This window comes from Adiantum capillus-veneris, chromosome 16, assembly GCF_014529385.1.
Source record: "Adiantum capillus-veneris isolate H3 chromosome 16, ASM1452938v2, whole genome shotgun sequence".
In the NCBI taxonomy this organism is placed as follows: domain Eukaryota; kingdom Viridiplantae; phylum Streptophyta; class Polypodiopsida; order Polypodiales; family Pteridaceae; genus Adiantum; species Adiantum capillus-veneris.
In genome coordinates this window covers 4,743,916-4,888,094 of record NC_140946.1, presented here as the reverse complement: position 1 = coordinate 4,888,094, position 144,179 = coordinate 4,743,916, and the positions used below count along the sequence as shown (strand labels likewise).

Genomic DNA, 144,179 nt, shown 5'->3' with positions numbered 1-144,179 from the left:
CCAGAGAGACAGAGAGAGAGAGAGAGAGAGAGAGAGAGAGATAGAGAGAGAGAGAGAGAGAGAGAGAGTTTAGAGAACATGACAACAATTGAGGACCAGATTTATGTGGAGCCGGTCCCTCCTCCAATAGGCATGTGTATTATAGATTATCCCATCAAGAGAGACATGGTACTATAAAATCTTTGTGTGCCTTGAGATGCAATGAAGATGTAAAGCTTCATGCATCAAGAGCATAATATAAACTTCACAAAAAGCATTATCTATCCCAAGGCCTCAAACACCTTCGAAGGTGGAGAGAGCTAGCGAGGAATGATGGTAGGGAAGAGGAAGAAGAAACATTCCATAGGAGAAAGAAGTAGTTCCTCACTTATCATCACTCTTCTTGCTAGCATACATAATAGCATAGTAAAATGAAGATGGAGAAGATGGTAGGCTTAAGCATTCAACCATGGCTCTTGGTTGGATTTGCATTCCATAGCCAAGATTGTTGGTGTAGGCTCTCAACTTCTCTACTAGCTTGGAGAAGGAGATGGAGCTCTTGCACTTTGCACTTCACACAATGAGAGTGTGTGTAAGTGTGTCTGGGAGAGTATAGCCCCCAAGCATCCCCCCTTCTTGCTTTGGTCGACTCCCCCTTCTTGTAGCTCATGCTTGAAGATCATTGGACCCCCACAAGCTTGGCCAATCACATGCAGGATGTATAACAAGCAACAAGGGTAGAGTGCTCAGTCTAGTTTGGGCTTGAGGGGGGGATTGTTGGGTTTTCAAGCCGATTACCAGTGAGAACATGCCCTATGGTATGCAGGCACAATCGCTTTTTAGGTGGAGTTTGCATCGCAAGTTTTTCATCTTTATATATGTAAAAGCTTCAAATCCAATACAAGCAATAGCGTGTTATTTTATGAGTCACTCGGTCTATACTTCTCTGCTTTCTCTCTCTTTCCCTTGTTAGTTTTCTCTGTAGGTCATCATCTTCCCATGGCTCCTCGCTGACACCCTCCATAGCCTCACAGACATTGCGTCCTTAACGCCCTCTATGGCAGCCATATACTTGCCTTTGTAGTGCTCAAGGCAAATCATGGTTGCAGTGTGATCCCCAAGAAGTTTGTCCATTGTGAACAAAGCCAATATTAGACTTCCTAGAGTGTGTTGAACTTGCATAGTACAAATCCGCATATCCACACATGTACATATCCTGCTCACCAAAGCTTAGGCATAGCTCTGAAATCCCTCTCGATTACATATCAACAATAAGTATCTAAAATCACACTCCTTGGTTTATAAAGAAATATAAAAGTTTGTCAATCTAGTCTACTCAAGGTATGGAGAAGTCCACTACCAAGCAAGAACCAAGTTTTTCAAACAAACTGCACATGGTGGAGGAGATCAAAATGCTAATAGCTTGCTTGAAGTATTCCAATGGTTTTACAGACAAGTGTGGCACTGAACAAGATCACAATAAGCCAAAAAATATATATATATATAATTATGATATTATTGCAGCTATATAGAGGAGTATACAAAAAAGGAAAGATGCATATAGTAGGTCATTTGCAAGTGAAAGGTTTTTACAATGGTTTTCACAATAGAGAGAGGCAACAAAGCAACTCGGGAATCATAAAAGGATCGGTTGTGGCTGCTTAAGCCAACATCATACTTCTCTCTCTCTCTCTCTTTCTCTCTCTCTCTCTCACTCTCTCTCTCTCTACTTCAAGCTCTCTCTTCTTGGAACCCAGCAACTACTTGCTTATGTCATAAAAATATAATATCTAACCAACCCAAATGATTTTATCATATTAAACTAATTAATTAATGTGGGAGAATAGACGAACACAAGGGTTAGAATATAGACATGTGCTTCTCTCTCTCTCTCTCTCTACTTCAAGCTCTCTCTTCTTGTAACTCAACAACTACTTGCTTATGTCATAAAAATATAATATTTAACCAACCCAAATGACTTTCTCATATTAAACCAATCATTAAATCTGCGAGAATAGACGGGAACAAGGGTTAGAATATAGACATGTGCTTTTGGGTCTATCTCAACACGAGGCCAATGGTAAAGGGGGCCAAATGAGAGATGGTCTGTCAAAGAGCAAGGCTAGCCAATGGAGCTTAAAAGACATTAGGGTTAGCTTCATTAAAGACCTCCAAAGGTTAGTGTTAAAAGTCCTTTGACATTAGGTAAGCTAGGGCTGAGCTTGAGGTGGGAGCTCGGCCCAAGCTTGAGGTACTTGTCATGCTTGATGACTAAGGTGCTTGAGGTGCTTGTCGTGCTTGATGACTAAGGTGCTTGAGGTGCTTGTCGTGCTTGCTGACTAGGGAGCTTGAGGTGCTTGTGGGAACACTACCCAAGCTTGAGGTGCTTGAGGTGCTTGTGCGAACACTACCCAAGATTGAGGTGGTTTCTCATGCTTGCTGACTAAGGTGCTTGAGGGTAAGGTGTTCCACAGTCAACAAAGATCCCTGCAAGGAGGGGGCGAGCCCTACAAGAAGGGGCTAGAGAGAGAACACACACACCCTCACACAAGGCAAGCTTGGTACAGAGAAAGCAAATAGGACACTTGTCAAGCTCCTCCTCAGGTTGCCCTCATTGTGTGCCTAAAGCCTATTGGTTGGCCTCCCAAGGGGTCCAATGATAAATTAGTTAATTTAATTAATTGTTTTCTCATTTATCAAGTTCTCTCTCTCAAAGGGGAAAGGGGACCACTTGTCCCAAGACTCACGACATAGAGTTTTAGGTTTACTCTTCAAACGTGAATTTGTGGTATACTCATAAAACCGTGAGTTTTAGGTGTCCTCACATTCAAGGGTTTTGGTACACCCATAAGCTAGTGCTACCACAGTGAACTTCCCTCAGACACATAGGGTGTAGGTGAAAATAGCTACCATCATATGGAGTTTTTGGTTTACTACCAAACCTTGGGTTTAGATTTATCCAGTAACCTCATGTGACGTGGTACAATAGGCTAAGAACAAACCAAAAACTGATAACTTGGGAGGTCTTACCACTTATGTGTGGCAGTGTCTATACCCATACAATTTATGGGACATGGTAGTAATTGACAATTGCTAGGCTAAAAAATAGCTTTGGCAGAAAATATGTAATTATGTTAACAACATACAAATTCGTATCAAATCTATGACACTAAGGAGAAAAAACAGTTTTTGAACTCTGCATGTATTGATTGACCAACTCGTTGTAGAAAACCTTTGATTTGGATTCTCTTCATACATAAGATCACCTTTTTGCGAGGACAACTTGTCCCATTGGATCAATCTCTGTTATTATCACCTCTTGGCAAACTCCTTTAAGGTTGTGAAGCACAAGAAAAACCGATGTTAGATGGCTTTTGAAAAACTGGAAGCCCATTTGGGATGCTCTTTATCTTTATGTTGATGAAGTTGAATTTTGTAGCTTTTTGAGATGCTAGCAAAACTACCAAGGAGCTCAACCAAAAGCTATGTCGGATTTCAAAACAAATTGCCAACTTACACTAGCTTTTTGAAATGCTGAATAACTGTCAACCTTGGTAGTCAAGGGCATTTTGATATGCCTTCATTGTGCATACCTTTTTGGCTTGACCATTATTGTGAGCTATTTGAGATGCTCACCAATTGCACACCAACTAGCTCTGTAGAAGAAAATGTTTTGCCAACAAATTCGGGTTGATTTTATTGAACCTCCAACCCTGCCGCATGAATCTGAGTGTATTCTTGACTATCATGATCTACATATGCGTCATCATGTACATCGACAAGCATTAGTCAAGTGGAAAGACAAACCTGAGGAAGGTGCATGCCACTTGGGAAAACATTAGTGTTCTTAATAAGAAATTTTCCACTTTTGTTTTCGAGGACAAAAACGCTTCTCCAAGGGGGGAGTAATGTTAGGCAAAGGGCCAGAGGCAAGGGGCTAGTCTGAAACGAGCTCGGGGGTTGCCTATATGAGAGGCAAGGGCTAGGTGGAGAGTACGGTTTCATACACTTTGGTCTCACATTAGAAATTAATTTTCATGATAATATCTCTTCTTTTTCATTACTATTGAACATTATGGCCTAAGGAAATTAGAATTCAAGAACTCATATAAGAATGTGTTTTTATCTTCAACAAATGAACTTCGTGTGCATGTTTGCATGAGTACGTGAGTCTGTGTGTGTGTACGCATGAGAGAGAGAGAGAGAGAGAGAGAGAGAGAGAGAGAGAGAGAGAGAGAGAGAGAGATTTTATTATCATCGTAGGACATGGTCTATGGGACCAAAGATACATGTGATGTACTATGCGTGGGACTTATAAGTGGCAGACTCTCGATACTCAAGGATCATGGTGATGAGTCACATTGGAGAGCCCACGCTATGGTAGAGAGAGAGAGAGAGAGAAGTTTTAACATCATAGGAACCATCCCAAGAGACCTCATCGACATATTTGATGACACAAGACTTAGGATGTGTTACTCAAGAGCGATCTGAGATGACCAATCTACCCCCAGAGAGAGAGAGAGAGAGAGAGAGAGAGAGAGAGAGAGAGAGAGAGAGAGAGAGAGAGAGAGAGAGAGAGAGAGAGTTTATGGTTATTATGGCAGTCCTTGTGTGTGGAAGTTTTACACAGAGTGTTTCTACATATAAAATGCTGCAAAGCGGGATAGACCGGCTAGCTCATTTGGAACATTGTGTATTTGAAAGGAGCAATTATAGCGTAAAGGTTTGGTGGAATAGAGATAACTTATAGTTAGATAGAATTCACATAAAATTTGGTTTACATTTCTTTTTATCTGGACTTTATAAGAAATTAGTTGCTATTTGATCACCTCCACTTACATTTTACTTAGGGTGTGGTCACGTGGGGCATAATTATTAGATATATATAAGTATGCCTACTATGCCGCTCTGACAGGAGATTCTCCATGGTCACACATGAAAGAAGAGCCCTTTATGACTGCCAGCTAGAGGTTATAGTTTGCGGGAGGCCTGTAGCTAGAGGTCATCGTGCGTGAGAGAAGCTTGTAGGTCTGTGCAAAGAGAAACGATGTTGCAGCAATCCAACTGATTGGAGATTGGGGCTTGAGGCCTTCATCACTGCGCCACACAACCATTAGCAAGGTGCACCTTTAAAAGTATCCCTGTCGCTTGCGTGACCATAACCACTACCTGCCTCCACGTTGCAGATTGCAAGCATTTAGTGGTTGCAAAGAAAGAGTTGATCATTAAAGGCACGGGCTGGTTACAAGCTCGACTATGCCAAAATCGACTTAATTGCAAATCTAAGTACATAGTACTACTAAGCCTCGCAACTATGCATTGCATGACCGTGAGTGAGGCATAGTTATTCAAAAAGAAATTGATAACTTTGCCTTGTGTGACCATTGCCTTAGGAGCTAATGGTGATGCAACATAAGTTGGGGTTATACGAAAGGCTTTTGATTAGTAGACTCTTGGAAGTGTTGTCACCCAAAATTCCACCTTTCTGTGGATCATAATTAGATTAGAGAGCCTGGCATTGGGTGAAAGACAAAGGGTTCTCGCTTCCCAAGACCCGGAGTATATATAATGTGCTGGTGTACAATGAGGATTGGTTTGCCCAGTCAACAGAATTTGGAAGAAAAACTAGTTAGAAGAACGATGGCAAAAGAGTGTTAATACCATCTGGGATATTAAATGGCCGGAATACATATAGGAATTCATCTGGAAGGTACTTTGGGGAGCCTTGCCTACTAGGAGTAAGGTGTACACTAGAGGGATCGGCTCTGACACATGATTTGGCTGCATGTTAGCCTCTAAAGACCCCGTCCATTTGTTCGGCAAGTGCCCTACTTCGCGGGGATTGGCCACTAGGGTTTGCAAATGGATAAGAAGAACTTGGAATATCATCTTCTTTACGGATGACCTAATTTTGGGAGGGCGTAGAATCCAAAGCCAGGCCGTTTTGGTGTGCACTCAAATTACCAAATTTTGCTACTTGAACCAAGTCTCGAAGTCTAGGAATTGTCGAGTTTTTGAGGGAAAACTGGATGTTTCTCTTTTTGATGATATTTTGTACATTTGAGCAGCACTGAGATCATAAATGTTGTTGGAGCAAGAAGCGGGTCATCTGGCAAGGATGAAGAGTGGATTCAGGCATTGAGTTGCTTAGAACACTCAAGAGGGTAGATGTATCAGGTTAGGTTTGGTATCTTTTCTTGTGTACAAGCCTCTGCAGGAACACTAGCCCCCTCAAGGCCACATGTAGTGCTTGAGGATAATTGTATCCTTTTCGAGCTAATATAAATTATCTCAACTCACAATTGTGAGAAGAAAAGAAAAGGAGTCCACTTATACAAGAAATTAGGCTCCTATCACACACAGACATCGGACAGGGCCCAAAAACCCTCTCTTGGGCGCACTGGCTGTCACACACAACATCCATTAGGGTTATTATTTTACTTTCTATAGGAGTATCACCAAATGGGTGTAGCCTACTTGGTTCTATGTCCACTTCACCCGAGTTGCATCGAGGGCTCAATGCCTATGAGCTTCGCTCCTTGATTTTCTTTTCATAATGTCTGCAACTGGATGGGGATGATCGAGTGGTCTATGCCAGATAATATTTTGAGGTTGTGGGCACGCAAATCGACCACTAACAAGCGGCCATGTGTGACAAGGTCCTTAATTTTGTTTAGATCCTTGGCCATTTATGGACATTGGATATCGTCGTGGGGGGGTGGGTGGGGTGGGGTTGGGGGGGGGGGGGGGGGGGGGAGCCTCGTCACTAATTGACACACCCCTAGGAAGGTGGGATCAATGGCTCACATTAGGCATCGCGAGGCGGGTGCAATTTGGGTCGTCGGATCAATTTTTAAACTAGGTGTGAACTCGGGAGGTATGTGCACCACACCAAATTTGATGTCAACTCGGTGTGAACTCACTAACACTCTTTGGCCTAGAGCGATTGAACTATTCCAAACACTCCCCAAAAAGATGTGGGTTCAAGTCGCAGGAAACCTCTGAACGGGTGAGCGCCGAAGCCAATCAGTGAAACCGTGGGGTAGTAGGTGGAAGGGTAAATGTCCCAAAAAGGATGCCCTTTCGTCGAAACTCACTAACACTCTTTGGTCTAGAGTGATTGAACTATTCCAAACATTCCTCAGAAAGATGTGGGTTCAATTCGCAGGAAACCTCCGAACAGGTGAGCGCCGTAGCCAATCGGTCAAACCATGGGGTAGTAAGTGAAAGGGTAAATGTTCCAAAAAGGACTACCATTCTGCCGAAACTCACTAACACTCTTTGGTCTAGAGCGATTGAACTAGTCCAAACACTCCCTAGAACTCGGGAGTTATGTGCACCACACCAAATTTGATGTCAACTCGGTGTGAACTTGATGTGAACTAAGTTTGAGCTTGGTGTGAACTTGGGAGGGTATGCACACCACACCAAACTTGGTGTGAGCAAAGTGTGAACTAGGTGTAAACTTATACGCGATGACTTGATCTATAAACTTAACACATACACACTTTTCAACGAGCGTGTGATAGCTTAGTGATTGGCATCGATTCCAACGGGGAGAGAGGGTACGGGTTCAAGCCCTGGATCTGCAAATATGGGTATCTTTTGCATTCCCTAAGCAATCCAACGATCACGATCAAGTGGCGATCGATTGATCCCACCTCCGAAAAGGAGGTGTCAATTAGTGATAAGGGGGAAGGGGGGGGGAGGGGGAAGGGGGGACTGAGGACTAAGTGACACGAGCATGGGAGGGTGGGATCTACGGTGGGAGGATCGTGGGCCGTAAATCTGGGGTGCAAGTACCCTAGATTACTTTTTGTAATCTAGGGTACCCGCATTTCGATTTTGCGGTCGTGGGGTTTGAACACGTGACCTCACCCATGCGAGACACATGCCCTAACCACTTCGCCTTGCATGTGCTTCTGAAAAATGCAGGCCCTAATTTACTTGAAACACGAGTGCAAGGTGGCGGTGCTGCCACCAAGCTCTACGGTCCACAATCGCCTCACCATAGATCCCACCCTCCTATGCCCGTGTCACTTAGTCCCGCTGGGATTTTGGGGGGGGGGGGGGGGGGGGGGGGGGGGGGGGCTCAAGACTCAATGGCACGGGGTCTTGAATGAAGACCCTGCCATGAGATCCACAATAATTGCACACACAAAAGCAGAGGCATGCTCGATCGTTGGATGTTTAAAAAGTGAACTCGGACATCTAAGGTGTAAACTCAAACAAGCATAAGTACACGTGAACACGCATCCAATTCAATGAAATGACACACACACCCGGTTAACTCACTGGCCTACCACAACACCTGTCTGAGTTCGAATCCCTATCGGTGATCCTTCGCCATTTTTTTTTCGCCGTCTGATCGCCTTGAGATCCCCCCGTCTGTCATCTGCTATTGATCCCATGGCAGGTCTTTTCGTTCAAGACCTCGTGCCATTTAGTCACTAGGATCGGGAGGGGAGGTTTGTGGTGGTGTTTTGTTTTTTAATCCAAATATCCAGAATCCAGATTCCAATTGTGCAAATTTAAAAGGAGAGGAGAGCTCAGAGGAGGAAGACTCAAGAGTCAAGAGGTGGGTTGGCCTAGCCTGTGCTTCTCCTTAATTTAACGTCTAGTTCTCTGCCACCGCTCTTAAATGCTCAAGTGAGACTGGGTGGACTTCCGAGTTGAGTTCACCCACTCTCACCTTCACGTCTGTCCAGTAGCCCACGAGGTATACTACACTTTTTAAAATTTCACCCAGGGAGGCCACATTCCACGGATTGTCATTACTCCCTCGACCTCCGTACTTCGCCTGAGTCCCGACCTCTTCTCTAGTCTCTTCTTTTCTGCGTAGGTAGGCTGTCTTAATTTTGTCATCGCAAGACAAGCTTAGGCCCCTTTTCCTCGTTGCAGCCATTGCCACCACATAATAAATAGTAATGACTCATGAGGGTTTGATCACTCAACGGCTCGTCGGTTTCGTGTGCAGGCTGGCCCGTATCTAGCTAGGTACACTACATGGAATGCCCACGCAGAGGTGTTTCTGTCAAACTGCAAGGGCCTGTGATCTGTTGAAGCTGCCAAGGCGCACTGTTACATATCCAGGCGGGCAGCCTAAGCTCAAGTCCAGCCTAGTACTAGCTAGTGTATTCCGTCGGAAGGGCCTTTTCTATGGAAATACTACCCCGCCTGCATTTTGTAGTGGTGTCATGGTGGGGTACTGTTATCCTGCATTGTCTGGTGGCCAGTGTTGTGCATTGCGTCGCAAATTCTGTGCCGTTAGTAGCGCAATCCGTCTCCAACCCCAGTGGAATTTGTGCGCTACTGGTGCTAAATCGCGGCTATAATTGTCAGGAGTTCAAGGTAGCGGTCTCGTGGTTTTGCTCTCATGATGTGCTGTACATGATGATTCAATACGTTGGACATCCAATCAGTACGAATATTCTCTCAGGTGCCAACAACGGACGGATTTTGGCTTGGCGTGCAGCGCATTTCTAGCAGGAAGTTCAGGGCTTCCAAGGGGCCTGCGTTTCTCTACCATGGGTTGATGCAGGTAAACGTGATATCACGGCGATCTCTGAGAGAGAGAGAGAGAGAGAGAGAGAGAGAGAGAGAGAGAGAGAGAGAGAGAGAGAGAGAGAGAGAATCAAATACAGGGCGGTGACATCTGGGTGCTAAATGCACCAGAGGAGTCCCTGGGATTCCTGTTGGTGGATAATGGATACGACGTATGGTTGGGTAGCACTCGCTCTTCCAAATTCAGCTATGGCCATGCCTCTTTTCTGCGAAGCGACCCGGTAATTATATCCTGTGTCTTATTGTGCACATGCAAAATGTGATTTTCTTGCTGACAGTGCAGGTGTATACTAGTATCCCAGAGTTGAGTGGGATCGACTATTCGTTCTCGTTTGCATTTTCTGGAGTTTGGATACCGTATTATGTGAAGATTCTAGGCTGACGTGAATCTTGCCCTGCAACGCTTCTTTTTCCTTGGATAAATTTAGCATGTACAGCTTGAGAGAGAGAGAGAGAGGAAAGAAGCTACACAAACTGTGTTAACACCTCCAAGGTGCTTGAACCATTGAAACTACAAGCTCACAATTCTAGGAGGCCAGATTCAGCTGCGCCAAGTAGAAGCGAAGGATACAGTCAAGGACAAGTTATGCCACTCTCCAAGAAGTAGATGAACCCTTTGGACCCTTTCGGTGGTTCAGCGGGATCTATGCAAATTCACCTTCTCCATTGTTATAAATATGATTTTTTTTGAGCTGCAAACTGTTTATTCAATCAAAGAGAAGTTACGATAGGCTCTGAGTAATTTGTGGATGTATTGGCATCAGGTAAACGGTCTAGACTAGCTAGTGATGCAGGTGCTGAGTGGATGTTGATGTGGATTTTGCAGGAGTTCTGGAACTGGGGTTGGGACGACTTGGTTTCTGAAGATCTGCCATCCATGCTTCGGTTTGTGCACATGCAAACGAGTCAACTCATCTACTTTGTTGGTTATTCCCAGGCAAGTTTAATGAGGTGTATATGTCGGAAACACAATACGCATACTGAGGTTCTGACCATGCGGTGGCATGAGCTGGTGGTAGGCATGTCGATATTGATACTTGACTGCATGGCATTGTTATTCAGGGAACAATGACAGCGTTTGCTGCATTTTCGCAAAGCGATGTGGCAGATTTAGTGAAGAAGGCAGCCATGCTCAGTCCCATCGCATATCTTAATCATGTCACATCACCTGTTGCCTCCATCGTGTCTTGGCTGTTTCTTGACAAGGTCGGCTACTTTTAATTATTACTGGATGATTATCCGATCAATTATGTTATGGTGTGAATTGCTATACTGATTATAAGGTGGTCGATGCATCCCCGTCAGGTTCTACTGCTTGCTGGTGTTCATCAATTTAACATCTCAGAGTGAGTATCTGGAATGTTGACGTGCATATTAATTAGACTTAGTTGAGTTTTTAGGAGGTCGATGGAGACGAGCTTGTTAAAGTGTGGAGTGAGTGTTAACGACGTTGACGTGCTGCTGCAGTGCCGGGGGCAAGCAGGTCATTAATGCGGTGTGTAGTAAGCTGAAGAGAGCAGATTGCTTCAGCGATTTGTTAAGTCTGGTCACAGGTTAGTATAGCGTTTGATCTCTTCCTATTCGTAGCCGTTACCTTGTGCAAGGCTAGGCCTTCTCTGATCATGATCAGCTCATGTGGCATTATATGCTGCTGCAGGCCCAAATTGCTGCATCAACAAGTCGCTCATCTCGTACTACAACAAGTTTGAGCTTCAGACTACCTCCATGAAGAACCTGGCACAAATGGCTCAGTGTAAGGAATTAATTTGGCATATATATTAGCGTACCTGTGTGGGTGTGTGTGTGTGTGTGGTCAGCCAGATGGAGAGGCTATATTAATTATATAATTAGTAGCTGACCAATATGATGATGGGGTGGGGGCGGTGATGCTAGTGTTGCGGACAGGAAGGTTCGGCAAGTACGACTATGGGTGGTTTCGGAACTTGGGGCATTACGGCGACTTCTTCCCACCCAGCTACCAGCTGAGAAACATCCCTGGCAGCCTGCCCATCATGCTGGCGCACGGCGGCCAAGACCAGCTGGCGGACGAGATGGACGTGCGCCACCTCATGCTGGAGCTGCCCAGCGTCACGCAACTGCTCTTTGTGCCGCACTACGCCCACGGCGACTTTGTCTTGGGTTTCTCGGCCCGCACCCTCGTCTACCACAAGCTCCTCCTTTTCTTTGCAGCCACATAGCTCTCAGTACTGCAGCCAGGTATCTTCCAGCTTCTCCTTCGTTCATTCATTCATTCAAGGATGCTCTCTGTACGTCTCAAGTACTGATTCAAGGATACCTCGATCCCTCCATCCTACTACTTCCCTCATGGATCTATTAATTCTATCTACCATCCATCATATCCATATAATCCATTGAGGCATTTATAAATATGTTTCTGGATTTGGTCCGGGCCCTATGAGAACAAGTGCTCCTCCAGCTTGAAACACGCTGGCTGTGGCTGTACCAACAACCAGGGACAACGATTTCAAGTGCCGGAGATAGATGCATCTTTATTTCCATGGATACTTATTTAAAGCAATGGCAATTTTGTATAACAATCGGCGTTGTGATTTTGAGAGAGAGAGAGAGAGATCCAAAGATAGTGGATTTTAAAAATAAAACTAAACAAAGTGAGGAGTCAAGAAGGCCCCCCTAAATGAGACAGAGTTATGGAAAATAGAAATATGTCTAATTGAGTGCTCACAATCATGTCATTTTTGTTGTTTTTTTCAATATCAAATTGTAGTAGTTTCCACAAAAAAAAAAGAGGTATTTAAAAAGAATCTTCTTCAGATGCTCACTCTCCTCAATTGAGGCAGGGGTGCTTCTTTCTCACTGTGTGATGCGTGTCTCCCCTCCCCCCCTCTCTCTCTCTCCTCATTACTTCAAGAAAGGCGAAGTAAGCAACTAGCATGCGTGAGTTTTTCTCTCTCTCTCTCTCTACTTGTCTATCTGACCACGAGGCAAGGTTGAGGGGAGAGTATCTCTCTCTCTCTCTCTCTCTCTCTCTCTGTCTCTCTCTCTGCCTTCTTGCGATGGGTCGCAAGCGTTGGGCTATAGAGCACACCATCGGAGTTGGCCGGAGCAATGAGAACATGCCACGTGTCAGTGGAAGGGAACCGGAATCCCTCCTCGTTATAGATTATGGATAAATAATCACAAATCACAAATGCTTTATATGTCAGGAAAGGCTCCACTTAAACAACAACGTGAAAAAGATGGACCTTTATGAAAACCTTACATGAAAGGACTTTTTCACAGCCTAAACTATCAAGAAAAATTTAAATGAGTCAATACTTCACATCATGAGATGAAGCTCCTATGAATGCACTCCTTAATTCTTTGTTCTCGAAGGTATTTTTTAGCAGGCCAAGAAGTCCAAGGTAGGTGACTGCAATGTTGGAAACTAGCCACTCGTGTGGCATATACTTTTCGTGAAAATTATGGTAGGAGCATGTGTGCATCTCCATAGTGGAGGGTGCTAACCGGAGGGAACCCTTTCAATAGATGTACACCCCACCCCATAATATAGACTAAGGAATAATAAGCTTCACTTTTTTTTACTTTTTTTTAATGCTAGACAAGAGTCTTTATACACTTTTCATTTAACCTTAATCGGTGACACTATCCGAGCAAGGGCTTTTGCCACTAACTTCACCCACTCAATTTAATATTTTTTCAATTCCACTTGCTTAGGGCATCGTGGTGGAAGACTCATATACTATGTATGTGTGACTAGGGTGGCATGATAATGACCAAGTGTCCCTTTACAAGGGTCTAGTTATTGTGGGACTTGCTTGAGCCACCATATTCTATGTACTTGAATCGAATGTAACTTATCACTCACCTCGTTGAACTGCCTTAGTTACCTACCATAATCTCAACAGGAAATGCCACACATCCTAGTGGGTCGGCTTAGCAAGCTTCACGATAATGTATTGGTAGTAGGGGTGTTACCACTGTAACTCTTAGCTCTTGTAGTCAGCAAACACTTGTGACAGGATGAATTTCTATTTCTATTTGCACTCTCCACAAAACGGATTGCATGATCAGTATGTGGCTACTTCCAAATTGATTGAGGACTCTCCAATGTCGTCACTAGCAGGACGGGCCTATTGCTAAGGCCTCTAATATGCACTAACTCACTCATTCATGCCTATTGCTACAATAGCTATGAAACAAGGTGAAAACTCACGCTGGCATTCTTAAACAAAAATTGAAAAGGAATTTATATGAAGCACATAAATGAGGGGACCTGTTCATGAACTAAATTCCAAAGAAGATTTCAATGCTTCATATCCAATTGCAAAGGCAACTAGGTTGATTATAGGACACGGTGTCTATTTCGAAAATGGTTAAGATTTACAAGTCATGTTCAAAATATTGATGGTCTATATGTACAAGAATGCAACAAATTGTTTCAATGCTACCATCTTTACACGAGGTTCAAGAGTTTTTTCCAACATAAAATTTGGCGAACTTCTTTTGAACACAGAAATGTGAAAAGGCTTAAAATTACAAGGCAAATACAAGAGCTTGTTACTAGTCTTCAACACTTAAAATGGCCAAATGCATAAATTTTGTGAAGCTAAATGTGAAAAGGCTGGAAACTACTAGGCAAAGATAAGAGCTTGTTACATTTTTTTTCCAATATTTAAAATGGCTAAATGCATAATTTTGTGAAGCTTGTCAATTTGGGTAGAAAGCGAGGTATTTTCCCCTCATGATAATCATGTAAGCGAAGCATGTTAAAGTTAGTAGATTTTAATGTAGAGGTACTACAAAGGATGCTTTTATGGGTAGACATAGACCTTATGTTACCTTCATTAATGGAGACATATTGCGTCTAAACACCATTTCATTAATTAATTAATCAATCAGGTTCGCTTTCGCCCTAACATTTTGGGTGCTCGTTGGTTCACGCGCAACGATGTGCTCGCACTTCACAGACCACGCCCCCCCATCCACAGACCACGCCCCCGCATCCATCGCCATGGCGACCTCGGCGTTGAGCCATGCTCCCTCTGTCGTGAAGGCGCTGAACCAGGCTCCCTCTTTGCGCACTGCCCTCAGCCATGCTCCAGTACGTACTACGTCCCACTCTCCTGTGCGAAGCACGACCTTGGCCTACACAACCGCCATTATCTCCTACTGATTAACAATGTCCTTCCCTCCTCCTTTCGCACACCAAACGACTGGAGTCCGTTCCCTTGCAGAGTCCACAAGCTTCAGACACCAAACAACTGCAGTCCGTCCCGTTGCAGAGTCCATAGGCTGCGCAGCCCACTATCCGAAGCTCTGCCGAAACAGGCTGCAGCAGAAGAGACAGCCGCGGAGAGAGAGAGAGAGAGAGAGAGAGAGAGAGAGAGAGAGAGAGAGAGGCAGACCCCAGAGGGCTCAACTCCCTTCAATTGCGACAGAGCCCCGTCCAGCTACGCTCTGGCTCAACAGCACGCCCCGCCTGTGCGATACCGCGCAAAAAAAAAATCGCTGCCTCTGATCAAGCGCCTGCGGACACGCGGCATCTCTCTCTCTCTCTCTCTCTCTCTCTTCCTTTTGCTTTACTTTCCGGAGGGTATCTCAAGAGATACCCTCTAACTTGACCTGCTGCCAAAATCGCGGTAACATACTGACCATATAAAGAAAGTATGGTGTATATTCTCGAGGAGAAAGGTGAGTTGTTTATTCACTTTCAATATTCAAGGTTCCGACTGAAATACAAACTAAAATTTATTTACCATCCCTGAGGAAGAGGGGAATACTTTTCCGATGAGTTTAGTAGTTTTCTTTCATAAACATGGAATCTATAGACAATTTTAAGGTAAGTATACTCCATAAAAAAATGGCTTTGTTGAGAAAAGAATAAGCATCACAAAATTTACAAGGGCAAAAATGAATGAGAAGAATATACCTTAGTGTTATGGGTCTGACACCCTCTACGTTTGTCTATGAGGAGAAGGCATTTATGAGCAACATGATTGTCAGTTAGATTCCACTATTATCATCCGATGATCGTGGTCGAATGTTGCCGGATAGCTAGATAAGATTCTGGAGAAATTTAGCAATGTGCCAATTTGGCCACATACACGTATAGCTCATTCATTGCAAATGGGATGTAAAAAGAGACTTTGTTTTGGCATCTGTCTTTCCACCGGCTTCTTGGAAGGAGGTGCAAAGCGGACTGTTAACCCCTCTCCACGATGGCTCAATGTCGAACACCTAGGGCCATTATGCTATATTCCATGTAGATTTTGGGAGTCAATCAAATGGCTATTTTTAACCATTTTTTAGATCTATCATGTATGGAAGGCTCTACTTATTGTGGTTCTTTTTGAGATATTTACACTTGTGTTTTACATTGTGTGAGAGTCTCTATAGTTCTTGCATGCATATAGCCATTCCTCTCTATTGTTTTCGTTCAGCTATCGAAGCTTCTTACAAAAGTGTACAACTCGAAAGATTTACCTATGTATTGTAATTACTCTAGTATTAAAAAAAATAATTCTCCATGTTTTGTGTGTATCATTTGCTTATAAAAATTCTATCTTCTAATGTATGTTTGTAATTCTTACCATAAAATGGCATTTGAGGAGAAGTTTATTAGCAAAGATATGATTTGGCACATTTCAAATGTATTGCTCGTGTGCATCTCCCAAATGAGATGTAAACAAACCTGTGTGTTTATTGGTTATACCCTTGCACAAAAAGGGTATGTTACAGCCTTGTATGTCACACATCAAGTGCGGGTGAGTAAGGTTATGGTTTTTGATGAGTTGAAGAGATGATGTGCTCATGTAAAGTTGATGTCGTGGTTGATCTAGAGGAGAACATGGCTACAAAAAATGCAAGTTGAGTAACATGCTTTGAGTGGACAACAAGGGTCCCGTAGTTCAAGTCATGCTGAGAATGGATGGAGTAGTAGGTTGCTAAGAGTGTAAGTCTTGAAAGTTAATCAAATATATTAAGGATAAAAGAAAGGTTGTTGATGCCCCATACATTCCTCATCAAGCCTTTGCTCCAAGCCCCTTGAATCACAATAATCTTGATCTACACTCAAATTTGGCATTCTTCCTTGAGATCCCTACAAAGTCCTCTACTAAATTCCACAAAAACCATACAGGGGTGAAGTTTACTTTGCTTCTTTGAAAGCTTCAATGTGAGTGATCAATATCTTGGAAATTTTGCAAAGCATCTAACAAGTCACATTGGGTGAATCTTTTAGTAGGATGAGCATCACTTTGAGTGGGTGACCATGTATTGCTCACTTAGTAGAACATGCAATGATGTGCTTGCTAGCGAGGTAGCTAAGCACATCTTTCTCCTAGCTTTCCACGTCTAGAAGGAATCCAAGTCATTCAATGGGTAATTGGACAACATGTGGGGTCAAACCTCAAATGTTTTGGAGCATTCTTGTAAATAGTTTCATCTGCAAAGGCATGTTGTAAAGCTCTCCATTTTGGTTGATTTGTCAAAATGACTTTTGCCTCTTCAATTGTTACTGCCACAACTTTATAGTCTCTGCATATATTAACAAGCAAACATGGGTAACATCTTTTTCCATTGAAGAATGATTTCATGCTTGAATGGAGGGAGTCGCAACATAGGCAAGCCAAAAGCTGTGATAATTCTTCTAGCTTGAGGTACTCGGAATCAACCGATTGAAGTAACTTGATCGCCCATTGTAAGTGCCTTTTCACTTTATTTGGATTGGTTGGAGAACTTCTCTGCTAGAAGAGTGGTGGCTGAAAGGGGATGATTCTTTTACAATTACTTCTACAATTCTTCTTGGTATGGGCTTGGATTTGGCATGCTGCAATATCTCTTACTTCCTCCAAAGGAAAGTTGAGTGTGGCCGGTCTCTGCCTTTGAAAACTTTGACTGTTTCAGGCTAAAGCTCCATCAAGAAATACAAAAGTGCTTACGACTAAATGTTACGAGTCATGTGGTAAGTGTCTCTATCTTCATATCCATGTGTATTGTTGGAGTTAGGGTTGTAGGAGAACACACACAGTTTGGAGAAGACGAAGGAAGCTCAAGGCACACAACAGAGAGTGTATTAATTAGTGTGTAATGGAAATATAAATTAGCCCTAGACTGATGGGCGTCTATACAATGCACGGGGGGGAAAACCTCCTAGTGAGGGGAAAAATGCCCCGGCAGTCCTAAGTGTGTCCACACACATCACTACCACATATATATGGTAATAAATCCTGCATAAGAGTGATGAGATGAATGAGAGCTGGCACCTAGAGTAGAGGGAAGTGCCATGCCTTGTGAGGACATGATCGTTCACAAAGGGGAGTAAGCCCAAAGCTTTGCAGAAAGATGTGAACTTCTCACGAGACAATGCTTTTGTGAAAAGATCTGCAAGGTTGTCCTCTGCTGGCACATAAGCAAAGCTGATCTCTCCTGCTGCTGAGAGCCTCTCCCTAACATAGTGGTAATGCACCTAAATGTGCTTTGTGCGAGCATGAAAAACTGGGCTCCTCGCAACTATCAATGCACTCTAACTATCAAAGTAGATAGTGTTGGCAATTTCCTGTCCAACACCCAAATCATCCATAAGGCGTCTAAACCATACACACTCAATCGTAGTTGTGAGAGGCTGCCCTGTGCTCAGTCTCACAATTGGAAGTGGCCACAATAGGTTGCTTCTTGCTCAACCATGATATGCATGAGCTGCCAAACATGAAACAAAAACCAATTGTGGACACTCCTGACTCAACACAACTAGCCCAATCTGAGTCCATAAAAGCATGTAAATCTGGCGACAATGATCCCTCCTTGGGATAAAACAAGACAAGATATAAAGTGCCACTCAAGTAGCAAAAAATCCTCTTAACAACCTGCCAATGATTAGACCTTGGGCTATTCATGAATCTGCTGACATGTGCGACTACAAATTGAATATCCGGCCTCGTGTTGCATACATGAATGAGGCAGCCAACATCAGTTTGGTAAAGAGTGACATCGGCAGGATCACCAACATCATGAAGACTCAACTTCAAACCTGTTTCCATGGGAGTGGCATTAGGTTTGCGATCCTCAATCCAAACTTTGTAACTTTTTTGACACAAGGCAATACCACCACCACACTGCTTAAACTGTATACACAAGTAATGATGCAATAACCCCAAATCTTTTATCTTGAAAGTAGCATTCAAATCAGCCTTAAATTCAACAATATGTCTCTCATTTGGTCCAGTGATCGGCAAATAATCTACATAGAGAACCACAACGAGAAGTACATCATCCTCACGCTTTACATACAATGTGCTTTCTGTTGGACTATTATGAAGGCCTCGTTTGACCAAATGAGCGTTAGCCTTCTTATAGTAGGCGAGAGGAGATTGCTTCAACCCATACAAAGCTTTCTTACATTTGCACACTTTGTCCTCTTCTCCTTTCTTAACAAAACCACGAGGCTGGGTTACATAAACTTCCTCAAATATGTCACCATTCAAGAAAGCAGTAACAATGTCTGATTGATGTACATCCCAACCAAAATAAGATGCCAATGCACATAGAAAACGCACAATAGTCAAATGACAAGTGGGAGCACAAGTCTGTCATCCATCCGGCTTGCGTTTCAACTTGTAAACCCACTTTGTACCAATGGCCTTTTTCCCAGGTGGCAAATCACATAAAGTCCATGTGTCATTTTCTATAAGTGCATCATATTATGATTGCATGGCAGCTATCCAATTTTCTAAATTTTGTGCTTCATCAATAGATAGAGGTTCCTCAACATCATGTAAGCTAAAGCGTAACAATTTGATGCATAAGATGCATGGAGAGAACTTGAACAAGTACAACTAGACAAAGGTGCATCCAATTTACTGTCACGCAAAGTATGAACCAGCCATTTAGGCAAATCACATGTAATGGAAATGGCCCATGAAATTTGAGAAGAGCGGAGTTAAGAGAATTAGAGTGAGCCTTTTTATGAGACTACTTTGAGAACATAGAAGGTGAACTTAATTAGCCGTAGCAACATAACCATTATACTTAATTAACTTGGCATGAACAATACTTTTGCAAGAGATAGAGAATTAGAGAACTTGACAACAGTTGAGGACCAAATTTATGTGGAGCCGGTCCCCACTCCAATAGGTTTTTGTATTATAGATTCTCCCATAAAGAGAGACTTGGTATAATACAATCTTTGTGTTCCTTGTGATCTTGGTGATGCTATGAATATGGAAAGCTTCATGCATCACGAGCATAACATAAACTTTGTAAAATAATTAACCATCCCCGGCCTCAATCCCAAGGCCTCAAACACCTTCGAAGGTGGAGAGAGCTAGTGGGGAATGAGGGTAGGGAAGAGGAAGAAGAATCATTCATAGGAGAAACAAATAGTTTCTCACTTATCATCACTCTTCTTGCTTAGCATATCATAATAGCATAGGAATGAAGATGGAAAAGATGGCAAGCTTAAGCATTGAAGCATGGATCTTGGTTGGATTTGCATTCCATAGCTAAGAGTGTTGGTGTAGAGAATGTGTGAAAAATGAGTGTGTGAGAGGTGTATACCCCCAAGCCCTTGCTTGATTTGGGCAACCTTTCCTTTTTGCTCAAGCTTGAAGCTCATTGGACCCCTCTCCTCATAGCCAATCACATGCACAATGCATTTCAAGCACATGGGTAGCCTTTGGACAAGTGTCCTCCTTACCCCTTTGAGAGAGAGAGCTTGAAAATATCTAAATATTTGTTGAATTGAACTAGAGAGTGTCCATAGTACATTTTGAGACATTTTCAGTCATAGCCAAAAATTGTTTGAAGCACATAAATACTTTGGACTTTGCTTTAGCAGAATCCATGCATGCATGGAGTAATCATCAATGAAATTCACAAAGTAAAGACAATTGCCCAAGGATGGAGTTTGCATGGGCCCACAAACATCACTATGCACAAGCTACAACCTGCAACCTTCATGTGGCCGTAACTGAACCACCCTTTGGAACTTTGAACACTGCATCTTACCCAAAAAACACCCTTCACAAACATGTTTGACAGGTGCTTCAAGAGGCGGCAAAGAAGCAACCATATCAGATTTTTGTAAACGCAGCAAACTGACAAAATTCAGATGTCCAAAACGTGCATGCCAAAGTTTTGCATCTGGAATAGCCTTAGAATCCACAACTGCATTTGAAAAATTCTACTCACACTTGTCATACAAAGTGAGCTTATATAGCCCACAACATAAAATGCCACATGCAACTATTTTACCACCAAAATTGAGATCATGTGGTATTGTACATCTGTCATCCACAAACTTGACTACAAGTCCAAGTCTAGCAAGTGCAGATACAGAAAAAGGTTCTTCTTGATCCCATGTGTATAAAGTGCATCAACAAGTGTGAAAGAATTGCCATTTGCAGCAGTAAGCACAATCTTTCCAAATCCCTGAATCAGATAAGAGGCATTGTTGGCACAAGTAATTGAATTCCCATGTGGGTCAGACTCAAGAGAGAACAAATCACGATGTGAGGTAACGTGCTTTGTAGCACCACCTATCAAAATACCACACATGTGAATCTGCAGCAAATGAAATGCATGCATCATGTACAGAAGGATTATAGGTACATTCTGCACTAAAAGCCCATTCTGCATCAACATCGGCATCACTATCTCATTTCACAGAAGACTCAACAATAGCTGCATTTATAGTGGAACCAACAACTAGCCTCTTTGGCCTTCAACTTAGGATAGTGCTTGATCAAGTGATCATTAGCTTTACAGTAATGGCAACACACTCTTCTTTTTGCCCTTATCATCCAAATTCCCAGACGAATTACTGCCAACAGAAGCATTAGAAACATGTGATTTTCCACTCACTGAAGAACCATGAGAAGTGACTCAGGTGCTTGTCATGCTTGGTGACTAAGGTGCTTGAGGTGCTTGTCATCCTTGATGAGTAAGCTGCTTGAAGTGCTTGTCATGCTTGCTGACTAAGGTGCTTGAGGTGCTTGTCCTACTTGATGAGTAAGGTGCTTGAGAAGCTTCCCATGCATGGGGGGGGTAAGGTGCTTGAGTAAAAAAGAGAGCCTACAAAGGAGGGGTATAGCCCCAAAGTTAGGGGAATCTTTGACTTAACCTCCCACTCACCCAAAGAGCACCCCCTTTCTCAAGGGGCACAATGTTTAGCCACATGGTGTGCTTGAATCCTATTGGCTTGTCTAAAGAGCGGTCCAATGAGCTTCTCCATTCCGATCGAGGGGGGGAGTGTATGTCTCATGAGTTTAATGCATTTTTGGCTAGTCGTGGGATAAAACACCAATGTACAGTGCCTTATACGCCTCAAAAAAATGGTGTTGCTGAGAGGTAAAATAGGTCACTTACGGAAATGGCACGATGTATGGTCAAGAGTCAAGCTTTACCGCATTCGTTTTGGCTTGAGGCCATCATTATGTACTAAACAGGTGTCCTACGAAAGCTTTGCATTCTATGACTCCATATGAAGCATGGCATGATAGAAACACAGCATATGCTTTGGTGCCACAAACACAGCGCAAAAAATTGGATGATAAGGCTGTCAAATGTATTTTCACTCGTTATAGTGCTGAAAGAAAAGGTTATAGATTGTATCATCCGCAAACAAAGCGTATCTTGGTCTCACTGGATGTTGCATTTGTACAAGATTCTGTTTAGCCCTTGCTGTCATGTACTAGAGACAGTAATGTCAGCTCACATGACATTTATGACAATTTGTTCCCTCTTTTCAATGGTGGAAGTTTGAATGTAAATTCCAATGAGGCAAATGTACATCCTATGGGGGTTTTTGAAAATGTTACAGATCAGCCTATTACTGATATAGATGTACATGATGTACTTGATGAGAAAATAACTGAGAATGAGTAGGCTAGAGGTATGCCTAAATGGCTAGTGCATACTTTGCGTAACAATAAATTGGATGCACCTTTGTCTAGTCGTACTCGTTCTGGTTCTCACCATGCATCTTATGCATCAAATTGTTATGCTTTGGCTATGTCTAGATTACATGATGTTGAGAAACCTTTGTCTATTGATGAAACACAAAATTAAAAAAAATTGGATGGCTACCATGCAATCAGAATATGATGCACTTATAGAAAATGACACATGGACTTAATGTGATGTCATAAAATTTAATATCTAGCTAACACAAATGATTTTCTCATATTAAACTGATCATTTAATGTGGGAGAATAAACGAGAACAAGAGCTAGAATAGAGACATGTGCTTCTAGACCTATCTCAGCAGTGGACCAAGAGGAGAGATGGTTGCATCTCAATAGGGGTCCAAAAGTAGATGGTCTACCAAAGAGCAATGTGTAATAAGTGCTTCTAGATAGGGGACCAAAAGGAGAGATGGTTGCATCTCAATAGGGGTCCAAAAGGAGACGATCTACCAAAGAGCAATGTGCAACAGCTTGGAGAAGACGAAGGAAGCTCAAGGCACACAACAGACAATGTATTACTTAGAGTGCAATGGAAAGATAAATTAGCCCTAGAGTGATGGGTGTATATACAATGCACGGGGGAAAAAACCTTCTATTGAGGGAAAAAAGGCCCCAGAGGTCCTAAGTGTTTTCACAAACAGCACTACCACATGTGTATGGTAACATATATTTCTATTAATTTTTTTCATGATGAGAAATTAGGAAGATTGCTAATACACTTATGTAAGGACTTGGAGGATGAGATTGACCTCAATCTGCTTGCAAAATTTCTTTCCCATTGCAACATGCAAAAGGTAGCATGTTTTGCAAGCATGCATTGATGTTGCATTTATTCTTTCCTTATTTTCTACTGTGAGGATGTTTTGGTTTAATCTATAATTGGAACAATTTTGTTGTATAAATCCCTGAGAAAAAGAGAGAAGAAGATACTATGTGCAGAGATAAGAGATGATCGACTAAACATAGTGCAGTGCAAGTCCTCATCTAAAAAGGTGGCTCACACAAAGCCGCATGAGGTTGCCAAAGAGTTGTAATCTACAATTTTATAATGTGCATACATCAATGCAAAAACTATTTTCTTGCAAACATATTCTCATTACAATTGTTTTTTATTCCGAATCCAAAATTTTTTACATTGGATATAATAATGTACATTGTAATATCAAAGCATATACATTGAGTTCTAACTCTGATTTACGATAGAGGGAGATCCTTCTTGGGCTTGAGAATCAACATTAGAATGTCTCGCGAGGTGCACTATGTAATCATGTTAATAAAGATTCATTAACAAAGGGGTTTTTATATTCCATTTTAGAAAAAAAATCTTAAAATAGAGGGTCATTTTATTCATTCAATTATGTTAAAAAAGGGGTTTTTTATAATGACCCCGATGAATGTTATATAGGGGGATTCTGAATAATGCATCCCTCCGAGTACAATGTAAAGACTCGCTCTGAGGAGGTACAGAGGGCGAGGCAACATGGACGGAAGGTGATGGATAGAAAGTGAGCAAGCGGGTGAAGGAGTAGTAACCTCCACAACATGAGAAATAGAGGATGTTGACTGATGCTAGAGAGACAGTCGGGGTGTTGGTTGATGCATAAGAGAGCATGACGGAGAGTGTGGAGGTGTTGGGTCATGAGGAAGAGAGTGCATGGGAGAGCATGGAGGTGTTGGGTGACGGTATGAGGAGAGGATTGTGTAGTAGCTTCCTTGCCCTTAAGAAAATCGGGTATAACAAAGGGTTTAGAAGTAAACTCCTAAAAAAAACGAGCAAAAACTTTTGCATGCGCTTACTATGTTGTTGGAGGCTCCTTGTGCCTCCAAGATGGATGCTTCAATTGTGGTAAGACAAATGCAGTGGGTGATTCCCATCGAACCACATCTCCACAAGATTAATTATATTTTGGACCATTTTTGTCATGACTCATGAAGACTTCCACATGGGTCTTACAATACTCTGTCAGGTTCTTAGCCTACAAAATCATTCTCTACCTTCAGTAACTTCAAAAAGTGATGCTTTTTCATTCATAACAAAAAAAGCTTATCCTTACACTTCTACGCTCTTCCTCATAAATTTGCTCCAAAAGGAGTTCTACATTTGTAAAAACTCTCCGTTAATAAGAATGCCAATCGTCCTATTTCGGCATTTTGTAAGTCAAAATTAGTATATCATCCCATATTTTCTCATGGGTTAACGATTCTAGGACAACCACAAGTTTTTGAATAGACCTACAAGCTTAAGCAAAGGGTGATGGCCAGTTGCATCAATAGTTGCAAAACTGAATAAAGTTCACTTACCTTCGGGCATTCTTGTAGAACTCATGCATGGATTTGCAAGATAGCAACGCTTGTGCTCAATGTTCAAAACAACAAGTACCCAAAGGGAACTGTTTGAACCAAAAACCTGCTATTCATAATAGACAAAATATGTAAACAACGATAAAAAAATCACAACATTTACTCTTCATTGTAAGCTAAAAGTAAAATCTTGACCGTGTCCCTGTTGATAAATTGAACCCAATCAATAATATTGATCAAGGAGGTGAAATTTAGAGTAAACCATATATATGGTAGTGATGTGTGTGAACACATTTAGGACCATCGAGACACTTTTCCCCTCACTAGGAGGTTTTTTTGCACGTGCATTGTGTATACGTCCATCACTCTAGGGATAACTTATCTTCTATTTGCACACTAAGAAATACACGCCTTGAGCTTCTTCTTCTTCTCCAAGTTGTGTGTGCATTCTTGCAACCATAATTCCAACAATTAGTATCTGAGCAGGTTCCATCCTCCCCAACATAGACATCGGCATCACTGACACCCCCTGCTCGCTGTATTTGAATTATGTGAGCTTTGATGAGCATCAGTAGGTTGTGTACTACTTTGGGTTGCTTGTAGATCTTGATGTGCTCAAAATTTTGATTCGGACTCATTTTCGCCTCCGTTTCCGCTACAGGCAGCCCTATGTAGGCAATTTCGTACTTTTGTGCAAAATTTTTGTTAGTGCAATTTTTTGCAAAACTAGTTTCTTACAGTCATCTTTGGGTTGTGCTACATAGTACGTGTTAGTCCTACTTTTCTTTTCCTTTATCAGAGAAATTTTCAAATCAGGTGCAATCACTCACCATGGTTGACAACAACACATATGTTTTCAAGATGTTAGCTATTAAGGACCAATTGGAATGGATCATAAAATGTGGAAAAGCCATGCTGATTGGGATGGCATTTGGACTCTTTGTGAAACTCATATGCCAAGTGTGCAAGACCATGTGCCCTCACATGCTTCCTTGGTGATTTGGTTGTTGATTGTATAAGGGGGGATTCTCACATGCTAGTTGTCGGTGCTAAGCCAAAGGCCACAAATCCAACAAACGTCCCCTTGGACTTTGGACTAAACTAGTGACCAACTACAAAGAACTCAACTGATACAAAGACTAGACAACACAGATTGTAATGACTCTTTGGACTATGGTGCCATGAAGGCTAAACATGCCTCCCCTCGAACATGAGTCTCCTAGGACCAAGCTGTCCACCATAGAGCTATCCACCAAGATAACTCCAGGCTGGAACTCACCCATATTTTTCCTACAAGTCTCCACTGTCACTGCCAAGTCACGAGGCACTGGCTTCACATCCATCTCTTCTACGATGTTGTTGTTCGGATGCTGGTCTAAGCCTACATGCTTTATACCTCCAACAATCCGTTAAATGTCCAAGCTCGTAGCAGTTCTTGAAATTTTAATCAGATGAAAGACTAAGTGCAGTACTTGGAAATCTGAAATGTAGTGCAATATGATGGTGATCGTGCTCCTCCCCTTGAAGATGGATTTCTATTTTCTCTCATAGTGCCTTGGAGCGATCTTTGCGATTGGGTGTTACCTTATTAATGCCAGTGTCTTGACTCCTTACAAGCACATACAAAATTATCTTGAAGCGCGATAGGTTGTAGAAGGCGAGAACCACCTCTAGCAGGACTGGCAGATATCAGAAGCTTCTAGAAGTAGTAATTAGTGAGTTACCACAATAACTGACAGTGCACGATCAGGCATATACCAGTCCGACAACTTATAAATAGGAGCCACTATTCATTTTGGGGACTCTTGGACTTTTGACTGTTGGGCTTTTGGAACTCTTGTGACTTTGTATCACTTTGTAATTATCTTGTAATGACATCTTTTACTGTTGCGCTCTCTCTCTCTCTCTCTCTCTCTCTCTCTCTCTCTCTCTCTCTTTCTATAATTCCAAAGCCATTTAATGGCATACTTAATGTCCACAAATTGTACACTGACTATCCTGAATACGATTCAGTTCCAGTTCCAGTTCCAGTTTTAGTCACTGCGTCTCGTAATTTCATTTTCTAGTTCCGTCTTCCATAGTTAATGCCCATCAGTTTTACACTGACTATCATGAACAATTCCAGTTCCTGTTTCACTTTCAGTCACAGTGTCTCGTAATTTCATTTTCCAGTTTTGTCTTCCAGTAGTCTGAAGTGCTATCTGAATCCTGTGAACTTGACATCTCTAACTCTAAGTACCAACCTGGAATAGCTGTCTGAACACATCCAGCTCATTCCATAGGTATAGAGACATACATTGCTTTTAGTTTTTGTGCCTTGATTGCAAGAATTTTTATCTTCGCATTACAAGAGAGAAAAATCTTTGTGATGCTCGACAGAAAACTTGAAGCTTGAAAGACTACTGTTAGGGGCTTACTGCCCTAACAATAATTTAAGATAAAATACACAAGTCCCCTGTGGTATTCCTGATTGCCATACGGTGCAGGCGGAATTCGAACCGTTAGCAGGATCGCCAAAGTGTTAGGGGCTTACTACCCTAACAGTAATTTAAGATAAAATACACAGTAAACTGCATTATCACATAGGTTTACTTCACAATTGAAAACTGCAGATCGCCATCGACACAAAAGAGACTAAAACTGTATTAGTGCATAGTATTCATCACTAGAACACGCTACAGCCCCTGCTGAATACCGTTCGACATCTCTACACACACCCTCTCTCCGGAAACAACCAACGACTAACTACTCTTAACTGCCATGCAGCACCAAGAACCTAATTGAAACACCTCAAACCATCATAGGTGTAAACAACACCCTTAGAGTTCAAAGGTTTCAACCTTGACTACAAGCAAAAGTAAAAATTAAACTACGACTGAGCCCTCACGTCCTAACAACTGCTCGATGGATGGTTGTCTTTGAAGTGCTTGGTGAAGCTTTAGAGTTCCTCTTTGATTGCTCAGGAAAGCCTTTGAATGTTTGTTTAAACACTCCCTTTGAATCCCCTCTTGAAGATGTTCTTAGATACTCAGATGATACCTCTCGAAGCTTTCTCCATTTTTCACTGGTAGTTGCAGTTTCTTTGCCAGTGGGGCATACCCTTAAGAGCTTGTTGACCGGCTGGTAGCGTGGAAATTGCCCCTTGTGGGCTTTTATGATTGTCTGAGAGTGCTGGAATGACCCCTTGGTAGGGTTGGAGCTAGGCAGTGTGGGAAGCGTCCCCTAAAAGGGGTTGGGGTGCTTTTTAGATTGCCTTCATGGAAAGGCGACCCTAGCAAGGACTTGAGGCTATGCTGCCACGTTCAAAGGGCTTATGCCATGGGACTCTGCTTCTGTGGAGCCGAAAATGGTCCAAAAATCGGGATTGATATAAGTTCAGTTCAGGTCTTCAACAGCATTGCAATGTTGTGGGAGGACTCAATGTTGTGTGAGAGTCCTCCCTTGTGGACCCGCCACGGGTTTAAAATCCGGTTGAGAGCTAGATTTTAGCCTTCCCACATTTCCACTTTTCTAAATCAATCTTTGAGAACAAGTCATTTCACACCCACACTATTTTAAATGTGGTGGACTAAGCCAAGTGGGAAACCACCTTGTCGTGTTGGTAACTCTTGATCTATATAACTTATGCTCATTTTGGCAGGTAGAGGATGCACACACAAGAACACACACACACCCAAAAAATAACAAATTTGCTTAATTTGGAGACAGGAGAAATAAGTGCAAAGCATTTACTTACTAATTGACAAATCCTACTACTCTTTAAGTGAACGTGCCTAATCCATGGAGGGTAGTGGCCTCTTGGGTCTACCAAGGACGTGACACACATGGATGGATAGGAGCTCAATTATTGAAATGTGCAATCAAAGAAAAATAATTAGAGAATGCTAATCCCACCATAAGCTTTGATACCAATTGTTGTGCTAGGATGGATCGACAAGACTAGCATTCATGATGGTAGCATTGATGATTACACTAGTAGAGAGAGAGAGAGAGAGAGAGAGAGAGAGAGAGAGAGAGAGAGAGAGAGAGAGAGAGGACTCAAAACACAACTTGATTATGATAAACTAACATGATGCATATAATGATAATTAGGATGGAAATGTGTACAAGAAACTAGCTACTTATATAGTAGCTTATATGGCTAGATGCACCTCTCAAGGGTCACAAGTGTTTTTTTCCCAAGGGTCAAGGGGCAACTCTCCAAAGGTCAAGAGTGGCTCCATAAAATGTGGAAAATACATGCTGACTGGGATGGCATTTGGATTCTTGTGCAACTCATCAGCCAAGTGTGCAAGACCGTGTTCCCTCACATGCTTTCTTGGTGACTGGGCTGCTGACTGTAGAAAGGGGGATTCTCACACGCCAATTGTTGGTGCTAGGAAATTTCTAATATGTCCTCACAAGGTTGAAAATTGTAAGCATTTCCGTAATAAATGTTCCAACTGATGATTTTCAACAGTGAGGGTGAGGCGTGGAAGTAAATGAAGGAGCATGCTAATTACCTGATATCTTGGGAGTAATGTGCGAGAAAGTATAGTGGGTACTTATGTCAAAGTACTTTAAAGTGTGCTTGTAGGAGCAACAAGAATGTAGGTCAACTACAAGTATAAGTTTTTAAACCTGATTGGAGTGGCATGGTTGATACTATTGTCAAAATCGACGATGCAGAAGCGTCCAAACCAAGGAGAGTATGCACGAGAGAGAGAGAGAGAGAGAGAGAGAGAGAGAGAGACTTTGGAACCAACCAACTTTGGCAATGAATTCATGATAATACAATGGGGGTTGGGTGTGCTTATATGGCCACCCCAACAAATTGCCCTACCCTAACTTTGACAAATAAGTAAAATAAATACCGATGAAGAAGCTACCATGGACAGCCCAGTAACAACTATCATGTTGGATACACCTTGATTTTGCTAGTATCAACGTGTCACGTGAGAATAAGGCCATCTTGAACACCAGATGCCTTTTGGAAAGTTGAACTGTAGACCACACTACGTCCAAAAATCTATGGACTATAAACACACCTCGATACTCTGAGATAATGAACTTTGAAACACATCCTATCCATAATCCAACCAACAAACAATGGAATGGTGCACTCACCCAAAGTGTTTTACATACGTCTGATTGGTTCCCTGCCAGATGCATGTACCTTGAACTCCAACCCACGGGTTCAAGCACCGATAACTTGAACTCCAACACAAGGATCCAAATTATTTATAGGGAGCACTTCTTGCCCCTCTCACAAGCCTCTCTTTGGCTGAAGCTAGTGGCAACAATGGTATCCACTTGACTAGACGGGGGGACTCCTTGTCAGTGTAGTCACCACCACATCAATAGACTCTTTGTTGTCCTTCCCCGAGTCATTATCACTGCTTTTCTCATCATGCTTGCCTTTGCCTTTGTCCTTTGTATAGCCTCTGCTTTTGTCTTTGGTTCTGCAATCTCGAGACAAATGACCACGCTTCCCACAGTTGTAACAACAGCTATTGGTCTTCTTTTTAGAATCCAAAGCAGCAAGTGATTCAACACCTTTGTCAGAAATCTAAATTTTGGCCTTAACATGGCTTCCTCCTCAACGAGAAAAGAGTTGATCATCAAATTCCAGCTTTTCCTAACACTGTTTCATACTCCTCATGCAATTTCAAGCGTACCAAAGCAACTAATTGAGTACTGGTCATTGTACTTTGCATAACCTATAGTTGATCATGAATAACCTTCATCGTGGAACCCGATCAAGCATTCCAACGAGCTTGAACCACATCTCATTGGCAGATTTCAAAGTTTGTATGGCTAGAGAAATTTCCTTCGTAAGAGATTTCGCAATGGGCCACATTGCCTTCGTATTGCTTGTATCCCAATCAACACATGATTTTTGATGCTCGTCATGTTGAAAGTGGGTGTACTTGTTGTTGGGATCCCTCGTAGGATGGGGCTCCGAGCCGTCGACTATGTCCCATAAGCCTTATTGCGTGAACCAAAGTTGCATAATCAAGTTCCAATGGGCATAGTTATCGCTGTTCAATTTGTCGATGGCCCTCAAGCAAGGAAGGGGGGGGGGGGGGGGGGGGGGGAGAGTATTACAGGTGCAAGATGATCTGGAAACTTGGATTGCTTCCTTTTCGTACTCCAAAAGAAATCCATCAAATCCAAGCCGTCCACTAAAATCTACAAAAGGGGTTCCTCTTCAATGTACTAAGGCACCCACAAGCCTCTGCCTACAATACTTTAAAACGCTATGGCATAATGGGTGACCGGCAAGAGGAGAGGTGGTCATCATCAAAGCGAAAAAGGGAGACTAGGACAATGGGGCGTCTCAAAACACTGGTAGACTTGCCAAGCTTGTCGCAAGGAAGTGCCATTGACAACATTGCGGAGAACAACGTTTCAAGAAGTCAATGTAGCGCAAGCAATTTTGGCAAAGAGGGTGCACTGGGAAGCAAACCCCAAGAGCTCCGATTCCGCAACTTTTTAAAACGTCGACTACAGAGAGATGGTGGTGTTGCACCACTAGCAAGGTAAGGGGATCTCTTCTCAATGGGTTGCTTTGCTCCTCCAAGGTTCTGATACCATGTCAAAGTCGACTATGCAGAACCGTCTAGACCAAGGAGAGAGTGCATGCAAGAGAGAGAGAGAGAGAGAGAGAGAGAGAGAAAGAGTTTTGAACCAACCAACCTTGGCAATCAACCTAACTAACATAATATGGCAAGAGAGGGAGCCCTTTACATGTGTCACAATTTGCGACATGAAGGCTAAACTCCAAAACTAAGAAAAGCCCTTTTGCACACGAGAGAGAGAGAGAGAGAGAGAGAGAGAGAGAGAGAGAGAGAGAGAGAGGCCGGCCACCTTCGGCCGGCCGTATTACTTGATAATAATACAATGGGGGCTAGGTGTGCTTATATAGCCACCTCAGTAAGCCCTACCCAAATTTTGACAAATAAGTAAAATAGATACCTAAAGCCAAAGTAAATAATGGGATCACATTGGGCTATTCACTAGAGCTTGAAACAGCCTTCATTTTTACTAAGTAGTTGACTAAAGATGGGCACGCGGTGGGCTGTGAATTTGACGCGGGGGGGAAGCCTTCTTTATTGGCCACATGAGTTAAAGAAGAAAAGCAGCAAGATGTGCAGGTTCCGAGCAATTTCTAAACCAAATGTTATGCCTCTGTCGTTTTTTATACCAATTGACTAGTCCCCCTATCATCTTTAGGTGTTGCTGCATCACAAGGAACACTATCTTGTGTTGCCAACCACTCTTCCTTGGATAATATTTTTGGCCTCATAGTTGTTAAAGCTAGTAGCATCTCTAACTGAATTTTCATGTGTTGATTTCCTTTACTTACAAATGACTTAAAGAGCGTGTGATGGTATCATCCATATACCCATTCAGTCTATTAAAAATCAATCCAAGGTCTAGTAATTGATTTAAAATTATGGCATCACTCCCTTGGCTATGGTGGAAATGACAAATTCAACTGCACAAGTTCTTGCAAGTTTTGTCAGCTTTAATCAAAGAAAATGCTCAATCAGCCTTGAAATTTCCGTCGAAGTCCCCAAAATTAAGCTACACAAAAGAAGTAACAGAACAAAAATGTTCCTATTAGCTGATGGTTTTGCTAAATTACTTACTCCTGTTTCTTTGCCCCATCACAACTAGGAAGAAGGCCGCATAAATTTTCCCTTGTAAGGTAGAGAGCATGCATATGCCATGAGACATTTGGATCAAACAATGCCACTCACAAATATAGGATCTTTCATCCCACCATCAACACTAAGCAGGTTTCAGAAATGTCTTATTTGGTCGTATTCTTACCCAAAACTCACCTCCAACTTCCCATTGTCAATTTCTAGATTACTGATACAGGCAGTTAGCAAATGTCGAGGGAAATTGGGTTCACTCCCTAACTCTTCTGAGAAAGATGGGGGTGATCTAGGATTGTATTATGAGCAGTCAGTAATGAAAGGTTCGAAGACCTTGGCAAACTCCTCAGCATTCAAACCAAGCTTCAAGTCAACATCTCCACCTCCAAGCCAGAAGAAAGGAGGCCAAAGCTTCATAATAGCATCCGACAAGATTATCTACACATGAGCAAATAGCAATTTCATCAGAACGCATCATTTCATGTAAAACAGAAACACGACGGCATACTCACAGGTATTTTTGTCCTCATTCCAACAGGAGTTACAGCATTATGGGAATATCCTGTTAGTTTGCAAGCTTCATCCTCAGGAGCAAGCCTCACTTCAATGGACCACAGAAATAGATAAGCACGTGTGAAGAAAATTACCAACATTATTGGAAATTAACAAGCAGATGTGATGTTCTTGCAGCCTTTCCTAACGTGAAAGCGTACAGTTTCCAGTAGTCTCTTAAAACCCTTCTTCTTTGGGAATGAAATTAAGCTCACACGTGCGCGCGCGCGCGCACACACACACACACACACACACATATATATATATATTTAAATGATCAGTTTAATATGAGAATCATTTGGTAAAGTTTGATATTATATTTTATGAGACACACACACATATATATACATATTAAACTGATCATTTAATGTGGGAGAATAAACGGGAACAAGAGTTAGAATAGAGACATGTGCTTCTAAACCTATCTCAACAAGGGACCAAAAGGAAAGATGACTAGAGGTCCAAAAGGAGATTGTCTACTAAAGAGCAATGTGTAATAAGTGCTTCTAAACTTATCTCAGTAGGGGACCAAGAGGAGAGATGGTTTACATATCAATAGGGGTCCAAAAGGAGATTGTTTACCAAAGAGCAATGTGTAATAAGTGCTTCTAAACTTATCTCAGCAGTGGACCAAGAGGAGAGATGGTTACATCTCAATAGAGGTCCAAAAGGAGATAGTCTATCAAAGAGCAACCTGCATCTAATAGAGCTTAAAAGACCTTAGGGTTAGCTTCATTAAAGGCCTCCAAAGGTTAGTGTTAAAAGTCCTTAGACCTTAGGCAAGTTAGGGCTGTGCTTGAGGTGGGAACCCGACTCAAGCTTGAGGTGCTTGTCATGCTTGGTGGCTAAGGTGCTTGTCATGCTTGATGAGTACGGTGCTTGAGGTGCTTGCTGACTAAGGTGCTTGAGGTGTTTGTCATGCTTGATGAAGAAGGTGCTTGGGAAGCTTTCCATGCATGGGCGGTAAGGTGCTTGAGTCAAAAAGAGACTCTACAAAGGAGGGGGAAAGCCTCAAAGTTAAAGGAATCTTTGACTTAACCTCCGACTCACCCAAAGGGCATCCCCTTTTTCAAGGGGCACATGGACACATGTCAAGCTCTCCGTATGCTTAGCCACATGGTGTGCTTGAATACTATTGGCTTGGCTAAAGAGGGTTCCAATGAGCTTCTAGTTCAATTCAACAAATATCTAGATATTTTCAAGTTCTCTCTCTCAAAGCATAGTTACAGGGGACGGAGGGGACGGACCCTAGGGACGAGGACGGGTGGGGACAGACGGCAAATGGACTACCAAGTGGGAACGCAAGCAAAACGTCCCTGGGACTGCAGGGGATGAGAGGGGATTTTTTTTAGAATTTGAAAAACTGATCATTGCTAGTGGCTAGTTCCTCTCCAATAGCCATATGTTTGAACTTTGAAGCACCCCAATGGCTATAAAAGCAACGCTTTGGGTCCTCATTTCTCGATGTTTTATTAGCACATTTGCGTCTATATGACTCATGTCTTTGGTCTATTTAGTGTACATTTGTGATCAAAGTGATGCTCTACGTGTGTGGCATGTGTGTAGGTCAAAAAATGCCTTTTTTTTTTGCCGTTCCGACCCCATCCCCATCCTCGTGTCCTGACTTTTGCCGTCCCGTGCCCGTTCCCGTTCCCGACCCACCGTCCCATGTAACTATGTCTCAAAGAGGTAAGGAGGACACTTGTCTTAATGCTACCCATGTTGCTTGAAATGCATTGTGCATGTGATTGGCTAGGCTTAGAGGGGTCCAATGAGCTTCAAGCTTGAGCTACAAGGAGGGGTCGACCAAAGCAAGCAAGGGGTGTGCTTGCGGGTATATACTATACACTCTCTCACACACTCATTCTTCAGACATTCTCACTTGGTGAAGGAGAGGAACTCCATCTCCTTCTCCAAGCTTGTTGGGAAGTGAGAGCCTACACCAACACTCTTGGCTACGGAATGCAAATCCAACCAAGAGTCATGCTTCAATGTTTAAGCTTGCCATCTTCTCCATCTTCATTACTATGCTATTATATATGCTAGCAAGAAGAGTGATGATAAGTGAGGAACTACTTCTTTCTCCATGAATGTTTCTTCTTCCTCTTCCCTACCCTCATTCCCCGCTAGCTCTCTCCACCTATGAAGGTGTTTGAGGCCTTGGGGCTGAGGCCGGGGATGGTTAATGCTTTTATGTTATACTAGTGATGCATGAAGCTTTCCATCTTCATAGCATCACCAAGGTCAAAAGGAACACAAAGATTGTATTATACCAAGTCTCTCTTTAAGCCTTGGAGGGGGGACTGGCTCCACATAGAGAGGTCCTTAAGTTGTCCATGAAAGGTTGGGTGTGTTTATTGCAATAGGATAAGTGGGACAGGGATCTATTATCTTGGTTGAGAAGGACTTAGTTCGAGGTACACCGTTGAGAACTATAGTCCTAATAATGGAGTCTCTCGGGGCTTGCCTTTTGGCTTAACCATTATTGAGCTACTAGCAAGCTCAACACGAACTATAATCAACCGAGCAATGTTAGACCCTCTCCTCTAGTCCTTGCAATCAACAGTGTCTAAACCACGGGTGTGGTTGCTTGAGAACTAATTTTCAAAGGTAAAAAAGAGTAGGGACTAAGGTTTTTGAGAGTACTAAAGCACAAAGTAATTTATACTTAAGTTTAATTAGCATGGCTGACAATAACCAAGAGAGTAGAATGAATATTGACAACTTTGATTTTGCACACGAAGTTGCTAATGATGATGCCCCCATGTTTGTCAATTATCTTGTTACTACGTTGCAACAAGCTATGGGCAACCTTGCTTTGCAAGTCGAAGTCACTCAACAACTTCCTGCTTATGGGTTTTCCCTTCCTCTCCAAGAGGAGAGAGAGCTTAGGAGGCCTCTTGATGAGACTCCCAAAAGAAGACTCTCTTCCATACGAGAGGAGGAATCCAAAGAACGAGAAAGTAATGAATCCCTAGATTCCTCTAAAGATATGGCTCCACGAAGACGACCGTCTAGACGATCGCCAACTCCTCCAAAGAGGAAATGGTTAATCCACAGTCCTCCTTGTCACTGCGAAAGGGAAGAGAGGAAACAAAGGAAGAAAAGGGTAAGAAAGAGGTCACCCTCTTCTCCCTCTTCTTTACCTTCCTCCTCTTCCGATGAAAGCAATAGCTGTTCTCCTAGAGAATACAAGAGGGGAGGACATCGCAAATCTTATCCTGCATGGCGAAGGTCCCAAAAGCTCACGAAATTAAAAGAGGAAGGAAAGAGTACCTCTTTTCTTACCTATGATGGCACCTTTGGTGCTACCAACAAAGTATTGGCCTTCATCCAGCAATTTGATGCGGCCTTTGGAGACGAGAGCTTCATAGAGTCCTCCAAGCTACGTCATGTAGCTATGCACTTCCAAAAATCTGCTCGTCAATAGTGGGCTACCCTTTGTGGCAATGGTGAAGCCCCAAAGACATGGAAAACTATACTAGTTTCCATCATGAAGCAATTCCTTGCAAGCGATGCAAAGGACAAAGTGCTTACCGAATGGCGGAGTTTGAAGCTTCTTGCCCAAGAGTCTATCCAAAAATATGTGGACAAGTTTTGGGATTTACATCTCAAGGGTACTATCTTCCAAAAAATAGATTTCACCAAGAAAAAGCAACAATTATGTGCGGGATTACATGAAGAAATGGCCGAGTATGCCAACTCCCAACGGCCTAGTTCTATCACGAAGTAATCCACCACTCTATGGTTGCTTCGCGCATCAATTTCCGACAAGGGGCTAAGAGGAATGCCAAGCCCATGGAAACAAAGATCAAAACGAAGCAAAGGAGAAGAACAATGCTCAAAATTCTTGTCAAGGCAACTCTATTAACAACAACAAAGCTAAGGAGAAAGGGGTATACAAAGGCAAGAATCGACTTTCTCCTGAGGAGCTAGAGCGTTATCGCAAAGATAACCGGTGCTTCAATTGCGGGGAGCAAGGACAGGCCTATCATGCTTGCCCCCAAAGAAATGTGTGCAATGAGCCGCCTAGAACCTCTATGGTTGAAGCTCCAAAAGAGAATGCTCATTGCCAAGATTTTCTCCTTTCCTATGCTTGGGAAAAGATGCAAGAGCATGGACAAGAGGATTTCTTCATCTCCCCCTCAAACATGAGGATGTTATCGCTGGGGCACCATGGTTAACCGCATGGCTTTGAACATGAAGTTCCCTGAAAGGAGAATCTACTTAGCATGTACATAGATGCTAATGAGTCAGGGAAAACCATATCCCTGGTAAATACACTTGCTTTTGATAAGTCCATGACAAGCTCTACTTCTGCGTATATGATTTTTGTTGGAGAGTCTTTAAACGACTCCAATGGTTTCACAAGCAGCAATAAAGGGAATCAAGAGGAATTAGAGTTGTCTAATTTCCTAAATGGATTTCAAGATGTTTTCATTGATGACATCCCTCGTGAGATACCTCCAAAATGAGGGATGATGACCATGCAATTGAGCTCCTACCAGAAAGCTCAACACCTAACAAGCCTTCTAATCGAGTTTCCCAAGCTCAACAAGAGGAGATCATGAGGCAAGTGCATGAATTGGTGGAAAAAGGGATGGTGAGGCCTAGCTCCTCTCCATTCTGTTCACCAGTAATTTTAGTGCAAAAGAAAGATGGCACGTATCACATGTGTGTCGACTATAGAACACTAAATAGGATCACTATAAACAAAAAGATTTCCCGTGCCGCGGGTAGAAGATCTATTTGATAAGTTACAGTTTTGGCTTGACAAATGCTCCAGCCGCATTCAAACTCATGATGGACAAAAATCTTCCGGCCAATCAAATTCTCTTGAGGAGTACAAGGGACACCTCCAGGTAATCTTTCAAGTTATGAGAGAGAATAAGCTTTTTATTAATCAAAAGAAAAGTGAATTTTTCCTACAAAAGATTCAATATTTAGGTCACATTATCTCTAAAGATGGCACCCATATGGATGCAACAAAGTTAAGAGGTAATAAAAGGATGGCCTAGTCCAAGGAATCTACAGGAGGTACAAAGCTTTATAGGTATGTGTGCATACTATAGATGCTTCATAGAAAAAAGTCTCGCTAATAGCAAGCCCATTACATGAATTAACAAAAAAGAACATAATTAAGTATTCGTGGACTGCAAAAGTGCAAGAAGCTTTTGAGAAGCTTAAGAAGAAGCTTATCTCTCAACTTGTGATCACACTACTAGATCTCTCAAATCCATTTGAGGTCCAATGTGATGCTTGTGGTGATTGCCTTGGAGCTATTTTGTTTCAAGAAGGGCATGCCATAGCATATGAGAGTCAAAGACTCAACTTTGATAAGCGATTATTGGGCAAATACGAAAAAGAGCTACTAGCTGTTCTATATGCCCTAGACACGTGGAAAGCTCTCTTGGGGACTCCATTCATCCTACGAATGGATCACAAAGCCTCAAGAACTTCATGACGTAAACCAAGCTCTCCGACAAATAAATGAGTTGGGCAAATTTTCTTTAGCAATTTAAATTTCATATTGTTCACATTGCTAGCAAGCACAGTGTCACCAGAAGGTGTATTTTTCCTGCTGCCTTCAATAAATAAGTACTAGATATTTTTATTTATTTTTATTTTTACTTGTTTCCCCGGGACCCTTGAAAAGGTGCAAGTGGACATTGCATGGCCAGTGTGAAACGACTGCGGCCAAATAGGTTTCTCACATCGGGAGTTTGGGTCGGTCAGTCTTGGACTGGTCAGGCCAGTTAGCACTGAATTCTGATGAGTATGGAAGCCTGTGCCCGCCAAACGAAATCTGGGCCACTCGGAAAGTCACTTATAACTTTATAAGTGAGTCGGAACTAGGGAATTAACTCAAAGGGGCAAACTGGACACTTGGCAGAAGGAGGTCAATCTGCAGGACACCTCAGCAAGAGGAGGCGCCCAATTTGAGAGAGGGGCTGATTTTTCATTGATAAGTGACCTACAGTGTGTGTGAGTAGTGGGTGCAGGTCTACAGCTTTAATGGAAAGCTTGCCTTCTCCTCTGTCTCATGTAGCGCAACGACTTGCTCTCGTGCATCTCTCTCTCCCCTTTGGCACATATGGTAATGCCCCACTAGTTGGGCTACTCAGATGAACATGTACAGTTTTGGGGGTTTATGCGCGTTTGCCAAGGCAAGAGCCTTCTGAACAGGAACCGGATTAGCACACTTCCATAGTGAAAGATTGCGAGTTTGGAGAGTTTTCTCGCGTGAAAACTCATCCAATTCACAGGAGAACTGTCTCATTGCGTGCGGGAGCCCTTGGGACACGTGTAGGCGTGTTCGCTCCGCTAAAAACGATCCGAAACAGTGAATTACAGCCTGCTGTGTTTTTCTGCAGGTCTAGGGTTTCGCACCTAAACTGCAAGGGAACCCCGGGGGAGCCTCGTGAGAGCCTTGGGATGCGTGTACAAGCTTTTGGGCACCTGGCAGTGAAAAATCGAGAATTACAGCCCGCTGAATTTCTGTGACAGCTCGCCAAAAAGCTTCCAGATAGCGAGGGAATCCGTCCTAGACAGCTGCTTTTGACCTACAGGGGTTTTTGTGCCGTTATGCTGCCGAAATCTAGTCGAAAACTTGCGGTTTCAGCCCTCGCCAGGTTTGGACAGCTTTGTGAAAGCTTGTGCTAAGTGGTCGGATCGTCTACCTTAATTTGAATAAAGAAATACCGAAAGGGGCGCCAATTCTTTGGGGCCTACAGGGTGTCGGTCTCGTGTGCGTAGTGACATTCTAGTCGCTGGACGCAACCGTGTTCTCTTCCCTTCTCAGTGCTCTGTGTAAAGTTAACACGTAATTGAAATAGTACCGCCCTCTATGTTGTACAGGCCGGTTATATGGTTCCATCGATGGGATAGTCACTTTTTCTTCAAAAAGTGCAGCGTGGATTGTTGTGGGTGAAAGCAACACAGAGCTTGTCGTTATGGCAGAGAAGAGAGACCAAGTACATGAAGAGGGATCTTCCTCACATGGCACAGAGAAAGTTCCTTCAACTCTTCAAGAAGAGGATATAGGTTGTTTAGAACTCAACTGCGTTGCTGCATGGACATGTTCTAGCAGTTGGCTAACAACCCAAGGATGCAAGAGTTCTTACAGGCTCCGACACAAGGTTTTCAACCTCCTACACAGGGCATTACTGAGCCGTTGCAGGAAAAGGAGATTTCCAATGCGCAGAGGACTCATGATGCTCGAGGGAAAGCCCATGTGGTTGAGCAACTAGCGGTGTCCAATGATCCAAAGCAACTTGCTTTAGCTGGACAGGAACCGTTTGTGAATGGTCAAGGGAGTAATGAACACGCTATGCGTCAGACCCTTCCATTACCTAATACTTATCCTGGTTATTTTGGAGGTGGTTCAGTGTTTCAAGCTATGGCGGGACCTTCCACAGGTTATATGCCAGGGAATGTGTTCGGGACAATGCAAACAGGCATGGGTAACCCTATGTACGTGAACATGGGTGTCCAACCAGGTTTTTAGGGTGCCTATGGCCAGTTTCGAGTGCTTGGAACACAATTTGGTATGGCTGGTTTTTCGCAGCCATACGTACAAAATGCAGATATGACAGGTAAAAGAGTTGATGCGAGTGCCGGAATGAACAATCATGGAGCACCACTGTTTATGATAATGTGGCTCCTTTGAGTCAGCTTAAGGATTACAAGGAAGGTGGGTAGGGAGTGAAGTTTGAAACTTTCAGAGGAACTGAGGATCAATTGAAGGCTTTGACCTTCATACAGCAGTTCGATGCAGCTTATGCTGGAGGAAACTTCACGGAATATTCAAAGATACGCAAGGCTGCCACTTTCTTGAAAGGGAATGCGCTTCAATGGTGGACCGCATTGTTGAACCAGGGTCAAGCCCCAACAACGTGGGTCCAATTCAAACAGCTTTTTGCGCCTGCATGGCTGACAAACACTTTTGAAGTGGATGTGATGACAGAATGGCACGAATTGAATGCTAAACAGTGTGTGAATCTGGAAGAGTATAATAAACAATTTTGGGCCGCATTGTTGCCAGTCACCTCTTACAGGTTTGTGCCATTGTCAGAACAGATTGAGAAGTACTGTTGCGGATTGCCCAAGAAAATCAGGGACTACTGCACAAAGACTACTGTCATGAATATGTTTCAGTTGATTGAGAATGCAAGAGTGGCCAGCAATCTATCGAAGGGAGATTCCGATGGATTTAATAGCCACAAGAAAGGGTCCCAGGGCAAACAGTTTTCAGCCAAGGGCAATGTTGCAGCAAAGCCTTCTGAGCCTCCCACAAAGAAGCCCTCCACTGAAGAAGGTGATATGTCCAAGAAGCAGTCTAAGTCTTCTTCGGGACGAGGACAAGGACAAAAAAGGCATTTTTCTGGCAAACTTTTAAAGAAAGGAAAGCTCTTAGGGAGGCCAAGAAATGCTACATTTGTGAACAGGAAGGATATTTTGCAAATGAATGCCCACAGAAGAAGTCACAGGATAAGGATGACAAGTCAGACCATAAAGGGAAGAAGCCAAAGCCAAGTGCAGGACTTGTTCCAGATTTGGTTGGAGACCACCCAAACACAGATGCCACGGAGCTGTGCAGAGCTTGGGGCAAAGTTGGAGACCAGACAGTGCTGGTTTTCTTTGATCCAGGAGCCCGTGCAAATTTCATATCACCAGAATTGGCATCAAAGTTGGGCATTCGTGCAGAGGAGATGGGTATGACAGGGGAAGCAGGTTTGGCATGCCCAAGTCATTCAGAGCCCGTTACTCCCATTTTGGGGAAGCTTCGTCTGCACATTCCGAGTTATGTGGATGCGAAAGAATTTCTTGAGGGCTACGATGTGTTACTAGGTATTCCATGGTGTTACAGGTTACATGCTATGGTCGATACTTACAACAAAAAGATTACCCTTGTACATAGAGGAAAGACTCATGTCCTTGATGTAAAGCTTAAAGGCGAGTCTGTTCCAGTTGTTTCTGCTTCTGCTATTTCATCTGTAATAAAGAATCATCTTTCTGCGTACTTGATCTTTGCAAAAGAAGTACCTCAAGTTGTATCTAATTTGTCTACCTTAGATAAAGACAGGTTAACTTTTTTGAGTGGTTTCAGTGATTGCTTTTCGGACTCTTTTCCAGAGGAGTTACCTCCTGAGAGACCTGAGGATCATACCATAGATCTTGTGCCAGGTTCTAGTCCACCGAATAGACCACCATACACGGTTAGTGCAGCCTAGCAGAAAGAGATTATGAGTCAGGTCAACGAGCTTTTAGAGAAGGGGCTGATTCAGCCCAGTTCATCCCCTTTTTGTTCCCCTGTACTCTTAGTGCAGAAGAAGGATGGTTCATGGCGCATGTGCATTGACTATCGCGCCTTGAATAAGAATACCATCAAGAACAGGTTTCCCATACCGAGGATAGATGACATTCTTGATCGGCTTGAGGGAGCGTCATTGTTTACAAGGATACACCTAAAGAGTGGCTACCATCAAATACGCATTAGGCCAGAAGATGTCCATAAGACTGCGTTCAAGACAACATTTGGTCTCTATGAGTTTCTTGTCATGCCATTTGGTCTCACAAATGCTCCTGCCACGTTCAATAGAATGATGGACAAAATTTTTAGACCACATAGAAACTTCGTGGGTACCTTCTTTGATGACATGATTGTCTATTCGAAGTCTGAAGAGGAGCATAGGGATCACTTGACTGCAGTTTTCAATGAGTTACGTAAGAACAGGCTACTCATTAATACGAAGAAGAGTGAATTCTTTTTGCAAAAGATTCACTTCCTTGGGCACATTGTTTCAAAGGATGGGGTGCGCATGGATCCCGCTAAAGTGGAAGCAATTAGGTCATGGCCAGACTTGAAGTCCGTACATGTCATTCGAAGCTTTCTAGGCTTATGTTCCTACTACAGGAGGTTCATCTGACATTTTGCTCAGATTGCTTCTCCACTCCATGCACTGCAAGGAAAAGGAGTTACTTTCAAGTGGACAGCCAAGGAAATTTTAGCGTTCAAACACTTGAAAGAGAAGCTGACTTCAGATCCGGTAATCATTTTGCCAGATCTTTCGAAACCTTTTGTGGTTGTGTGATGCGTGTGGCCATAGTCTTGGTGCAGTTCTATGAGAAAGAATTGCTGGCAGTAATTCATGCTCTCACTAGTTGGAAACACTATCTGCTAGGGGCTGATTTTGTTGTCCAAACGGATCATCAAACCTTGCGATATTTTCTCACACAGACAAAGTTGTCTGAGAAGCACATGCGATGGGCAAACATCTTGTCAATGTTCCATTTTCAGAGAACGTGGTGGCTGATGCGTTGTCACGAAAGCCCCAAATTTCAGCAGTGTCAATTCCGTACCATTGTGAACTAGACGAAATGAAGACACAATATTTATGCTGAAGATTCAGATTTTGCAAGGATCTATGACCAACTTGTTGATGGGCAACATCATGAGCACTATATGCTTAAGAATGACTTTCTCATGATGCATGAAAAGTTATGCGTTACTAAACAGTTACGGCCAAAGATTTTGATGGAAAGTCATTCTCCACCTTATGCTAGTTCGTGGAATTGATGCGACAGTGAAAGGGGTTGAGGCATTCTTCTATTGGCCAGCTTTGCATCAAGATGTTGACACATTTGTAAGATCATGCTTAGTATGCCAAAAAGTCAAATTTGACAGACAAAAACAACCGGGATTGTTGCAGCCATTGTCGATCCCAGATAGGCCATGGGAAAGCGTAGCAATGGACTTTATCTTTGATCTTCCAAGGATGCAAACAGGCAATGATGGGATTTGGACTATCATTTGTAGGTTTAGTAAGCAGGCCTATTTCATTCCTGTGAGGAAGAAGATAAAGCCAGAACACACGGTCAAGATATTCATGAGCAATATCTTTAAATATCACGGGATGCCTCAGTCAATTGTCGGTGACAGGGATCCACGTATGACGAGTCTTTTCTGGAAGGCATTGTTTGAGAACATGGGCACTACGCTAAAGTTCTCTTCTTCGTTTCATCCGCAAACTGATGGACAGTCAGAAGAGGCAAATTCTACTGTCCTGGACCTGCTCAAATGTTATGTGTCAGAGCACAAGGCAACTTGGGAACACCATCTGCCATTGGTTGAATATGCTTACAATAACACTGTGCATACGTGAACAGGTAAGGCACCATTTGAGATAGTGGAAGGAGGGAAGAAAGTCCCGCCCATTTTGCATACTAAGGACAAGATATTTGAGGTAGACAAGTATGTGCAAGATATGGATGAAACATACAGAAAGATAAAGATTGCTCTTGAGAAGACTCAGGCTAAGCAAAAGAAAGCTACTGATCGTCACCGTCGTGAACTTGTATTTTCACTTGGTGATTGGGTGCTTTTGCGCTTTGTAAAGGCCAGGTTAAGGAAAAGGAAAGGCAAGGAACGCTTGTTTCCTAAGCTCAGTATGCGATATTATGGTCCTTTTCAGATTTCAGAAAAGATCAGTGATTTAGCTTACAGGTTAAAGCTACCAGAAGGCTGGAAAATACATAATGCTTTTTATGTCAGCCTTCTAAGACCCTTTGTTGGTAATGTGCTAGAGAATATGCTTGATGAGGAACAACCCGAAGTGAAAAGAATTGGATGAGATCCTTGTTCCTGAACAGATATTGGCACATAAGGAAAGAAAGGTTAGAGGAAAAGTTGCAAGTTTGGTGAAGTTCAAGAACTATCCATCGTTGGATGCCAAATGGATGGAAGAGTCTGAATTGCTTGATTCACCTCAGCTATTGCAATTGTACCTTGAAGCTTTTCAGATGGAACCCACAGTGACTTGATGTAGCCTTGTTGGAGAGCATGGTTCATGATGCTCAAGAGAGTAGTTAAGCAATTGTATCTACTCTTTCCATACAGAATTTAGCTAGAGAAGTTTGTGCTTCAAGTACACTAGAAGGCTTCTATGCTTGATATATGTGTTGTAGCTAGGTTGGTGGGATTGTTTAATCGTCCAACGCTATATTTCCGAAAGCATGTATATCTTGGATTCCCATCATAGAATATATGTGATATAAGGAGATACCGCATGTATTATTGGCATGCAAGCGAGGTCGCTTGCAGTATTTCAAGGGTGGGGTGTGTCACCAGGAGGTGTATTTTTCCTGTTGCCTTCAATAAATAAGTACTATATATTTTTATTTATTTTTATTTTTACTTGTTTCCCCGGGACCCTTGAAAAGGTGCAAGTAGACATTGCATGGCCAGTGTGAAACGACTGCGGCCGAATAGGTTTCTCACATCGGGAGTCTGGGTCGGTCAGTCTGGGACTGGTCGGGCCAGTTAGCACTGAATTCTGATGAGTATAGAAGCCTGTGCCCGCCAAACGAAATCTGGGCCACTCGGAAAGTCACTTCTGCAGGACAGCTCAGCAAGAGGAGGTGCCCAATTTGAGAGGGGCTGATTTTTCACTGATAAGTAACCTACAATGTGTGTGTGAGTAGTGGGTGCAGGTCTACAGCTTTAATGGAAAGCTTGCCTTCTCCTCTGTCTCATGTAGCGCGATGACTTGCTCTCGTGCATCTCTCTCTCCCCTTTGGCACATATGGTAATGCCCCAGTAGTTTGGCTACTTAGATGAACATGTACAGTTCTGGGGGTTTATGCACGTTTACCAAGGCAAGAGCCTTCTGAACAAGAACCGGATTAGCTGATTGCTAATCCCCCACAGGTACGCACAGTTCCACCGCGAAAGATTGCCAAATGGATTAGTCATCCATTTTGGATTGATGTCGTAGGGTAAAAAGGGATCCTCTACCCGCTAAGAAACATGGACTTTGACTAGGCTTTATCTTCTCTACCTCATAGTCAAAGACGACTATGATTTCAAGAGAGAGGTAATGTCATAAAATATAATATCTAGCTAACCCAAATAATTTTCTCATTAAATTGATCGTTTAATGTGGGAGAATAAACGGGAACAAGAGTAAGAATAGAGACATGTGCTTCTAGACCTATCTCAGAAGGGGACCAAAAGGAGAGATGGTTACATCTCAATAGGGGTCCAAAAGGAGATTGTCTAACAAAGAGCAATGTGTAATAAGTGCTTCTAGACTTATCTCAGCAGGGGACCAAGAGGAGAGATGGTTACATCTCAATAGGGTCCAAAAGAAGATTGTCTACCAAAGAGCAATGTGTGATAAGTGCTTCTAGACTTATCTCAGCAATGGACCAAGAGGAGAGATGGTTACATCTCAATAGGGGTCCAAAAGGAGATAGTCTATCAAAGAGCAACGTGCATCTAATGGAGCTCAAAAGACCTTAGGGTTAGCTTCATTAAAGACCTCCAAAAGTTAGTGTTAAAAATCCTTAGACCTTAGGCAAGCTAGGGCAGTGCTTGAGGTGGGAACTCCGCCCAAGCTTGAGGTGCTTGTCATGCTTGGTGACTAAGATGCTTGAGGTGCGTGTCATGCTTGATAAGTAAGGTGCTTGAGATGCTTGTCATGCTTGATGAGGAAGGTGCTTGAGAAGCTTCCCATGCATGGGAGGTAAGGTGCTTGAGTCAAAAAGAGACCCTACAAAGGAGGGGGAAAGCCCCAAAGTTAGGGGAATCTGTGACTTAACCTCCCACTCACCCAAAGGGCACCCCCTTTTTCAAGGGACACATCGACACATGACAAGCTCTCCCTATGCTTAGCCACATGGTGTGTTTGAATCCTATTGGCTTGGCTAAAGAGGGGTCCAATGAGCTTCTAGTTTAATTTAACAAATATCTAGATATTTTCAAGTTCTCTCTCTTAAAAAGGTAAGGAGGACCCTTGTCCTTATGGTACCTATGTTGCTTGAAATGCATTGTGCATATGATTGGCTAGGCTTAGAGGGGTCCAATGAGCCTCAAGCTTGAGCAAAAAGGAGGGGTCGACCAAAGAAATCAAGGGGTGTGCCTGGGGGTATACACTCTCTCACACTCATTTTTCAGACATTCTCACTTGGTGAAGGTAGAGGAACTCCATCTCCTTCTCCAAGTTTGTTGAGAAGTGAGAGCCTACACCAACACTCTTGGCTATGGAATGCAAATCCAACCAAGAGCCATGCTTCAATGCTTAAGCTTGCCATCTTCTCCATCTTCATTACTATGCTATTATGTATGCGAGCAAGAAGAGTGATGATAAGTGAGGAACTACTTCTTTCTCCTATGAATGTTTCTTCTTCCTCTTTGCTACCCTCATTCCCGCTAGTTCTCTCCACCTTTGAAGGTGTTTGATGCCTTGGGACTGAGGCCAGGGATGGTTAATGCTTTTACAAAATTTATGTTATGCTCGTGATGCATGTAGCTTTCCATCTTCATAGCATCATCAAGGTCACAAGGAACACAACGATTGTAAATACCAAGTCTCTCTTTATGGGAGAATCTATAATACAAAAGCCTATTGGGGGGGGGGACCGCCTACTCCACATAAATCTGGTCCTCAATTGTTGTCAAGTTCTCTCTCTCTCTCTCTCTCTCTCTCTCTCTCTCTCTCTCTCTCTCTCTCTCTCTCTCTCTCTCTCTCTCGCAAAAGTATAGTTCATGCCAAGTTAATTAAGTACAAAGGTTATGTTGCTACCACTAATTAAGTTCACTCTCTATGTTCTCGAAGTAGTGTCACAAAAATCCTCTCTTTAATTCTCCTAATTCCGCTATTCTCAAAGTTCATGGATCATTTTCATTACATATACACACAGATATATATATATATATATATATATATATATATATATATATGAGAGAGAGAGAGAGAGAGAGATGTTAAGACATAAACACAACTAACTTTGCTCATACTGTCACTTTGACCTGACTCCAATGAAAGGAGACGTAGGTAGGAGTTCATTACTAAACTTAAGATGAAAGGAGGTACAGATACTCTCTCTCCCTCTCTCTCTCTCTCTCTCTCTCTCTCTCTCTCTCTCTCTCTCTCTCTCTACACACTACCGTTGAGGATGAGGAGGTGAAGGAGATGCGACATACCCGTTGACTTAACATAAGAGTCACCGGACCGGCATAGTGGAGAAGAAAGACACCACACCCGACATGGATGGTAGAGAACTACGTGCCAAGCTTGGGTACAACGAAGAAGAGTCACCCCCTTCAACAAGATTTGGGGAGTTGGCAAAGACCTAACTAGAGAGAGGGCCCTCATCCTCCAATTCTCCTCCGAAGAGGCAAGGACCTCTTTCATTAGAAAAAGGGCGATTCTACGAGAACTCACAGGTCCCCCCCACATCTACCTAGGACAACCTCACACCGATACAAATAGAACATGGACGGGCATGCATGCCTAGGGTGCTCAAAGCACGTGAAGAAAGGAAGAAGGCATCACACCGCAATTGGGTCATCATTGATGGTAAGTCGTTGCATAGGGACTAGCGACCTATGGGACACAGCATGAGGAGATTCACCTTGCGGTTTGGAACTACAATGGTGATCTATGGCCACAATCAGAGCGACTAGAAGAGGTGATAAGCAGTCGAGACATTGTCCTACTCATAGAGACACACGAGATCCCAAAGAGGGGCCTACTGAGGATCCACGGGTTCCAATGGGAGTCCACCCACCGGAAGTGTACATGCCAGCTTCCCAAGGGTTTGGAGGAGTCGCCGTTCTCTTCACACAGGAGTGGCAGAGCAAGATCTAGATTGTAGCACAAGATCCAGAGGCTCGTTTCATTTGGATCCGCTTAGAGATTACACAAGAGCAGATTATATATATTGCTCTTTGTTACTTTGCACCCACTGGTTCCAAATTGGCTACCACTGACCACGAGAGGGTGGTGCGGGGGAGTATCATGCACTCCAGGAAAGAAAAATGTACTGGCCAATGCATTGTCAAGAATGCCATACATAGGGGCTATCTCAATCGCATCTCATAATGATGTGTCAATTATGTGTGAAAAAGCATGATATAAATGCTAATGTTGCAGTTGTATGGGTTGATTAGACCAATGGTCATTCACATGCTTATGTCATCAACAATGGATATTTAACGCAGAATAATCACTTGAGTATGAGAGAGAGAGAGAGAGAGAGAGAGAGAGAGAGAGAGAGAGAGAGAGAGAGAGGAGAAGTTGCATCGATGGGGTCCTAACCAATCCTGTCAAGGGCCACCCACACCATTACTGAAGTGATAGTTGCTTTAGATTGCGCAAATGGAATGTACATGATGCAATATATTAACGCAAGACTCAGAATCGACTCGAATGGATGATGATTTGACGCACCTCGGAATGATCTAAGGCTGATTTGCACGCTGGATGTGATGCTGACTGCAAAAACAAAGATCTGAGACATAAAAGGAAGCAAACCTGTCACCGGAAACCAAGCTGAAAATTCAGCAGATCAGGGAGCACTTGATGGGAGCAGAGGAGGCCAATTTCCAAAGTGAAAGGGCTACCAAATCTCGCAAAGAATGGGCTACACAAGGAAGTGCTAGAGAGCAAAACCGTCAGGCCAAATACAGGAGGGCAATCTGCTCAAAAACGCTAGCAGAGGGAGATGGGATGATGCATCTCAAAAACGCCATATGGGAGAGAAAGACTGGGTGCCTTGAAAAACTCATGGAGAGGAGAAGCCTATGTGCTCCCTTAATGCTCCCAGGTGAATCTTAAGTAATTTGTGAAGGCAGGGTTGAGCAAAGACCGAGCAAAGACTTTGACATGATTTATATCATGAAAAGTCAATTTTAGTAAATTAGCTGGATAGGGAGCTTTTGGGTCAAACTGCCGCACATCTCCCAGCCCAGGAATCCGGTTGTCGCGGGAATCACATGCTTGTAATTCCATATGCCCACCGAAGTGTAATAACATCCATCAAAACGTATACAAACCATTTATGCAAGAGGGTTTCAAGACTGAAAAAACTATATTATGAATTTCCGAACATGCATGTCCTGTGAACAGGCTCACAAAAATGCCAGAACTAAATCCCTTGGACTTCATAGACAAACCTTGGCTCTAAAAGCGTAGTGGCATGTCCATGTGACACAAGTGGAGTGGCTCCTATTATGCAGTAGGCACAGCACCAAACTCAATGGCTGAATTCCTCATGAGCTCTACATACAGAAGGGCTTCACTTAGGTAGATTCCAAGACAAGATCTTTTCCCATCAAGGACTATCTACCAAGTCGTTGTCCTCCAATCCAAACTCCCAAGAGCTCCACAGCTCCTCTCAATAGAAGTCTTAAAGATCCTTCTCTGAATTCTTGCCACCGGGGACTATCTACCAAGTTGTCCTCCTCCAATCCAACTTCCAAGAGCTCCACATCTCCTTTCAATAGAAGTCTTGAAGATCCTTCTCTAAATTCTAGCCGACTGCAACTTTTCAAGAGATTTGCCAATCCACTAGCCATATGTACCGAAACACTAAATCTATTCGTGCCTTGGCTATCTTTGCTTATCTGCCTTTTGCTTTCTTGTCTTCCCCTTGGTCACACACTCTAAAAACTCCCAGAAAGTATATCAACCATTGCTTTTATGTCTTCTACTTTCTTGTCTTCCCCCTTTATTAGACAAGCTGCAGACTCCCAAAAACCATATCAACCACTGCTTTTTTGTCTTCCTCTGACTTTGGACGTAGATTGTCACAATTTGGTGATGTGGCAAGGGTCTCACAAGGCGTTAGGTTTTTAAATATAACCTTGGGCAGCTAGACCGAGGGCCCCAAACCCTAAAAAGACCTAAGGCGCGAATCTGCTGCTAACGTGGCAGTGTCGTATGGACAGCCAACGAAAAACGAGGAACACATGCTAACGTGACAGCCTGTACCAACCGGTCTGCAATTTGCGAAAGAGCCTTCTGGGTGCTTGTTTTTGGTAATTAAAGCTTTTGGGAAGGAGCTTTTCATGTGAATGCTTCTTTAAGGATGATAAGTTGACAAAAATTGAAGGATCTCCACAAGACGAGGTACCGTCGTCTTTCCTCAAGGGTAATCGACAGTCATGGTGGTCAACCCTGCTGTTGCACAAGAAAGCACCCAAGAAGTGGGTAAAGTTCAAAAGACTCCATGTCAGGATGGTTGAGGAGGATATCAGCATGGCATGGACCCATTTGAGGATAATGAAAGACAATACTTTGGCAACGTACTGTCAACGATTTTTGTATACCTTTTTGTCAGTTGCTTCTTTTCGGAAGATTCCTTTTCTAGAGCAGATGTAGTGGTTTTCTTGTGGCTTACCGAAAGAGATCCAGTGGTACTATTTGAAGCAACTTACAAGAGCATTCAGAAGCACATGGATTTTCCATGCATTCAGGCTCCTTGACTTACCCACGGACAAGCCAGTGTCCAAGTCAACAGGAAAAGAGTCTTCCAAGAAGAAGGAGGGCAAGAAGCACAAGAAGAAATCCATAGGGTCCAAATTGACAGAAGAGCAACATGCTGAGTACTTCAAAGCGGGCAAGTCTTGTGGCTGTGGTGAACAGGGACATGTCTTCTCAAAGTGTCCAAAGAACTAAGTCACTTACTTACAATTTTTGTATAAAAAAAGAGGAGACAAGCCTCTTCCACACCTTTTTTCTATCAAGTACTATCCTCACCTGTTTGGCTAGCTCTAGAGTCCTCATGGCACTTGACAGCATAGGGAGATACATCATGTTGGTATGCACAAATGGCAGCATGGTTTGAGCTACATGGTTTCTCTCTAGACAGGCTCCCCCCCTTTTTGTATTCTCTAGATTCACCCTCTCTCTCTCTCTCTCTCACACGGAGGGAGGTCACTAGACTTATACGACAAGATCTATTTCAATTGGATACCCAGAGGACATGGATACACCTTATACAAGAACTAGGCACAAAGATGACTACATACAAAAAGAATTTTCTCCAGCTTACAGAGGAATGGGTTCTTATCTAGGCCTGCCTATCGACGTCCACTGACTTGTCCCACGGCTTACAATGTGCTATTGGACAAATTCGGACATCATCACACAAGTTGGAGATTGAGACTGGCCAGAGGCATCTCAACTAAAGTTAGGCTTTGCCAGCTATGTCAAAGAGAGCTAGACACAGAGCTTCACTATATATGCCTATGTACAACATACAATGAGATACAATAATAGACTTGGACACTCCAAGCCGAAGATCTACAGCAACACACGTTAGAGAAAACTGGAAACAACTTAACTGAAATAGAGAGAGAGAGAGAGAGAGAGAGAGAGAGAGAGAGAGAGAGAGAGAGAGAGAGACGACATGGCATGACGGAGTTCCACGCCCAAATGCACTGGTCCCAAAGACCGGCGCCCCTTCTCAGTATTTCTTAATTATTATGCTTCAAAAAGTACCAAGGTTCGAGGTGCTCTCTCTAGCGATGCTCCCAAGCAAAAATTGCCCAAGAGATGAAGCCCTCGCAACCTTATAAAGACCCCTGGCCTAGTCAAAAGCAGTTACATGCAAAGTGCAAGGTCCAAAAGCATCTGGTGCCCAAAAGCAAGCGCCCCATGGGCTAAGCGCATGAGGCTAAGCGCAAATCGCAAAAATCCGTACGGCCTACCACGTAAGCATCGTGAATCGCCAAATGTCCGTACACGTTAGAGAAAACTCGAAATAACAACTGAAAGAGAGAGAGAGAGAGAGAGAGAGAGAGAGAGAGAGAGAGAGAGAGAGAGAGAGAGAGAGAGAGAGAGAGAGAGAGAGAGAGAGACGACACGGCACGACGGAGTTCCGCGCCCAAATGCACTGGTCCCAAAGACCGGCACTCCTTCTCGGTATTTCTTAATTATTATGCTTCAAAAAGTACAAGGTTTGAGGTCCTCTCTCTAGCGATGCTCCCAAGCAAAAACTGCCCAAGAGATGAAGCCCTTGCAACCTTATAAAGACCCTTGGCCTAGTCAAAAGTAGTTACATGTAAAGTGCAAGGTCCAAAAGCAGGGCCCCATGGCCAAAGCGCAAATCGCAAAAATCCGTACGGCCTGCCACGTAAGAATCGCGAATCGCCAAACGTCCACACAACCCTCCATGTCAGCACTTTTTGCACAATTGGGATCCCTGCTTTATATAAAAGGGTTTAGGCCCCTCGGCCAGGTTTCATAAGTTGGGATGGGTCTAGGTTTTTAAACCTAACCCCTTCTAGGCCACTCAGCCAAGATCTGCAAGTTGGTGAAACTTCTTTTGCCTCTTTCACTAGGGAATTGGTCCTTTTATCGAGGCTCAGTGTCCTTCAAGCCATGCCACTTCATCACACTGTAACATACCCCCATCTTGAAAGAATTGTAATCGCCCTTGATTACGCCTGCAAAACAGACATGGACAAAACTAGTTCATTAGAAACTGACTCTAAGTACCAATGTACTAGACCACATATAGCCAGCACTTGCACAATGACGACAGTCATTGAACATTCACATCACATTCACATCACTATCCCCGTCGAGATCTTAGATGAGAATCATGATCATTGTAACTTATTTAACAATGACATCCAGAGTGCACTGAGCTTTTCACAAATGTCTTGATCTACTAAATCTCGTTACTATCACATCCACATCACCCCTTGGGTGAACAAGACAAAATGCTACCATCAATTTACTTTGTAGACATGCACTCAAACAATACACACATGAGAGAGCACATGTAAGATTCATTTTTAGAAATTTCCATTTTAAGTATTTCTTTACATAAAGCATTCAACAGAATACTGTCAGCTTGTCAGTATCCCTGAAATCGCAAAAGAAATCACTCACTTTATTGTATCAAGGTAACCTGTAACAAAGGAGGAGTAACTCCCCTCTTGTGCAGTCCGCGCCGCACCAAATTTAACCTGCTAATCGCCTCAAGGTAAAGCTCTAGTATTTGAGAAGTATCTGCTAAGTCCTCCTCCTCCATCCACTTGGCATTGAGAGCCAGATAATTCCTGAACTTTACCAAATACCGTCATGTTAGCTTACCCTTCCGTTTCCTTTCCTTGTGAGCCAAGACATGTTCGGGAATGAGGATCTCCTCTGTCTCTTCCACTTTGGGCTGCTCATCTGGCTCCTTGTCCACTGGCACTTCACTCTTTGAAAGGTCTCAATAGACTCAAATGAAATGCATTGTGAGTCTTCCAAGTATCTGGTAACTTCAGTTTGAAGGATACATCATTTATCATTTCTTGTATCCAGAAAGGTCCATGGTATCACATACTTAGCTTTCGAAAAAAGCCTTTCCTTACCCTTCATTTTTCGTAAACATGCCTTCTCAGACCGAAGTAGCACCCAATCATCTTCCTTTAACTGCAAGTCACGTCGATGTTTGTTTCCTGCCTTCTTATGCCGTGCTTGAGACTTCTCCAAAGCCTCCCGTACCTTGGCAAAAGTAGTGTCCATATCCTACGTATATTAATCTGCTTCCAAAATCTTATCTTTGGTGCTCAAAATGGGTGGAACCTTCCTGACACCGTCGATAATCTCAAATGGTGCCTTCCTTGTAAACGTATGAACTATGTTATTGTAGGCAAATTCCACCAAGGGCAAAAACTGCTCCCATTGAGTCTTTTGATCAGAGATGTAAGTATTTAACAAGTCTAAAACCAAAGAGTTGGCTATCTCCGACTACCCATCTATCTGTGGATAAGACGAGGACGAGAATTTAAAATGTGTACGTATATTCTCCCAAATTGCCATCAAAACAAACTCGTAAAGCGGGGATCTCTATTTTAAACTATAGATTCACGCATACCATGTAATCTGAAAATCTACGAAAAACATCTTATCCAAATGGTCGGCCTTAACTATTTTCTTTTCCGAAATAAAATGGGATTGTTTACTGAATCGGTCAATGACTGTCCAAATGCCAAGACAAATACTGCATATATTTCATCTTTCAAACATACTCAGACAAAACAATAATTGTAAGGGTATGTGAATCATTCTGTTCTTAAGGAATCCCTAACCACAATCCCAAAAATTCTCATCAACTTTTATGTACATATCATAAGGTCACTCAGCAAACCTGTCAACACCCCCAAATCTCAGAGACAAATTGGTTGACTCTATTCTCTTCGGACAATCTGTGACAAAGGTGCCTTCCCTCTTGTGCAGCACGCAACACACCAGATTCAACCGACTGATTCGACATGCACTTCTAGAATAGATGGAGATAACTGAATCAAAAGCGTCAAGGTAAAGTTCTAATATTTGAGGAGTATCTGCTAGGTCCTCCTCCATCCACTTTGCAGCATGCCATCAAGAGCTCCTAAACTTGACCAAATATCTGTAGACCAGCTTACCCTTCACTTTCCTTTGACCTGTTCGGATATAGGAATTTCCTCGGTTTCTTCTAAACTTGATTGCTCCTCTGGCTCCCATCCTTTGGCACTTCACGTTTGAAATATCTCAATAGATTCACATGAAAAGCATTGTGAATCTTTCAAGTATCTCGCAACTTTAGTCTGAAGGACACATCGTTGATCTTTGCCGAAATCTCGAAGGGCCCATAGTATAGCATACCGCGCTTTGGAAACGGCCTCTCTTTACCCTTCTTCTTCCTAAGGTTTGCCTTCTCAAATCTAAGAAGCACCCCATTAGCTTCCCAAGTTGCGTCGCCGTCATTCTTAAGACTTTTGCAAAGCCTTCTTAACCTTCACATGAGCAGTATCCACATCTTGTACAAAGTGATCTGCTTGAAAGATCTTGTCCTTGATGCAAAAAAAAAAGAGGAATCTTTTTGCCACTCTCGACAATCTCAAATGGTGCCTTCCCCGTCCGAGATAACTCCACCAATGGTATATTCTTCTCCCATTGAAACTTGTTTCAAAGATATAGCACTTTAACATGTCTAATACCATCAAGTTGGTAATCTTTGACTATCCATCGGTTTGTGGATGCAACAAGAATTTGAGCATAGTATCCACATTCTCACACATTGCTCTCCAAATCAAGTTGATAAATTGGGGGTCTCTGAAACCGGCCCATAGGGCGGTAGACTCTAGCTTTCACCCGGATCTTTACTTGAACTTTACGACACAAAGAAGCTTCACGAATAAACCGGTGATTGGAATTTAACACTTCAAACGAAAACACGGCTTGGGAGCTAGAGTCCTTCCAAGCAGACAACGACACCCTGTAGGCACCAAAGACTGGCGCCCCTTTCCGTATTTCTTTATTCTTATCGCAATTGAACGATCCGAACGCTTTCATCTAACTCTCACTAAGCTGTCCAAACCTGTCCATGGCTGTAATTGCAGGTTTTTGACCCAATTTCGCTAGCATAACGGCACAAAAGCCCCTGTGAACAAAAGTACGCATCAAACACACTTTCCCTCGCATTCTGGAAGCTTTCCGATGAGCTGCAAGTCAATTTCAGCATTCAGTAATTCCCTGTTTTGTCACTGTTAGGTGCCCAAAGCCCTATTTAAGCATTCCAAGACTTTCTCGAGGCTCCCCTGACGATGTCTTGCAATTTAGGAGCAAAACCCTAAACCTGCAGAAAAACACAGCAGGCTGTAATTTTTTGTTTTGGATAGTTTTGGGCGGAGCGAGCATGTCTACACGTGTCTTGGGTGCTCCCACATGCAACGGGACAGTTCCCCTTTGAATCGGACGAGTTTTCACGAGAGAAAACTCTTCAATTTCGCAATCCTTCACGGAACTGTGTACCTCTGGGGGATTAGCAATTACTAATCCGGTTCCTGTACAAAAGGCTCGGCAAACACACATAAAACCCCAGAACTGTACATGGTCATTTGAGAAGCCCAACTAGTGGGGCATTACTATATGTGCAATGGGGGGAGAGAGATGCACAAGAGCAAATCATCGCCCTACATGAGACAAGGGAGAAGGCAAGCTTTCCATTAAAGCTGGTGATCACCTACACCCACTACTCACACACACATTGTAGGCTCACAATGAAGGAAAATCAGCCTCCATTCTCAAATTGGGCGCCCCCCTCTTGGGATGAGCCTTGCTAGTGCACCCGGAGCCGCCATGTGTCCGCTTTGCCTCTTTTGAGTTGATTCCTAGTAGCCACCGACTTATAAAGTGTAGTGAGGGGCCTAAATGACTTTGAACTGAGCCCAGACACCCTTTCATTGCTCGGATTCAATTGCCGACTGGCCCGACCATCTTGTGGTGACCTGCCCTTCCTTACCGTGGCTAAAACTCTCGGCCGTCAGCCGTTTCACATTGGCCACACAATGTCCGTCCATTTGTGACTTCAAAAAGAGGGTCCCAAAAATCAAAGAAAAATCAAGGGAAAGAAACCAACAACTAAGGTTAGTGGTTGCCACAGCCTTGTGACATAACCCTTCTTGAAATCGCAAACATCCTCGATTGCATGCCAGACATACATGCCATAGATGATTTAGTGTGATTACCACTCTTTTATCATCACATGTATCTGCAAGAAAGGGCATGAAACATAGATACAAATGACTTAATGAAACCTTCATACTTTTGTCATTTCATCTACGATAGAAGTGAGCATAATATCTTTAGCATTTGTAGAGCAATGTCCACTACTATTGCACTGAATCCTTCTATTGCATAGAATCCGTATGTATATTTGATGTGCTAGCTCCATCATTACTCCTCTTTCGAGCAGATCTAAGACAGAAGAATTAGCCTCTTTTGACTGCCCATCAGATTGTGGATGAAATGAGGATGAAAACTTGAGCGTGGTGCCCATGTTTTCAAACAAGCCTCTCCAAAATAGGCTCGTCATACGAGGATCACAATCACTGACAATAGATTGTGGCATCCCATGGTACTTGAAAACACAGTATATAAACTACCGTGCCATCTGGTCAGATTTTATCTTCTTCCTGACAGGATTAAAATGGACCTACTTGCTGAACCTGCAAATAATGGTCCATATACCATCATTCCCTGTCGGCGTTCTTGGAAGATCAAAGATAAAATCCATAGCAATGCTTTTCCATGACTTATCTGGAATAGGCTGTGGCTGTAATAACCCTGGTGCCTTTTGCCTGTCAAACTTGACTTTTTGGCAAATCACGCATGCTCGCACAAAGCCATCCACATTTCTCCTCAAAGTAGGCCAATAAAAGAATGTCTCGACCGCTTTTATTGTCGCATCTATAGCACGATGCCCTGCGTACGGTGGGACATGGTTTTCTACCATAACCTTATGTTGCAATGGCTTAGTGACACATAATCTGACATGCATCATCATAAAACCATCCTTGAGGAGGTAGTTCTCATGGTGTTGCCCATCTTGCAACTGTTCAAAGATCCTTGCAAAATCTTCATCAATAGCATACTGTTCCTTCATGTCATCAAGCTCATGATGATAAGGAATTGACACAACTGAAATTTGTGGCTTTCTTGATAACGCATCAGCGACAACATTCTTCTTGTCTTCCACATGCAGAATCTGAAAGTGGAACATAGAGAGAATGTTTGCCCATCGCATGTGCTTTTTGAATAAATTTGACTGCGTCAAGAAGTATATCAGGGTCTAATGATCTGTCTGGACAACAAAATCAGCACCTCACAGGTAATGCTTTCAACTAGAAAGCGCATGAATCACGGCCAGTAGCTCTTTCTCATAGATTTGCATAGTCTTTTCTGGCCTTTGCAAGATTTTGTTCTCATAAGCTACTATCCGACCATCTTGCATTAACACTGCCCCAAGGACCACAAATGACTTCCTGAGGTCTGGTAAGACAATTACTGGATCTGAAGTCATCTTTTCCTTTAAAAGAGTAAAAGCTGAAATCTCTTTTTGTGTCCACTTGAACGTGGCCTCTTTCTTTTGTAGAGCTAAAGGGGTGAAGCAATCTCGGCAAAGTTCCTAAAAAACCTTCTGTAGTAAGAGCATAACCCCAAGAAGCTACCGACATCATGCACGGTCTTAAATTTGGCCATGTCCTGATTGTTTCAACCTTGGCAAGATCCATTCGGACAATATTCTTTGACACTATGTGGCCAAGAAAGTGAATCAATTCCAAGAAGAACTCACTTTTCTTAGGATAGCAAACAACCTATGACTGTGTAGCTCTTCCAAGACAATAGTCAGTGATGCCTATGCTCCTCTTCATTCTTTGAGTAGACTATCATGTCATCAAATAATGTGCCAACAAACTTTTGATGTGGGCGGAAGATAGGATCCATCATCCTATTGAACGTAGCAAGAGCATTTGTAAGACCGAACGGAATCACTAAGAACTCATATAGACCAAATGTCATCCTAAACGTAGTCTTGTGCACATCCTCTAGCCTAATACGAATCTGATGGTACCCACTTTTAAGGTCTATCTTGCTCAAAATTCAACACCCTCTAGTCGGTCAAGAATATCATCAATCCTTGGGATAGGAAACCTGTTCTTGATGGTATTCTTATTTAACGTACGCTAATAAATACACATGTGCCAAAAGCCATCCTTCCTTTGCACTAGAAGCACTGGGAAGCAAAAGGGTGAAGAACTAGGTTGAATCGGCCCTTTCTCTAGCAATCCTCTACTTGGCTTTCTGCTGAGCCGCACTTACCCTGTAGGGAGGCCTATTTGGTGGGCTACAACCTGGCACCAAATCTATCGCATGATCCTCAGACCTCTCCGGCGGCAACCGAGACGGTAATGAGTAAAAAAAAATGATCATTAAACTCTCACAAAATGTTGACCTTTCTTTATCTAACAGAGATAAATTTGACTGACAATTATTTGAAACATCACGTGCAAAAATCAAGTATGCAAAAAGATGATTCTTAATTACAAAAGTGATAGCTCAAGCAGATACAATAAGAACAGACTCCCCTTTAAGCTTTGCATCCAATATGTGAGTTTTGCCCCTATGTTAAAGGGTGATCTTCTTGTTGAAGACATCCAGCACTCCATGTATACGGAACATCCACGGTATTCCTAACACTGCATCGCACCCTTCCAGTGGCATAGTGTCAAATTCCTCTGTGTCCACATGTGACTGAATATGCATACGCAATTTTCCAATGATAGGTGTAACACACTCGGACTGGCTGCCAACCCTACCTTTGTTGTGTACCCCATCTCTTCAGCTTTGATGCCCAACTTGATGGCCAGTTTTGGTGAGATAAAGTTTGCTTTAGCTGAAACCGGCCCATACGGCGGTAGACTTTAGCTTTCACCCAATCTTTACTCTGTTTAACTTTATTTGAACTTTACGACACAAAGGAACTTCACGATAAACCTGTGACTAGGAAATACACTTCAAACAAACCACGACTTGGCAGCTAGAGCGCTCCCAAGAAAACAAAACGACACCCCTGTTGGCCCCAAAGACTGGCACCCGTTTCGGTATTTCTTTATTCTTATGACACTTGAGAAAAACCTGTAAGCTTCTACAAGCTGTCCCACTCTCATCAGGCTGAAATTCCCCTACTCTAACCCAATTTCGGCAACATAACCACAGTAGAAGTCTCCACAGACAAAATTCCAAGTAAACGATGACTTTCCACGCACTTAAGAGCACTTTACAAAACTTGGCGAGAAATTACAGCATGCTGAAATCTCTGTTTTTGGCCTCCAATTTGCACAAAAACACATGTTCGGTGATTCCCTAGCTTCCTCAAAGCTCTTCGGACTTATAGGCATTAAATTTTGGCCAAAACCTTGAACCTGCATAAAATTACAGCAAGTTGTAATTCTCTATTTTGCGCTTCGATTCGTGTGCCGATCACTCTTGTGGGTAGCTCTCAAGCTCCCGCATCTGTAGGGTCACTTGCTCTTTGAATTAGATGAAATTCCTCGCGGGAAATCTCACTAAATTGTCCTATACAAGCACCCAAGGCTTTCTCGAGGCTTTCCTGGCATTACCTTGAAGTTTAGGTGCAAACACAACAGGCTGTAATTCCCTGTTTCGCATCATTTTGAGCGGAGCAAACACGTCTACGCGTGTCTCAGAAGCTCCCGCACGCAATGGGACCATCGACAATGTCGTCCACCATGTAAGCGCATTGCCTTTCAAGAAAGTGGCAGCTTTCCTAACCTTGGAGGCCTTTGTAAAATTCCCCCTTGCATAAGCTGTATAAAATTGTTGGAGGAAAGTAAGAACCTTTGCCTTATCCTCAAAGCCTCTAAAAGTTTCAAACTTGACAGCTGCATCACCTTTTTTTGTAGGCTTTTGGCTTTTCCAGTGCTCCGAAACTGATGGCCATTGACATTTTGTGTCACTGGTACCATATGTGCCTAATGTCGGAAAAATCAGCCATGCCAAAATTGCCCTGTGGCACCCCAAACTACCCCTAGTTGCACTGAAACCCTTGTTGCATACCATACATGGGGTTTGGCATCATGCCTTGCAGACCCCCAAACACTATTCCTGGCATATATTGCTGGTTTCCAGGCGCATAACCAGCCATGCTCTGAAACACAGATCCACCCCCGAAATCACAGTTGCGGGAAACAGAAACAGAAACGGCAAAATTTGGGAAGGTTGAACAGGGAAATGCCACGTCAGCCAGGGTGTGTTGTTACCCATGTTAAAGGATACAAATATGATCACAGATATACCAGAAAACACAAATTTTGATAGATTACAAAAATTAAGATACAACATCAAGGGACAAAGGCTTAATTTTCATCATGCAAATGGGACTCAAGAGTCAAATAAGAACAATAAACAAATAACTTGTTGCTAAATGTAGAGAGCATGAATCTATGAGGAGATCTCCTCTTCAACTTCTACAAGGTGATCACCATCATCTCCTTCATTACACTCATTTGCCTTTGGCATCTGGTTTGAAAGAATTAAAAGAACTTTTTTTTGAAAGCGCGAAGAGGAGGCTACCGGGAGATGCGCGAGGTGAAAGAGTGCAGGTTTGGGCCGGGTGGAGCCAAGCGTGAGTGCAAGAAGCTTGTAGCGCTGCAGATTGAAAGCAAAGAGAGAGAGAGAGAGAGAGAGAGAGAGAGAGAGAGAGAGAGAGAGAGAGAGAGATTGATTTTGGGGAAACCCACTTATGTGGTTTTTGTGGCCTTCCCACTTTTATTATAAGTGACTTTAAAAAATGTGTACATGTTCAATGTGAACCTGGACAAAATATAAAAATATACATAAAGGGGTCATTTAGGGCCTTTAACCCAACAACCTCCCACTTAAAGGACGCCTTTAAGCTAACCAACTCCCACCAGCTGTATGCAATGCTCATGTTGAGCCTTAGCAAAATTCTTGGTGAGAACATCTGCAGGGTTATCCTGTGTACTGATCTTAGTCAAGGTGACTAGACCATCCTTCGATACTTGACGTATGAAGTGGTACCGCACATCTATGTGTTTGGTACGCGCATGAAACATGGCATTTTTGGCTAAATAGACAACACTCTGGCTATCACATCCCAACACTGGAGTACTAGTAGGCATGTCGAGTTCTTTTGCAAGTCTGCCCAACCAAATGGCTTCCTTTGAAGCCTCTGTGGTTGAAATCTATTCGTGCTTAGTGCCACAATTTTCTACAACCCAGAACACCAAGAGACTGCACCACCAGCAATAGCAAATACATATCCACTGGTAGATGTCCTGGTATCCATGTCACCTTCCATGTCTACATCACAATATCCCTGCAACTTTAAGTCACTTTTGACTTAACAAATACACTGTGATTGTGTACCTTGCAAATATCTCAGAGATGTCCTGGTATCCATGTCACCTGCCATGTCTACATCACAATATCCCTGCAACTTTAAGTCACTTTTGCCATAACAAATACACTGTGATTATGTACCTTGCAAATATCTCAGAATGCATTTGACAGCTTCCCAATGCGCCTTGCCAGGATTCGACATGTATCGACTAACAACTCCCACTGCATAAGCAATGTCGGGACGAGTGGTAACCATAGCATACATAAGAGAACAACAAGCTAATGCATAAAGGATTCACCTTCATTGCTTTCAATGCCACCTCATCCTTTGGGCAATCTGCTTTGCTAAGCTTGGTGTATGGAGGTAAAGGTACTCCAAGAGGCTTAGCATCAGCCATATTGAATCTGTCAAGTACTTTGGCAATGTACTTCTCTGAGATAAAAACAGCAATTTCAGCTTTCTATCTCTTTTAAATACGCATGCCCAAAATATTTTGTGCATCACCCAAATCTTTCATAGCAAATGCTGAATTGAGCTCCTACATTTCAGAGCATCCATCTTCATCCCTTTTCGTATACAAACAATGATCTGCATGGCTGCGTTTAAAGCCTTGAGACAACATAAAAGTGTCAAACTTCTTATACCACTGCCGTGATAATTGTCTCAATCCATACAGAGCCCTTTTCACTTTGCATACTAGTTCCTTGCGTGTAGGAACTACAAAACCCTCAGGTTGTTTCATGTATATGTCCTCCTCAATATCACCATACAAAAGCGTTGTCTTTACATCCATTTGATTCAATTCCAAATCAAGCACCGCAACGAGAGCAAAAAGAACACGTAACGTTGTAAGCTTTACAACAGCAGAAAAGATTTCTTGAAAATCAATTCCTTCTTTCTATGCATATCCTTTTGCAACCAATCTTGCCTTGTACTTGGGGTTTTCATCCACGATCTTAATCTTGTACACCCGTTAGAAAGAGCCTTTCTCCCATTAGGCAATGGCACAAGATCCCAAGTATCATTTGCATACAAGGATTTCATTTCCTCTTGCATTGCAAGCTCCCACTTACTGCTTGACTCACATGACTTAGCCTCTTTATAAGTAAGAGGTTCACCCTTATCTGACAATATTACATGATGCAAAGATGCATTAAATCTCTGCGGTTGCCTTCTCAAACGAGTTGACCTGCATACCCAATGATCTACATTCTCAAGCAATGGTTCTACATCATGAGGCAACTCATTTTCGGCTCTATCATGCTGCTGAAAATCATTTTCAACCAATTCAAGTGGCTGTCCATCCTCATTAGGAGCATCAATATCATGTCCTACCTCTTCTGGCTCAAGGTTAACCGGCTGATTATCAATTTCAACTTGCAGTAATGCATCGTGAGGCTCTTTTTCAACATCAAGGGGTGCACGAGAGGCTAAAATCTGACTGTTTTCTTGTCAGAATCAGATTTTGTAGCATTCTTAAGCAATTTTGCCTCATCGAATACTACATCTCGGCTGCGAATTACCTTTCTAAATTGTGGTAACCACACTCTATAGCCCATTTCACCTTCTTCCCCATAACCTAGGATGTCACAAAGTGATGACGTGGCGGACAGCAGAAACCCTAATTTCTGCCAGAAACCCTAAAATTCCTGCAAACCCTAATTTTTGCCCAAAACCCTAAATTCCGGAAATCGCGGAAATCTATTGTGATCTGTGAATTGTTTTGAATTGGTTATTTGGTGCTGTCGCGGTTGATTCTTGACTTGGAGTGTCCAAGTTTGTTACAGTGGTATCAGAGCACGGCCGATTTCTCTTTTACGGGAAATCCGATCCCCGAAATTTTTTTTCCGCGGCACCTATGGCTTCAGGCAATGATCAGTCGACTCCCTCTGCATCTGGAGATGCGGGCTGGGATCACAACGAAGATTCAGACAGAGAGTATGGCCCGCCTCGGCCTACTCAGGCGGAGCAAAGAGAGATGGAGCGTCGTCAATTGATTGGTGATACAACAAAGATTATGCTCAATTTTGCCAAGGACCCGAAGATGGCAAAATATATGAACCAGACCTCTTTGAAAGAGGTACAGATGGAGTGGCAGAGAACCACAACACCACTCCCGAAACCCGCTCTCAAGAAACCTTCTGCCTCCAAGAAATATACGGAGAAGGAACTGGAGAACGTGGTTGATGCACGGATTGCTCAGCTTTTCGATGTGCAAAAGAAAGGCAAAAAGCACGGCAAAAAGCAGAACAAAGGTACTGACTTCCCGGGATATTTGGGTCGTCAGTCGACATTCGACAAAGCAAAGAAATGGAAGAAGCATGTTCGATTTGAAGGAGTACCCAGTTCTTCTTCTTCTTCTTCTGACAGTTCTTCTAGCTCCTCGGATTAGAGCGAAGAAGACAAAAAAAAGCAAAAAAGCGAAGCAAGACACAAAGCTTCGGAACGGGCAAGAAAAAGGCAAAGAAGGCTACATCTCGCCCAGAGACTAACAGTTCTACTGAGGACTCGTCTACAGACAGCTCAGATTCCGATGACGGAAAGTTTTATGCGAACAAGAAGAATTTTTACAAAGCCAACCAATATGACTTTCTCGAAGATAAAAGCAAGAAAGTCCAAGAGTTTAAGGAAGGTGGCCACTCGATCAAGTTTGATACTTTTCAGGATACTCAAATGCTTCGAAGGCTTTGTCTTTTATACAACAGTTTGACATCGCTTTCGCGGGAGGACGCTATTCAGAGCACTCCAAGATTCGGAGAGCTGCCTCTTACTTTGAGGGGAATGCTCGTACTTGGTGGTCCACGCTTCTATTAAGCAAGACTGTGCCAGTTACATGGCTGAAATTCAAGAGGCTTTTTATTTCTTCTTGGTTGACTCAAGAGTTTGAGCGAGATATACGAGCTGCTTGGAACCATCTCCGGATGACCAAGAGCGATACAGTGAATTCTTATTGTGAAAGATTTTGGAGCTCTTTTCTACCCGCCTCTTCATTCAAGAAGATCTAGTTCAGAGAACAGATTGAGCGGTTTACCTTGGGTCTACCTACAGAGATCCAAGATCACTGCTTGGAACAGAAGTCGGCTTCTATTCAGGAGTTGATGAGTCATGCGAAGCGGGGCTTTGCCATTCACTCTGGTAGTCTGACCTACCCCACAGATGAGGCCATGACACAACGAGCCGAACAGACTTCTGGGAATGAAAGTAGAATGAAAAAGAGCAACCCAGAGAAAAAAAAAAAGGATGCACGACCCAAGCTTACTCCTGAGGAGAGAGCTCGCTTCATCAGAGAGGGGAAGTGCTTTGGATGCGGGGAACATGGACATATTTCCGCGAAGTGCCCTAATACGGCACAGAACGAACAGCATGATAAAAACGACGACAGGTCTGAGAGTTCGAGAGCAGCTGAGGAATGTGGCAGAAAAGGCAGATAGAAAAGCAGAACTGGTACCACATGGCGTGGGACCTGCACCGAATCTAATGAATGAAAGTACAAACTTTGCCGCTTTCGGGGCAAAGCGAAGGATCAGGAAGCTCTTTTGAAGGAGCCAAGGCCAACTTCTTTTCACTTGGAATTGGCGGCTCGATTTGGAACTACGCCCGACAGACTGACGCCACAGGCGGAGGTAGTTCGACTGGCACCCGGATGGGATGTTGCCATTACACCGAGCATTGGCAAACTTCGTTTGCAATGACAGGGGTGTTCAGGGCACGTGAGTGACGTTCTACTCGGGATCCCTTGGTACCACAAGAACTACGCCGTGGTTGACTACCGGGCCGAGAAAGCGACTTTGATAAATGAAGGGTTTAGAGATTGTACTTGATGAACTTCAGTTTTCTTACTCATTCTTTTGGGAGAACTGAACGATGGATAAAGGTTGAATATGTTTTGACCTCAAGAAAAGAACGCCAAGATTTTTTTTCTCCACGCTCATGCCGATTGCTTTTGAGAGGGCCTGAAGATCATACCATTGATCTGATATCTGGAAGCACGCCACCGAATCGGCCACCGAATCGTGTGAGCCGAGTACAAAATGAAAAGATTATGAACTCAGTGAAAGACCTCTTGGAAAAGGGTCTTGTCCAGCCTAGTACTTCACCGTATTGCTCTCCAGTGTTGTTGGTTTTGAAGAAAGACGGATCTTGGAGAATGTGCATCGATTATAGCAGTCTCAACGAAATCACCATCAAGAACATATTTCCGATTCCTTGGATCGATGATATACTCGACAGGTTACAGGGATCCTCGTGCTTTAGCAGGATTGACTTGAAGAGTGGATATCATCTGATCAGGATAGCACCAGGAGATGTCTACAAGACAGCTTTTCGGACGAATTTTGGGTTATTTGAGTTTTTGGTGATGCCTTTTGGCTTAACCAATGCTCCTACGACATTTAATCGGATGATGGACAGGATTTTTCGAGAGTACAGACTATTTGTTGGCACTTTCTTTGACGACATCATTGTTTTCTCCAAGAATGAGGCAGAACACAGAGATCATCTGCTTCAAGTCTTTTAGGCATTACGAGATCACACGTTAGTGATTAATGCAAAGAAAAGTGAATTTTTTCCTACTAGAGATACACTTTTTGGGACACATTGTGTCAGCAGCAGGAGTGCGAATGGACCCGGCCAAGATAGAGACTATCTGTGATTGGCCCGATTTGAGGAATGTCCATGAAGTTAGAAGCTTCTTGGGAGTGTGTTCGTACTACAGGCGGTTCATACGAAAGTTTGCAGAGGTTGCTTCCCCTTTGCATACCTTGACACAGAAAGGAGTACCTTTTTCGTGGGGACCCACAGAGGTGACTTCCTTTCGGACATTGAAAGAGAAATTGACTACGAGACCTATTTTGACTTTGCCGGAATTGCAGAAGTCATTTGAAGTATATTGTGATGCTTGTGGTCGTAGTCTGGGTGCGGTCTTGCTGCAAGAAGGCCATGTCATAGCTTACAAGAGCCGTTTGTTCTCTAGGCCGGAGATGACAGCACAGATCTATGGGAAAGAGCTTTTGGCGGTTATCCATGCTCTTACTCAGTGGTGGCATTACCTACTCGGAGCGGATTTTACTGTCTTTACAAACCATCAGAGTTTGCGCTACTTCTTGTCACAGAAGCAGCTTTCGGAAAAGCAGATGCGGTGGGTGAACATCTTGTCACAGTTCCACTTCCAGATTGTCCATGTGCAGGGACAGAAGAATGTGGTGGCAGATGCTTTGTCTCGGAAACCGTTGGTTCTGGCTATTTCCACGATACATCATAGGAGCTTCGAGGATATGGTCAATCAGTATGCCACAAATACAGGTTTTGCAGATATTTTCACACGGATACGGGATGGGGAGACAGTAGCTGGATACACCCTTCGGGAAGGCTACTTGATGAAAAAGACTATGTTGTGAGTTACACAGCCGTTGAGGGAAAAGGTTATGACTGATTGCCATTGTCCACCTTTTACGGGTCACCGCGGCATTGCTACCACCATGAAAGGGGTAGAGAGAGATTTCTTTTGGCGGAGACTGAAGAAGGATGTGGAAGAGTTTGTGCGCAGTTGCTTGGTATGCCAGAAGGTCAAGTTTGACAGGCATAAGGCACAGGGATTGTTACAGCCTTTACCCATACCCACCCGCCCCTGGGAAAATATTGAAATGGATTTCATTTTTTTTTAATCTCCCGAGAATACAGAATGATCACGATGATTTTCCGATTACATGGCACGCCTGAGACGATTGTCTCCGACAGAGACCCCAGATTTATGAGTTTGTTTTGGAAGGCAATTTGGGAGAACATTGGCACGCGGTTGCAGTTCTCATCATCGTTCCACTTGCAGACTGACGGGCAATTTGAGATTGCCAATTCAGTGATTTTAGATTTATTGAAGTCTTGTATCTCGCATCAGAAGACTCAATGGGAAAAGAACTTACCTTTGGTGGAATTTTCCTACAATAACACGATACACTCTTCGACGGGGAAGACGCCATGAGAGATTGTTGAAACTGCTGCGAAGGTTCCATCCTTCCTGAGCACGAAAGATTAGAAATTTGAAGCGGATGAATATTCGCGAGATTTGGATACGGCTTTTGCCAAGGTTTGCGAGACTTTACAGAAGTCTCAAGAACGACAGAAAAAGGCAGTGGATCGCCATCGTCGCGACTGGAAACTGAAGGAGGATGATTGGGTGCTCTTACTTTTGAGAAGGCACGCCTAAGAAAGAAAAAGGGAAAGGAGAGGCTTTTTCCAAAGCTTAGTATGTGATACTACGGACCTTTCCAGATCACTGACAAGATAAATAATGGCTCCTTCCGATTGGAACTGCCATATACTTGGAGGATTCATAATGCATTGCATGTGAGTCTCTTGAAACCTGTTAAGGGTGATGTGCCTGATGATGGGGAGCCTGATGAGCAACCCAAAGTGGAAGAAAACGAGGAGATCCTATTTCCTGAACAGATTTTGGCACATAATGATACGAAGAAAGATAAAGTCCGAAGGCGGTTCTTGGTTAAGTTCAAGAACTTTCCTGCATTTGATGCGAAGTGGATGGAGGAGGAGGACCTAGCAGATACTCCTCGGATTGTGAAACTTTACCTCGATGTTTTGGTTTAGCATAGTCTACTCCAAACGGAACCCAGAATTCAGCTTGGCCGGAGATCTGGTGCAGTGGGATGCACAAGAGGGGAGTCACTCCACTCCTTTGTCAACAGATGCCTCGATTTTGATACTAAAGTCACTGATGTCTCTTTGAGCTTCAGGGATACTGAGAGTTGACAGTATTCTGCTGCATGACTTTATGAAATGGAATTCCTGATTATGATACTGATTTGTTCTTGACTTCTTGTGAGTGCAGGAACTGATAGCCGAAATGACTGCAGCATTTTGGTCTGATTGATCTCGAATAGACATGGTTGCAATAGGGGTTAGTCAATCGGACATCGATGAGGTCCCGATTGGACCTAGATGTGATTGCTAGCTACATTGCCGATAAATCATGGTCTAAGATCCGAATGAATGTTGAATGTCATGTGATGTCCTGTGATGTCTGGTGATGTCCTGTGATGTCGTGTGATGTGACTGTCGATTTTGTACATGTGCTAGATGTGCGTTCCTAGTACGTAGGTACTAACAGTCAGTGTCTGTTAAGACGGTTTATGGCTTTTGTCGGTTTTGCAGGCGTAATCACGGTCGATTACAATGCTTTCAAGAGGGGGGTATGTCACAAAGTGATGACGCGGCGGACAGCAGAAACCCTAATTTCTGCCAAAAACCCTAAAATTCCTGCAAACCCTAATTTTTGCCAAAAACCCTAAATTCCGGAAATCGCGGAGGCGGATTATTAAAAATTTTTTATCTTTTTTTTGGGAAAATGATGAGCGACGCGAATTTTGCTTTTGCTTTTTTTTTTATAAAAAAAAAAGAAAAGACTCTCTAAGAGATAGAGAGAACTGATGCTTTTGATTTTAAAAGCTTTTGGGGCTCTGCTTTTGGGCATCCCTTGTAACCTTTAAATTAGTGGTGAGGGCCTCACTTCTCAGAGCATCTGGACGCAGAGTCTGAGAGTGAAACCCTAACCGCTCTCTTGTACTTTGATGATTGATTAATACAAAAAGAAATACCGAAAGGGGCGCCAGTCTTTGGGGCCAATATCTCTAGGCACGAAACTCCGCCGGGCCAGTGCAAATCTATTGTGATCTGTGAATTGTTTTGAAGTGGTTATTTGGTGTTGTCGCGGTTGATTCTTGACTTGGAGTGTCCAAGTTTGTTACATAGGAAGACACCCTTGATGGACGTCATATCAAGCTTTGTTCTCAAGTCATTGCGTACATGAACAAAAGCTTCGCAGCCAAATACTCTCAAATGATCATAAGAGGCAGGTTTGTCAGACCAAACCTCCTTTGGAATGTCATTTTTCAGCGTACTGTTAGGAGAGCGATTGCAAATATGAACTGCAGTTTTTAATGCCTCTCCCCAAAACTCTTGGGAAAGATTAGCGGTGGACAACATGCAACGCACTCTCACATAAAGTACGGTTGTACCTCTTAGCCACATCATTAAGAGACGGATTATAAGGGGCTGTCAACTCCCTTTCGATCCCATTATCATCACAAAAACGTTGAAATTCAGCAAATACATATTCTCCTCCATTATCGGACCTGAGACATTTAAGCTTAGCACTCTTTTAAGTAGTGACAAAAGCATGAAACTTCTTAAAAGCATTAAAAGTCTCACTCTTGCTTTTCAACAAATGCACCCATCCTTTCCTAGTACAGTCATCAATAAATGTAACAAAATACAATGCACCACCAAAAGACTTAACAGGCATAGTGCATACATCGGAGTGAATAAGATCAAGAGGATTAGCTTTGCGAGAGACACCAGAGTAATAAGAAGATTTCTTTTGCTTTCCATAAAGACAATCGTTACAAAAATCCAAGTTTTTTCCTTTTTACATCAACCCTCTTCAAAGAGGAAAGCACATCAATATCCTTTTGGCTCATATGGCCAAGTCTCTTATGCCACAATTCCATATGTGAAGCAACTTAGCAACAGCAAGAAACTTGCCAGGCAAAGCTTTGCATCGAATATAGTACAAAGTATCTCTTTTAGACCCTTCTACAACAAGCATAGAGCCCTTAAGCAACTTCCATGAACCCCCAACAAAGATGGTAGTAAAACCATGTGCATCTAACTGGCCAACTGATAGCAAACTTTTCTTAATGCCTGGTACAAACTTAACATCATTCAATAAAAGCTCTTGACCATTGTTGAGAGCCAAGCGCATGGTACCCACTCCCTCAATATTGCAAGCAAAATTGTCACCAAGGTATACCTTGCCATAATTGTCTGCAGCATATGTAGCAAAACACTCCAAAGATGGAGTCACATGGAAAGAAGCACCAGAAATCTACTATACAAGATTGGGATAGGCCATCATTAGCACTAAGCAATGCATCAATGACATATTTCTTTGAGATAAGCGTGTCTTCTGCATTAACTATCACCAAATTAGAGGAGCATGAAGCCGCAACCAAAATTTCCTCAACGTCTGACAACTCCTCAATGACCACACTAGAGGGTACATTTGGATTTTCAGCATCCTTGGAGGAATCACCTGCTGATTTTTCCCCTTTCTTCTCATCTTTCTTCTTCTTCTTCTCTTGCGCTTTCTTCTTCCTATCCTGCTCTTTCTTGAAATACCTGCAATCTGGTTTCTTGTGACCCTTTCTGCCACATTGATAGCAAGTGACATCCTTATCCTTTGTCTTGCTCTTACTTCTTTTTTGAGTACCGTTGCCCGCATTACGTTTTTGATTTCTATCTCTTGCATTGTAGGCAGAACTGCCACCTTCCCCACTAGACTTACGTATAATCTCTTCATTGAGAATAGACCCTCTCAAACCGTCATGCGTGAGGCTGGGACTGTTACTCAAGGAGACAACCAATGTCTCCCAAGTATCTGGCAATGTCATAAGCAAGAAAATAGCTTTCAGCTTATCATCAAATTGCTGAAGCCCACTGTCCTACAACTGACTCAACACACCTGTAAAAGCACTCAAATGCTCAAAAGCTGACTTCGAGTCATCAAGCTACATATTCACTGACTTTTGCATTAAATGCACCTAGTTCACAGGCGTGGTGTTCTCATAATTGGACTTTAGCTTTTGCCATATAGCATAAGCAGTGTCTAAACGCTTGATGTCCGTCAAAATGTCATCATTGATAGCCATTTTTATGCAAGCCATAGCCTTCATATTCAACCTGGCCCACTCTAAGTCACACAAACCTTGCAACTTATTCTCTTCCAATGCATCTTCACAATCCTTTAAGAAAAGGATACCTTGCATGCGTTCTTGCCAAAGGTCGAAACCTTGACCATCAAACCGTTTGATTTCCATCAAACTTTTAGTGTCAGATGCGGAAGAGGTAGCAGCCATCTTAACTCAACCACAAGTGTGTAAACAAGATAGATGCAATAGGCTGAAAATTTCAGCAAATAGGAGCAACCACAAGACTTTGCATACAAAAGACCACAGTTTCTTTACATGAAACAATCCAAATCTGAATTTTCAGCTGAAAATACGATTTAAATCAACTGTACTCACTCAAATCCTCGCACCTACGTATTGCTGTTATAACCTGTAAATCACATGTTTTGGCAGTTTCGGTGCCTTCTTGACCCCGGAAGCAAGGAGCTTCGCGATGGAAGTGAAAATCGTTGCGGGAATGCAATATAGCTTGCTGTCCAGCAACCTGCGCAAGTCTTGTTTCAGACCCTAGGACTCTGATACCAGTTGAAAGCGCGAAAGAGAGGCTACCGAGAGATGCGCGAGGTGAAAGAGTGCAGGTTTGGGCCGGATGGAGCCAGGCGTGAGTGCAAGAAGCATGTAGCGCTGCAGATCGAAAGCGGAGAGAGAGAGAGAGCTCGTACGATTTTGGGAAAACCCACTTATGTGGTTTTTGTGGCCTTCCCACTTTTATTATAAGTGACTTTATGTGTCCAGCTGCAATGTGAACCTCAACAAAGTATAAAAATATACATAAAGGGGTCATTTAGGGCCTTTAACCCAACATTTTTCATGTCGCTTTAATGAAATGGCAGCCTAAAACATTTCAGGCCCGTTTCTTGCCTTTCAAAACTCTACAACACCTCTGATTCGGGTCCAGAAACACGTTTCAAGAGAGGAGGGTAGTGTTTCGCCGTTTCATATGTTATTAGAGGCCATTTCTAGGCGTTTCCAGCTACATTGCCCAAAATACCCAAGATGTACTATGGGTGGTGGAAAAACCTGTTGCATAGCCTGGAAACTGGTTCCTTGTCCATTTAATGCAACATTTGGACTTTTGAGGGGTGGTTGGTTGAACAAGCACATCCTGTGGAATACGCGTCCTAACCACCTGTTCGTGGACACAAGAAAGTTGTCTTGGAGCCCCAAGTGACTCCGCAACATGAGTGCTCCCTGCCCTTTTGAGACGCACAAGGGACCTTGCATTGAGCCTCAACAAGCTTTACTTCATGAGATAATTGCCTCGTCTGCTGTGACATTGGTGACGCTTGCAGAAATTCCAAAAACCTAGGATTCTGCACCAGCCGAGAAAACACATTCACAGCAGCAACCAATTGTGTCCTGAACGCATCCTACTCTAGTTGCCCACTCATATACCCTTGACCTTGTGGCGCATTCAAATCAACAAAAGGTACAGATTGGAGTGACTGTGAACTCTCGCCACGCTCGAACACTAGAGGAGGAATAGCCTGTCTGTCCTGTGAAGAGGAACCCTCTTCCTTGACGTCGTTTGTCCTATCAGCCATAGTGTAATTCCAAGTTCCTTTGCTCTGTGTCTTTGCCGCAAACCAACCAAGGACTACGTGATTCTATCCCGGTGACGAAACCATGTAACCGGCCCGTAGGGCGGTAGACTTTAGCTTTCACCTGAATCTTTACTTGAACTTTACGACACAAAGAAGCTTCACTAATAAACAAGTGATTGGAATTTAACACTTCAACCGAAAACACGGCTTGGGAGCTAGAGCGCTTCCAAGTAGACAGCGACACCCTGTAGGCCCCAAAGACTGGCGTCTCTTTCGGTACTTCTTTATTCTTATTGCAATAAACGATACGAATGCTTTCACCTCACTCTCACCAAGCTGTCCAAACCTGTGCATGGCTGTAATTGCAGGTTTTTGACCCAATTTCGCCAACATAACGGTGCAAAAACCCCTGTAGATCAAAAGTACACGTCAAGGATGCATTCCCTCGCATTTTGGAAGCTTTTCGGTGAGCTGCAAGTCAATTTCAGCATGCTGTAATTCCCTGTTTTGTCACTGTCAGGTGCCCAAAGCCCTGATTAAGCATCCCAAGGCTTTCCCAAGGCTCCCCTATCGATGTCCTGTAGTTTAGGAGCAAAACCCTAAACCTGCAAAAAAACACAGCAAGCTATAATTTTCTGTTTTGGATCGTTTTGGGTGAAGTGAGCACGTCTACACGTGTCTGAGGTGCTCCTGCACACAATGGGATAGTTCCCTTTGAGTCAAACGAGTTGTCAAGCAAGAGAACTCTCCGATTTTGCAATCCTTCGTGATGGAACTAAAACCGGCCCGTAGGGCGGTAGGCTTTGGCTTTCACTCGAAATTCCTTACTTTACTTTACACACACAGAGAAAAAGAGTACTTTGCAAAGGAAACCTGCGACGGGAATTAACACTTAAGTACACACACGGCTCAGAAGCTAGAATGCCCCGAGCAAACACCGACAACTTGTAGGACCCAAAATTGGCGCCCCTTTTGATATTTCTTTATACTTTGAGAGGGTAAATTACAAAGTAGAGTCCTGGGAATTCTTTACCTGTATCCAGCTAGATACCACCTGTTTTGGCCAAATTTCGGCAACATAACAACCCCAAAACTTGCACGAAACCAATTCCCCTATTGGAACTCACTACCACTAGCATAAACCCTCTGATTTCTGTCCAAAAACAGGAAATTCAGCTCGTTGTATTTACTGGTTTTTGCCATGTTTTCAATCCTAAACAGTCCCCGAATTGTCCTCTGTCAACGGGGCACTGTTCCTAATGGTTCTAGCGCCTGTATGGCTGAAAAACAGTCAAATTACAGCACATACACAGCGCTGAAAACGCACCTGTACGGTGAGGTTATCACCCTCACCGGTGCCTGCTTTTGGAGTAGCAGTTACCTACTCTTGTTCCTGCTCAAAGAGGCTCCTGTCTCAGCAAAAAAAGCATAAAACCACACAACTGTAGGGAAATTGAATCTAAAGGTAGACGACTACAAAGATCAAGAGTCTTTCTTACTAGCTTCACTTGAAGGATGCGATGTTATCTTGGGAATGCCTTGGCACTACAAGATGCATCCCATTCCAGACTATGTTCAGAAAACCTTATCCTTTGCTCATAAAGAAAAGGAGTATCTTGTACTTGCAGATGCAGGCGATTGGCGTATTCCTATCGCCAATCACATTGCCATCAAGAAAGAAATGAAAAAGTGTGTTTGAGCGTACTTGATTTTTGCAAGAGAGAGAGAGATGTGTCTGTTTCACAACTTTCTTCCTCTTTAGAGCAAAAAAGACTTAAGTTATTAGAAAGTTATAAAGATTGCTTTGCAGATGAACTTCCAAATGAACTCCCACCTTCGCGACCTGAGGATCATACAATTGATTTGATCCCAGGAAGTTCTCCTCCAAATCAGCCCCCTTATCGAGTTAGTCTAATGCAGCAAGAGGAAATTCTCAAGCAAGTTAACGAACTCTTGGAGAAGGGCTTAATAAGGCCTAGTACTTCTCCATATTGTTCACCTATCTTGCTAGTAGAAAAAAAGGATGGCACATTCCGCATGTGCATAGATTATAGATCTCTAAACAAGATCACAATCAAGAATCGATTTCCAATCCCTCGGATTGACGACATTCTTGACAAGTTACACGAAGCAAGTGTTTTTAGTCGTATAGACTTGAAGAGCGGTTATCATCAAATCCGCATAGCTCCTCGGGATGTGCATAAGACTTCATTTCGAACAACCTTCAGGTTGTATGAATTCTTAGTGATGCCTTTTGGACTCACTAATGCACCAGCCACATTCAAAAGAATGATGGATAGAATCTTCCACTCATATCGAAGCTTCACAGGCGTTTTCTTTGATGACGTCTTAATCTTCTCAAAGACAGAAGACGAACACTATAAGCATCTCGCCTTAGTGTTTGAAGAATTACGCAAATACAAATTATTTGTGAATGCTAAGAAGAGTGAGTTCTTTCTGAAAGAATCCACTATTTGGGCCATATAGTATCTCACAATCAGGTGAGAATGGACCCTGATAAGATTCAAGCAGTTGTAGAATGGCCTACGCCAACTACAGTACATGATGTACGAAGTTTCCTTGGCCTCTATTCCTATTATCGGCGTTTCATTCGAGCTTTTGCCGCGATAGAAGGTCCCCTCCATGACCTGACAAAGAAGCGGATTCCATTCCATTGGGGGTCTGGACAAAAACAAGCTTTCGAAAAGCTTAAGTATCTACTCAGTCACGGACTTGTTCCCACCGTCCCTGATCTTCGCAAACCTTTCGAGGTATACTGCGATGCATCTGGAGATTGTGTAGGAGCAGTTTTGAACCAAGAGGGTCACGCGATAGCCTATGAAAGTCGGCGCCTTAAAGATGCAGAGTTGCATGTCTCCATATACGAGAAAGAGCTAATGGCAGTAATTCATGCTCTTTCCCTTTGGAAACACTATCTATTAGGAGCTGATTTTATTATCAAGACAGATCATCAAAGTCTTCGCTACTTTCTCACACAGAGAAAGTTATCAGAAAAGCAGATGAGATGGGCAAACTTTCTTTCAATGTTCCATTTTCAGATTTTACATACTTCTGGAACGAAGAATGCAGTTGCAGATGCTCTCTCCAAGCGTCCAAAGATCACTGCAGTAAAAACAATTTATCATGAGAAACTAGAATCTCTCAGCGAGATGTATCCTCAAGATCCAGACTTCGCCACAATTTGGGCAGATCTTCCAGCTGGTCACTCAAAGCCACCTTATTCCATCAGGGATAATACACTCTATCGTCAACAAGCAATATGCATAGCTCAGCCCTTACGACAGAAGGTGATGGATGAAGCACATAATTCTCCTTATGCCGCGCATCGGGGAATTGCTTCCACCACTAGTTCCCTTGAAAGGTATTTCTTTTGGCCAACACTCCGTGCGGACATTGAAAAACATGTACGAGAGTGTTTAGTCTGCCCAAAAGTAAAATATGACAGACATAAAGTTTATGGCAAGCTTCAGCCGCTCCCTGTGCCTAACACGCCATGGGAAAGTATTGCCATGGATTTTATTACGGATCTTCCTCGATTCAAGAATGGAAATGATGCAATCTGGACTATAGTAGATAGATTCAGTAAGCAAGCACATTTTCTTGGAGTAACGAAGACGATCAAACCTGACCACATGGCTAGAATATTTCTAGCTCAGATTTTTAAACACCATGGATTGCCCAAGACTATTGTCAGCAATAGAGATTTTGGCAGGCATTGTTTGAAAACTTGGGAACTAAGCTTGACTTTTTATCAGCTTATCATCCTCAAACAGATGGTCAAAGCGAAATCGCTAATGCCACTGTTTTAGATCTCCTCAAGTGCTATGTTTCGAAACGAGAATCCGAATGGGAACAGTACTTACCAATCGTTGAGTTTGCGTATAATAATACCATACATTCCTCAACTGGTAAAGCTCCCTTCGAAATTATTTATGGGAAGCCACTCTTACTTCCTATTATGGTTACCAAAGAAAACATCTTCGCCGCAGATGAATTTGTGCGCAATATTGATATTGGCCATCAACAAATAAAGCAAGCGATTCTTCGTACTCAAGAGCAACAGAAGAGAAAAGCAGACAAGCACAGAAGGAATCTCAATCTAGAAAAAGGACAATATGTCCTGCTTCGGTTTGAGAAAGCTAGATTGAAAAAGCGGGTCGGCAAAGGGTCAAACTTTCCCATAGATTTTACGGCCCTTTCAAAATTACAAATAAAGTCAATGACGTGACTTTCAGATTGGATTTTCCTTCTCACTGGCGCATCCATAATGCTTTTCATGTCAGTCTCCTACGACCATATGTTGGACCTCCTCCAGTGGCGCCAGTACAAGAAGATCCTCCAGAAGTCGAAGAGACTGAGGAAATCCTTCATCCTGAACAGATAATACACCACTCGGAGAGACAACTCAAGTCGGGAAGTCTACATCGAAATTATTTAGTCAAGTTCAAGAATTACACTCCTTTAGATGCAAAGTGGATGACTGAGTCCGATCTTAAGGACTACCCAAACATCTTGCACAATTATGTTGAGGCTCTATAGTTGAGGTCAACTGTTTAGAACCAAGAGGGATGTAACTAAGTCAGACTTTGTAAATAATTAGCTTCAAACTTGCGCATCTTTTCCGAATCGTCAATCTTCTTGAATGGAGTGACTTTCAAGAGAATATCCCAAAACCTATCCACATAGCATGGAACAGTTTCGTTCTCCGACTGTGAAAGTCAATCCCATTCTTTCTTTACCTCTTTCTCATAGTCTGAGGAAGAAACTGTGCGTAGAACTCCTTCTTGAAAGCAGTCCAATCTTGGGGTTTACGATCTTCCACGATAAGGGTTAACCACCAACTGCTGGCGGTGCCTTTCAGGTACATACTGACATGGCGAAGCTTGTATCTTTCTTTAAAATTCCCTTCAGCAAATGCAACTTCGAATTGGCGGATGAAAGCCAACGCTTTGTCATTATCACGCCGCCCATTGTAGGTGTCAAATTTCACATCTTTGTCTCCCGACTTGAATGTTTTCTGCCTGTGGTGCTTCTTCTTATGATGCTCCTTCTTTCTATGCTTAGACTCCTTATGGACAGGACTCTTTTCCCTTGAATGCACTTCTTGCTACGACGGATCTTCCAGGAACATGTCTTCTGGAGCAACTATGTCATCCAGATCCTTCATGAAAGAGAACTGAGGGGAATCAGGGAGATCCTGCTCTTGAACCTTTGGGTTAAACCGCACATGACATTCTGGAGGTTTCCTGTGCCTCTCGTGCATGCGGGAGGTTCCAATCAAAGGATCTTTCCTTGGTTCTGGCGCCTTTGGGTTCTGCGGGATTTCTCCCGACCCCATTGGCATTTTCTCCTTCCCTTTCTCAAGAGTATGGAGAATCTTTTGGACTTCTGGATGGGAGAGAGCTTTTTGCAACTCTTCCACCTGCTGTTGACAGAGAGAGAACTCTATCTCGCGTCCTCCCATTTCTGCAGTCTGCCAAGAGTCGTCAATCCCTTAAGGAAGAGAGAGATGACTTTGCTCTGATACCACTGTCACAAAAATACGGAAGCGAAAACTAACTATTATAAATACAATTTATGTACTCAAGAGACTTTGGAGAGAAAGAGAGAAATCTTGACACATCATTGGGGACCAGAAGATGGGCTGGTCCCCCCCATAAAGAGAATATCTTTATTACTAAGGGAGAATTCTTTACAAGCACAGGAACGGGGCGAAAGGCCGTCCTCTATTCTTTCTTGTCCTCCTTCTGACTGAGAGAGTAGAAGAGCTGCTCTCCTGACTACTAAGAGGATCTTTCCTCTTCTGTGAGATTTTAGGAAGCTCTCGTAGATGAGAGTCTATCTTCCACAAAACTCATCGGAAGCTCTCAAAGACGAGAGTCTATCTTCCGCTAACTATGTCTCTTCGGACATGATCATTCCTGCAGTCAACCCACGAAGGAAACATACAAAACACACGCACACATGCTTGCTGTAATTTTCGGCACATAACTAGATATTGTTACCTGAGCGCGTTCCAATGCCGAAACGGAGATCCTTTTCGCGACGGAAATGCTCCAAACTTTGTGTGTGTGTATAGTAGGTAGAGAGGAATAGTTTCCTACTAAAGCTTTGCTGAAATTCACCCTAATACACGTGATTAGGGGCTGTAAACAGAGAATTTGCAGCAGCTAGTAGAGAGAGAAAAAGAGTTTTCTACTACTTTACGCGATGAAACTTCTCCCACAGCTGCCTATGACCATGAGAGGCCTTGTTCTAGGTGATGGGTGCACAGAGGCTCCACATACACCACAAGGTGCTGCTCTCAAGCTTCAATGGAGAGCTTCACTGCGTAGAGGACATTCAACTTAGGGGGGGGTAGTGCACTGCCAACCTCGCAAGAGAGGGAGGGGCTGCTCTCTTATAGCCTCTTAGAAGAGGGGGTGCTAGCATGAAGAGAGAGAGAGAGAGAGAGAGAGAGAGAGAGAGATTGCATGGGAAAGTGTGCCAAGTGGCACACTTACTTTAAAATTTAAAAAGCATTCAACTTTTGACTTTAAAAATCCTATGCTAGTTAATGAAATGTGCAATTAAGTGCACAACTGCACACATAGATGCAACCAATTAAATTGTTAGCTGCTCCCCAGTGCAATGCCGTACAGACATTGCTCTGGCATTACCTGTTCGCACTTGTCCGGTCTTTTGGTCCGGCATAGACAATTTAAAAATACCTTAACTGACTTATCCTAAGGCCGTAAAATAATCAGGCCTTAGGGTTAATATTCTAAGGACCCCATCTCATTCCTGTGCTTACACTAGCGCGCGTAATTTTCTAAGCCTGAAATCTGAGGCTACTATCTACCCCTTCATTGAAGACCCGATTTCCCAATCGCTAGGGCTTCAAGGTATTTTCTGCTAGGGTCTCCCTGAGGTGCACTGGCCCAAACTTGGGCACACCTGAGGCCCCAGAACTGCTAAATCTATTCTGATGTGCACACAACTAATTAGATAATTCTTTTCTCGTAAATAAATTAATTATTTACAAAGTCTGACTTAGTTACACATACCCTCTGATTGCACAAACCAGGATCATTAGCATCAGTAGCTAGTACCATGCATGAGCATTTCCCACCATTTGAGCCCGGTGTCGCGATAGCATGTGAACCACCGCTTATAAAGTCATTTACCCAATCAGTGACTTTATTATTTTGTTAATTAAAATCGTGGAGCCTTCAGGATGCTTTCTGGACCCAGTTGCAAGTGCATATAAAAGGAGCCCCTTGGCGCTAGAGACAGGCAGAAGACAAGAAGGGAGTATGGGCATCAAGTGCACACGCCTCCCAACATTTTCTCAAGCAATTCAGCCCAACGTTTTCAGCATCAGGAACTCAGCGTCTTTAGCCCACAGCCACCAGCGTTTTCAGTTTCCAGCCTTGGCCTTGCAAAGACCCGCATCCTCTGATTGCAGATCCTCGCCAGATTTCCCGTCACGACCCAGATCAGCCTCGCGTTTTCAGTTTCAGCAATTACAGCCAGCATTTTGCGATCTCAGCCCAGATCAGCCAGCGTTTTTGCATTCCAGCCCTTGCACGACTTAGCGGTTGCACATCAGCCCCCAGTACCGCCACAGTTGCAGAGCATTTAGCGTTTTCAATTTTCAGCCTTGATGCCGTCGTCGTCGTCGTCGACATCATTGTCATCAAGTGCCACAGCATCTAGAAGTATTGTACCAGACTTTATGCAATCTAAAGCAAATACCTCTCTAGCAATAGAGAGGGGGGCCCTTGGAGGGGTTTCGGGACCCCATATGGTGTTGTCGCTTCTCTCTCTCTCTCTCTCTCTCTCTCTCTCTCTCTCTCTCTCTCTAGCACTCTCTTGCACACTCACTCACAGTTTACATTCCACTCTCGTGTTTTGGTCATTGCACAGTCCCTCATTAAGTCAAGGAAGGCTCTCCCTTCTGTCAGTAAAAGGAACCTTGAGCACCCACTAATCACTCATCCTGAGCCATACACCATCGTTCACTTCCGTTGCACATTACATTGGTATCAGAGCTCCTTGGCAGTGTTCGGTATCATCACTCAAGGAAAGAATCACAACGAACCACAAGAAAAAAAAAAATTGCTTCTTGTGATCGCACGTAACCCAAGACCACTTGGGCGTGTCGATCCCTTATCTCTGTTTTTGAAGAGTGGCAAGTAACCCAAGAAAGAAGGGCTTGTCCAGCATCCCCTCGTTCCTCTTTTCCACTCATTGAGAGCGGACCTTGCACTTAGCGGCAGGCCAATTGACGTGAGGTGGAAAAAAGCAACCTTGGTGTGAGCGCAAGGCTGCCAAGGGGTGCACCCGCAGGAAAGAGTCGAGCTTGGGTAAGAGAAAAGCCTTCTTAAACGCAGATTGCAAGCCAAGAACCTCAAGAACCCCAAGTACCCAAGAACTTAGTGCATGGTCATCACCCGAAGCGGAATGGATACTTTGCGTGAAGGTGATGAGAGTGAAGTTGGGAGAAGAAGAAGTTTCTACACCAAGAGGATTGTTCCCCGATCCTCCCCATTCTCCATCTACGCCACGGATAGAACCAAATCTTATGGAGGCTTTGGTCAAGACGATGATGGAGATGATGCTACAGCAAGAGACTCAACAAGCCGCCATGGATCGAGATCGCGAAGAAAGAAGGGCAGCTATGGAGCTTGAGCGTGAGCAAGCACGCGAAGCTCAACGCATAGCGGCCAAATAGAAGCGCGCGGCTATGGAGTTAAGAGCGAGAGACGTAGAGAGACCAACGCATCGAGGAGTTGTTCCTACAGGTACTCTCCTCGAAGTCCGAGCCACTCAAGGAGGTTGGCGAGTCATCAGGTAGCACAAGTAGAGGCGAAGATTCCAACCATCCAGTCACTGAGAAGTTGACGTTTAGTAAGTATGATGGTAAGATGGATGCTTCTTTGATTCATTCTTGGTCGCATCAATTTAATGCTTACTTTGCGATTGTCAAGAAAACAAGTAACAGTAAAGTTTTGACTGCTGCCATGTACCCGTCAAGTGGCTAAGCATCTTGAGCATGCCGAGGAAGGCGTACCCCTCTTTCAGTTGGGTCGACTTCCAAGACAAGCTCAAGGCTCACTTCATGCCACCACAATAGCTTGATCGGTTAAAAGAAGATTGGCGTGGTCTTAAGCAAAATGGATCCCATGTTATGTCTTTTTCTAACCGTATTTTGCAGATTGGCATGCAATTGCGTAAGTCGGATGAGGATCGCAAGGAGGCTTTCCTCTTTGGGTTAGACGAGTACATCAAATTCAATGTGCAAGTTTTCAGCCCTAAGGACTATAATGCCGTCAAAATCGCCTTAGCACAAGAAATGAAGCACAACAAAAAGGCAAGCCAAAGGAGAATATGTCGAGTACTTTGCAAGACCAACGGAATGGGAAGCACGGTAAGACCATTGGTAAGAATGACAGTAATTCTTCTTCTCAATCTTCTTCTACACCTAGAGCACAGAAGTCTCACAATGATGAAAAGGAAAGGCTAAAACTCAGGACACCCCTAAGTTGACACCTAATGAAAAATCTGCTCGAGGAATTTTAAAAGGTTGGTTAACTCTTGAAGTACGAGCTGAATATGCACAAGACAAAAGATGTTTTGAGTGTCACACTAAAGGTCACATTAAAGAGATTGTTCTAAGAAAGAAGAACTCGAAGAACCCACAAAAGAACCCACAGAATCCACATCGTCTGTGAATGCACTCAGTGAGCACACTAATGGGTTTGTAGTTTCTTATGATCATGTAGATAAGTCTCTCATGTTGTGTTATGGTCATGTGAATAGTACACGCATTGTGATCTCGTTTGAGTCGGGTAGTATGTATGATGTGATTAGTGACTCTCTCATAAGGAGCGCACGTTTAGAAGCTCTCCCCATAGATCCCATTGTGACCTATGGGTTTGCTCCTTGCATGCACTCTTCATTCACACATGAATGTCCTGATGTGACAATGTTAGTTCAAAATGTCGGTATTCGTCGCCGTTCTGTGGTTTCTCCTCTCAAAGAATGTGATTTGATTTTTGGCATTAAGTGGTTTAAAGGTTATAATCACACATTGATTGGAAGGAAAACACTCTCTATCTCACACTTGAAGGCGCACCTCCCGTGGTCCTTCGCTGTGGCAAGAACATTCCTTCTTTGCCATTAGTCTCTCACTCTCATGATTCGGAAGAGATTAAAACGCGTAGTATGATTGTTTCTCTCAGTACACAGTCCCACATTCTAGAAAAGCATGAGTCATTGCATGATTCTCTTGCTGTCATGTCTTCTCCGAAGCACGACACGCATTTTTTGCATGATAGGGATATGATTGTTCGTCAGGAGAAATTTGGTGGTTTGGATGATGATGTTTCTAGAAAAGCTAACCTCATTGCAGGTACGATCCGTCCCATAGGACCGATCTTGGCTCTCGAGTGGAGGTCCACAGAACCCATCCAGGAAGTATTTTGTCTTCGCATGATTAGTCAGTACGCATTGTTCGAGTTTCTCATTCGTGACGGTCTCTTATATTTTCGTCACTGTCTTTATGTGCTCCCTTTTCACAGGCATGTCGTGTTGCACAATGCACATGATTCACTCATGGATGAGCACGGATGTATGCGGATCACTTTCGAAAAGAAAGAAGATTTGCTTTTAAGGAATTCACATTGTTTCCTGATTGTCCGTTTTGTCAGTCACTTTTGCATGTTCATTACTTGACATGACACAGTCACAGAAAGAGCACACGCACGATTGTCCGTCAAGCATTGGCAATTCCGTTGTGATTTGCTATAGCTCATAGGTTTAGGTCGAAAAGTCAAGATTTGATCGCACTTTTTGCATGTGTTTGGTGAACGGTTTGGCACTCTGTCACTTTGTTCATCTGCATTGCATGTACGATCATTTAGGGAGAAAAGTCTTTTTCCAGTCACTCTACATGGAATGGATATGTTTATGGTTTTGTGTTTGAAGTGCTTTTAGGGATATTCCTCAGTAGAGATTTCTAGAGAAGGTGGACCCACGACCATAGACGCGAGAAGCATTGGAGCCACAGCAGATCATTCTGTGTCTCTTTCAGCATGGCCCAAAGAAGCAAGCATTGCAGACCTTTGTAAAGTTCAAGTATCGCTTGACCCACACAGTAGAGTGGGCCGGTGAGGAGCACTTTGCGGGATCCCAAGAGTTGTTGGCGGACTCTATGGACGCCATACAGCTTGATACCAATATCTCACCTTGAAAAGGAGGGGATGTCACGTGCACATCTAACCCTATGTGTACCTGGACAAGTTGTTCCTACTTCTAGAATTAGGAAGCCTAGAAGTGTTCTGGCAACTTTGTGAGCCTGTGCGCATGAGCATTTCCCATTGCTTGAACCAAGTGTCGAGAGAGCATGTGAACCACCGCTTATAAAGTCATTTACCCAATAAGTGACTTTGTTATTTTGTTAATTAAAATCGTGGAGCCTTCAAGATGCTTGCTCGACCCAGTTGCAAGTGCATATAAAAGGAGCCCCTTAGCTATAGAGACAGGCAGAAGATAGGAAGGGAGCACAAGCATCAGGTGCACATGCCTCCAAGCGTTTTCTCAAGCAGTTCAGCCAGCGTTTTCAGCATCAGGAACTCAGCGTTTTCAGCCCCCAGCCACCAATGTTTTCAGTTTCCAGCCTTCGCCTCGCGAGAACCCCCATCCTCTGGTTGCAAATCCTCACTAGATTTCCCGTCATGACCCAGACCAGCCTCGCGTTTTCAGTTTCAGCAATTACAGCCAGCGTTTTGCAATCTCAACCCACATCAGCCAGCAGTTTTGCATAAAGCCCTTGCACGACTCGGCAGTTGCAGATCAGCCCCGCAGTAGAGCCATAGTTGCAAATCCATAGCAAAGCATCTAGCGTTCAGTTTTCAGCCTTGACGCCGTCGTCATTGACATCATCGTTGTCGTCATCGTGGTCGTCGACATAGTCATCATCAAGTGCCACAGCATCTAGAAGCATTGTACTAGACTTTGTGCAATCTAAAGCAAATACCTCTCTAGCAATAGAGAGGGGCCCTTGGAGGGGGGTTTGGGACCCCATCTGGTGTCGTCTCTTCTCTCTCTCTCTCTCTCTCTCTCTCTCTCTCTCTAGCAGGTTACTCGAGTAGGTTACGCAAGCAGGTTACTGCAGTGGGAGCAGTTTATGAGGTGTTGCAGCCTGTAGGTGCGTAGGTGTTGCTGCGCATGCAGGGCAGAAGACCTCTGCAGTAGGTTGCACAAGGCTCTGAGGTGCAGCTGCGCACGCAAGGCAGAAGACCTCTGCAGTAAGTTGCACAAGGCTCTGAGGTGCAGCTACGCACGCAAGGCAGAAGACCTCTACAATGGGTTGCGCAGGGTTCTCAGGTGCAGCAAGTCGCGCAAGATGTAGTCGGGTCGTACGGCTGGGCAATAGGTCGCGTGCACGATAAGTTTGTCTCTCTCTCTCTCTCTCTCTCTCTCTCTCTCTCTCTCTCTCTCTCTCTCTCTCTCTCTCTCTATGTGGACGACAAGCAGGCTGAGAGCGCCCAGGTCGTCAAAAGTTTGCAGCATACCAATGCGCAGTTAGGGTTTGCAACAGTGAGTAGGCAGGGCATGGGTGTGTTGGGTAGTGGCTCTTCACGACAGGCTGCCCTCCTCGCGACAGAGACTTGCTATCGCTAGGGCTCAACGCAAGTCGCGTAAGCTTCGGAACCATAAAAACCCAGCTGCCGTAAGGGGATTTTCTCAAAACGATTAGGTTAAGTACTATGGCACGTTGATTTAATTTAATGATAAGCAAGGGCCTTGCTCGAGGCAAGAGTGTCTTCTCTCTCTCTCTCTCTCTCTCTCTCTCTCTCTCTCTCTCTCTCTCTCTCTCTCTCTTTGTATGCATAACTCGAATACAAATGGAGGTCATAAGCGCTTCACCAGCTTGCAAGCCCCATACAAAGGCAGCCTTCATGCATACAAACAAGCCGATAGCACAAATGGAAAGGGAGATGAAAGAATGGAAAGCAAATATAGAAGGATGGTGGAAAGAGAAGGCCAACCTTCTTCAAATGTTTCTCAACAAGGGCGTGCAATGGAAGAAGGAGAAAGAAGACCTGCAGACAGAGCTACAAGCACTTAAGACGGATTCACAAGCACTCAAAGAAGAGGTCTCAGCCCTCAAGCGAGACCTGGTTGATAGAGCAAGCAGTGGACTAGAGGAAGGGGAATTCCAGCCCTCGGTGATAGAGGAAATCAAGGTCATCAAGGAGCCGGTATGGATGATCAAAGAAGAGGAGAAACAAAATGTGGTAAAGACGTCTTCGTGGATGGATGTGATCACAAAGACATAGAAGAAGGAGGATGAGGCCGAGAAATGGATAGAAGTCACTAAGAAAGGGAAAGGGAAAGAAATCACATCTGTCCCCACTCCTACAATCATCAGCATGACTCTCGAAGAAGAGCAGCAAAGGAAAACTAGAGCTTTGCACATACGAGTAACCGGTCTAAAAGACCGAGATGATGTGGAAGGGGAAGTCAAAGAACTTCTCCACATGATGGGTAGTGAGGCTACTCATACAAAGGCATGGAGGGTAGGGAAGAAGACACAAGGAAATGGGGAGACTTCAAAGGAGAGAGCTTTAATCATGCATTTTTCATCCATGGAGGCAAAGAAGGACTTCTTGAAGAGGCATCCTACACTAAAGAAAACAGGCATATTCCTTGGAGATGACCTCTCTCTCACACAGCTTGCACATATGAGAGGTAATGCTAGAGATTCAAGCGGCAAGGGAAAAGGGAAAGATGGCCTTCTACAGAGATGGTCGCGTGGTGATTGTCGAGCGGCGCTCCACATGACGGTGTGAGGCCTATGGGACCACACTCAAAGTTGCCACCTGGAATTGTAATGGATCTATGCGCCTTGATGTGGGTGCTTTTGAGGATAGTTTTACAGGAAGAGACATCGTCTTCTACTCTGAGACACATTAGGCCCCTGGGCAGTCTATGCCTCACATTAGTGGTTACAGATGAGAGAGCTTGTAGAAAGGAGACACGTTCAGAGCACAGAGGGCAGGGCTCAGGAGGAGTGGCAGTGTTATTCAGGGAGGAGTTGCAACCATTGATACATATAGCCCGCAGGGATGAGTAACCTAGGTACATGTGGGTGAGATTGAGAGCAAAGACAGGCAGATATCTTTACATCGCTATTTGCTACTTCCCCTTGAGTACGTCAATATATGCACCACTCGAGGACAGTCCCCCTTTTCTATTTTGGATGATGACATATGGGAGTTCTCTAGAGATAGTGACATCATCTAGGGGACTTCAATGCTAGGACTGCCCATCATCAGACAGTATTTTATGATACTTTAGAGGAGATGCTGAGAGAGCTAGATGTTGCAGAAACGGGCCTATCCAAACTATCACAAGATGGGGAATATACTGAGTATGGACGACACTTGATCGACATGGGGACTGCACATGGATTGGCCATCTTGAATGGCCTACAGAGATTTCCCACTACGGGGGGTCTTACATGCTTTCCACACAGACATGGAGCCAGCACAGTAGATTATGTCATGACACAGCCGAGGCTCATCTCTAGTATCCAGGATCTCACGATTGGACCCAGACCTGTTGGTGTGGCAGTGGATCATGTTCTTGTGTCGTTGACCATCTCTTTCCAGTTTAGTGTAGCACACATGCTACGTACGGGCAGCAGCCCCTACTCGCTACACCTTCACGCAGGAGACGGACTCTGTATACATAGATGGGATTGGGGAGACATGGAGAAGCCTCTGGTCTCTATGATCTCGCGGCTCATTAGAGCCAAGGCTTCAGTACCACGTGCCATTATCCGAGCAGAGCTAGCTGCCCCCCCACTAGTGGTTGAGGCACTCACCAGATCTGTCTCCTTCATACACCGCATGTGGGAACGTCCCAGAGACAGATATGCCCGCCTTGCACTTGAGTCCTCTCGACAGCTAGCCATGCAGGGAGATACAGCATGCTGGTATGGGAGATGACATCATGGTTTCGGGCGCATGGGTTCAGCATAGACAGATTGCCCCCCTTCCAATACTCACTGGATGCACCCTCTCTGACTCTTACACAGTCCGAGATCACAAGGCTCATCCGCCAGGACTTGACTCAGCTAGACACCAGGAGGACATGGATACACCCGTACAGGAGTTGGGCACGAAGATGGATTTCTACAGAGAGCATCTTCTCCAGCTTACGGAGGACGGTTTTGTGACGAGGTCCAGATACATGGACATCCACTTGTCTCATGGGATACGATGTGCTATTGGCCAGATACGCACATCTTCACACCAGCTGCGGATCGAGATTGGGAGATACAACGGAGTACCAGCAGAGGCCAGGACATGCCCCATGTGTGACATGGAGCCTGAGACAGAGTTGCACTACACATGCCACTGCCCCGTCTACTACGAGATACAAGGCCGCTTCCACTGCTTGTTCAAAGAGGGATTTGGACCACTCTCCAGAGTCATGGGGTACGAGGATCAGAGATGCCTGGGCTTGTTTTTGCTCGAGCTGTGCAGACACAGAGAGAGCCTGACGAGAGGACAGGCTAGGCAGTCTCAGAGACGGATCACAGACTTCTTTAGAGAAGACAACTGGACACCCGGAGGAGCTACCACCACAACAGAGTTTGTCGCCTTACACCAGAGGCACAGTGATCGATCGAGTGACCTAGACGAGGAGATCCAAATGCCCACGACTGCAAAGGACTACGTAGCATCGACAGAGGCTGCATCAGGGGATCCAGATCACTTTGGCCCGACATGCACGATGCCCGGTCAGACTACTGACCATGGAGGAGATTGATGAGATCCGCCAGTGACCGATGCTGGATCTCTTGTGATCTCTCTTGTCATTTAGCTATCCCAGCTAGCTGCTTAGTTCACACCTAGCAATTTAGGATTCCATAGCATAGTATTTTCATTTTGTCATTTTTTTACTTTTGTTACTCTGACTTTGTATCAGATCCACCATATTGTAACTTTTTGGTCTCATAGGTCACTTTGGCCTTTTGAAGACGTTAATGTAACATTTCATTTTCATCTCTCTCTCTCTCTCTCTCTCTCTCTCTCTCTCTCTCTCTCTCTCTCTCTCTCTCTCTCTCTCTCTCTCTCTCTCTCTCTCTCTCACACTCACTCAGTTTGCATTCCACTCGTGTTTTGGTCATTGCATAGTCTCTCATTAAGTCAAGGAAGGCTCTTCTTTCCGTCAGTAAAAGGAACCTTGAGCACCCACTGATCACTCATCCTGAGCCATACACCATCTTTCACTACCGCTGCACATTACATATCTTATGCACTAAGGATGGAATCGTTGCGACTTTTGTAGCTCGCTCAAGTAAGGGCAACCATTGGAACGTCACACGAAAAGCATAAAAAAGCTGCGTGACAAGCATAAGAAGGTTGTTGATAAGCATAGAAGGCAAATTGACATCAAAGAAAATGATTGGGTATTGCTAAGATTTGAGAAAGCAAGACTTAGAAGGAAGCCAAGTGATGACAATTTGACTTCTAAAGGCAAAGAAAAATTTCTCAAAAATAAGCAATGTATCCTAAGCTTGCTACCAAGTATCATGGTCCTTTTTGCATCACCGAAAGAATTAAGGAAGTGGCTTTCACGCTCGCTTTGCCCAATCATTGGTGACTACACAATGCTTTTTATGTAAGTCTCCTTCGCAAGTATGTTGGACCAGAACCTACGTATCCGGTTATTGAGGATCCACCAGACGTAGATGAGCTTGAAGAAATTTTGCAACCTGAACAGATTGTATTTCGTAAAGAAGGCAAAGCACCGAGTGGAAAGATTATGAGGTAATCTCTTATAGAGATCTTCCCATTGATACACAGTGGATTGATAACAAGTACTTTAACGATACTCGCACTTGCTCCATGCATAATTGGATGCTTTTCAATTGCGGACGACGGCTCAGAAGCAAGAGGGATGTCACCCTTTTGACCGCTCAAAGAGTCATTGTGGTTCATATGCAATGTTTGCAATGAGGAAAATCGAATGAAGACGCCTCGTAATTTAACATCTCTTTCTAGGTGTTCTTAGACTTTGTATTCGGTTGGGTCTTGGACCTTGGGTGCAACGATGGACTCTTGCTTTCCGCTGAGATTTGTGCTCACATGTGCATGGCCGGAAATGCCATGTGAGCTAGGTTTCCGCAAGTTCTGGTACCATCATGTACATCAAAGGATCACGAACGGAGACTGTCCATACCGATGTTGCATGGCATAGCATATTTGTGTGCTTGCATGCCTTATTTTTGCTTTCTTGCATGGGTGTCGTGGATTTGGAAAACGGCCATGCCATGCCCGAAATCATGTGTATGTTGTTTGTTGGAACACTTTTGTGGCTTGTGAACAGGTGGTAAGTATATGCCTCTTTCACGATGAGAATATCCTTGGTGCAACCAAAACGTTTATAACATTAATAAATTTGTCTCCACACAGATTTTTTACCTTTACGGGGATGCAAAAGACTGAAATTGAAGCCTTTTGAAAAGATTGAGAATTTTGATCCTTCGATCAAAGAAAGCAAGAGGAACATTGCATGGATCTATCATCTGTTAAATATTTTTTGCATAACTTGTGCATATCTTGTATTTTGCCTTGGGGACCTTGAGCAATATAAAGGCTTTCAAGCCCTGTTTGCTTTGAGAGAGAGAGAGAGAGAGAGAGAGAGAGAGAGACTTACAATTGAATCTCTTCTTGGGTATTCTTCCCTCGTTTAAAGAGTAGACAAATTGCTTCACTTTGTCTGCGTTCAAACGAGCAGTGTACTGTGCATTGACTCAGAAAAGTAAGCGCACCTTGAAACTTTGGATAGATCATGCCTCTCTTACAAGACTTCTACAATAAAGAGAGAAGGAAAACCTGTACAATCACTAAATAGAACTTTGAGTTTTTGTAATCACTGCAATCTTTGACACTCTCATGTGCTTGTGTGTTCACCTGCAAAAACATAATTTTCTGTTTATCTATCAAAAAGACATAAATTAGCGTCATGAAACTACAGCCCAATGATTCTAAATGTTTGGAAATATGTTGGTTGTAATCTGACCAAAAAATCTTAATTTATTCCAAAGTTATAAACATGCCCAAACAGTACATTACTTGCATAACAGTAAGTTAACATGAATGCAATAGAAACTAACCAACTGCATGGTGCATCTCAAATTAATTTATGTGACAGTGTCACAAACTGATGCTGTGGCATGACCACCCGGGTAGGACCAGATGACAAACAGTACGGATGCTGGAGTGGATAGACAGTACGGATTTCCGGGATCTACGCTGACTGCTTACGTGGCTGCCGTACGGATTTCCACGTTATGCGCTAACAGCTGCTGGCGTGGCAAACTGTACAGATTTCCGCTAATTGCGCTGACTGCTTTTTGGGCAGTTTTTGGGACCAGATGCTTTTGGGATAAATTACTTTTGAATTTACTACTTTTTGGGGCTCTGCTTTTGGGGCATCACTTGTAAGAATAAATAGACCCTTGGGGCCTCACTCTGCAGAGCATCTGGACGCAGAGTCTAAAAGCAGAGGTGCCACGGGTGTTGTACTTTGCTCAAGCAGTAATATAAAAATAAATACCGAAAAGGGCGCCAGATTTTGGGGCCAATACCTCTGGGCACGGAACTACGCTGGGCCGTGTCGACTCTAATTTCAAAGTGTGATAAAGGTGTCGAGTATTTTAAGTGATTCTCTCGTGTGTCGTGCCAGATTTCCCACTTGGGGTGCCCAAGTCAGTAACAGTGATATCATAGCACAGCCGATTTCTCTTCTACCGGGAAGTCCGATCCTCTTACCGCGACACGCATGGATTCAAACGACAAACCCCGCAAGAATCAGATGAACCCACCCGACAACTCCAGATCGAGTGAAAGTACAGAAAATTCGAAGGGACAACCAGAACAAGAGTACGCACCTCCACGGCCTACGGAGTATCAATTGATGGAGATGCAGCATCAACAACAGGTTGATGATTGTGCAAAGCAGATGCTTCAGTTTGAAACGGATCCCCAATATGCCAAATTTTTGACCCGGCACCCAATCGATGAGGTACATTCCCATTGGCAGAAAGTCATCGATTCCCCAATAAAGTCAGCCCTCAAGAAACCTCCTGTCCCACGGATGTTTATTGAAGCACCTTTACAGAGCCAACCAATATGATTTTCTCGAGGACAAGGGTAAAAATTTAAAAAACCAAAGAATTCAAAGAGGGTGGACAGGCAGTAAAGTTTGAAACCTTTTTAGGGTTTTGAAATGCTCCTGAGGCTTTAGCCTTTATTCAACAGTTTGACATAGTATTTTCTCGAGGCCGCTATACAGAGCACTCCAAGATTAGATGGGCAACATCATTTTTGAAAGGCAATGCACGGACGTGGTGGTCCAGTATTCAGTTAAAAAAAGAAGCACCGACAAAGTGGTTGAAGTTCAAGAGACTCTTTGTTTCTTTGGGGCTCACTCAAGAATACGAGCGAAGCGTGATTACTGACTGGAATCATCTTTGGATGCCCAAGGCAAAAACTTTGGATACTTATTGTGAGAGATTTTGGGATGTTTTTCTACCTGCTTCATCCTTTAAGAAGATCATTTTCAAGCAGGAAATCGAGCAATTCTGCTGTGGACTGCCCAAAGAGATACGAGACTACTGCTTGTACAAAAAATCTGAGTTCATACAGAAGTCGATGGGAAATGCTAAGCAAGGCTTTGCTATGCAATCGGGTAACTTGACTTATCCATTAGATGAACCTTCAACAAGTCATAACAGAAGCAGACAACAGAAAGATACACGACCTTGACAGACAGAACAAACAAAAAACAAATATTTCAAAACGGGAAAGTGTTTTGAATGTGGGGAACAAGGACATGTATCTGCATGGTGCCCCAAAAAGGCATAAAAATGAGAATGACTGACAGATTGAAAATAAAACTGAGCGAGAAGATTCTCGCTCCAGAAAAAATACTAGGTAGAAAATTACGAATGAGCTGGCAATATTTTGCTTTGTGAATTTATGAATGAATAATTTTGAAGATGACTTTCATTTACGTATGAAACTAATGTTTTATGGAAGATCCTGCTATTTGTGAACAGATAACATGTGAAAATCAAGAATGAGATGATGAAGAATTCGCAGCAATGACAGCTCCAGAATGAACCTGATAACGATAAGAATCATAATCATGATGAATGATTGAATGGAACTGTCGCGAGCGCATTAAGAGTACCCAAGGGATGAGATGGCCACACAATGAAAAGATGACTAGAACTGAATGATTGAAACACTCTGTTCAGTATGAACCCAGTGTCTGATTGATGGATTGGAATTCCTGGAAATGATTACTCACACATGATTGTGTCTGAGTGCAGAATCCAGATGGAACAATTGACGAAATGACTACAGCATTTCGATCTTGAGAAATCTACGGACATGATCGCAATAGGGATTAGTTAATCCGACATTAGTGAGGTCCGGTGTGGATCTAGATGCGATTGCTAAATATGTTGCCAGGAATCATGGTCGTAGATCAAAACGGATTCTATGTGATATGATTTGAATGTCATGTGGATGTGATGTGATTGTCCTCTAGTGCGTCGGTACTTAGAGTCAGTGTCCACTGAACTGGTTTATGGCTTATGTCTGCTTTTGGAGCATCCCTTGTAAGAATAAATAGACCCTTGGGGCCTCACTCTACAGAGCATCTGGACGCAGAGTTTGATAACAGAGGTCACATGGGCGTTGTACTTTGCTCAAGCATTAATATAAAAAGAAATACCGAAAGGGGCACCAAATTTTGGGGCCAATACCTCTGGGCACGGAACTACGCCAGCAAGCTCTGATGATCTATGGGCACTGTGAAATATTCTACTCTCATAGGCTACAACATGGCCCTCCTGCATTAAGATTGTTCCTAGACTGCGACCACACGCATCACAATAACCTCAAAAAAAAATTCTCTAAATCTGGTAAAATTAACACAAGACGAGTTGTCAACTTTCCCTTAAGAGTCTTGAATGCTGCAAATTTTTGATGGTCCTCAAGCAAAGGGAACCCCTTTTTGAGTCAAGATATGTAACAGAGAAGCAATCTCCGCAAACATTGAATGAACCCCCTGTCGTAAGAACATCGTCCTAAAAATCTCCAAACCTAGTGTACATTCTTCAAGTTTGGCCAATCCCTAATGGTTTCTATCTTGGCCGAGTCCATATCTTTCGCTAAGGTCAACCAGCCAAAATCCACTAAGGTAAGGGAAGGAGGATCCTCCTCTCGAAGCGTTGCATCTATGATGGATAGCAGAAGGTCCATAATACCTACCTATCTATACACCCTCTCTGTTGAGACAGTGTGTCCCAAAAAGTGTATTTCTAGTAGGAAAAACTTGCTCTTTTCTCCATTGACCAAGAATCTATGTTGCCGTTGTCACAAACTGCTGACGTGTCAAAGCCCTGAAGAATGGAGCCAACTTGCAGATCCTGGCTGAGGGGCCTAAACCCTAAGAAGAACAAGTAACAGAAGAAGAAGTCCTACCAACTAATGGGGACCCCGTCCGATGGGGCCCCAAGTGACATAAAGGATTAAAATAAAGCAGGACCCGCACACATGCGTAGCAGCTGATGACGTGGCAATTTTCGGATTTTCCGCTAACAGTGCTGACGTGTCAGATTTCCGCAAAACGCACTGACAATGCTGACGTGGCAGTTCTACAGAATTCCGTGATTTACGCTGGCAGCTTTTTGGCATTGCTTTTGGACCATATGCTTTTGAGTTTGAAGGCTTTTCATGTAAAACTGCTTTTGGGGCCTAGGGCCTTTAAATATGAGGCCATGGGCTCATTCTCGGTCATGCTTCCTGGAGAAGGTGCAGAGTCTGGAGTACCAGCTTGTACTTTGATGATGAAATATAAAGAAATACCAAAAGGGGCGACAAGGTTTAGGGCCAACACTCTCTGGGGTGGAATTCCGCCACTCCGTGTCGCGTGTTGTCTCTCTCTCTCTCTCTCTCTCTCTCTCTCTCAGTTTAGTTGTTATTGAAGTGCTAAAAGTCTGTTCAGTCTATTCTTTTCTATTGGCACATGGTGCCCAGCCATAGTATTTGGACAAAGAGATGGTGTCTATATTCTGCTTCACTCTTGGAGAATACAATGATGTTGTCAAAAAAAGGTACCCACAAATGACATGTACTCTCTAAAAATCATGTCCATCATCCTATTGAGCGTTGCAAGAGCATTTGTGAGACCAAAAGGCATCACCAAATACTACTGCCAGAGGTTTAGGGATACTTATTTGCCAGTGTCTTTGTTTTGGAAGATTACTTTGAAAGACCAGAATTGAGCAGTTTTGTTGTGGTTTGCCAAAAGAGATTCGAGACTATTGTCAGAACCAAAAGTCTTACTCTATTCAGAGACTTATGCAACATGTGGAACGCATGCCAGCTCATTGGCTTATCTTATGGACAGGATAGTATCCACCTCAACAAGGCAAGAGTCCCCCAGATTGAAAAGAGTGAATCAAGGGAACCGGATGACAGCTTATCACAAGATTCTGGAGAATCAAAGGGTTCCGACGAACTAAGGGAACCAGATGCAAGTTCATCAAAGGATTCTAGAGAAAGGGGATCAAATGATAATGCGTCTTAGGGTTCTGATGATGGACAAGACAAGCGAAAGACGCTACCCACAGCTCCTCGAGCACAAGGAAAGAAAGGAAAAAGGGAATCACATGGTAGATCAAAGAATTCCCCAGACCAAGGATAAGATTTTTGAAACAGATTGGTATGATCTAGATCTGGATACTGCTTTTGCCAAGGTGCACAAGGCTCTTGCGAAGTTTCAAGCACGGCATAAGAGGGCAGCCGACAAGATTCTACGCGACTTGTAGCTGAAGGACGATAATTGGGTGCTCTTACGGTTTGAGAAGGCACGCCTAAGGAAACGAAAAGGAAAGGAGCGGCTTTTTCCAAAGCTAAGAAATGACTATGGCCCTTTCCAGATTCAAGAGAAGATAAATGATGCATCCTTCAGATTGAAGTTGCCAAAAACTTGGAAGATTCGCAATGCTTTTCATGTGAGTCTGTTGAAAAATTTAAAGGGTGAGGTGCCAGTCGACAGGGAGCCTGAGGAGCAACCTGAAGGGGAAGAGAGCAAGGAAATACTCGTTCTGGCACAGATACTTTCTCACCAGGAAAGGAAAAAGAAAGATAAAGTGAACGGCAGTTCTTAGTCAAGAACTATCCGGCATTGACTGCGAAGTGGATGGAGGAGGAGGACCTAGCAGATACCCCTCAGATTTGAAACTTTATCTTGGCGCTTTTGGTCTAGCTTTGGCTATTCCAAGAGTTCTCGGAGATCAGCAGGTTGAATCTGGTGCACGCGGGACTACACAGGAGAGGAGTTACTCTGCTCCTTTGTCACAGATTAGCTAGAAAGAATAAAGTCACTGATTTTCCTTTGGATTTCAAGGATACTGATGGACTAACAATATTCTGTTGGATGACTTTATGAAAGAAGTACTTCGACATGGGAATTCCCGAAATTGATTCTAATTGATGAGCACTCTAACATGTGACTGTGTTTGAGTACAGGACTGAAAGACAAAATGACTGCAGCATTTCTGTCACGAGGACGTGGCAGCTTCTAACCTTAGTTGTTGGCTTCTTTCCGATGATTTTTATTTAATTTTTGGGACCCTCTTTTTGAAGTCCCAAATGGCCATACATTGTGTGGCCAGTGTGAAATGGCCGATAGCCGAAAGTTTCACCCGCAGTCGGGAAGGGCAGGTCACCACAAGATGGTCGGGCCAATCGGCACTAGAATCCAAGCAGTAAAAGGGTGTCTAGGCTCAGTTCAAAGTCATTTAGGCCCCTCGCTACACTTATAAGTTGGTGGGTACTAGGAAATTAACTCAAAAAAGGCAAAGTGGACACTTGGCGGCTCCAGGCTGATTCTGCCAGATCTCCATGAAGAGGGGGTGCCCAAATTGAGAGAGGGGGCTGATTTGACTTGATAAGTGACTACAGTGCGTGTGTGAGTAGTGGGTGCAAGTCAGTCATTTCGTCTTTAAGTTCCTGCACTCAAACAAGTCAGATGAGAGAGTATAAATTATTCATGTTCGATTTCGGGAATTCCGTTTCATAAAGTCATTCAGCAGAATACTATCAACCCATCAATATCCCTGAAACCCAAAGGGGACATCAGTGACCTTATTCAATCGAGGTAATCTGTTGACAAGGAGCGGAGTGACTCCCCTCTTGTGCAAGCCCGCTGCACCAAATTCAACCTTGCTGAGTTCGGGGTTCTATCGAAGTAGACGATGCTAAACCAAATGCTTCAAGGTAAAGTTAGAAAATATGAGGAGTATCTGCTAGGTCCTCCTCCTCCATCACTTCGCATCTAATGCTGGGTAGTTCTTGAATTTAACCAAGAACCGCCGAATCACTTTACCTTTCATCTTTCTTTCCTTTGTGTGCCAAAATCTGTTCAAGAACGAGTATCTTCTCGCTCTCTTCCACTTCGGGTTGCTCATCAGGTTCCCCATCAACTGGCACCTCACCTTTAAAAGGTTTCAAGCGACTTAGATGGAATGCATTGTGAATTTTCCAAGTATCAGGCAGCTTGAGTCGAAAAGAGACATCATTTATCTTTTCTTTAATCTGGAAAGGGCCATAATACCTCATGCTAAGCTTTGGAAAAAGCCGCTCCTTAAGCTTTGGAAAAAGCCGCTCCTTCCCCTTTCGTTTCCTTAGGCGTGCCTTCTCAAAAACGTAAGAGCACCCAATCGTCTTCCTTTAATTTCAAGTCTCAACGGTGTCGATCTGCTGCCTTCTTATGTCGTTCCTGAGATTTCTCTAAAGCCTCGCAGACCTTGGCAAAAGCAGTGTCCAAGTCCCTCGTGTACTAGTCGGCTTCAAAAATCTTATCCTTGGTCTGGGGAATGTTCTGATCTACTAGCTGATTCCCTTTTTCCTTTCTCTCCTTGTGTCCTGGGACCTGCGGCGGGCAGCGTCTTTCGCTTCCCTTGTCCATTGGCACGTCAAAGTCAATCATCGGAACCCTAAGACGCACTATCATATGATTCCTCTTTCTCAGGAATCCTTTGATGAACTTGCATATGGTACCCTTAGTTCATCGGAACCCTCTGATTCTCTAGAATCCTGTGATGAGTTGACATCTGGTTCCCTTGATGCATTCTCTTCACTGGAAGACTCTTGCCATTTTGAGGTGGATACTATCCTGCCCGTCGCAGAAGTCAAGTAGCCGACATACATTCCATATCGTTGCTTAGTCATGTCCCATAAGTCTCTCAATGGATTCACACTTCTAGTTTAAAGCATAGTCTTGAATCTCTTTAGCAAATCATAGCAAAACCGCTCAACTTGGTCTTTCAAAAGAATCTTCCACAAGTATCCCAAAACCTTTGGCAGTAGTCATCCAATGTATCTTTCTCAGTCATTTTCAAGTGATGCCAAGGCGTGATGACATCTCTTGCATATTCATCTAATATCCAAGTTGACGTGAAAAAAAAGGGAACTTTTAACAAGCCGTATGTGTTTCTCTCATAACAACAAAGTAAGATGCCGCTTTTCGCTCCCTCGAATGTTCTGAGAACCGCTCTCCAGAGAAGGCAACGTCAAACTGTTGTACAAACTCAAGGGCTCGATGGGTGTCGTGGCCTGACTCCCTTCCTTGAACTCCTTGGTTTTCTTATTGATCTAGTCATTGTCAAAAGAGAACGAGCTCTCCTCCTTTAAACGGCTAGATGGCCTTCCATGCCTTCTAGGCTTTGTTTCAAAAATCTTCTTCAAAAGAATCGTCTTAGGTGCTTAGAAATTTGAAGAAGCTTCTTAAGATTGATTGTTATTGGATTGTGCCATATCCATTGTTGTGGCAAGACCATTATAAGGCACGCTGCTCGCTGCTGCTGTCTGACCCCACTGCTCTCGCCATCGCTACCCCCTGCCCCCGCCCTCGCGTAGTTTCATCCCCTCCTCCTCCTGCGCGCAGCCCTCAGCCCGCCCCCTGCGCACTGCAGCTGCAAGCAGCCCCACTAGCCCGCCACTCCACTCGCTGCCCTCCGGCTACCCCCTGCCCGCTGCATCCTCTCGCCCGCTGCCTATAACCCGCTGCCCACAGCCTGCTGCCCACCCATCCTGCCCGCCGTTACCCAACCCCCCGCCTGCCTACCTTGTGCCTCGACCACCAGCTTTCGTCTACACTCCATCGACTCCTCTTTCCTGCTTGACGAGTCTCGCCAGCACCCTCGACGTGCTCAGTCCAGCAGGATCTCCCTCGTTCGTCGACGCTCCTCCGCTTTCTTCACAGCAGCAAACAAAAATGGAGGCTTATGCTCCGCCACAGAGGGACTCCACGGAAGCCCCCTCGCCCGACCCCGCTGAGCCCACCATTCGACTTGCTCTCTTACCGACAGAGCAAGCGAGCCTAGCCGCAGAGGTGAACCGCCTGCAAGCAAATTCCGTCATCTGCAAGATTCTCAGTACCAGACCCAGCAGACGAGAGCTGCGTGATCTTCTCCAAGCCCGCCTTCTCGTAGAGGTGGGCAAGATCTTGGACGTTTATTCCTCGGACAAGGCTATTATCAGATCGAGTTTGAGACCTCCGAGATGGCGTCCAAGGTCATTGACATGAGCCCATTGACCATCCGAGCAGTACAAGCCCACTTTCGACAGTGGAGACATGGTTTTGAACCTGCTTCAGATGTTTTGGTAGAGGAGGCAGACCTTCCCATCTCCGTCTGCTTCCTGGTTTGCGGAGGGAGTACCTACCGCTTTTGTCCAGGATAGGCTCAGCGATTGGGACTGTCCTGGAGACACCTCGCACGGCAGCCTCAGTAGCTGCCAAGGCGGCTGGCATTTCCTCAGTTCACGTTCTGGTTAGGGACACCCACTCTCTCCCGAAGGTCATCCTACTTCCTCGGGTGAGTGGGGGTTGGTTTAGACAGAGCGTGGAGTATTCGGGCCTCCCGAATCAGTGCTTCATTTGTTGACAGATGGGCCATCTTGCGAAGGCCTGTCCACGGAGGAGGCCCCGACCTACACCACAGGCCCAGCCCCAGCCTTCAAGGAGTGGCCAGCAGCAGCAGGCAAAGACACAGAGCACACATGCAGAGCCACCCTCCGAGCTTGGGGTTCCAACGGAGGAGGGATGGAAACAGGTTCGTGGTCGATGACAGCAGGGGCCTCACCAACAGCCTGGCACTCAAAGTGGTCCTCAGGCACCTGCCCAGCAGCAGTGGGTTCCCACGGGAAACTGATTCGGTCCTCTTCAGCAGGACGAGGTCCCTGCTCCAGCCTCCACCCCAGCTTCACCCTCGCCATCTCCCCCTCCTCTTGAGTTCCCCCCCTCCTCTCCAGCCCCCCTCCCCCCGCCTCCTGTTCTCTCCGCCTCTCCTCCTCGCCACCCTACCTTTGCCGATCCCCCTCGCCCCTCTTCTCCCCCCCCCCCTCCCCCTGCTCCTGCACCCCCTCCTCCCGCTCCAGCCCCACAGTCGACCCAGGGGACAGGGCCATCTTCGGCTGCTAGGAGATCTCTTGGCAGCGCCTTTGCTACGAGTTGCTTGGCGAAAGAGGGACAACCTTTCTTGCGACCCCCTCTTCTGGTTCAATCGTCTCCCTTTGCAGCACTCCTCGTGGCCTGACAAGCTTCGACATTCGGCGTCGATGGGACTTCTTTGCCTACGACTTTACACACTTTGTCCGCGACTCCTCACCAGACCTTGAGGCAGCCTGCTTCAAGCTTCATGTTCTGTTCCTTGTAGCTAGGGGGATAGAGGCCTTGGACCGAGTGGTTGGCTTCTCTTTTCCCCTTTGCGGCAAGGACCAGACTGAGTGGACTCTCGACTCAGTGTTGGAGTGGCTACAGACACAGGCCCTAGAGTTCTCTCATCACATGGGAGACCTAGGAGTTACAGACATGCTTCAGACTCTTTGGCCATTGGCCAAGTTTGTTGTGACCCCTCCAGATGCAACAGGATGTAGACACATTGTGGTTCACTTCTTTGCTGATACACAATGCCCGCCATGCTATGTACACATTCATGAGGACTCCTGGACAGAGAGGTTGCTCTACGCACGGCTCGGTCTACTTGGGCTTGGGCCAAGCAATTTTTGCAGTCACGCCTATCTAGATGACGCTCGGATGCGGATTACTACCCATCCAAGCCCGCCTCAAAGATAGCACGTTTAGCTGTTGCCGCAGCATCTGTTCTCTCTCACTCCCCATGGGGATCGTCTCATGGAACGTGCAGGGATTAGGTGGGCCCCACTTTCAGCGTCAGAGGGCCCGACTACGTCAAGAGCTTCAGCAATGCCTTGTGGGAGGAGAGATTGACCTCCTTATGCTACAGGAGCATCATCTGTGTGAGAGCCGCATTAGACGTTGTGGTAAGCTTTTGCGTGGACGATATGATACTTTTTGGTCAGCTGCTTTTGGACCTGGAGGCATCCAGGGTGGGATATGTATGACTATTGCGGATTCTTTGCAACAGGCCATTGTGGGCAGAGGGATTATTGTGTCAGGCAGGGCTCAATGGATCACTATGCAGGTTCAGGGTTGCCTTGTGGGCTTCCTGAACATCTATGCACCCAATGTGGCGAGTGCACGAGCAGAGTTTTGGTCACAGATTGTTGAGTCTCTGCCACCGCAGGCAGAGCAGTGGTGCATAGGGGGTGACTTTAACATGTTGGAGGACCCCTCTGACAGGATTGGTGGTAGCCATGCTACTGTGCATGGAGTTGAGCTGGCAGCTTGGGAGAGCTTTTGTATGATTGAGGGTTTCGATGTGTGGCAGCATTCTAGCTTTGTGAGGCCCCCAGACAGCCTGGCCTTCTCTCGTTCGGACCGCAAAGTGGGAGGAGTGAATCTATCACGGATAGATCGCTTCTACACTAGTGACCACTTTTGTGACTTGGGTGGGACAGTTGGCATTCTGGCGGGGACTTCCTTCTCGGACCATGCACAAGTGATCCTCACAATGGCAGATAGGTAGAGGAGGGGGAGCACGATGCTTCGCAAACCTGAGAGGGTCTTGCTGGACTCTACACTCAGAGAGCGAGTGGAGGTTCTTTGGACAGAGAGCTTAGACATGCAGGATTCTCACGACTAGCTCAGCTTAGTCGATTCTTTCTTCAGGAGTCTTTGGCTCGCCTGGCTACAACGAGAGAGGAGGAGCAACGTCTCCAATGGGGCTTTGCTTCCTTGCAGAGGATGCAGGAGCAACATCCAGACAATCCTTGGTTGGAGGAGCAGTTACAACAGGCTCGCCAGGAGCTTGTTAGCACAGAAGAGCGGCGCCATGAGTTTGCTTTCCATCGACACGCATCTCAGTGGACGCAGGTGGGTGACAGAGTGACTGGTGCCTTCTTTGAGGCAATGAGACCTCGGCATGTGCATGCCAAGGTCAGTCAGTTGAGGAGGCTCGACGGGTCAGTTGCTTCTGAGCCAAAGGACATGCGTGCAGTTGCTACTGACTTTTACCGTGAGTTATTGTCTGCAGAGCCCCAGTCAAAGCGTCAGGATGCATGCAAAGAGCAGGTGTGGGCACAGATGCCTTGTCTTGTGACTGAGGAGATGCGTCAGAGGCTTCAGCTACCACTTCAGCTTGAGGAGTTGCACACGGCTCTTAGTGCACTCCCCCGTGGTAGCTGTCCAGGTGAGGATGGCTTGACTCCCATTTTTTTCTTGGAGTACTCGGACTTGCTTGGCCCAGATCTCTGTAGTGCTTTTCAGTACATCTTGCACACAGGAGAGATGCCTGACAGCATAAGTGAGGGCCTGATCTACCTCATTCCAAAGGAGGGTGGCTCCTTGGATGAGATTCGACAGTGGCGCCCCATTACCATCCTCAACTCAGCCTACAAAATTCTTGCCAAGGCTCTGAGTTTGAGGATTCAGCCACTTCTAGAGAGCCTTATGCATGGGACTCAGACAGGTTTTGTCAAGGAGCATAGTATCCTTGACAACATCTTTACTTTTTGGGAGGCTTCTGCCCTAGCCTGGCTCCTTGATAAGGATCTGGTGATTCTTCTTCTCGATTTTGAGAAGGCCTACGACAGAGTTGACTAGGACTTTCTGGAGGGCACTCTACGCAGGATGGGCTTCTCAAATGCTTGGATCAGAGGGGTGTCAGCTTTGTACAGATGGGCACACATTCAGGTACTTTTGTCAGGAGGTAGAGGTGATCGTTTCATGCTCACACGTTCGATCAAACAAGGCTGCCCTCTTGCCCCCTTCCTCTTTCTGTTCTATGCTGAGGCGATGAGTAAGTTTTTGGTGTCACAGCAGGTTGGTTTACAGGGCTTAGCACTTCCTATTGGGAGAGATGAGCTACTGGACGCTGAGTTTGCAGACGACTCAACCTTGTACTTGGATGGCCAGGAGGCCAACCTTCACAGGTGTGAGCAGGCTCTAGAGACCTTCTGTTGTGCATCCGGTGCACTGATCAATTGGAGAAAACAGTGGCTTTCTCGGTTGGTAGTGCTCCTGTGCCCGATTGGATGTCAGGTGAGGGTTTTAGGTGGATTTCCCCAGAACTGCAGTTCGGTACTTGGGCAATCAGGTTGGTTTGGACTCGTCTCCCGAGCAACAGATTGCTCCCCTCCTCCTGTCTATCAGGAGGAAGTTGTTACATTGGAGCTCCGCACGACTTTCTCTGGAAGGCAGAGTTATAGTGACCAACTAGGTGTTGTTGGGTACTATGTGGTACATCACTTCTTGCTCGATCTTCTCGAGTTCTTGTATAAGCAAGGTAGAGAGGTTGATCAGGAACTTCCCTTGGTCAGGGCGTGACACTCAGATAGCCCGGGCCAAAGTGGCTTGGAAGGTCATCACTCTTCCTTGTTCTCAGGGAGGGCTTGGGATCATAGACCCAGCACAACAGAGCAGAGCCCTTCTTGAAGAGTTCATCGTCAGAGGACTTCTTCCAAGTGAGGAGCCCTGGAAGGAGTTCTTGCTACAGCGGCTTCGTGCTAGGGTGCCTCAGGCTAGAGGCCCTTGGCGACCTTCGACCAGATGGATCTTCACAGAGACGCGCAAAGTTGGGTTGAGCAGGAGATTGGAGGACCGCTTCGCTGTGAGTTTGCTTCGATCTTGGGAGCATTTGCGGCGAGACTTGGAGCAGCGTCAGCCTACTTGCACGGAGGAGCGCCTCAGACAGCCCCTTGTTTGGAACCCCATGGTTAGCACTCAGAGAGGCCACTTGGTTGGTAGTCGGCCTCATGTTTCCTAGGGTCCCATGGCAGCGGGTCCAGCACGCTCTTTAGGTGACTGGTTACAGTTTTTAGGCTTGTCAAAGGAGCTACAGGGCTTTCAGCTACAGGGCATGAGAGGGGTACACAGCATGTGCCAGGACATCTCAGAGGCAGTACCAGCTGAGTGGCTCACACCTCTCGAGCCAGCAGCGCCTAGATGGATGGGAGCCTCCACGCGACTGAAGGCTCTCATCTCAGTTTGGGCTTTCTGTTTTCAAAGGATCCGAGTGGTGGGCGTCTGTGGGAAGACTTGTGTCATCGATCCTGACCCAGCAGCTCTTGAGACTGGACACTGGAGACTGTGGGCTTGGGAGAGTTGTCCACTGGGACGAGTACAGTGGGATCCTGGAGAGTGGCTTTGGAGGGACCCTTTCTCTTCTGCAAACCACCCAGGCGTCTCTTTCTTTCAGTACATTGTTCGACTGGGACGTCACATACTGGCAGCACAGAGAGAGGCTTGCCCTCTGCAACACCTCATTGGCAAGAGGAGGGTCTCAAAGCTGAGTTCTTGGCAGCTTTTTGGGAGAGGTTGTGGGACTCTAGATAGTCGAGGCGAGTCACTTTGTTTAAATGGCTGGTCGCACACAGAGCTACAGCAGTTGGGAGCTTGCTTGTACATAGTGGTCTCTCGACCGCATGTGCAGCTTGTGACCATCTTGTGGAGAGTCAACATCACTATCTTTGGGACTGTCCTTTGGCACAGTAGGTGTGGCTTCGTGTTCTTCGACTGATGGCTGCTCTTTCCACTGCTCGGCAGTACACTTGGGGGGCAGCTACTTGGTCCACTCTCACGAGCCCGGCACTTCAGTTTGAGCTATCTTCCACCAGCAGGATGATAGTGATGCAGGGGGGGCGACCTACACTCCAGCCTGCCACAGAGCTTACTCCACAGGAGTGGTGCAGTGAGAGAGAGGAGTGCTGGGAGCTCATCAGTGGCCTGACACTCTGGTTCACCTGGCAGGCCCGCTGCTTCCGCATCTTTGAGGCTCGCCCTATGTCACGAGGACGTGGCAGTTATTAACCATGTCACAGAGATGTGGCAACTGCTAACCTTGGTTGTTGGTTTCTTCCAATGGGGTTTATTTTATTTGTTTAAGACCCTCTTTTTGAAGTAGCAAACGGTCGGACATTGTATGGCCAATGTGAACGGTAGATTCACCCGCAGACGGGAAGGGGTCGGCACTGGAATTCGTATGGTAAGAGGATGTCTAGGCTCAGAGCAAGATCATATAGGTCCCCCCGTCGCACTTAGCAAGTTGGTGGATACTAGGAAGTGAACTCAATTAAGGCGTAAAGTCAAGGTGGGACTACCAACCAAAAGTATCCGACAGTTGGGCCACATTGCATTTTTGGATGCGGTCCCAATGAGGATAGATGGTCAGAAGACCAGTGGGAGCCCAACGGAAGCATCTCCTAAAATTTAGGGAACTGCTATTTTGGGCCGTGAAATGTGTTCGCGTCATTACCTCCGGTATGACTAGGGGAACATTTTATAACTCTGCCGCGAAGTCAACTGGGCAACCGGTCAGGATATTTTTAAGCGGCGAACCCGAAACGGGAAAATGCTTGTAAATGCGCCAAGTGTCACATTTTCAGGGACTTGCCTCTTCCAAAAAAATGGGCGCTGATTTTTAAGCTGGGAGAAGCCTCATTTGCAACCTGTCACAGGTTAAGAGCTATGGAGTGCTTTCTTTCCCTCTCATGTACAGTGTGGTGCTAGGAGTGATGCCCTGCACACTACACACTGCTCTCTTTCTCCCCTACGTGCAGTTATGTGATGCCCCACAAGAGGGCTACTCATTTGACTGATGTACAATTGTGTGGGTTCATGCTTTTGTGCTGAGGCAAGAGCCTCCTTGAGCAGGAACAGGGGTAGCTAACTGCTGCTCCAAAGCAGGCACTGGTGAGGGTCATAACCTCACCGTACAGGTGCAAAATCAGCGCTGTGTATGCGCTGTAATTTGACTGTTTTTCAGCCATACGGACGCCAGGATCATTGGGAATCGTGCCCCACTGGCAAAGGACAGTTAGGGGACTGTTTGGGGCTGAAAACAGGGCAAAAACCAGTAAATACAGCGTGCTGAATTTACTGTTTTTGGACAAGAATCAGAGGGTATACGACAGTGCAAGCGAGTTCCAGCAGGGGAATTGGTTTCGCGCAAGTTTTGGGGCTGTTATGCTGCCGAAATTTGGCCAAATCAAATGGTATCTAGGTGGATACACGTGAAGGATTCCCAGGACCTTACCTTGTAATTTACCCTCCTAAAAAATAAAGAAATACCGAAAGGGGCGCCAATTTTGGGGCCTACAGGTTGTCGGCGTCTGCTCGGAGCATTCTAGCTTCCGAGCCGTGTGTGTGATGAAGTGTTAATTCTCGTTACAAGTCTCCTTTGCAAAGTGCTCTGTGTGTGTGTTTCAGTAAAGATTTTCGGGTGAAAGCCAACGCCTACCGCCCTACGGGCCGGTTCCACCCTGTACCACCAACAGAGACTGTTCGCGATCTTTGGCTAGAGCTGATCCACACTCTTAGAGGACAGCTCGAGAGACTCCAAGGCAGCTCCGACCGCATGCGGGAGCGCAAAGAGGCTTTCCTTCCACTCTGGCGTCCTGGGCCTTTTTTCACCATGGTCTAGGGTGTACTCAGATGGCACTACCATCCACCTGTGTGGCTTTTTCCTCCTCCCATTTCTTGATTTAGCCTCATTATACATATGCAATTTTTTCATTGGGAGAGTCTCCCCCATCATGGTTGTTGTAGCCCTCACTTGAAGAGGTGGTTGTAGCCGTATGGGCAATTCCATTAACTAATAGAAGGATCTTTTTCTCGGAATTTTTTTTTTTTTGAAGAAGCTTCTTAGCACCCTCGAACACGTCAAATGGCGCCTTCCCGGTGTGTCGTTGTTGGCAAACTCCACCATGGGCAATGTCACGTGACACATCCAACCCTATGTGTCTGTGCACAAGCTACTTCATAACAAGGGTTCCGTCAGTCCAATTAGTCTAGATTAGAAGTGTTCTGGCACTTTTGTGAGTCTCTTCGCAGACCGTGCATGCCTAGGCACTTGGTGTATATGCATATCCTCTGGTTGCACACAGCATGATCATAAGCATTCCCATCAGAATCCTTCAGGGAAATTTCTCAGTGTATTTTACCTATTTTCCCTATTTTTTGACAATTTTCACTTATTATTTTAAAGTGACTTTTGTTGGGAACTAAGTAGGGCAAATTGGGTAAGATAATATATAAGCAAACCAAGGTTAGCACTATTTGGCAGATGAGCAAGGAGAACACAGGCCTCGGCAACAGGTTCCCCCTCTCTCTCAGCAAGACTCCCCACCTTGGGCGATTTCCTACAAGCAAGCTCCCCTAGCGTTTTTCATCAAGCATCACCATAGCCTCTCATTGCTTGGCGTTTCCAGCAAATTACCATCGCCCTGCAATCCCCATCCTTGGTGTTTTCAGCAGAACCTCCATCGCCAAGTATCAGCAGCCCTAGCGTTTTCTGAACCATCATCGCCCCCTGTGTGCATGGCGATTTCAGCAGACAAGCATCAGCAGTTTTCAGCCTCTATCCATAGCCATTTCAGCCCCTCATAGCAGCAGATTTTCAGTGACAAAGATCAACAAATTCAGTGTTTTTTCTAGCGTTTGCAGCAGTAGCAGAATTCAGCCAGCAACGTTTTTGGACAACAGTAAAAGAACGGCAAAATTCAGCCCTTAGATCGGTCTCGCCATCCCCATCGTCGTCGTCGATCTAGCCTAGACTTGCATCAATCACATGCATCCATTTTGTACCAGTTTGGGCAATCAATCGTAGACCACTCTCGCCAACGAGAGTGGGGCCTTCGGAGGGTTTGACAATGTCTTGGTGTCGTATTTTCTCTTCTCTATCTCTATCTCTCAGTCTCATACACTTGCACGCACAGTGTCCATTCACTGTGTTATGATCATTGCACTCTCTCAGTAAGAACGGAAGGCTCTCCCTTCCATAAGAACAAAAAGGAACCTTGAGCACATTATGGAGCGCTCATCTTGAGAAAGAACAACATTCATTCCGCTGCACCTTACATTGGTATCAGAGCTTTGGCAGTGTTCTGTATCACTCAAGGAAAGAACCACAAGAATCACAAGAATTTTTTGCTTGTTGCGGTCGCACGAACCAAAGTTCCCTTGGACGTGTCGATTCCTAATCGTGTTTTTGAAGAGTGACAAGAATCCCAAGAAAGAAGGGCTTGTCCAGCCTCCCTTTGTGCCTCTTTTCACTCATTGAGAGCGGACCGTGCACTTAGCGGCCGGCCAATCGACGTGAGGTGGTAAAAAGCAACCTTGGTGTGAGCGCAAGGCCGCCAAGGGGTGCGCCCGCGGAAAAGAGAAGAACTCGGGTGAAGAGAAGATCCTTCTCAAACACGGATTGCAAGCAAAAGAAGACCCTCAAGAACCTGAAGAACCCAAGTTCCTTGAGAACTTAAGAACCATAGTGCATGGTCATCACCCGAAGCGGAATGGATAGTTCGCATACAGGTGATAAGCATGGGAGTGGCGAAGAAGAGTTTTCCCCACCAGGAGGCTTTCCCGACCCTCCCCCTTCCCCATCTACGCCACGAGTTGTACCAAATTCTATGGAGACGATGGTCAAGTCGATGATGGAGATGATGGCACAACAACAAGAAACGAATCGAATTGCGATGGCACAACTAGAAAGAAAAGCAGAACGACAGGAAGCCAAGGACCGCGAGCGCGAAGAAAGAAACGAAAGAATTGCCATACAACAAGAAGCGACTCGCATTGCCTTGGATGCGAGCGCGATGAACGAAAAGAAAGAAAAGACAAAGACAGGAGGAAACTGAAGCAAGACGAGCGGCCTTGGAGGCCGATAGGGAGAAGAGAACTCCGCACTCAAGAATTGGTTTGACAAGTTCTTGCCTCGAAGCCTGAACCAACCAAAGATGTTAATAGTTCCTCAAGTGGCGCAAGCCGGGATGCGAACTCCAACAATCCAATCGTAGAGAAGTTGACTTTCAGTAAGTATGATGGTAAGATGGATGCTACGGTTATTCATTCTTGGTTGCATCAATTTAATGCTTATTTTGCGACAACTAAGAAGACAGGGAATAGCAAGGTTTTGACGATAGCTATGTACCTTGCCGATGATGCCATCAATTGGTACCATGCATGGCAAGAGGCACAGTTAGCCGTGCACTTAGAGGAAGCCGACTAATTCACGCCCCTTTCCTTAATTGGGTTGATTTCCAAGACAATCTCTAGGCGCCGTTTATGCCACCTCAGTACCTCGCACGATTGAAGGACGATTGGCGCGCTCTCAAGCAAAATGGTATGCCGGTTATGTCTTTCTCTAATCGTGTTTTGCAGCTCGGCACTCAATTACGCAAATCGGATGCGGAGCGCAAGGAGGCATTCCTTTATGGATTGGACGAGTATATCAAGTATGATGTGGAGGTACTTGATCCAATCGATCTCAACAAGGCGGTAGCGATTGCTCTCGCACACGAGATGAAGCACAACAAGGGAAAGCCTAAGGAAAACAAGACTTCTCAAGGAACCCCTCAGAATTCTCCGCACACGCAGAATGGTAAGAACGGTGAGAATGGTAAGAATGGTAACTCTTCTAGCCCTTCTTCCTCTAATTCCTCAGAAAAGAACTCTAACAATGAATCTAAGGGTAAAGCTAAAGCACCTGCAAAACCTAAGCTAACCCCGTATGAAAAAGCTGCACAAGGAATTATAGGAGGATTCATCACGGCTGAAGAACAAGTGATTTACGCTAAGGAAGGTAGATGTTATCAATGTCACGTCAAGGGTCTCATTAAGAAGGCTTGTCCTAAGACAGTCCCACCTAAAGAACCAAAGGCACCCACAGCAACCACAAGCACTATAATGAACCAAGCTGAATCTTCTCATGACTCTAACACACACATTGATGAGTCTCTCAAGAAGTGTTATGGTCATGTAAAGGGCCAGCAATTTATCATATTGTTTGATCCAGGCAGTATGCATGATGTGATTAGTGCCTCTCTTGTTGAGAGAGCCCGCCTAGAGGTTAGTCAGAAATCTCCTCTCGAGATTTCTGGTTTCGCTCCTGGTATGAACTCTCTCATCACAAAAGAGTGCCTTGATGTGATGTTTACCGTTCAACAAGCTGCTTTCCGTCGGAAATTTCTTGTGTCTCCTCTCTCAAGATGTGATATGATTTTGGGCATAAAATGGTTTCGTGAGCTTAACGCTCTCATTGATTGGGAGGCTAACACTCTCACTTTGCATGCCAAAACTGACTCCCCCCTTATCATTCGTGCTGAGGAGGGCTTGCATTCTTTGACTCTCATCTCTCATGTGCAGGTAAAGCGTGAATTATGACGAGGAGCACAAGCGGCATTCATCTATGCTGCTCCAGTTTCCCAGAGCATTCAGGCTCCAGCTAAGTATTTAGATTTGTTTACTAAGTTTAAACATCTCTTTTTGCAGGATGATCTTCCACCTCATCTCCAACCCGAGCGGCCGGAGGACCATCGCATCGAGCTTATGGAGGGGGCACATCCTGTCAGTAAGGCTCCCTATCGTTTGAACAAGACACAGGAGGAAGAGTTAGAGCGACAACTCACGGAGTTTGTGGCTATAGAGGATTCATACGTCCTAGTGTAAGTCTTTTTGCTATTGTTCGTCTTGTTTGTGTGTTGATTACAAGGCATTAAACAAGATAACCGTCAAGAACAAGTTTTCGATGCCTCGCATTGAGTATATCCTAGATAGGCTCAATGGGGCAAAGGTTTTCAGCAAGGTCGATCTCAAGAGTGGATACCATCAGGTACGGGTATTCAAAGGCGACGTCTTCAAGACCGCTTTTCGCATCGAGCGAGGGCAATGGGAGTATATTGTTATGCCTTTTGGATTGACAGGTGCCATGGGTACATTTAATCGTCTCATGGTAAGTCGTTTCGGCGATATGGTCGGTGTATGTGTGTTCATCTTTTTGGATGATATTCTCATTTTTTCTGCCTCGTGGGAACAACATGAAAGAGATGTCAAAAGGGTACTAACCCGTTTGGATGAGTTTCAGTTATACATTGCAGCTAAGAAGTCTGAATTTTTTCTTACTGAAGTCACTTATCTGGGTTATATCATTTCTGCAGAAGGCGTCAAGCTAGATCCCGCGAAGATGGAACAGGTTTGCAATTGGGATTTGCCCAAAACTGCATATGATGTGCGTTCTTTTCTTGGGTTATGTCAACCATATAGTTCGCACATAGAGAATTTTGCACGCATTGTTGCACCTATGACTGATGTTTTGAAAGGGGTAAAGACTCGCCATCAACGCGTAGACTTGCCCGAAGCAGCCATTGAGGCTTTCCCAGCTCTCAAAGTTGCGGTGACAGAAGCACCGTGTCTTATCCTTGCCTCTTGGGATGATCCCTTTGAGGTATGGATGGATGCGAGCAATGTCGCCATAGGCGCTGTGCTTCAGCAGCATGGTCATCCTGTAGCTTTCCTTAGCCGGAAGCTCAATAGTGCGGAAAAGAATTATTGAGTTTGCAAATCACCATCGCCCTGCAGTCCCAATCCTTGGCGTTTTCAGCAGAACCTCCATCGCCAAGTATCAGCAGCCCTAGCGTTTTCTGAACCATCGTCGCCCCCTGTGTGCATGGCGATTTCAGTAGACAAGCTTCAACAGTTTTCAGCCTCTATCCATAGCCATTTTCAGCCCCTCATAGCAGCAGATTTTCAGCGACAAAGACCAGAAAATTCAGCGTTTTTTCTAGCGTCAGCAGTAGCAGAATTCAGCCAGCAGCTTTTTTGGACAGCAGTAAAAGAACGGCAGAATTCAGCCCTTAGATCGGTCTCGCTATCCCCGTCGTCGTTGTCGATCTAGCCTAGACTTGCATCAGTCACATGCATCCACTTTGTACCAGTTTGTGCAATCAATCGTAGACCACTCTCGCCAACGAGTGGGGCCTTCGGAGGAGGGTTTTACAACGTCTTGGTGTCGTATTTTCTCTTCTCTCTCTATCTCTCGGTCTCATACACTTGCACGCACAGTGTCCATTCACTTTGTTATGATCACTGCACTCTCTCATTAAGAACGGAAGGCTCTCCCTTCCAAAAGAACAAAAAGGAACCTTGAGCACATTATGGAGCACTCATCTTGAGAAAGAACAACATTCATTCCGTTGCACCTGACAAGCAAATACTTTTCCCATTTAGTCTTCTGATCCGATCAACAAATTCATAACCATTTAATTGGTTATCTCACAATGCCCATCTATCTACGGGTGGAGCGAGGACGAGCACTGTAACTACGTGCCAATGTTCTTCTTGATTGCCTTCCAAAACAACCTAGTAAACCGGGGATCTCTGTCCAAAGCAATAGACTCAAGCATGCCATATATTCGGAAATATGTGAGACGAACAATTTCGACAAATGATCGGGCTTAACTGTCTTCTTTACTGGAATGAAGTGAGCATGCTTGCTAAATCAGTCAATGACAATCCAAATGCCACCGTGCCCACTCTATGTCTTCGGGAGATCAAAGATGAAATCCATTGCAATACTTTCCCAGGGGCGAGTAGGAATGGGTAAAGGCTGTAGTAATCCCTGTGCCCTGTGCCTGTCAAACTTGACCTTCTAGCATACTAAACAACTGCGAACAAAGTCGTCCACATCCTTCTTGAGTCTCGGCCAAAAGAAATAACGCTCCACCGCCTTCAAGGTGGTGTCGATGCCGCGGTGACCCGTAAATGATGGACAGTGGCACTTTGTCAAAACCTTTTCTCTCAACGGTTGTGTAACACACAACATTGTTTTCTTCAGCAAGTAGCCATCCTGTATGGAAAATCCTGGGACTATCCCCCCATTTCGTATCAGAGTAAAAACAATAGAAAACAAAAAAATCCAGATCGGTGGCGTATTGGTCAACCATATCCTCAAAGCTTCTCTATGATGGATCGCGGAAATAGCCAAAACGAGGAGCTTCCAAGACAAAGCATCTGCCACCAAGTTTTTCTATCCTTGAAGATGGACAATATGAAAGTGAAACTGTGACAAGATGTTAGCTCACAGCATCTGCTTTTCCGAAAGCTACTTCTGTGACAAGAAGTAGCGTAGACTCTGATGATCAGCAAAGACCGTGAAATCGGCTCCGAGTAGATAATGCCACTGCCAATAACTCTTTCTCATAAATCTATGCTACCAATTCTGGCCTTGAAAACATTCTACTTTCATAAGCAATCACAATACACTTCGAATGGCTTTTGCAGGTCTGGCAAAGCCAACACTGGTCCAGTAGTCAATTTTTCCTTAAGTGTCTGAAAGGCAGTCACCTTTGTCGGTCCCCACGAGAAAGGGACTCCTTTCTAAGTCAATAAGTGCAAAGGTGAAGCTACCTTTGCAAATTTCCGAATGAACCGCCAGTAGTAAGAACACAAGCCCAAAAAGCTTCTAACTTCATGAACATTCTTCAAGTCAGGCCTAATCGCGGATAGTCTCACTTTTGGCCGGATCTATCTGTACCCCTTCTGCTAAGATGATGTGTCCCAAGAAATGTATCTCAGGCAAGAAAAACTCGCTCTTTTTCACATTCATAAGCAATTTATGCTTCCTCAGTGTCTAGAAAACCCACAAACCATCGGTACTCTCTAAAAATCCAAAAAGTTGTCCTGAAAGCTCTCTTGTAGACGTCTCCAGGAGCATACAGATCTGATGATAATCACTCTTCAGATCAATTCGGCAAGTAGAACCCTGAAGTTTGTCGAGGATATCATCGATCCTCGTAATGTGGAAATTTGTTCTGGTTCATTGTTTCTTTATTTTGGCCTCGGCTAACTCTGTAAAGTGGTCGGTTCGATGGTGTACTACCAGGAATCAATCATGTGATCTTCACGACGTAAAGGAGGCAATTCGCTATGTACACCTTCACAGAAACAGTCAGCCCCTATTGCAGAAAACCTTGTTGTTCAATTTAGAGATCAAACATATTCGACCTTCAATCAACATTCAAGTCTCTCTAGAAAATCAAGTAAAGAAACTGAATTTCATCAAGTACAATCTCTTTGCCCTTCATTTATCAAAGTCGCTTTCTTAGCCCGATAGTCAACCACAGCGTTGTTCTTGTGGTACCAAGGGATTCCTCGGACGGCATCACACCCTTCCAAAGATCCTCGTACCCTAAACACCCTTAACATTGCAAACGTACCCTAAACACCCCTAGGGTACGAGGCATGATATAAAGGTCCTCGTACCCTAAACACCCTTGACATTGCAAACGAAGTTTGCCAATGATTGGTGTAATGGAAACATCCCGTCCGGGTGCCGCTAGAACTGGCTCCACCTGTGGCCTCAGCCTGTCAGGCGTAATTCCAAGTCGAGCCGCCAATTTAAGTGAAAAGAAGTTGGCCTTGGCTCTTCCATCAAAGAAAAATGAGGGCTTCCTGATCTTTCACTTTTCCCCATGTGCTGTTAGGTGCAGCGGAATGAATCTTTGCGCTTTGCTCAAGATGAGTGCTCCAAATTGTGCTCAAGGTTCCTTTTGTTCTTATGGAAGGTAGAGCCTTCCGTTCTTAATGAGAGAATGCTATGATCACAAACAAAGTGAATGGACACTGTGCATGCAAGTGTATGAGACGGAGAGATAGAGAGAGAAGAGAGGTACGACACCAGAGATGACGTAAAACCCTCCTTCGAAAGCCCCACTCTCGTCAGCGAGAGTGGTCTACTTATGATTGCACAATCTGGTACAAATGGTATGCATGAGACTGATGCAAGTTTAGGCTATGTCGGCGATGACGACGGTGATGACGAGACCGACCTAAAGGCTGAAATCTGTAATCTTTCTACTGCTGTCCAAAAACGCTGTGGGCTGAAATCTGCGACTGATCCAAAAATGCTGATTCTGGGACTGTTTTCGTGGGTCTTTGACGCTGAAAATCTGCAGGTTTAGGGCTGAAAACTGAGGTTCTTACCGGGCTGAATCTGCTACACTTTAGGCTGAATCTTATTGGTCTTTTCTACTGCTGAAATCGTTGCAGGCTGAGGTCATAAGGGCTGAGATCTGTAGCGACTGAGGTGGGGACCAAAAACGCTAGAGACTGGAATCTGTAAAACGCTAGGGGCTGGTTCTGCTGGCGATCCTTGCCTGAAGGAAAAACGCTAGGCTACTGGGTTTCCCGCAGTGAAGCTTGGAGATGAAAACGCCAATGGCTGATGCAAGCTTGAGCGATGATGCTTGATGCAAAACGTTGGGGATGCTTGTGGATGGCGATGGTGCTTGATGAAGGAAACGCTAGATCTGGGTCTTGCTTGGAGGGAAGTCCACCAAGGGGTCTTGCTGAGAAGTTGCTTGCCGAGCTTGGCTCCTGTTGCCTCTTCTGCCAAATAGTGCTAGCACTAGTTTGCTTATATACAAACTTAGCAAAATTGCCCTACCTACTTTTGTTGGAAAGTAACTTAAATTAATAAGTAAAAAATGTCAAAAATAGGGAAAATAGGCTAAATGCACTGGAAATTCCCCCTGAAGGATTCTGATGGATTCTGATGGGAATGCTTATGATCATGCTGTGTGCAACCAGAGGATATGCATCTACCTAAGTGACTGGGCATGCACAGTCTTCGAATAGACTCACAAAAGTGCCAAATCACTTCTAATTCTAATTGACTGGACTGACTGAACCCTGATCATGTTGTAGCTTGTCCACGGACACATAGGGTTGGATGTGTCACGTGACATCCCCTCCTTTTCAAAATGAGGTATTGGTACCGAACTGTATGGCGTCGGGGAGATCGCCAATAGCATCCGGAATCCTGGAAGGGACTCTTTGCCGGCCCACTCGGATGTGTGGGTCATGTGGTACTTGAACTTCATAAAGGTCTGCAACGCTTGCTTCTTTGGGCCGCACCGAAAGCGACACAAAGTCTTCTAAGTCTCCTTCAATGCTTCAACTTTGTCTATGGACGTAGGACCATCTTCTTCAAGAATCTCCGAGGCTGAAAATTCCTAAAACCACTTCCAACACAAAAACATGAACATACCCATTCCATGTAAAGTGAGTGGAAAAAATCTTGTCTTCCAAAAAGACTGTGCATGCAATGTAGGTGAACAAATAGACGGAGTGTCAAACCGTTCACCACATACACGCAAACAATGAGATCGAATCTTTCTCTTCTGATCTAAAGCAATCAACAGTGGCAATTCACAACGGAAATGCCCATGCTTGGTGCTCATACTTTCATGTGCTCTTTCTACAAATGTGTCATGCTAAGGAAGAGACACGGAATGTGACTTCCTTGAATGCATACTTTTCAGCTTTTCATGAACAATCCGCATATATTCGTGCTCATCCATGAGTGAAGCGTGCTCAACGTACAATATGTCATGTCTAATAAAAGGAATCACATAAAGACGCTGACTAAAATACAGGAAACGATCACGAATGAAACACTCGAACAATGCGTGCGTATCAATCATGCGAACACATAATACTTCCTGTGAGGGTTCTTTGGACCTAGGCTTGAGAGCCAAGATCGGTACTTCCTGAATGATCGAATTGTCCTGTGGGGGTTCTTTGGACCTCGACTCGAAACCAAGATCGGTTCTTCGTGATGGATCAAATCTACAACGAGGTTAGCTTCGGTTTAAAAAGAATCCACTATCACATCATCCTTGTGAACAATCACATCATCTTCATGCAAATCATCATGCTCGTGAGAAATCGCATCTTGATCATGCAAATCATCATGCTCGTGAGAAATCACATCTTGATCATGCAAATCATCATGCTTGTCATTGTCATTCAAATCATCATGCAAATCATTGTCAATCAAACCATCATCATGCTCATCATTATCATTCAATTCATCATGCTTCTCATAATCATGCAAATCCTGTGTGTCATGCTTGGGAGAAGAAGAGACTGAGAGAGTCTCCTTTCCCCAAATCTCTTGCATCCGTGCTTGAACTTGAGAATAGAGTCGCCAGAACTCTTTGTTTTGTCGGTCGCTCTGTTCTTGTATTGCTTTGTTCTTTGCTTGTCTTTCTGCACGCTCACGATCCAATTTGGCTTGTTGTTCTTTAGCTTCAAAGCGTGCTTGCTCGCACTCACGCCCTATGGCTGCCATTCTTTCTTAGTGTTCGCGCTCCATTTCTGCTCTTCTTTCTTCGCGTTCTAACTTCCTTGCCATAAACATCTGGTCCAAAGCCTCCATAGGAGTTAGTGCAATCACACGCATGATAAAAAAGTCCTCATGCCCTAAATACCCCTGACAATGCAAACGAAGTTTGCGAATGTCAGGTGTAATGGCAACATCCTATCCGGGTGCCGCTAGAATGCCTCCGCCTGTGACCTTAGCCTATCGAGCGTAATTCCAAGTCGAGCCGCCAATGAAGTTGTCCTTGGCTCCTCCATCAAAGAAAATGAGGGCTTCTCGATCTTTCACTTTGCCCCATGCTCGGCAAAGTTTTGTGCTTTCGTTCATCTGATTCGAGTCGGTCCCCATGCAATGTGGTACCAGTCCTGCTTTCATCTTTCCTTTTCTGCGCTCAATTGCTGCTCTGCAACTTTCTGGTTTATCTTTTGGTGGTCCTCTGGTTCGTCTTCTGTTCAAGAGTTCTGCCTAGCTCTTCCTCTGAGCACAGAATCCGCTTTTCTGCATTCGTTTGTCCTTTCAACTTTCTCCCGACCTGAGATAAGCAATGGACTCACGCCATCTCGGGTAATCTCATCAATCGGGTAATTCTTCAGGTGTTTCGCAAGTCTCTGTCTCTGGAGTACTTGATCAATCTTTTCACACATGTGTCAACCTGCAATTGACGTTTGTACTCCACTCTGGCAAAATTTTCCACCAAGGATCCGTCCAAATCTTCATTCTTTTCTTCAGTTCCCGCACCGGATTTCAACTTTTCTTTTGCCTGCCCACCTACAGGTGTTCTCTCTGTCAGTTCTCCGAGAGAACCCATGAGTAAATCTGGATTTCTTTATGGCTTATGCCCTATAAGACAGAGCGATGAAGACGGGAGCAAGCCTGATGCACGATGTACGAAGGGTGGGAGTGGCTAATAAGTCCAAGGTCGGGACACAGAGATTCTTTCACAAAAACCTGCATGTGCTGCAAAAAGGATCGGATCCCCCGTAAAAAAAGAATCTTTTTGTGCTCTGATACCAATGTAACCAGCTTGGACACTCCAAAGCCAAAAATCAATAACAACACACAAACAGATACTTCAAAGTTATTGAACTTCAATTAAGAGAGAGAGAGAGAGAGAGAGAGAGAGAGAGAGACACGGCCCGGCGTAGTTCCGTGCCCAGAGGTATTGGCCCCAAAGTCTGGCGCCCTTTCGGTATTTATTTTTCATTGATCATTGCAAAGTACAAATCCCAAGAGACCTCTGCTCTCAGACTCTACGTCCAGATGTCCTCAGAGTGAGGCTCCAGGGGCTCTTATAAACTTTACAAGGGATGCCAAAAGCAGAGCCCCAAAAGCTTCAAACTCCAAAGCAAATAGTCCCCAAAAGCATTTGTTGTAAAATTACGAAAATTCGTACAGGCTGCCACATCAGCATGTCAACGCGTTATGCAGAAATCTATATTGATGCCACATGGCACCTTGGTGTACAGTCTGCCACATCATCTGCCGTACAGTTTCTGCTACATCATCACTTCTGTCCGTGGGGTCATGCCACGTCATCAGCTTGTGACATGAGCCCTAAGGGCCTCACTCTTCAGAGCATCTGGACGCAGAGTCTGAGAGTAGAGGTCCCTCGGGAGTTGTACTTTGCAATGATTAATGAAAAATAAATACCGAAAGGGGCGCCAGACTTTGGGGCCAATACCTCTGGGCACGGAACTACGCCGGCGGGCCGTGTCGACACACTCTCTCTCTCTCTCTCTCTCTCTCTCTCTCTCTCTCTCTCTCTCTCTCTCTCTCTCTCTCTCTCTCTCTCTCTCTCAGCATGACAGGGGGAAACCCATGGGACCACGAACATACACGTCACAAGTTGAAATTGCCGAGGTTTCCCTTGGCACAAAGGGGAAGGATTGACAGAGGTTCTACCACAAGCAGACATACTTTTTCTACTTGAAACGTGGGAACAAGACACATGTAGACTGCCAAGTATTCAAGGATATATTAAACACTCGGTTTGGTGGCCTAGTACCAAGATGCGCGGGCAAGGGGGCGTTGCTATAATGTACAAGGAGGAAATGCAAAATCGGGTTAAGATATGCAAGATAGATGAACACAAACGATACATATGGGCTGAGATATGTACATCTAGGAGATCAATGTTCATTGCGGGACTACATCCCACATCGGGAATCCCCGTTCTATGATTTGCATAATCTCTCCAAGAATGACCCTTTTGCCGACTTATATGCAGATATTGCAACCTACACACCAAAGGGGGCAGTGATGATACTCGGGGATCTTAGTGCTCGCATAGCCAACATACAGGTCCAATTGGTTGACTACCAACCACAGACAAAGATGGCGATCTCGTATTAGATGCAATGTGGGATAGATGCTCATGTGATCACCTCATGAATGAACAAGGTTCGGCTTTGATATCTATGATGAATTCTATGCAACTTGTAGTCATGAATGGCACCAAGAAATTTGCAAGCTTCGGAACATACACATGCTATACATCAAACCATGGAAGAAGCACTAATGATTATGCGTTAGTTAGCCACACTGCATTGAATTTAATTGGACACTTTAAAATTGGTGCTCGGTCACGGAACTCGGACCATACTCCAATTCATGTATGTCTAGACCTCCCACACATGCCTACACAACGCCTCCAAAAGGCGACAAGTTGGGCATATCGAATGCAAGTTACAAAGAAATTTGATTATGCCACTTTTCTGGACAACCTATTGAGTAGACAATGCATATCCTAGAACATTTCAGAAAATTGGGCTACCTTTCGTCAAGCAATAGAAGAGGCAACAGAGGTCACTATGGGGCGATCTAAAAGAGACCAACAACAAGTGAAGGGTCTCCCTCATAATCCATGGTTTGATGAAGAGTGTAAAGCAGCCAAACGCAAGCTAGAGTGCTTCAATAGGTCCACGAAGGAGTGGGAAAATGCAACCAAGGAATACAAAATGCTAAGAAGGAAAAAGAGAAGGATGCATGAACTTTTGAAGGAGGAGCAAGAGGTGATTCGATTTAAGAAAGAACCCAAGAAAGCATGGCGCAACATGAAAGGAAAAAAGGAGGATATACTGGGAAATTTCAGCATGGACGAAATGTATGTATATGCACAAACACTCTATGCTCCCACCGATGCTTAAATAATGATGAATGCTGAAATTCATGTTGACACTAAGGAACCTATAACTTTTGCAGCGGCTTTGAGAGGTTTGAAAAAACTAGCCACTGGGAAAGCCTCTGACATTTTGCACTTCAACTTCGAAATGCTGAAATGGTCGGGTAATGAAGCTAAGAAATGGATACACTGCATGATGAATCAAGCTATTCACCAAGGTATGCCTGAAGATTGGCAAGAGAATTGGGTCAAAGCTTTGTTTAAAGGAGGAGACCGTAACCTACTCATGAACTACCGCACCATCATGGTGGGCTCTTGCATGGCAAAACTTTTTGGGAGTCTAATAGAAAAAGATATTACCACATGAGCTGAAAACAGTGGAAAGAGGGCTATCGGTCAAGCAGGTTTTAGAGCAAAACATAGTACCATAGACCACTTGATTACAATCCGGATTATGATGGAAGAGGCGCGACCCAAAGGGGAAACTATGTACTGCTGTTTTGTGGACTTTAAGAAAGCGTTTGATACGGTATCTCGTCATGGGTTATGGTCCCGCATGGAGACCATTGGGGTTCCCATGCATTTGAGGGTTGCGATGGCACGCCTATACCATGCGGTTCGATGTAAACTGAAAATACAAACAGGCTTCTCCAAAGAGTTCTTTAGCACAATAGGCGTCAAACAAGGGTGTCCTTTGTCTCCAACATTATTTGGGCTATGCATAGATGAGCTTGAGGACTTTATATGCCAAACGACGCAAGATAATGAAGATGCACCAAACATAGGCCTCATTACTTTGCCACTCCTCATTTATGTTGATGATGTGGTTCTTTTAGCGCATAACATATCTCTTTTGCAAAAAAATTTGGATGTGGTACATGCTTTCTGCGAAGCTACAGGACTCTCAGTGAATGTCACAAAAACAAAATGTATGGCGACTTGTACACACAAATCAAAAGATCAGCCTGCCCTTATGTATGATGGGCAAGAGATTCAAGCAGTTGACAGCTTTAAATACTTGGGCATCATTATACCTTCGAATCATAGATGGAGGCAATGTGCAAAAACAAGAATTGAGGCAGGACAAGCAAGGTATTACGAGTTGAAAACATGTGCAAACAAAGCGTCACTAGAAGGTGGGAAATAAAGTCCATGGCTTTCAATGCGTGTGGTCCAAACGCTATTGTATGGGGTAGAGGTGTGGGGACCAAGTATTCCGGCCAGCACATGGAATGACATTGAGAAAATTCAGAAAAAGTTCTTATGTAGACATGTGGGGATAAAAACCACAACACCATACTCAGTGATGCTATTGGAGACTAGACAAAGATCATTGGAAATGCTTGCTTTGCAAAGAATGCATAGATATCTCTTGAAGGTGAAGTTGATGCCTAATAACCGTTTGCCTCACATAGCATGGGAGGTAGGATGTAAGCCGCAAAAGAACCACAAAAGCAAGTTTCTCACCTCTAGCCTTGTTGAGGACATCAGGAAATGGTTCTCTAAATGGAATGTGGGAGCATATGTGGACATGCATGTAGAGGAAGGTACCGAGCATGAGCACGAGCTGAATTTTGAACTACAATTACTTAGGCCCTTCATAGCAAATGGAAGAATGCAATGCTCAGCTCCAAGTTTGAATACTATTGCAAGCACATAAACACACGATACTGGAAAGAATACAAAACCGGGGAAACCCAAATACATATCAGGACACCCATGTCTTACCGTGTGTCACAAAAATACGGAAGCGTAAACTGACTTTTAATTGTACTTCAAATACTCAAAAGAATTGGAGAGAGAGAGGAAAAGCTTGACACTTCATTGGGGACCAGAAGATGGGCTGGTCCCCCCCCATAAAGAGAATATCTTTATTACTAAGGGAGAATCTTTACAAGCACAAGAACGGGGCAATAGCCCATCCTCTATTCTTTCTTTCTGCTTCTGACTGAGAGAGTGCGAACGCTACTCTCTGAATACTGAGAGGATCTTCCCTCTACTATGAGATTTTGGGAAGCTCTCAAAAACAAGAGTCTATCTTCCACAAAACTCAACGGAAGCTCTCGAAAATGAGAGTCTACCTTCCGCTAATAACTGAGTCCCTTTACGCATAATTATTCCTGCAACAAAAACAAGGGAGAAATGCGCAAAATGCACGCACACATGCTTGCTGTAATTTTCTGCACATAACCTGAAAATGTTACCTGAGCACCTTCCAGAGCCGAAAAAGAGACCTTTCCGCGATGGAATTGCACGAAACTTGGTGTACGCGTAGTGTAGGTAAAGAAGAACTAGATTCTATATGTATTTTGCTGAAATTCAATCTAAAGGAGGTGATTACGGGCTGAAAACAGAGAATTTACAGCCACCACACTCTACGAAGAGAGTGCCTGCTGCAACTTCTCGCGATGAAACCTCACCAAAAGCTGGCTATGGCTATGAGAGCCCTTGTTCTAGACAATGGGAGCACGAGGCCACCACATATGTCACAAGGGGCTGCTCTCAAGCTTCCATGGAGGGCTCCAATGCGTAGGGCATACTCACAATAGGGAGGGTAGGAGCACTGCCAACTCTGAAAATGGGGGAGTAGGGCCTCCTAAATAGCCATCAGGGAGAGGGGGCGCTAGGAAGAGAGAGAGGGTGAGAGTGAGAGTGAGAGAGAGAGAGAGTTAGTTTGCATTGGTAAGTGTGCCACTTGGCACACTTACTTAATAACTTTAAAAACCCTTCAACTTTCACTTTTAAAAATCCCTAGGCTATTAATGAAATGTGCAAATTAACTCACAACTGCACACACAGATGCTACTAATAAAATTGTTAGCTGCTGCAATGCCGAACCGACACTGCTCTCGCATTACCTGTTCGCACTTGTCCGGTCATTTGGTCCGGCATAGACAATTTAAAATACCTTAACTGACTTATCCTAAGGCCGTAAAATGATTCAGGCCTTAGGGTTATTATTCTAAGGACCCCATCTCATTCTTGTGCTTGCACTAGCGCACGTAATTTTCTAAGCCTGAAATCTGAAGCTACTATCTACCCCTTCATTGAGGACCCGATTTCCCAATCCCTAGGGCTTCAGGGTATTTTCTGCTAGGGTCTCCCTGAAGTGCACTGGAACTCAAACTTGGGCGCACCTGAGGCCCCAGAACTGCTAAATCTATTCTGATATGCACACAACTAATTAGATAATTCTTTTCTCATAAATAAATTAATTATTTACAAAGTCTGACTTAATTACATCCCTCTTGGTTCTAAACAGTTGACCTCAACTGTAAAGCGTCAACATAACTCTACATAACTCTGCAAGATGTTTGGGTAGTCCTTAAGATCGGACTCAGTCATCCACTTTGCATCTAAAGGAGTGTAATTCTTGAACTTGACTAAATACTTTCGATGTAGACTCCCCGACTTGAGTTGTCTCTCCGAGTGGTGGATTATCTGTTCAGGTTGAAGGATTTCCTCAGTCTCTTCGACTTCTGGAGGATCTTCTTGTACAGGCGCCACTGGAGGAGGTCCAACATATGGTCAGAAGAGACTGACATGAAAAGCATTATGGATACGCCAGTGAGAAGGAAAATCCAATCTGAAAGTCACGTCATTGACTTTATCTGTAATTTTGAAAGGGCCGTAAAATCTATGGGAAAGTTTGACAACTTTCCCTTTGCCGACCCGCTTTTTCAATCTAGCTTTCTCAAACCGAAGCAGGACATATTGTCCTTTTTCAAGATTGAGATTCCTTCTGTGCTTGTCTGCTTTTCTCTTTTGTTGCTCTTGAGTACGAAGAATCGCTTGCTTTACTTGTTGATGGGCAATATCAATATTGCGCACAAATTCATCTGCGACGAAGATGTTTTCTTTGGTCACCATAATAGGAAGTAAGAGTGGCTTCCCATAAATAATTTCGAAGGGAGCTTTACCAGTTGAGGAATGTATGGTATTATTATACGCAAACTCAACGATTGGTAAGTACTGTTCCCATTCGGATTGTCGTTCCGAAACATAGCACTTGAGGAGATCTAAAACAGTGGTATTAGCGATTTCGCTTTGACCATCTGTTTGAGGATGATAAGCTAATGAAAAATCAAGCTTAGTTCCCAAGTTTTCAAACAATGCCTGCCAAAATAGACTAGTCATGCGGGGATCTCTATCGCTGACAATAGTCTTTGGCAATCCATGGTGTTTAAAAATCTGAGCTAGAAATATTCTAGCCATGTGATCAACTTTGATCGTCTTCTTTACTGGAACATTCTTGGCAGACTAAACATTTGGTCTTCTTTTTGGCAGACTAAACATTCTTGGATCGAGGAAGATCAGTAATAAAATCCATGGCAATACTTTCCCATGGCGTGTTAGGCACAGAGAGCGGCTAAGGCTTGCCATAAACTTTATGTCTGTCATATTTTACTTTTTGGTAGACTAAACACTCTCGTACATGTTTTTCAATGTCCGCACGGAGTGTTGGCCAAAAGAAATACTTTTCAAAGGCACTAGTGGTGGAAGCAATTCCCCGATGCCCGGCATAAGGGGAATTATGGGCTTCATCCATCACCTTCTGTCGTAAGGGCTGAGCTATGCATATTGCTTGTTGACGATAGAGCGCATTATCCCTAATGGAATAAGGTGGCTTTGAGTGACCAGCTTGAAGATCTGCCCAAATTGTGGCGAAGTCTAGATCTTGAGGATACATCTCGCTGAGAGATTCTAGTTCCTCATGATAAATTGTTGTTAGTGCATTGATCTTTGGACGCCTGGAGAGAGCATCTGCAACTGCATTCTTCGTTCCAGAAGTATGTAAAATCTGAAAATGGAACATTGAAAGAAAGTTTGCCCATCTCATCTGCTTTTCTGATAACTTTCTTTGTGTGAGAAAGTAGCGAAGACTTTGATGATCTGTCTTGATAATAAAATCAGCTCCTAATAGATAGTGTTTCCAAATGGAAAGAGCATGAATTACTGCCATTACCTCTTTCTCGTATATGGAGACAACAACTCTGCATCTTTAAGGCGCCGAATTTCATAGGCTATCGCGTGACCCTCTTGGTTCAAAACTACTCCTACATAACCTCCAGATGCATCGAAGTATACATCGAAAGGTTTGCGAAGATCAGGGACGGTGAGAACAAGTCCGTGACTGAGTAGATACTTAAGCTTTTCGAAAGCTTGTTTTTGTCCAGACCCCCAATGGAATGGAATCCGCTTCTTTGTCACGTCATGGAGGGGACCTGCTATCGCGGCAAAAGCTCGAATGAAACGCCGAAAATAGGAACAAAGGCCAAGGAAACTTCGTACATCATGTACTGTAGTTGGCGTAGGCCATTCTACAACTGCTTGAATCTTATCAGGGTCCATTCTCACCTGATTGTGAGATACTATATGGCCCAAATAGTGGATTTCTTTTAGAAAGAACTCGCTCTTTTTAGCATTCACAAATAACTTGTGTTTGCGTAATTCTTCAAACACTAAGGCGAGATGCTTATAGTGTTCGTCTTCCGTCTCTGAGAAGATTAAGACGTCATCAAAGAAAACGCCTGTGAAGCTTCTATATGAGTGGAAGATTCTATCCATCATTCTGTTGAATGTGGCTGGTGCATTAGTGAGTCCAAAAGGCATCACTAAGAATTCATACAACCCGAAGGTTGTTCTAAATGAAGTCTTATGCACATCCTGAGGAGCTATGCGGATTTGATGATAACCGCTCTTCAAGTCTATACGACTAAACACACTTGCTCCTTGTAACTCGTCAAGAATGTCGTCAATCCGAGGGATTGGAAATCGATTCTTGATTGTGATCTTGTTTAGAGATCTATAGTCTATGCACATGCGGAATGTGCCATCCTTTTTTTCTACTAGCAAGATAGGTGAACAATATGGAGAAGTACTAGGCCTTATTAAGCCCTTCTCCAAAAGTTCGTTAACCTGCTTGAGAATTTCCTCTTGCTGCATTAGACTAACTCGATAAGGGGGCTGATTTGGAGGAGAACTTCCTGGGATCAAATCAATTGTATGATCCTCAGGCGCGAAGGTGGGAGTTCATTTGGAAGTTCATCTGCAAAGCAATCTTTATAACTTTCTAATAACTTAAGTCTTTTTTGCTCTAAAGAGGAAGAAAGTTATGAAACAGACACATCTCTCTCTCTCTTGCAAAAATCAAGTACACTCAAACACTTTTTCATTTCTTTCTTGATGGCAATGTGATTGGCGATAGGAATACGCCAATCACCTGCATCTGCAAGTACAAGATACTCCTTTCCTTTATGAGCAAAGGATAAGGTTTTCTGAACATAGTCCGGAATGGGATGCATCTTGTAGTGCCAAGGCATTCCCAAGATAACATCGCATCCTTCAAGTGAAGCTAGTAAGAAAGACTCTTGATCTTTGTAGTCGTCTACCTTTAGATTCAACTTCCCTATGATTGGAGTAGAGTTTGAGTTCTGCCCTTTGAAAGCGGATTGTGCTTGAATAGAAACTCCAAAACGATTGGGCTGCAAGTTCAGGTCATCAGCTAGCTTGGTAGAGATGAAGTTGTCTGTACTGCCAGGGTCAAACAAAATGAGAGCCCGTTGGTTGTTGATGCTACCCCATGCTTTAAGAAGAGCTCTTTCTTTTCCATCCTTGGTTGTATTTCTCAAACCGGCCCGTAGGGCGGTAGGCGTTGGCCTTCACCCGAAATTCTTTATTTTAAACACACACACAGAGAGCACTTTGCAAAGAGAACCTGCAACGGGAGTTAACACTTGAATACACACGGCTCGGAAGCTAGAATGCTCCGAGCAGACGCCGACAACCTGTAGGCCCCAAAATTGGCGCCCCTTTCGGTATTTCTTTATTCTTTAGGAGGGTAAATTACAAGGTAAGGTCCTGGGAATCCTTCACGTGTATCCACCTAGATACCATTTGATTTGGCCAAATTTCGGCAACATAACAGCCCCAAAACTTGTGTGAAACCAATTCCCCTGCTGGAACTCGCTTGCATTGTCGTATACCCTCTGATTCCTGTCCAAAAACAGTAAATTCAGCACGCTGTATTTACTTGTTTTTGCCCTGTTTTCAGCCCCAAACAGTCCCCTAACTGTCCTCTGCCAGTGGGGCATGATTCCCAATGATCCTGGCGTCCGTATGGCTGAAAAACAGTGAATTTACAGCGCATACACAGCGCTGATTTTGCACCTGTATGGTGAGGTTATGACCCTCACCAGTGCCTGCTTTGGAGCAGCAGCTAGCTACCCCTGTTCCTGCTCAAGGAGGCTCTTGCCTCAGCACAAAAGCATGAACCCACACAACTGTACATCAGTCAAATGAGTAGCCCTCTTGTGGGGCATCACATAACTGCACGTAGGGGGGAGAGAGAGCAGTGTGTAGTGTGCAGGGCATCACTCCTAGCACCACACTGTACATGAGAGGGAAAGGAAGCACTCCATAGCTCTTAACCTATGACAAAAGCTGAAATGAGGCCTCTCCCAGCATAAAAATCAGCACCCATTTTTCTGCAAGAGGAAAGTTCACGAAAATGTGACACTTGGCGCATTTTCAAGCATTTTCCCGTTTAGGGTTCGCCGCTTAAAAATATCCTGACCGGTTGCCCAATTGACTTCACGGCAGAGTTATAAAATGTTCCCCTAGTCATACCGGAGGTAATGACGCGAACACATTTCACGGCCCAAAATAGCAATTCCCTAAATTTTAGGAGATGCTTCCGTTGGGCTTCCACTGGTCTTCTGACCGTCTATCCTCATTGGAGCCGCATCCAAAAGTGCAATGTGGCCCAACTGTCGGATACTTTTTGTTGGTAGTCCCACCTTGACTTTACGCCTTAATTGAGTTCACTTCCTAGTATCCACCAACTTGCTAAGTGCGACGGGGGGACCTATATGATCTTGCTCTGAGCCTAGACATCCTCTTACCATACGAATTCCAGTGCCGACCACTTCCCGTCTGCGGGTGAATCTACCGTTCACATTGGCCATACAATGTCCGACCGTTTGCTACTTCAAAAAGAGGGTCTCAAAACAAATAAAATAAACCCCATTGGAAAGAAACCAACAACCAAGGTTAGCAGTTGCCACATCTCTGTGACATGGTTAATAACTGCCACGTCCTCGTGACATACCCCTCTCTTGAAATCGCAAACGTCCTCGATTGCATACCATAAATACACGCCACTGATGATCTTGTGTTATCAACACTCTTTTATCATCGCATGTATCTACAAGAAAGGTCGTAACATACATAGATACAAATGACTTAATGAGGCCTTCATACTTTTGCCATTTCTATCTATGGCACTGAATTCATATGTACTTTTGATGTACTAGCTCTATCATTACCCCTCCTTTGCACACGTTGGGTTGGAGCATAAGTAGGTTGTAACCCAAAGGCTTCAAGGTAAAGCTGCAATACATTTGGTGACTCTGACAGTTCATGCTCTTCCATCCACTTTGCATCCATAGGTGGATAGTTCTTGAACTTCACCAAATAACGTCTTGCAACTTGTCCTTTAACTTTTCTGTCCTTATGTGCCAAAACTTGCTCAGGTACTAGGATTTCATCAAGTTCCTCGACTTCTGGCTGATCCTCAACTGGCATATCTTTTGGCACATCACCCACGAAGGGTCTTAGAAGACTCACATGAAACGCATTATGAATCTTCCACGCATCAGGCAATTTCAGTCTGTAAGCCACATCGCTGATCTTGTCAAGCACTTGAAAAGGCCCATAGTAACGCATGTTGAGCTTAGGAAACAGCCGTTCCTTGCCCTTCATCTTCTTTAACCTTGCCTTTTCGAACCTTAAGAGAACCCAATCACCAGGTGATAGTAACAATTCACGACGGTGACGATCAGCAGCCTTTTTCTGTTTTGCTTGAGTCTTCTCCGAGGCAACTTTAATCTTCTTATACATCTCATCCATGTTCTCAACATATCGATCTGCCTCAAAGATCTTGTCCTTCGTATGCAAAATGGGAGGAACCTTTTTGCCGCCTTCAACAATTTCAAAAGGTGCTTTGCCAGTAGACGAATGCACCGTATTATTGTACGCATACTCAAGCATAGGCAAATACTGTTCCCACTTGCCCTTATTATTTGACACATAGCATTTCACCAGATCTAAAACAGTAGAATTAGCCTCTTCTGATTGTCCATCAGTTTGTGGATGAAACGAAGACGAGAACTTGAGCATAGTACCCATGTTCTCAAACAATCCTCTCCAGAACAAACTGATCTGCCTCAAAGATCTTGTCCTTCGTATGCAAAATGGGAGGAACCTTTTTGCCGCCTTCAACAATTTCAAAAGGTGCTTTGCCAGTAGACGAATGCACCGTATTATTGTACGCATACTCAAGCATAGGCAAATACTGTTCCCACTTGCCCTTATTATTTGACACATAGCATTTCACCAGATCTAAGACAGTAGAATTAGCCTCTTCTGACTGTCCATCAGTTTGTGGATGAAACGAAGACGAGAACTTGAGCGTAGTACCCATGTTCTCAAACAATCCTCTCCAGAACAAACTGGTCATGCGAGGATCACGATCACTGATAATCGATTGTGGCATACCATGGTACTTAAACACATTGTACATGAACAAGCGTGCCATCTGATCAGATTTTATCTTCTTCCTGACAGGGATAAAATGGGCCTGCTTGCTGAACCTGCAGATAATGGTCCATTTACCATCATTCCCTGTTGGCATCCTTGGAAGATCAAAGATAAAGTCCATAGCAATGCTTTCCCATGGCTTATCCGAAATCGGCAGTGGTTGTAACAACCCTGGTGCCTTTTGCCTGTCAAACTTGACCTTTTGGCAAACTATGCATGCTCGCACAAAGGCATCCACATCTCTCCTCAAGGTAGGCCAATAGAAGAATGTCTCTACCGCCTTAACTGTTGCATCAATGCCACGATGCCCTGCATACGGTGGGACATGACTCTCTTCCATGACCTTATGTCGCAGTGGTCTGGTGACACAAAGTCTGCCATGCATCATCATAAAACCGTCTCTGAGGAGGTAGTGCTCGTGATGTTGCCCCTCTTGTAACTGTTCAAAGATCCTTGCAAAATCTTCATCAGCAGTATACTGTTCCTTCATGTCATCTAACTCATGATGATAAGGAATTGACACAGCCGAAATTTGTGGCTTTCTTGATAACGCATCAGCCACAACATTCTTCTTGCCTTCCACATGCATAATCTGGAAGTGGAACATGGAAAGAATGTTTGCCCATCGCATATGCTTTTCGGATAACTTTGACTGTGTCAAGAAGTATCGCAAGGTCTGATGATCTGTTTGGACAACAAAATCAGCACCTAAGAGGTAGTGCTTCCAGCTAGAAAGCGCATGAATCACGGCCAAGAGCTCTTTCTCATAGACTTGCATAGTCCTCTCTGGCCCTTGCAAAATTCGGCTTTCATACGCTACTACCTGTCCATCTTGCATTAGCACTGCTCCGATGCTACTGCCACACGCGTCACACTGGACCACAAATGACTTCCTGAGATCTGGCAAAACAATAACTGGATCTGAAGTCAACTTTTTCTTTAAGAGACTAAAAGCTGAAATCTCTTTTTGGGTCCATCTGAAAGTGACCTCTTTCTTTTGCAATGCGTGAAGAGGCGATGTTATCTCTGCAAAATTTCTGATAAACCTTCTATAGTAGGAACACAATCCCAAGAAGCTTCTGACATCGTGCACAGTCTTGAAGTCTGGCCATGTCTTGATAGCTTCGACCTTTGCGGGATCCATTCTAACACCATCCTTTGAGACTATGTGGCCCAGAAAGTGGATCTCTTCGAGGAAGAATTCACTTTTCTTAAGATTGACAAGTAACCTGTGACTGCGCAGCTCTTCGAACACAATGGTCAAGTGACGCCTATGCTCCTCTTCATTCTTCGAATACACAATCATGTCATCGAAGAATGTTCCAACAAACTGTTGATGCGAGCGGAAAATCCGGTCCATCATTCTGTTGAACGTGGCAGGAGCATTTGTTAGCCCAAACGGCATCACTAGAAACTCATAAAGACCAAATGTCGTTCTAAACGCAGTCTTGTGCACATCCTCTGGGCTTATACGAATCTGATGGTACCCACTCTTAAGGTCTATCCTGCTGAAAATTGCAGCACCCTCTAAACGATCGAGAATATCATCAATGCGAAGAATAGGAAACCTATTCTTGATGGTATTCTTATTCAACGCACGGTAATCAATACACATGCGCCATGAGCCATCCTTCTTCTGCACTAGGAGCACTGGGGAGCAAAAGGGTGAAGAACTAGGCTGAATCAGCCCCTTCTCTAATAACTCCTCAACCTGGCCCATAATCTCTTTCTGCTGCGCCGCACTAACCCTGTAGGGAGGTCTATTTGGTGGGCTACACCCTAGCACCAAATCTATCCGATGGTCCTCAGGTCTCTCTGGCGGCAATTGCGACGGTAATGAATCAGAAAAACAATCACTAAACTTTTGCAAAAATGCTGACCTTTCTTTATCTAACACAGATAAAGAAATGCTGACCTTTCTTTATCTAACACTGACCTTTCTTTATCTAACACAGATAAATTTGACTGATCACTATATGAGACATCACGTGCAAAAATCAAGTACACAGAAAGATGATTCTTTATTACATAAGTGATAGCAGAAGCAGATACAATAGGGACTGACTCTCCTTTAAGCTTTACATCCAAGATGTGAGTTTTGCCCCTATGCTGTACAGTGATCTTTTTGTTGTAGGCATCCAAGACTCCATGCACTCGGAACATCCACGGGATCCCCAACAAGGCGTCACAACCTTCCAGCGGCATGATGTAAAACTCTTCAGTGTCCACATACGACTGAATATGCAGACGCAGTTTTCCAATGATGGGAGTAACACACTCTGAGTGGCCAGGACATGCCAACCCTGCATCTGCTGTGTACCCCATCTCTTCAGCTCTGATGCCGAGCTTCATAGCTAACTCTGGTGAGATAAAGTTGGCTTTGGCACCTGGATCAAAGAAGATGAGTGCCGTCTGATCCCTAACTTTACCCCATGCCCTGCATAACTCACTGGCATCTGTGCTGGGCCTGTCACCCACCATGTCTGGCACTAAACCTGCCGTGGGTTTAGGCTTCTTGCCTTTTTTATCTTCTTTATCCTCTGAGTCAGCTGGCCTTTTCCTTTGTGGACAATTGATAGAAATATGACCAGGCTGCTCGCATATAAAGCATTTGTTCTCAGCCATTAGGACCTTCTTTTCCTCGAGCGACTTGCGCACAAAAGGCTTCCTTTTCTATTTCTTTGCCTGCACTCCAGAAGTCCCAGCTGAATCCTTGTCTTTGGTGGCTTGTTCTGACCCCTGTGACGCATCAGGAGCCGTTTTCACAAAGGGCTTCTTCGCTGAATTTTTCTTTTGCTTCCCTCCTTTATCACTGCTCGGAAATCCACTGTCCTCTCCTTTCAACAAGGCAAGACCAGTGTTCGCAACTTCCATGAGCTGAGTAAGGGTAGCCACTCTGTTCTTTGTACAGTAATCGCGAAGCCCTTTAGGCAACCCACAACAATACTTCTCTATCTGCTCTATCAATGGCACAAATCTGTAGGAGGTCACTGAGAGTAATGCTTTACAAAACCTCCTATTGTACTCCAACAAGCTCTTGCACGAAGCTGCCATAAGCTGGTGCCAATCTGTTAGGACATCGGCTTCAAATTCATTTGATAGCCAAGCAGATGCAAACATTTGCTTGAAGTAAACCCAAGTGGCGGGTGCCTGTCCTTGCATTAACAATGTCGTCCACCATGTAAGCGCATTGTCCTTTAAGAAAGTGGCAGCTTTCCTCACCTTCGAGGCCTCTGTAAAATTCCCTCCCGCATAAGCTGTATCAAACTGCTGGAGGAAAGTGAGGGCCTTTCTCTAATCCTCGAAACCACTGAAGGTACTGAACTTTACTGCTGCACCACCTTCTTTGTAAGCCTTCGGCTTCTCTAGTGCCCCCAAGTTGTCATACGGAATGGTCTGCAACATGGGCACTATACTAGGCATGATCGGCACGCCTTGGCCATTCACATTTTGCGTAAGAGGTGCGATATCTGGCTGCTGTCCAGAAAAACCAGCCATGCCAAAATGACCCTCTGGCACCCCAAACTGGCCCTGGTTGCAGTGGAAACCTTGCTGCATGCCGATAGTACCATACATGGGGTTTGGCATGATGCCTTGCATACCCCCGAACACTGTTCCTGGCATGTACGGCTGACTTCCAGACGCATAACCAGCCATACTTTGGAACACTGATCCACCCCCGAAATACCCAGGATGTACCATGGGTGGTGGAAAAACTGAGTGCATAGCCTGGTATCCAGCTCCCTGTCTATTCAAGACAGCATGCTGGCTCTGAAAGGTGGCGGGCTGAACTGGCATAACCAGTGGAATAGGCGTTCTAGCCACCTGTTCAAGCACGGGAGGAACCTGCTTTGGAGCCCCCGACTCCGCAACATGCGAGTGTTCCCTTTCCTCCTGCGCCTCATGAAGTACTTGGGCTTGAGCTTCAACAAGCTCCGTACGCGGCGTAGCCTATGTTGCTGTTGCACTGGTGGCGCTTGCAAGAATTCCATAAACCTCGGATTCTGCACCAGCTGCGAAAAGACATTCACCGCGGCAACTAACTGAGTCTTAAACGCATCATCCTCAAGTTGCCCTGTCATAAAGCCCTGTACTAATGGAGGGACATTCACGTTGACAGGAGGTACAGATTGACGTGGCCGTGAGCTCTCGCCAGTCTCAAAAACCATAGGAATCTCCTGCCTGTCCTTTGGAGAGGAACCCTCTTCCATAATTCCCTTCCCCTTGTCGGCCATAGTGTAATCCCCGTGTTCTTGCACTGTGTCTTTACCCTGAACAATCCAGGCTCACTCTTTGAGGAAAAAGTGATTGAGGTCCCGGCAACGGAACCATGAAACCGGCCCGTAGGGCGGTAGGAGTTGGCCTTCACCCGAAATTCTTTATTTTAAACACACACACAGAGCACTTTGCAAAGAGAACCTGCAACGGGAGTTAACACTTGAATACACACACGGCTCAGAAGCTAGAATGCTCCGAGCAGACGCCGACAACCTGTAGGCCCCAAAATTGGCGCCCCTTTCGGTATTTCTTTATTCTTTAGGAGGGTAAATTACAAGGTAAGGTCTTGGGAATCCTTCACGTGTATCCACCTAGATACCATTTGATTTGGCCAAATTTCGGCAGCATAACAGCCCCAAAACTTGCGCGAAACCAATTCCCCTGCTAGAACTCGCTTGCATTGTCGTATACCCTCTGATTCCTGTCCAAAAACAGTAAATTCAGCACGCTGTATTTACTGGTTTTTGCCCTGTTTTCAGCCCCAAACAGTCCCCTAACTATCCTCTGCCAGTGGGGCACGATTCCCAATGATCCCGGCGTCCGTATGGCTGAAAAACAGTGAATTTACAGCGCATACACAGCGCTGATTTTGCACCTGTATGGTGAGGTTATGACCCTCACCAGTGCCTGCTTTGGAGCAGCAACTAGCTACCTCTTGCCTCAGCACAAAAGCATGAACCCACACAACTGTACATCAGTCAAATGAGTAGCCCTCTTGTGGGGCATCACATAACTGCACGTAGGGGAGAGAGAGAGCAGTGTGTAGTGTGCAGGGCATCACTCCTAGCACCACACTGTACATGAGAGGGAAAGGAAGCACTCCATAGCTCTTAACCTATGACAAAAGCTGAAATGAGGCCTCTCCCAGCATAAAAATCAGCGCCCATTTTTCTGCAAGAGGAAAGTTCACGAAAATGTGACACTTGGCGCATTTTCAAGCATTTTCCCGTTTCGGGTTCGCCGCTTAAAAATATCCTGGCCGGTTGCCTAGTTGACTTCACGGCAGAGTTATAAAATGTTCCCCTAGTCATACCGGAGGTAATGACGCAAACACATTTCACGGCCCAAAATAGCAATTCCCTAAATTTTAGGAGATGCTTCCGTTGGGCTTCCACTGGTCTTCTGACCGTCTATCCTCATTGGAGCCGCATCCAAAAGTGCAATGTGGCCCAACTGTCGGATACTTTTTGTTGGTAGTCCCACCTTGACTTTACGCCTTAATTGAGTTCACTTCCTAGTATCCACCAACTTGCTAAGTGCGACAGGGGGACCTATATGATCTTGCTCTGAGCCTAGACATCCTCTTACCATACGAATTCCAGTGCCGACCACTTCCCGTCTGCGGGTGAATCTACCGTTCACATTGGCCATACAATGTCCGACCGTTTGCTACTTCAAAAAGAGGGTCTCAAAACAAATAAAATAAACCCCATTGGAAAGAAACCAACAACCAAGGTTAGCAGTTGCCACATCTCTGTGACATGGTTAATAACTGCCACGTCCTCGTGACAATTTCCATGTACATCTGGGACTGCATTGGAAGAGGGTGGTTGTGGAGGTTTGGTTGGACAATCACCCTTCATATGACCAACTTGTCCACACTTGAAGCATCTTCCTTCACTAATGTAAGTTCGCAACTCAGCAGGAGAGAGATATCTCCCTTTCTTGGGCTGATTTGGCTTTGCTTCTGCTTCGGAGGCGGTTCTTTTCTTCTTTTGAGAAAAAGAAGTAGAGGTAGGCTGCTCATGGAGAGCCTTCTGCTTGGCATGGTAAGTGCTTTGCTCCATCTTCCTGGGAGTACCCTTGTCATGTATTCCATCAGCTATGCGGGCTGATTCCATAAGTATCTGCAAGTTACCTCGAGGGTAAAGCTTCATAGCCTTTTGCAAGGCTTCATGCAATTCTGCTTCAAACTTGCGCATCTTTTCCGACTCGTCAATCTTCTTGAATGGAGTGACTTTCAAGAGAACATCCCAAAACCTATCCACATAGCGTGGAACAGTTTCGTTCTCCGACTGTGAAAGTCGATCCCATTCTTTCTTTACCTCTTCCTCATAGTCTGGAGGAAGGAACTGTGCGTAGGACTCCTTGAAAGCAGTCCAATCTTGGGGTTTGCGATCTTCCAGAATAAGGGTTAACCACCAACTGCTGGCGGTGCCTTTCAGGTACATACTGACATGGCGAAGTTTGGATCTTTCTTTAAAATTCCCTTCAGCAAATGCAGCTTCGAATTGGCGGATGAAAGCCAACGCTTTGTCAGTATCATGCCGTGTATTGTAGGTGTCAAATTTCACATCTTTGTCTCCCGACTTGAATGTTTTCTGCCTGTGGTGCTTCTTCTTATGATGCTTCTTCTTTCTATGCTTAGACTCCTTATGGACAGGAGTCTTTTCCCTTGAATGCAGTTCTTGCTGCGACGGATCGTCAAGAAACATGTCTTCCGGAGCAACGATGTCATCCAGATCCTTCATGAAAGAGAACTAAGGGGAATCAGGGGGATCCTGCTCTTGAACCTTTGGGGTAAACCGCACATGACGTTCTGGAGGTTTCCTGTGCCTCTCGTGCATGCGGGAGGTTCCAATCAAAGAATCTTTCCTTGGTTCTGGCGCCTTTGGGTTCTGCGGGATTTCTCCCGATCCCATTTGCATTTTCTCCTTCCCTTTCTCAAGAGTATGGAGAATCTTTTGGACTTCTGGATGGGAGAGAGCTTTTTGCAACTCTTCCACCTGCTGTTGAAGGAGAGAGAACTCTATCTCGCGTCCTCCCATTTCTGCAGTCTGCCAAGAGTCGTCAATCCCTTAAGGAAGAGAGAGATGACCTTGCTCTGATACCACTGTCACAAAAATACGGAAGCGTAAACTGACTTTTAATTGCACTTCAAATACTCAAGAGAATGAGGAAAAGCTTGACACTTCATTGGGGACCAAAAGATGGGCTGGTCCCCCCCCCCCTAAAGAGAATATCTTTATTACTAAGGGAGAATCTTTACAAGCACAAAAACGGGGCAATAGCCCGTCCTCTATTCTTTCTTTTTGCTTTTGACTAAGAGAGTGCGAACGCTACTCTCTGAATACTGAGAGTATCTTCCCTCTGCTATGAGATTTTGGGAAGCTCTCAAAAACAAGAATCTATCTTCCACAAAACTCAACGGAAGTTCTCGAAAATGAGAGTCTACCTTCCGCTAATTGAGTCCCTTTATGCATAATTATTCCTGCAACAAAAACAAGGGAGAAACACGCAAAATGCACACAGACATGCTTGCTATAATTTTCTGCACATAACCTGAAAATGTTACCTGAGCACCTTCCAGAGCCGAAAAAGAGACCTTTCCGCGATGGAATTGCACGAAACTTGGTGTACGCGTAGTGTAGGATTCTATATGTATTTTGCTGAAATTCAACCTAAAGGAGGTGATTAAGGGCTGAAAACAGAGAATTTACAGCCACCACACTCTACGAAGAGAGTGCCTGCTGCAACTTCTCGCGATGAAACCTCACCAAAAGCTTGCTATGGCTATGAGAGCCCTTGTTCCAGACAATGGGAGCACGAAGCCACCAAATGTCACAAGGGGCTGCTCTCAAGCTTCCATGGAGGGCTCCAACACGTAGGGTATACTCACAATAGGGGGGGTAGGAGCACTGCCAACTCTGAAAATGGGGGAGTACGGCCTCCTAAATAGCCATCAGGGAGAGGGGACGCTAGGAAGAGAGAGAGGGTGAGAGTGAGAGTGAGAGAGAGTTAGTTTGCATTGGTAAGTGTGCCACTTGGCACACTTACTTAATAACTTTAAAAACCCTTCAACTTTCACTTTTAAAAATCCCTAGGCTATTAATGAAATGTGCAAATTAACTCACAACTGCACACACAGATGCTACTAATGAAATTGTTAGCTGCTCCCCAGCGCAATGCCGTACCGACACTACTCTAGCATTACCTGTTCGCACTTGTTCGGTCATTTGGTCCGGCATAGACAATTTAAAAATACCTTAACTGACTTATCCTAAGGCCGTAAAATGATTCAGGCCTTAGGGTTATTATTCTAAGGACCCCATCTCATCCTGTGCTTGCACTAGCGCGCGTAATTTTCTGAGCCTGAAATCTGAGGCTACTATCTACCCCTTCATTGAAGACCCGATTTCCCAATCGCTAGGGCTTCAGGGTATTTTCTGCTAGGGTCTCCCTGAGGTGCACTGACCCAAACTTGGGCGCACCTGAGGCCCCAGAACTGCTAAATCTATTCTGATGTGCACACAACTAATTAGATAATTCTTTTCTCGTAAATAAATTAATTATTTACAAAGTCTGACTTAGTTACACGTGCAAAACGAGCCATAACCTTGATGTGGACAAGATCACACATACTCAAAAGTGAAACGGGAGGATGGCTGAATATTGATGCAAACATGAGAAGATACACTCAATGCAACTTGAATTCATTGCAAAATGAGGCACATGTAACCCATGAATGTCCAGCATATGCGCACATTCGGGTCGACTTTCCTCAACTTATTCAAGGATGTACTACATTTGAGGAGCTTCTCTCAAGAACACATCCCTCTCAAGTAGCACTAGGCATCTATCTTGCCAAAGTGCTAGAACATCACACCACTCACACAAACAAGATCACCACAGAATCATGACACGCCCCCTCCTTCACATGGGAACGGGGGAGTCTCATATATGAGATTTTGGGTCCCATGGGTCATTTTGGCCCCCCGAGGACGTAAACACATCATCATCATCATCATCTCTCCCTCTCTCTCTCTCTCTCTCTCTCTCTCTCTCTCTCTCTCTCTCTCTCTCTCTACACACACACACACACACATATATATATATATATATATATATATATATATATATATATATATATATATATATATATATTAAAATTCAATGATTATGAAGTTTTTGTTCGTGTGTTGCTATTGATTTCTCGCTTGGAGTGTCCAAGCCTGTTATAGAACCAATCTGCAGCGAATTGCAGGCACCGAGTAGGTGAAAGTAAGGCTTGCCCTAATCGAGGACAGAGCTTGAGCAGCAAAGTGAGCAGCAGATCTGAGAAGCATCTGCTAAAAACAAGATAAGCTCTAGAGAGCTTTGCAATGTGTGTGTGAGATCTCTCTCACACACACACACATTGCAGCAAAGCTCAAGCTCAAAATCGAGGGCAGCAGTTGAGGTGAGTCAAATCTGGTAGCTGGAGAGCACGAAATTGTGTAAGCATTGAAAGCTTGCAATCGAGCAAAGGTAGCATCAGTGACTCAATAGGAATCGGCCAAACAAGTGCAACGCTGAGCATTCGAAAGCAAATTGAAGCCAACAACTGTGTCCTTTATATATATATGTAAAGTTTTCTATAATCAAGTGGAGCGTGGTTATTTTGTCAAAGGCTCTCTCTCTCTCTCTCTCTCTCTCTCTCTCTCTCTCTCTCACAAATTGCTAACGTGTCAAGTCACTGAAGAACAGAGCCAACCTTCAAATCATGGCCGAGGGACCTAAACTCTAAGAAGTAGAAACAATAGAAGGAGATGACCTGGCAGTTGTACAGATTCGCGGAATTCACGCTGTCATCCTGTACAGAAAACTCAAATTTCACGTTGGATTGCTGACGTGGTAAACTGTACGGATCTCTGCAATTTGCGCTGGACAATATGACGTGGCAAACTGTACGGATCTCCGCAATTTGCGTTGGACAATATGACGTGGCAGATTGTACAGATTTTCGCGTTTTGCGTTGATTGTTGACGTGGTAGCTGTACAGATTTCCATGATTTACGCTGGTAGCTTTTGGACATCGCTTTTGGACCAGATGCTTTTGAGTTTGAAGGCTTTTCAAGTAAATTGCTTTTAGCCTAGGGCCTTTAAATATGAGGCCAAGGACTCATTCTCTAGTTTGCTTCCTGGAGAAGGTGCAGAGTCTGGAGTATCGGCTTGTACTGTGTTGATGCAATATAAAGAAATACCGAAAGGGGCACCAAGGTTTGGGGCCACTACTCTCTCGGGTGGAATTTCGTCACTTTGTGTCGTGTGTTGTCTCTCTCTCTCTCTCTCAGTTCAATTGTTATTGAAGTGCTAAAAGTCTGTTCAGTCTATTCTTTACTACCAACACGTGGTATCCGTCTTGTGACAGTGGTATCAGAGCATCAAACGTGTGCTTTTTTGAAAGCATACCGGTCCTACAAAAGAGCAGAAAGAGCAAAGCAAAGACTACTGGAATTTTATTTGAAGTATCTTCGGGTCCCGACCCTGGGCTTATTAGCCACTCGCACCTACATAAAAGGCCTTGTTCCCAAAAGCATTAACCGCAAAATTTGGATGCCCATGGACTGCAACGTAAAACGTGGGCGTCCGTACAATGCCACGTCAACTGTTTTCGGAAAGCACGAGACGTTTGTATAATAGTGCCATGTCATCATAACGGAGATCTGTGAGTGGTTGAAAAATTGAGTGATTCCCAAGTTTGACCTCGCAATACAAAAGCTAGTCCCCGTGGTGAGGCAAGGTACGTCAGGCTTTTGTTGAGAAAAGCAAAGGAGATGGTAGAGGTGCGTACCATGACAATGCTTTTGCAAAGATGATGAATAGAAGCAGCATCGAGCATGTCTCTTCGCTCTTCGAGCGTCCTGTCGTAGTAATCAGCAGGGACTCGTCTGAAGCGGAAAGTGGTGACTCCAGAGTTGCGCAAGAGCGTGGTCAGCGTCTGCTCCAGAGAAGAAGCTTCGGATTGAGCTTGGGCAAAGGTTTCAAGGCATGCAATGCGATCCAAGATGCGAATCTGCAAAACCTCGAGACGTGAGAGCTCGGTATCCTCCATCGTTCAAGGTTTTTTTGGGGTCTGCTAAAGGCTTTTTGGAAAATTTTGGTTATGGATTGAGAAGTGTCCCAGCCGGGCGAGGTTTTTTGGCTTGCTAGAGGCCTTAATGCACTATGGGTGTCCCACTTTCAAATCCTCTTAGCAGGCCAAGGTTTTTTGGCTTGCTAAAAGCATTAATGCACTATGGGTGAAGGTCGTCTTGACAGATGCGTAGAAAAGCCAAATTGGCGTCGTGGAGGAGAGAGAGAGGGGAGCGTATGAGGATGTCAGGCGACGCTATGCGCAAAGGAAGGAGAGAGAGAGAGAGAGAGAGAGAGAGAGAGAGGAAGGGGGGGGGGGGGGGGGGGGGGGGGGGGGGGGGGGGGGGGGGGGGGGGGCAAGCAGGGGTGACGGGCTTTTTTTTTTTTACAAATGACTACCCAGGAGCAAGTTGACTTGCTCGCTGAAGTGGTTACAGAAGCATGTATAGGGTAATTCTTGGTAGGTGGAGGGTTCATATCCATATTAACCTTTTGTAAGGGTAGTGAATCATTCACTTGAGAGGAGGGAAAAGGACTCTCACAGAGCATCTCAAGAAGTAATTGAATAAAATAAAGGGAAAGTGAGTAGTAGGTGCCCAAAACGACTTTTTCGAGGTGAATTAAGGAGTATCTCGAAAGATCCCTTGTTGTCTTGAAGTTTAGAGAACAAGTAAAAAGTGAGTGGAAGAGGGCACGCGGTGGGGCGAAAGGAAGAGAGACAAGGGGTGGGATTTTTTCAGGTCGAGGATGCAAGCACAGGCAATGTGGCGAAGACCCGAGCTGCAAAGATGTTCCATGTGCCTTTCTCTCAATAGGTCCGTGTCGCAATGGTATATCTGAGGCAAGAGTGGTCGAGTGCAGAATTTGTAGATGTCGGGAAGGCATAGAATCTATGTGTGTGTGTGTGTGTGTGTGTGTGTGTGTGTGTGTGTGTGTGTGTGTGTCTCTTTTGTCATTTTTTGCAGCGGGTGCATCAAGAGACAAAGACTTTGCGTGAACGCATCAACGCGTAGGGGGATGGAGAGACAGAGGCAGACATGGTAGCCGAGGGCACAAGGGGAGGGAGGGGGCTTCTTCGAAGCGTGTATGTCTCTTTGTTGTGTGTGTGTGTGTGTGTGTCTGCGTATTTCATAGAGGAGATGCGATGCTCTAGATTGAACACAGAACAAAGATATTGGAGATGCCTGAGCTCTTCTCTATTGGTTATTGCCATTTTTGGTGTCGCGGAGGCATTCAAGAGTGAGGGTATGTTTCGATGCGAAGGCATGACTGGCCGTTCTCTGTGTCGGCATCACCAGGGATACGAGGTGCATGGTCATGTGCAGACCTTACTGCTACCCTGGTTCAAGTTGATAGCTGGTGTGAGCTTGAACTTCTGAGATGGTAGCGTGCCGCAAGAGCTCTCTCTCTCTCTCTCTCTCTCTCTCTCTCTCTCTCTCTCTCTCTTTGTACAATGGAAAAATGCAATGATTGCCATTATGGAGACATGACGACGAGGGAGAAAGAGGCCATGCTCAGGGCCAAGCAAGGGGAGTGCAGAGGAAGAGCACGAGGGAGGGATAGCATGAGCTAGACAAGGAGAGAGCTTACGTTGAATGCACGACAGGGCGAGCATGGAGGAGGACGTAATGGGGTAGGGTGAGGTGGGAGGGGGAGATATGCAAAAAAACGAAGCATGTGCATGGGCTCCAACTGAGCTCCCTGTTTTAAAAGTTAAGGAGTTCAAGGAATCTCCGCAGGAAATTAATTAATGGTTGCAAGAATAGACCCATAGGTTGTAAGAATAAGTGAGTAGGCTAGGGAGTAGAGAATGCTATTTTCCAAAGTTCCATTGCATTCACTTTTTTGGATTAAAATGTGTATTCGTAGGTTGTAGGAATAAGTGAGTAGGGAGAAGAGAATGCTATTTTCCAAAGTTGCATTGCATTCACTTTTTTTGGATAAAAATGTGTATTCATATAAGGTTAATCCTTAGTTTATCCCATGATATGAGGTATTTATAATAGGTCCTTTCGTTTGAAAACTTCATAAAAATTCATTTCACTACTTTGTTTTATTATTTTTCATGTTTATTAAATTTATATTTTTTATGAAAAAT

General features: G+C 44.4%; 2 protein-coding genes across 2 annotated transcripts; one reads left to right on the top strand and one right to left on the bottom strand.

Moving 5' to 3' along the window:
• The first annotated feature begins 8,987 nt into the window (after window positions 1-8,987).
• On the top strand, window positions 8,988-11,881 carry LOC147438485 (triacylglycerol lipase 1-like). The gene is made up of 9 exons (XM_086484583.1): window positions 8,988-9,330; window positions 9,419-9,520; window positions 9,624-9,764; window positions 10,370-10,480; window positions 10,606-10,749; window positions 10,849-10,889; window positions 11,011-11,096; window positions 11,201-11,296; window positions 11,437-11,881. The coding sequence occupies exons 1-9, from the start codon at window positions 9,139-9,141 to the stop codon at window positions 11,739-11,741; spliced, it is 1,218 nt and encodes a 405-aa protein (XP_086340709.1). The 5' UTR covers window positions 8,988-9,138; the 3' UTR covers window positions 11,742-11,881.
• A 20,394-nt stretch (window positions 11,882-32,275) lies between these two features.
• Window positions 32,276-142,146, bottom strand: LOC147438484 (YbaK/aminoacyl-tRNA synthetase-associated domain-containing protein). Its single transcript, XM_086484581.1, has 5 exons — window positions 141,801-142,146; window positions 91,703-91,780; window positions 91,524-91,608; window positions 32,947-33,035; window positions 32,276-32,872 (listed from the first exon to the last, which is right to left on the bottom strand). Exons 1-5 carry the CDS (start codon window positions 142,059-142,061, stop codon window positions 32,735-32,737), a joined length of 651 nt encoding a protein of 216 aa, XP_086340707.1. The 5' UTR covers window positions 142,062-142,146; the 3' UTR covers window positions 32,276-32,734.
• Window positions 142,147-144,179: the final 2,033 nt, after the last annotated feature.

Bases quoted from the DNA above. Each gene is read 5' to 3' on its own strand.
- LOC147438485 (XM_086484583.1), top strand. From the start codon at position 9,139: ATGGAAATACTACCCCGCCTGCATTTTGTAGTGGTGTCATGGTGGGGT. The intron at 10,890-11,010 runs GTGAGTATCTGG...GTGCTGCTGCAG, and splicing joins CATCAATTTAACATCTCAGA to TGCCGGGGGCAAGCAGGTCA. The intron at 11,297-11,436 runs GTAAGGAATTAA...CGGTGATGCTAG, and splicing joins CCTGGCACAAATGGCTCAGT to TGTTGCGGACAGGAAGGTTC.
- LOC147438484 (XM_086484581.1), bottom strand. From the start codon at position 142,061: ATGGAGGATACCGAGCTCTCACGTCTCGAGGTTTTGCAGATTCGCATC. The intron at 91,781-141,800 runs GTACGCACCTCT...ATGTTTTTGCAG, and splicing joins TTTGCAAAAGCATTGTCATG to GTGAACACACAAGCACATGA. The intron at 91,609-91,702 runs GTTTTCCTTCTC...GTCAATGCACAG, and splicing joins TCTATTTAGTGATTGTACAG to TACACTGCTCGTTTGAACGC.